The 102,459-nt window shown below is 34.3% G+C and overlaps 3 protein-coding genes across 7 annotated transcripts; 1 reads left to right on the forward strand and 2 right to left on the reverse strand.

Annotated features, from left to right (window-relative positions):
* The first annotated feature begins 45,804 nt into the window (after positions 1-45,804).
* MS3_00002191 (uncharacterized protein) lies at positions 45,805-62,100 on the forward strand. Its single transcript, XM_051209759.1, has 6 exons — positions 45,805-46,460; positions 51,465-51,730; positions 56,322-56,473; positions 57,564-57,711; positions 59,757-59,862; positions 61,776-62,100. The coding sequence occupies exons 1-6, from the start codon at positions 45,836-45,838 to the stop codon at positions 61,931-61,933; spliced, it is 1,455 nt and encodes a 484-aa protein (XP_051075218.1). The 5' UTR covers positions 45,805-45,835; the 3' UTR covers positions 61,934-62,100.
* On the reverse strand, positions 57,705-96,141 carry MS3_00002192 (uncharacterized protein). Of its 5 annotated transcripts, none has more exons than XM_051209763.1 (4): positions 95,829-96,141; positions 90,906-91,312; positions 82,615-82,759; positions 57,705-57,951 (listed from the first exon to the last, which is right to left on the reverse strand). In XM_051209763.1, the coding sequence occupies exons 1-4, from the start codon at positions 96,019-96,021 to the stop codon at positions 57,791-57,793; spliced, it is 906 nt and encodes a 301-aa protein (XP_051075219.1). In that variant the 5' UTR covers positions 96,022-96,141; the 3' UTR covers positions 57,705-57,790. The 5 variants fall into 5 exon arrangements, with proteins under 5 accessions (XP_051075219.1, XP_051075221.1, XP_051075222.1 ...); XM_051209760.1 differs by lacking the exon at positions 57,705-57,951 and adding an exon at positions 78,035-81,187; XM_051209761.1 differs by lacking the exon at positions 57,705-57,951 and adding an exon at positions 78,035-81,187 and having other exon boundaries at positions 82,309-82,759; positions 84,921-91,312.
* MS3_00002194 (uncharacterized protein) lies at positions 73,353-76,977 on the reverse strand. The gene is made up of 2 exons (XM_051209766.1): positions 76,687-76,977; positions 73,353-74,532 (listed from the first exon to the last, which is right to left on the reverse strand). Exon 2 carries the CDS (start codon positions 74,034-74,036, stop codon positions 73,623-73,625), a length of 414 nt encoding a protein of 137 aa, XP_051075224.1. The 5' UTR covers positions 74,037-74,532; positions 76,687-76,977; the 3' UTR covers positions 73,353-73,622.
* Positions 96,142-102,459: the final 6,318 nt, after the last annotated feature.

The following is a 102,459-nucleotide window of genomic DNA, read 5'->3' on the forward strand; positions in this document are numbered from 1 at the left end:
AAGATGGATCCATTGACACGAGCTATCTAGCAGATTTTAATACCATGACCCCAAGTTATTTAAGCTATGTCTTGTCAGATACGTTGTAAATTATCACATTGCCTCAGGAGATCGTTTTCACTAACTATAAAACCAATAAAAGATTCAGTTTCCGTAATGTGCTCAAGATTGGAGGAGACTACATCTTTGTACAAAGTAGCGATAAGGGTAATAATGCCTTATTTTCCCGTTTGACATGATTTGTCATTGATGAAAAACCTTCTGGGGAATCCAGTTTGGAGCGCATTCCATTTGCTTGTTTATCTACACTGTCCAGTTCGTAATTCAGGTTACATATGCTATGAATTTTTGGTGTGAATGGCGTCTGTCCGTTAAATATTGAGTCAGTCAGCAGAGTAAATTCACTCATGACATTATCTATTGCACAGGGAGTCGATGAGCTCGACGTAAATTTCATAACACTCGCTATTAATAGGGATACTTGACATTTGACGGGTTAGCTCTTTCGATAGATGTTCTGTTTTGTTCTTGATAGTATCAATATATGCTATGATACATGTTAAATTATATGCCATAGTCAGCCAAATTTCCTCCACAGCACGTGTAAAAGCGGTGAAATAGTTAGACAGACTACAACTATTAATAAACTCAAAACAGTAAGTTCACGCCTATACACCGTTTAATTGTATGATTCATATCAAAAATCAAAGAAGTATATTACGCTGACCTGTTTTAACAATACTTACCTACGGCTGTTACCCCTCGTGGAGGAGCATAAGCCGCTAACCAGCATTTTCCATCTAACACTGTCGTAGACAATTCTTTCCAGTTCTTTTCAGTCGCTATTTGTATTTTTCATAACTGCTTCCGATTCTCGACGCAATGTGTTCTTCGGTATTTCTCTTTTCCATTTCCCTTCAGGATCCCAAGTTAGTGCTTGCTTTGTGATGAAGTTTGGTGATTTCCGTGATTTATGTTCTATCCATTTCCAACGTCTTTTCCTGATTTCCTCTTTAGCTGAAAGTTGGTTTGTTTTCTCCCACAGTAGGCTGTTATTGATGGTATCTGGTCAACTGACATTGAATATCTTTCGTAAAGACAACTGTTTATAAATACTTGTACCTTTTTGATGATGGTTGTGGTAGTTCTCCAAGTTCCAGCTTCGTACTATGGAACCGCTCTGTTTTAATAATACATGACGAATAAAGTAATATAATTAGTGATATCTGTTAGTATTACGTTATTCAAACAAGTTTTAGCATCAAAATCTATGGCTTGAGCTACAACTACTAATCTCGTTGCAAAGTAGTTTCATATTATATTTATTTATAACAACCAGGGTATCTATGTATTCTCCATAATGTAAAAGTCTCAGATTGTCTTACAGTCATTTCCATATAGTTTTCAATTCATATACATTTTAAAGTTAGTAAGAGTCATTTTGTAAATATTGACTTCATTTAACTTGATGCATTATCTAGAGATGACTTACTTTCAGCTAGATAATCATCAGATATTATTTAATGAAACAATAGCTCAGAGTTGATTAATTTAATTACACTAATGAATTCAAATCAAAATACATTAGCTTTGATAATTGAATAGTATCTTTAGCCTTTGAATAATGTATCTAACTAAACATTTGTTGTTTACTCAATGATATTTTTGTGTATAGCTTCTTTATAGCCATCTAGATAATCATTTCTAAATAAACAATTAATCAAAATATATAAAAGTTTACTCAGTTTCTAAGAATCTCTATAACTTGTTGATTGTAACAATCTTATCATTATAAATCAATTTCAGAGAAGAAAATAAATAACAATTTGTTTATCAATTATGAACTCATTTAGTGTTTTATTTCACCTTATTATTTGTATCAAAATAATAGAAGCTAAGAACAAAGTTATAAACCATCTTAAGATAGTTTACTTTCGATTATTTCTTTAACCAATAGGAATAACTATATTGTGTTAATTGAAGAGCAGGATAACTGTATACTTTTTTATGATTAATCATCCCTATTTTGTGCGACTGCTTATGCCACTGTATAGAAAAATATCATCTTTATTAAACATATGTCATTTGATGTAATATTAGAAGAATTCATACTAGGTAGCTGGAGATAATCTATAGGAAACCATGTAAATAAATTCTGTGTTAGTTCATATGCATCGGTAAGGGATATCTGTAGTCTTGCACGAATCGATAGTATCCATAAGGCTTACACTATCATCACTTAGTAATGTAATTAGTCAGATTACTACTGAGTTTCTAGAGACGTTAATCACCTCCTGTACTACTGAGTTACATATTTGTGTTAACCATAATAAGATTACTAGTATGATTATTTTTAACTTGATTGACAGAATTAGATTAGAACTAAATTCTCAAAGGTATGACTCTTCGAGGGAGCAATGTTGGGACGAGTACTACAGAAGAATAAATTTTCTGTTTAATTATGCTTCACATTCCAAAGTTGTCTAGCTAAAGTCAGCCTGTAATGTAGATTATTTTCAACTGCTAACTTTAATTAATCATCTGGAAAGATAATATTAGTATTTGTTTCTGTACGATAAGGTATATTGATACTGATAAACTTGTAATACTGACTCTGAAGTATCGTATGCAATTACATTCTCAATTAAATAAATATATACATTGAAGTATATGGAATTTCCTTACTAGAAAAGGATAGTTCTATATAATTTGAGAAAGTCATTTCAGGCGTTTCTTCCTCTGTTTTATTCTGACTGTAAACCATATTTTTTTGTTAATACAAACGGAAATCAAACAACCCTTCATTTCATTTAATTATCCACATATATAGTTTATTTTAGTTAAATAATCCACTTAACATTAAATGGTTATTCATAATCACTTTTCTATAAATTAAGTGGTTAGAGAAAATTATGCTTTATATGTCCTAATTAAAACATTTGAAGGGGCACACTTTTATTTGTTTAATTGGAGTAATTTCAAATATGCTTATTTAGTTATATGATTAGTGGAAAATAGTTTTACATTGTCATTGTTTATTATAGATATAAAATTACACTGTCCTGGTTTAGATTTTGGTGGTGAGTTACATAATGTGTTCAGTTAATTTAAAAATAATTATGGTGATTATTACGGTTTGACAATTTTTGTTCAGAAGTATTTTGAATTCAAACTTTATTGTTCTTTCATTCCTGTTGCTGCTATAATTACTCTCTGTTTACAATCCTAATCTCTTCAATTCAATTTTTGCAACACTCTGTTGCTAGGCATTCCACTTCCGATTGATGTTACATACTAGTTATATCGGTGGACATAAGTAGCATACACCATACTCGTCCTCCCTTGAAACGGTCGCTCTTGTGACTGTTCTGCTCACCGTTACACTTTTTTCTTTGTCACAGTCTGAGCCACATTCGCCGTCGAAATGTCGAGTCCGCCGGCTGGCTGACCTCCATAGCGATGTCGACCTGCTGGGCAGTCTCAATCCGATGTCCACCCGAGATGCCCAACACCTGTCGACATAAGTAGGATCTCTTTTGCGTCAAATCGAACTTCAATTAATGGTTAAAAGCACCTATATATATATATATATATATATATATATATATATATATATATATAATTGCTTTTTGATTGTAGATTGTTTCCTAACCTGAAGTAAATGTCATCCTCTGTGTTTTCTCACATACATATGAGACAAACGTCCATCATATTAATTTTTAGGTTAATATTTAGTTTTTGAAGCAACATCCCTTGAATAATGATTTGTAAGCTTCATTGTTGAACGTATGTTCTGTATGTTCTTTCTGATGAATATTCATAAGTACCCAATATTATATTAAAGTTTTAAATAACTAATTACTGACCATAACTATATTAGCCTAAACTATGGAACTTGTATTATATACACTCTAAAAATAATTTGCCTTTACTTTTTCATTAAGTTAAAGTGTTTTTTTTTGACATTTTTCTTCACATCTCTCTGCAGAAAGTAACTTTGTTACAATGATACTATCTATACTTTCAATCAAACGATTCTCATTTCAAAATTCCTGCTGTTTGTTGACTTTATTCAATTATATTCTATTTTTGTTTTTGTTTTTTATGTGACCATGTTAAATTAGAAATTAATCTTATAATATTCATTTACGTTTTAATCACTTTCAGGACATATCATGCAAGCCTATTATATATACAGATATATGATCTCTAATGCCATAATATCATGATTAAAAGTTTACTGATACACTATGATATTACTAACGGTATTACATATCAATCTCTATATTTCAATATTCTCTATATGATTTAACTTGATTCATTCAAGTTCTGTATATCATATATCATTTTTCTAAATGATATTCATACACCTTGTAAAAAATATGGTACATATCGTTACTATCTAACAGAATTCTCAAAGTTTTGTCTTTTAGATAGACTACCTAGTGACTGAAATATTAACAATGATTGAATATTTTGCATCATTTTTCTAAAAAAAAAGAAAAAGAAAAGTAAAGAATATTTATATGATTCTAATTTAAGACATTGTTCTAATCAAATTGAATTCATTTCATTGTCTTACTTTTATTACTATGGAAAAATTCAATAATCATTCATATTTTGTATTGCCTTTTATGGTTAAAAATTTGTACATTGATTTCAATATTGACTCGGTGACCTGCTTGAACATTTGAGCTATGTATTTCTTCCCTCTAGATATTCCAATAAGTTATGTGTTTTTATTTGTTTTAACACATCATGATGCCTATTAATACTATAGCCTAGTCAGTTACAAAAATGTATAATCGGAAACATTGTTGTGGATGGAAATATGCAGCGAAAAAAATGTACATTATTCAGATGTTGATTACTGGACTAACTTTTAGCTAGTGATCATTCAATATTTGTCGTCAGGATCGACCAATAGGTAAGAAACGGAAAATTGTCGAAATACTTAGTATCGAGAATTCTATATTGTACCAGCAATATAATATTGAATAAAGCTAATAATAATAATAAATAATAATAAAAGTCATTCATTTTTTCTAAAATATTGAACATCAAGATAACTGTATATACTAAGAGTAATAACAGCCTCCTCAACAGATCACAACACTTTGTAAAATGTCTCACTATATATTATTTTATTTTCTTCCTTTCGTGGTAATTGTTCAATGAGGTTTATTTTTTTTACCGCCTTAACAAGAAATCTCAGTATTTTCATTTATGATTATGTTCATTGAATTTCACAAGATATTTTTTTAATTTTTAATTTAATTTAAAATGTAATTACTAATTAACTTACTCGCCTACGCCTGTTACTCCCAATAGAACATAGGCCACTGACCAGCATTCTCCAACCCACTCTGTCCCACTCTACCTTCCTTCCTTCCTAATTCTATCCAATCTTTGTTCGTTCTTCTCATGTCTGTCCCTATTTCTCGGCGTTATGTGTTCTTTGATCTTCCTCTTCGCCTTTGGCCTTGAGGATCCCATGTGAGTGTTTGTCTTGTGACGCAGTTGGGTGCTTTCTTCAATGTGTCTCCTATCCACTTCCATCGCTTCTTCCTCCTCTGGGAATGAGTCCAAGTTTAATTATATAATGATCTAACAAATATACAGCATGTATTCAAATGAAACAAATAAACTTTATTTATGGGTCAGATAATAGTCCAATTGACAGATATGAAGAAAAACGACAAAACAACAAAGGACCCATAAATTTTGTTCTTCCTTACCCCTTGATTAATACGTTAACCTCATTTGTTATTTATTGTCGAATCCATTTTTTGTTATGTAAACCTTATTTCATTTATATTATATTCTCACATTTATTCGTAATTTTCAAGTTTTTCTGATAAATTACAAAACGAAATTACTAATCCTTTTTCATACTTGAAATTATTTAAAAACAATCCACAATCATTTGATGAATATACCTTTTTTTATATACCTACTTTATCATGTTTTTAAAATCAGAATAAGAATTTCCCTTTCTTATCCCTATGGAAGATAACTAGTTTCTTTTTTATGACATAATATTTACATAGTCTCACGTGTATTTAAAAATGTTCTTCCTAAACTCCAATAAAACTTAATGAAATATAGAGTAAACATGTCTCTTTTCTCCGACAATTCGATTAGTATGCTATTAAGTCTAATTGACTTATCTTTTTTACTCTAAAAAAAGTAGTTGATAAATCAAAGGAACAGATTAGGTAGACATTTTGTTACTGTATCATCATAGTAAACGAAATTCGTCAAGTTAATGTTCTCATCAAGAAACATGACAAGACATAAATATTCAATTACAAACAGTCCATTTTTAATGTCTCAAGGTTTTTTCGAAAGAAATATTCCAGTTAGCAGAGTTTAATTATAATAACAAGACAAAGATTGGTCATCAGTTTAACTTGTCTGTTTATAATGTAATGTTGAAAGACTTGAATGACGAAAATGATATTTATCACTCAAAATCTCCTGGTTTATATATTTAAGTAACCACTTAATTGAGATGTGACAAAATGTTTAGTTCAAAAATCCTTGTTCGAAGTACAGCGTAGATTGCTGGAAAGTGTTGTGAATTTATGAAAAGTACTAATGTATTTTATTACATATACATAATACTAATCTAACAAACACTGTTTTTTTCTGCACGTAATACCGATAGGTATAAATCATAGACTACTTATATTACTTAATGTTGCAAAGCTACAGTTCTCAGCCTATATATATCACTTCAGTAATAAAATGTCCGCAGAATCCTTGTTATTGATCCATATGTATTACACTCTATATGGTCTTTTTTGTGTTGTTATTAGATTTTGTTTTTAGTAAAATTCCATGAAACCGATTGTAGGAGAATTCTCATTTTCTACATTCGTTCTATAATAAGATTGAATAATAATACATTTCAATGTGGTTACTCAGATCATTTTCCACCATACCATTTTCCATGCTTCAAATATATAAACTCTTCGTTTTACTTTACAATCTTTGGCTGGAAGTTAAATATTTCAATAATCGTCTCCAGCTTCTATATTAATTCTAAACTACCATGATATATGGAGCATCTAGCTGAATAATTTCTTATATTATTTAAAATTATTTATGATATTGGAGATAAAATGTAAGCAAAATATGTGACTACATTTCAAGATCATTACTCGTCACACAATGTTTGGTATATTTAATCACTGATCATTATGAAAATGGAATAAATGTTTTGTATTAGACATTTTAGACACAGCTATTCAACTTGGCTATATGATTTCATGAGATCTGAAATATCTGTGAGACATTAGAAAGCAATAATAGTTTATCTTTTACTTATGTGCTCACCGTAATTCTATCAGTCTCCGTTTTGCACAATTATCAACTGGAGTCATCATAATCAGACTCCATCACGAGGCAAGCCTCAACTTGGAACCCTAATGGAAAACGGAAACGAGAAAGATTAAAGAACGCGCTGCATCGGGAATTGGAAGCAAACATGAAAAGGATCAACAGCAACTGGAAACGACTGAAAAAGATGGCCTAGGTCAGAGGTGGTTGGAATGTCTTAGTTGGTTTCCTATGTTTCTCTACGATGGGTAACAGGTTGTCGTAGGTAAGTAATAAATTTAAATACATCAGTCTTGCCATCTTGTCAGTTAAAAGATGAATTTCTTCAGGAATATATTTCCATTCTTAAAAGAAATGATGTATGACAACTATTAAAATATAAACATATTTTTATAAGGCAAACATACCATCAGAATATAAAGCGTAGAACTTAAATTACTTTTCAGATCTCATATCTTGACAATGTAAGAACTATATAATCCTATCTAAATTACGTTATAAATCACTTCATGAGATATTCTTTTCTTCTCTTTGGACAATAAGTGGATAACAAGTAACTATAAGAACTTGGTAGCTAAGTGGATGACGTGATGGCGTTTGAAGCGAACGTCACTGGGTTCGATTCCCAGAGTAAACATCAACTCTGAGATGCAGGTACATCCAGCTGACGAGTCCCAAATAAGACGAGACGCGCTTCCTGCATTCCACTGTTATCCACTGTTCATCAGTGACTATTGATGTACATAATCTCGTTGTATTTTGTTGCTTGTTACTAAACTGTATCCAATGTTGCTAAAAGAAACATAGTAACAATAAAATTAAAATAATAAGAACTATTCAGATCAGCGAATTATCTCATTAAATATCACAAATATTCATAAAAAATTATCCTTTCTAATGATCAACTTACTATTTCCCTTTTTTACTAGATCATAAATTTAATCAATAAATTTTTAATGGCCTATTAACCTTTAATTTTGAATAGAACAGCCATCTATAAAACTAGATAATTTAAGGGAAAATAAAATCAAAATTCAACGTTTAATTTAATTTAATTTTTTATTTATTTATCAGCAATCCTGAATAAATAATCCATCATCATAATTTATCTCAACTGTTTGATTCATACCAATTTCTTTGAATGAAAGTTTGTGATTTCAAGACCCAAGAACTAATATAACCAGTAAAAATACAAATTTCATATACATAGTTCCCTTTATTATCTTAAGGACAGCAAGAACCAAGATTGCTGCACCAATCTTTTTGATATGCTACATATCATAAAGATGTATGTTATCGATAGAAATTCTTTCATTGAATAAATTTAATAGATCTTTCACCTATTTACTGAATAATTCAATCATATTTTGGGTGAGACTATAAATTATGGACGACGTTTGAGCAACTCTGAAGTGACCTTGATAGTGGACACCTACTGATTAGGATTAAATGAGGGTTATAAAACAGTTAGAATTCTCATTTACAGTTGATGGTTAGGGTTAAAAATTAGGATTTTCATCATGAACTGACATCAGCTATAATGCCAAAACTGTAGTTAGCCAAATGTATCGATGAATTTCGTGTCAAAATTCGCGACTCATCTTACATCCGACTGGTTCGTTCATAAATTATGGTCTTGCCACATTTTTTTATGTTGATAAATGGTTTACGTATCTCATACATGAAGGTATTAAATAAATGAGCTATTTCCTCGATATATAATATGAAATCACTTGAAAATTTAAAGACTATGTATATGTAGTCCTATAGTGGCATGATTGAAAACAGTTCTACAGCTTTCATTTTTAACCTCAAAAAAAAGGTAAACATTGGTTACCTAAATCCTGTACAATTTCCAGAATATTATATCTTATCAAAATTGTACTTAGATAGTTAACTTCATTGTTTGGGCAATATGAAAACATTTACATAGACAACTGTATGTTTGTGAAGTTGAGTTCTATTTATAAAGCAATATACACCCAGTTATCTATTAGTTTATATTGGGCATTACTGATTATCTCTATTTATTAAAGTCTGATAAAAGATTGTTTTGTACTTAAGCTATTGTTCAATATATTTAATTATTTCTTAATAATTAATTTTTACAGTTGGAATCACGAGTTGATCTAAGCTAGACCACCACTGCGAACCTGAAAGCACTGGATGGCCGTTTCGTCCTAAATGAAACTATTGGAGTTCTAGTCGGAATATATGACCAGTGAAGTTCAATCCATGTCGACTGTGAGATTGTTATTCACTTCAGGCAATGGATGAACGGTTGTGAAAGATTATAGATCGATTGAAGTTACATACTAACACCGTTGGTTGTCGGCTTGGTGGTCTAGAGGTAAGACGTTCGCGCGCGAGACTGAAGGTCTTGGGGTTCGAGTTCGGTGAGCAAGATCATGGATGTACTCTGTTGAGTAGTCACATACTAGGTTTTCAATGATGGTCTAGCTTAGACTGACTCGTAATTTTAATTGTGAAATTACTACAATCTCCAAAAATCCTAATATTGATAATATTTAATTGTTATAGTCACATTGAAAAGATTTATATCTGTATAACTTTATACTCTTTAACATCACTTTATTCTTTATATATTTATCCATCATTTTCATTTGTTATTCATTATGAAGTAAGCTTTAATTGCTTAATTCATTTCTCACTAATGTTATATGTACATGTAATAATTTATTATTTACTAATTGTATATTAGTAGAAATATTTAATTGAATAAGGAAATAAAACACTTAATAACGATAAACATAACGCAAGTAATGAATGAAATAAACATTTCTGTACATGATTGTGGACAAAATACCCTAGTTTAAATATATAGCATAAAAACAAAACGCTATACACTTAAGCCAGTATTTCTATAGATGTGACTATGAACAGATATGAAGTTCATAGTAAGTAAAATAACAAGCATAAATATTTAGAATAAATCAGAATATTTGAGGTTAAACTAATACATGAATTTTCACCGATTGAAATCATGAGTCAACAAAAGCTAGACCACCATGGAAAACCTGGAAGCACTGGACGGCCGTTTCGACCTAGTATGGGGCTACTCAGCAGTGTGAGATATCAACTCACTGAAGACAATGCCGTACGGTGGCGCAACTTCGTGGGTTGGTTGAAAGTAGACATTAACACCGTTGGATGTCGGCTCAATGGTCTAGTTGGTTAAGCGCCTGGCGCGAGACCGACAGGTCCTGGGCTCAAAGCTCGCAGGGGACGGGATCGTGGATGCTTACTGCTGAGGAGTCCAACAATAGGACGAAACGGCTGTCCAGTGCTTCCAGGTTTTCCATGGTGGTCTAGCTTCAACTGGCTCACGATTTCAATCAGTGAAATTTCTAAAATCTCCACAAGGCCCCTTCTGATAATACATGCACTGTACAGATATTGAATAATTTAGTTAAAACATCATATTACGTTCATTCATCAATATGAACTAGTATTCATTAGCACACTTCAACAATACAAAAGTCTTCATGAATAGCAATACTGAATTAAATGTAAAATCCAAACGTTTCACTAAGTGGTTATCGCTAACGATGTTTTCTTTTACTATTAAGAATATTAACCGAAGATAGTGTATATAATTTTCGGCTAGCTGTTTCAAAGTCGAAACATAAGATCACCCATCATAAATAACATTTCGACTATCGTAACTGTCGGAAATTATTTTTATTTTCTTGGTTCATGAAGTGTTATTAATAAAAATTGAATTATGAACAACCGTCCATGGTGTCGCCGAAAATTTTAAACCAACTATTTAACACAATCTTTTTTTAATTGTTTGTTTTCTATTAATAGACTAGTTCCTCCCTCCAGAAGAAAACTGTTGAAATTCAAGATGAAAACTTAAGAAAATAAGTTATTTTGTTGTTAGAACTCTTTTCTATCTTACGAATAACGAAATTTATGATAAGGTCCTGGTTTGTAACTCTTATTATCAACAAGGACTTAAAAATAGAGTAATATTTGATATACATCGTAAATTAGATGACAAAAATCGCTCAAATAATATCAACTGAAACATGCAAAGGTATTGTATTTTAAAAAAACACAGCATGAATGCACGAATAAATGTGGGGACCTGTTATATCACATAACTGATAGTTACCATTCATGTGCAAAAAATCGATTACATTTACACTTGATTTTCAACATAGAGATAAAAAAAGGTTCTAAAGTTCAAATCACTGAATTTGGGCTCAGTGACTACATAAATATCAGAGGATTTGGTGTTCTGAAGTTTATATCACTCTGTCAGTAAATCAATTTCATATTAACATATATACTACCTGTAAATATAATCATCAGGTTAGGTCAATACATACTAAAATGTCCAAAAAAACTTACATTTACATTACGCTAAACAAGTTTGATTTGGTTCACTTGGTATTATTTTACTTGAATCTTCCCATTGATGTTTAGGACTGAAATCGACCAGTCTCTTATTGGTATATGTGTATACTGTGCGTATTGCCTCGACATTGCCTTAATTTGCAAGCATTATAAGTAAAGATGGATAGTGGCTGGATTATAGTCGCAGAGTGAACATCAACTCTGAGATGCAGGTACATCCAGCTGACGAGTCCTAAATAGGACGAGACGTGCTTCCTGGATTCCACTGCTAACCACTATCCATCTTTGCTTATAAAGTTTGAAACAATTGGTTCCTTTTTTAGATTTCGATAATGAAATGAGAAGTTTGATTTGGGATTGCTCCCATACATTTGGGTTAGTTTGAGCTCTAGCATTTCACTATATCATCTAATTCTATATAATGCTCAAAATAAATTCACATTATGTTTGCTCTATAGAACACACTAGAATATAAAAAGCATGTAAAGCAAAATGATCATAGAAATCATTAGGATATCAAAAGAATCTAATGAATGATGTAACGTGGTTCACATCAAATAGTATAAATACATTTATTATATCCGATTACATCTCAACATCAACATTAGTAAATAAAAAGGTACAATAAAGTGTACACTATTGGAGAATGTACTACACTAGACATTTTTCTTTTCATTCAATAGTTAGATTTAAGTAACAAATATGTTGCAAGAGTTCATCTACTAATGAGGTATTTGATTATTGAATAACTTATTTATAGAATGCTACCATCGTGCAATTATTCAATATAATGATATTTAACTTATTTAGATAGAACAATATTCCTTGTTTCACAAGTGAAATTGTACTGATTAAGCCATATTATCAATGGATTTAGAAAGTGGAGGAACTATTTAATTGATTAAACATACATTTCACTTCAAATATTGATTAATTATGTGAATAAAACATGGCTTTGTTTATTATGTCATTGACTGTCAAGTTTATATACATCTAAAAATATCTATACTGTTACAATAGATTCACAGTTATGTTATCAAAGATTTACTTCAATGTAAATGTGTCTTTTAAAATTCTAAGCAAACAGCAAAATAGAGTATATGATAATTAAGTTTACAAAACTAAATGTAATCAACAATCATTTTAGTCGTTTACATCTAACCTACCCAGTAAACGTTGTTCATCATGACCTGAATAAATTCATTAGTAGATACATCTATGCACAATAGTCATTTGTAATTTATGACTAAAACATAGAACTATGCTTTACTTAATAAAACGTTTATTTTTAAGAACACTGTAGTAAGCTCAATCTTAAATAATTTTATTATATAATTATGGACCCCTCCTGGAGCCCCTCTGGGGCTACTGCCGGTGCCAAGCCCGGATAAAAGAGGAGGGTTTGTCATGGGGTTAGCGACCCCATCCGGTAGAAAACTAACTTACTAAAACAACGCTAACCAGAAATTATTCAAACTATATGATTATGAAACATTATTCTAATTTATTTAGATGGAGTTTTGTTTTCTGAGCTGGATGATTTGGCCCAAAACTCCATCTAAATCATCCACCTGAGCTACAAATCTTCACCATATTCTAATTGATCTTCATTGCTTAGTTTCTCAAATCGTTTATAAAAAAACTATGAATTAATTCTAATTGTTTTATTCATATTGTGTTAGGAAAAACCAAATTACATCTATTCTTTTGTAATACAATCGGTTCATATCCTATTACATAAAAGGTAAATGATTAAAATATATTTCCATGAATGAAGAATGAATTTTAGAGAATTTATTATGTGTTATATGGACCAGTAAAATTTTGCGTGACCAAAGTAATCTTAGTAATTTAAATAGATTATATAGATTAATTCATAAATATATTAAGATCAGTTTCATTTTAAAAAGTAGTGTAATAGACGCTTAAATAACTTAGAAAAACCAAAGTAGAGATTAGTATTTTACCTGCATCCTAGAGTTTATGTTCACTCTAAGACTTGAATCCAGTATCACTCGCTTCAAATATCATCACGTTATCCATTTAGCTAATGAGTCTTAACAGCCACTTGCTTTTACAATGGGGTGAAATTTAAATTCATTTTGTATTGTTTGTTCGAATCTTTTTATTGATGCTTAGGACTGCAATTGATCAACCTCTTATTGGCTATATGTGCATCTTGTGCGGATTGTATTGATGTCGTTAGTGGATATCAGGACTCAGTAGCTAAGTGGATAACCTGATGGCGTTTGAAGCGAACGTCACTGGGTTTGAGTCCCAGAGTAAATACCAACTCTGAGATGCAGGTACATCTAACTGACGAGTCCCAAATAGGATGAGACGCGCTTCCTGCATTCCACTGTTAGCCACCATCCATCTTCGCATATAATGCTCGTGGCTTAATGCGATATAGAGGCGAGCTGCATAGGATACAGATACAACCAATAAGAGATTGGTCAATTGCAGTCCTAAACATCAATGAAAAGATTTAGACAAACAATACAAAATGGATTTAGTGATTAGCATCTTGTTTTAAAGATTTATTAGAATTATTTACTCATTCATATCAGAATAATATCTCGTTTATTACAAAACTGATACAGTTAGTTGCAATCTTTGGAAACACAAGTAAAAAGTAACGGAATGAATATGAATTCATCCCTTATAAACCTAATAGGCCAAGAAAGGAGGACATAAGATTACTCAAGGTAGTAAAAAGGTGCATGAAAGAAATAGTGATCAATGAAATTTTTTACTAACTTATAAGTTCAACATTTAAGTAGACGACAAAAGTCATTTATAAATAACATTTAAGTGTTACATATACATAAGTAATGGAACAATGGAACAATAATAGAACGAAATCAAACATATATCTCAGATATTCATTATACTTCAATAACAATTGCTTAAAAATTCTCAAGTATTTAAACACCTACAAATAACTGAATCCAACTAATAATACTAATCATGATACACACCTCAGCGTAGATACCAAACTGTAAGTACATAACTGTAGATATTTAGTATGAATTCTTATCACCCTTACATAAACACTAAAATGTAGAGATTCTTATGATTTGTACTTATCAATTTCAATAGCTCAGTTAATGGTCCGATCTAGGCTAGACCATCATTGAAAACCTGAAAGCACTGAACGGCCACACTATCATAGTATGGTACTCCACATCAGTTTGCATCAACGATCCCATCCCAACTCTAGATCACTGAACTGGCATCCAACGTTGTTCATGTCTAATTTCAATCGATCCATGATTTTGTATACTGATGAGTTCCGTACGTTCGTCCAGTGCTTCAAAATCTTCAATGGTGGTTTAGCTTAAATCGACTCATGAATTCAACTATTAAAATTACTATAATCTCCACAAATCTCCATTCTGATTTATCAGTTTATTTAGTCACATAATGTTTGACAATGAGATTTTCATTTCAAATAGTAAAAGCGGAAAAACAAAATGATCAGTAGTTTCCAAAACAAAAGTTTCAAACACAGAGGTTTCTGTTATAAATTCAATATTTTACATCAATATCATTTCGTGTTAATGCAGATTAGCAGTACACTATCTAAACAATACTGGAAATATATAATGGATAGAAATAATTTTCATGTTTACAATTACAGAAACAATCGAATTCGATCATTAAAAAAATCTATAGATATCCAACTCTGGTACTTTCTAGGTAGTTAAATAATTACTTACGCCTGTTACCTCTGACAGGTAACATAAGCCGCTCACCAGCATTCTCCATCCGACTCTTTCCTAGACAATCCTTCCCAGTTCTTTCCAGTTGCTATCCATTCTTTTCATATCTGTTTCCAATTCTCAACGCATTATATTCTTCGGTATTTATCTTAGTTAAATAGTTAGTTATTATCTTCTTCAAGATTTTCAAAGACTACCCAGTTTTAGGTGTCTAATTGTACGACAAAATATTATTTATGAACAAAAAATTGAAACTCAATCCAACCCATCACACTATGTTTACATCAAATGTTTGATCATTCAGAAACTACTGATCATGGCGATTAATTGTTTGTTCTTTTTCAAGATCTACTGTCAGAGAAATTATATGCAGAAAAGTCAGTTTCTCAATAAATGAATGAGTTATCCTTGTTAAAATTCGAAACTTTGTAAAGGGTTGGTTACTAACAATAAGAGTCATTGAAAGTCACAAGTATATAATCCACATAAATCATATACGTGATAGATTCCATAAAATGTATGATTCTTGTGACGACAATATATCTACCTAACCACGTAACTTTAAGTTTTATCATCGAACGAATTCCAAGTTATATAGGGACTATTTTCAAATGCTTCATAACTCCCAAAGTATTGAATCAACAATATTTGAATGAAAAATATTCTTTCCAACTCATCGTTTCGATGTATGCCACCAATTCCCAGAGCAATGTGTTTTTTGGTCTGTCTCTTCTTTTGCCTTCAGAATCCTAGGTTGACCTTTGTTTTTTGACTTAGTTTTCTGATTTTTGTAAATTGTAGTCTATATACCCCTAGTACATTTTATAAATCCAAACGTCCCTTGGCCTCTGATTTGTTCCCTGCCAAACGGATCTGGAGTATCTTGTGTGAATAACTATTTATGTATACCAATAAGTACTAATAAACATTACAAAGTATTTAAAGTTACATTCAAACCTGGAAACATTTTAAACATGGTTAGTATGAATTCCGAACTTGTAAACGATAAATAATTATCATTATCTTAGTATTCGATAAAGTAAATCTGATTATTAAATTTCCTTTAGCGTATAGTCCTATTTTTTTACGACTGTTACCCCCAATGGAACATAGGCCACCGACTGTTAATCCCCACCCCACTCTGTCCTCGACCTTCCTTTCTAATTCTATCCAGTTGTTGTCAATTCTTTTCATAACTGCCTCCATTCTTCGGCATAGTGTGCTATTTGATCCTCCTCTTCTCCTTTGGCTTTCAGGATTCCATGTGAGTGCTTGTCTTGTGACACAGTTCGGTGTTTTCTTCAATGTGTGTCTTATCCACTTCCATCGCTTCTTCCTGATTTCTTCCTCCACTGGGATCGGGTTCGTTCTCTCCCATAGCAGGTTGTTGCTGATAGTATCTGGCCAACGGGTCCGAAGTATTTCACGCAGACAACTGTTAACAAACACTTATATCTTCTAGATGATTGGTTTCGTAGTTCTCCAAGTTTCCGCCGTATTCAGTAGAACTGTCTTGATATTTGTATTGAGAATTCTAACTTTGGTATTGGTTGACAATTGTTTTGAATTCCAGATGTTCTTCAATAGTAGATATGCTACTGTTACTTTGCCAATTCGTGCATTCACATCTGCATCAGATCCATCATGATATAATTTTACTGATCTTTATCAAATTCTAAATATGTATTTATAAATCATTTTCTTCTTATTGTTTCCTTTATTCTTTTTTTTTGTTTTCTTCACAACATTCTCAATATATGTGATGAACACAAACAAGGATTATTGAATAAACTCACATTTGAATCACAATCCTAATAATAATAAATCGTTGTTAATAAATATTTTATTCATTATTTGTATGGTTCTCCTTTTTCAAATTTCTTTTCTAGATTTCCCAAATGTATACAAAATAAGGTAAGATGAAGATTATGTTTTTTTTCTCCATTCAAAATAAAATATTTTTAATCAAATAGTTTAAAAAAAAGAATAAATTTTCCCCATAATTCATTATTATTTATCTACCTCATCTTTGTTAACATACAGATAACATTAAGTATCTGAGACCACAATAATAGTAATAGTAATAATAATATTATTAATAATAATATTAATAATAATAGTGATATTAGTGATAATAATAGTAGTGATAATAATAATAATAATATTAATAATCACAGTAATAATGATGATATTAGTGATAATAATAGTAATAGTAATAATGGTAATAATATTTTTTTAAAGAAAAATGAATAAAACAAATGATGTGCACATAATGTACATTAGTTTTCCTGTCTGGTAAACTAGGTTATAGTATTATCAAATCTATAATAAAATACTAATGATAAAAATATTATGACCAGGATGAAATTTGGTTGATGTTTTTTTCTTTTGTGTTAACGATTAATATATTTTCGATAAAGATATCTGGGACACAGTAATAATAATAATAATAATGTTTAAAAAATTCCCATATTGTGATTTAGAACAACATATGTAAACGAACAATATTGTTTTCGATTAGATCCTCATCAGTCATTACTCTAACATATGCATATATGAAATTATTAAACTAATCAAGGTAGTTTATGAGTTAATGATAACAGTGGAATAGATTACATAAATAAGTGAAAAGTATAAATTGGTAGTATGATGACAGGTGTACTAGTTGTGATAAGAATCGATGTTACATAATGGGAAATAGGTCAATGATTAGAAGAATATAGACACTGAAATAACATTCATAAAAATTATGAGATTAAGTAATAAAAAGTGTTTAGATAATTGGACCATGAAACGTATATTTGAGAAGGAAACAAAATGGTAGGAGGGATAAAGGAAAATAAATGAAGAGAGAGTATGGAAAATAATAAATAAAATCAAGGGAGAGATAAGAATGTCACAAATTTATTATGAACACAAAGACTTGGATTTTTGGCTCGAATTCCTATAGCTTCTGCTATGTGTAAGAAACGAGATCGAACACCATAAGGAATACTAGTAAGAATACGATAAATAACTTTAAATGACTTATTTCTATCTATTACATGACCGCTATCGATCAAGTGTAATAGAACCGAGCTGCGTATTGACTTGAGAATACCTTTTCCTATCCACGAAGGGAGGTGTTCACTAACTCTTTGACTCAGTTATCTGGTGGTGCGCTCAATATAGCTTTATCCACAGAAGCATCTGAATTCGTAGACACACATAGAAGTGGCATAGCCAGGTAACTTATGCTTTAGTTGGAGAATCACCATAGATCGGGTCGAGTACGATAGACAGAGGGTGACTGCATTAAACGTCTTCCTCACTACTTTAGTCAGTATGTCATGTAGTACAACACCGGCTAAATCTCCATTGAATCGCAACTTCAGTAACAGAGGTTTCTTACTAGCCATTGATGCCTCTATTTTCTTGTTTGTTACACGCTAGTGTTTCTTCAGAAAACCCTGTGTTTAACCCATTTTAATCAATGTATTATGTATGAGGCCTAATTCCTTGTTAATTTTATCGACTGAGCATATGTTAATAGCTCTAGTACGCCTGTCATCGCACTACCAATTTATACTTTTCACTTATTTATGTAATCTATTCCACTGTTATCATTAACTCATAAACTACTTTGATTAGTTTATTAATCTCGTATACGCATATATTAGAGTAATAGCTGATGAGGATCTAATCGAAAACAATATTATTCGTTTACATATGTTTTTCTAAATCATATTAATGTTTATCAGAAGCTAATTAAACTGTACCATTAGCAATGACCTGCTATGGTAAAGAAAACATCAGCTTCCAACTGAGGAGGAAATTAGGACAAAAAAATGGAGGTGGATAGAATTTAGATTGTGAAAATTATCAAACTGTATCAGGAGGCATGCGCTAACTCGGAATCCTGAAGGGAAACGGAAAATAGTATGACCAAAGATGACATTGCATAGAGAATCGGATGAAAAGAATGAGTATCAACTAGAAACAACTGGAAAGGATTGTCCAGGACAGAGTTGGATGGAGAATGCTAGTGGGCGGCCTAAGCTCGTTCATGAAGGGTAACAGGCGTAAGCAAGGTTTATTAGTGTTGTAAAGTATAATAAGTAATTACATTATGATTCTAAATTATATGACACATGCATCCATAGAAAATGATCGCTTAAATGGAATATATTTCAAAGTTGGTATTCATTAAAAGTTAAATTCGTTTAATTTAAAACTAGTCATCTGGACTTATTTATAACGGTGTTGGTGTTTGAACAATGACTCGGGACCAGTAGCTATACCCTAGTAGGACGAGTAACTCAATACTACGATATGGGTACACTCAGCTGATGATAAGAACAATAGTGTGCCCTGAATTGTTCTGCTGGTAATTAGTCTAAAAATCAATAAATTATAAAAACATCGGTAGAAAACAATGAGAGATCATCATCCAATTCAATTGTCGTGGGTTATTTTTTAAGAAACGTTTACTGAAATTTAATAGACCGATTAACTTATCAAATTTAATGATTTTGTGGGTATATCTTCCAAATAAACACATATTCAATAGAAAAGTGTAGTAAACTAATTTATTTAGATTCACATGACCTGTAAATTTAATAACATGTTCAAAGAAGCTGAGTATATACTTTTAGTTTTTACATTCCAATCGAAAATCAGGCATGATAAATGTCATGGATAGATGTGTCAGTTGACTTTGTGAATTAATACACCTTGATGATTAGTATATGTCATTCTTGTTAACGTTAAACAAAATGACCAAGATGAAATGAAATAAATTCTATAAAATATCATATATTGTCCTTTTACTTATATTAATCCATACGAAATAACTTCCCCCTCATTACTTAAGTCATTTACGATAAATACTATTCAGTGAGTGAACCTATGAGATCAACAATAGATCTATAAGACTTCCCATTTCCTCTTTTTTATTTTTAAGAAGCTATTTTATATTATAAAAGAATTCATTTCATGATGTCTTAGTGATAGAATGAATATTTGACAATAAAGTGGTCATTACCATTAGTATTCTATGATCAAAAAGTTGCCAGATGACCTTTAAGAGTTCGCTTCAAACAGCAAACAATAAGTAAGATTAACTGGTTAGGATAGTTTGATGCATTAAACCAGTTTCTATAATTGACTTACAAATTGAATTATTCGAGTTTGTTATACTAAAAGGCTGACAAATCTTTCAAAAAAAGATGTACATTGTTGTGAACCAACGTTTGTAGACTATCACTTGTCAATCTAACATAAACAACTCATGTAATATTTTTCAAATTATGTCTCTTGAAAACAGCCGGTAATCTTTTGATATTGCACAGTGAGAAAACTAAAGGTTTTGAGTACACTCTAACGTATTTCAGGTAACGATAAGACTTTAATTACGCTGCGAATATATTTTATCCTATCTATAAGTGATAGTCCAATAAATAAAAACGATATCTTATGGTGATACATAAATTCCAAGGTGCTTTACGCCGTAGACTGATTTTCGGAATAGACACTAGAAAATCGAATAGCTCCTTTTTGTGCTATTTTGTAATCATATTTTCACACTTTGGTATGATAATGTTGAGACAATCGCAACGTAACATCAAGCTCTATTATCTATAATTGCTAGTTCATATTAATTATTGGTGACAGATATAGGACCAATGTTCCACGATTCAGTGAACTTCTAATTACTTCAGAATAAATACTTTTGTAAGCAGAAGTACCTGCCACATTCAACTAATTAAAAATAAAAGATAAAAAACACCATTTTATCAGTCTTACCTAATTGGTGAAACTGGTAATGGCTTAGCTACGCTAATTGATCACCTTGATAACCATCACTATATAAATCTCAACGGTCTTTGAAGTCAGAAGGCAATAAGAATCGGCGAATACAGTTTATTAGCGGATACCACAGGTCACAAAGCTACAAGCACATCGAGCTCATTTGGAGCAGAGATGCGAATATATGTGTGTGAGCGAATACAGAGGTAAATTTCTTGCCATATCAGAACAAGGCTTAACGAGGCAAGGCAAAGGCTAATAATAGGATTCGAACACATATATAGAGAGGATGATTCATCAAGCGATATTAATGAGATTAACATCCAAGCTACAGAGAGATATATGCGTAGGCTATCATGGGATCAGGCCTACACGTTTATACAGATATGATAGTGATTATAATAGTACAAAGAAATAGACGAATTGTTACTCTTTGAATAACATTATCTGTTAAGTTAATGAAAGTGATTAACCAAAATTAACCATAATCGAAATTGATTGTAGAAGAGTTGCTATAAATTAAATATTCAGATACAGTTTATCAAATACCAATTTGCATCGACCGTAAATGCACAATACAAAAATTAATGGTCGTGATGCTTTTCATCATTATGTACACTCTAATTTGACTGAATAACTAAACAGTCAAAAACACGTGTTTTAGGCAGTTGGATAACGGATCAGTGGTCTAGAAGTTAAGCGCTCGCGTGCGAGGCCGATAGGTTCTGGGTTTGAACACCATGGGTCAGGATTGTGGATACGCACTGCTGAGGAGTCCCGCAATAAGACGAAACGGCCGTCTAGCCTTAATCAACCCATGAATTCAACTATAAAATCACTAAAATCACCACAAAACCTCACTTTCTGATTAGAAATTGAAAGAGTTTCATATGAAAGATATTATATACAATTTTTGTAGTTATCTAATAATCATCTTCCGCTACAATAATTATTTTAGATCATAATAAAATGTTCAATTTTTTTCAGAATTATTATATACCAAATGAATTATATACAGTTTCAATGCATCCTGTTAATATGTTTAAGTATTTATTACATCATATGCTTATGCCTTTTGTGAATCTATCGGGGTTTTTTTTGAATAAATTAGACTATTTAGTAATTGTAATCTTAAGTATAATTTTTTAGAAGCTACATTAATATCCAAAATTATTTCTCAGTAGCTTGGTATGTCGAATAATTTTTGTGTAATTTATAATTTTATTCTACTAATAGGGATGGGTATTCTGCGTAAAAACCAACAAAAAATTTCAATCTAGAAGATAATTTATTCAAAAATGGACAATCATTTTACTTTCTTCTATTTGAATATAAAATGCCTACAAGATAGATCAACATTTTAGTCGTAGTCTTGTATGTTAAACTGTAGAGATTGTATTATTTAGAAAGAAAAAGAATATTAAATGATAGATAGTACCAGTTATTTGTCGATTTGGCCCTTTTTTTCCTAAATACCGTTCAGTTGTACAATTTTCACAAGAAATTTCATCTGTTTCAACATATTTTTTAATAATTTTATAGGTGAATTCATAAGTCAATTGAAGCTAGACCACTATAGAAAACCTGGAAGCATTGGACGGCCGTTTCGTCCTAGTATGGGGCTTTTCAGCTGTATGTGAACTTTATTCATAATTCAAAATACAGTTGTATTGCTTTTATTAATCTGTTCATAAAATGGATAGAGTTTAAACAATGGAAAAATAGGTTCATATTTGAGCAGTTATAAAGAAATAAGAACCATCAATAACGCCAGAATCACGGTAAATATTACTGCTGAACTTTCAGGAGTTATGCTGGGGAATCATACTGAAATATTCAAGCAGACTACATTTAAACCCGCTGATTTTCCAAAGTAAAGATATGCATATCCCAGTCATCATTTAAATTCACCAAATATAAAGTTTATCACTCAGATCTAAGATTCCACTGTAATCTATTAGTTAAATTTTGATGCTTTCGCTGGTTTTATATTTGGTTGGTATGAGTATCAAAACCATTTTGACCACGTCAAATATAATGATACCAAAAATATGTGAATATTCGGCAACTCAAAAAACCAATCCTTTAATAGTTTATTACGATCAGTAAATACTTAGGATCTCATATAATTAAGGTCTGTAACAAAATCTCTGTAAATAAAGAATGTTTAGTTCAGACCTCTTGTCAGTATTTGGGGCTAATCAGAGAAAGTCGAGAAATCCAAGTGAAACCAACAAGAATGTTAACATTTTGAATTCCTATCAATAACTGACACTCGGTATTTTTGTCCGTAGTCTATATACCCATATAGAGTCATGAGAGTTTGAAATTCATTAAATGAATCAACGCCGTAGGCGTTCTTTCCTGAAATGTAATATCACATCATACAGTCGATTTCATAGCCACCTCATCAATCGCTTTCATTATCTATTAGTTTATAGCATGAATGAATTCCTGTGTGATTTTATTCATGAACAAAACAATCCTCTAACTTAATCATCCACGTATGCACAATCTAGGTCATGATTCTTTTCAGTATTTTTGAAATGTTTAGTCTTATTTACGTTTATTGATTGGCTCTTAAGACTACATACAAACAAGTAATATAACCTGTCTGATGTTTAACATAAATTAATATTGTCATAGTAAATCACCGTTTTAACATCCAAAATATATTGAAAAGTAATAATTCAGCTATTAAACAGGAACTTTAAAAAACAGTAAAGAAAATTTATTGTCATAATAAATTTCATTTATTAATGTAATTTCATCTAATCTTATGAATGTAGTCAAGTTTATATGATGAAAAATATTAATATCAGGTTGTGACTGTGATCATGAACCGATCAATATTAGACTACCATTGAAAACTTGGAAGCATTGGACTGCTATTTCGTCCTAGTATGGGACTCCTATAATATTGATCAATTCATGATCTCAATTACAACTCAATAATCTCCACAACTTTATAAATACCAGGTTATTTAAAATGTGTTTATCACTGTGTGTTCATTTGAAAAATATATGTTCACTACATGTAATGTAGAATAAATATTTTCTTTGCAAAACAAAATGGATAACTGTATGGTAATTACATTCTCATATCATTTGTTTGACAAGTAGACAATAATTATCTTATCTACATAATAAAGTTTTATCTTGAATTTAATGAAACTGAATACTACTAATGCCACAATTAAGTAATCAAAATGAAGATATATAAAGCAAAAGAACCCCAGAGGTAATCTAAGATAAAGATTATCGGGTACATATCATAGTCATTTATTTACTAAACTAGTGTGATCATTTAAATAATACGATAGGCTACAGTAAACTGTAAGTGAACAGACAAGATCAAATGATATTTTTAAATTTATGTGATAAGTTTCCTAACCGAACGCCTGAATCGGTTTCCTAGTCTCTTCTAATAACAGTTGGCTAATTCTACACAGCAACATAAACACGAGAGAAAAAACACAAAACAGCGCTTCATTTCAAGGTTAGTTCACGCACACAAAACTGAGGATATTTATAGTATTTCGGTTGGTCTTCGGCTTCTGGAAGTTCCCGAAACCACACTAAATATGATAGCATGTTAGGTTTTCACTCAACCAGAGATGTGACATGTAACTCTTCACTGTCTAGATGTTTCTGGAAAACTACTATTCAACGCTGATTGGATAAAATGTTTCTCAGTGTTTGCAGGACCCTTTCAGACTTTTACGAGAAATACTTTAGATCTCACCAACACTTTTCTTCTTTTAAAAAGTAAAATATTCTTTGGGTCTACTTGTCATATCTCCATCCATTAATATTTAATTCATTCAAATTCATCATATTTTGTTAAAATGTCACCTTCAATAAATATTTCCAAATATTTAGTACATCCTATCATTTGTGTTGACGAATTCTGAGCTTGAATGCTACAACTGCGTATGCAGTTTATGATTACTTCAAAAAGCTGCCATGATACTGAAAAGTTACTGAAAAAGTTTTACTACAAAGTTAAGTAATGGGAATCAAACACTAATCATAAAGCAGTCAATCCATGTATATGGGTTTTTCAAGCTCGAAAAGATACCATTGAACTAGATTCGTTTTCATTTTGTTTGACTACGCCTAATATATCACAAGGTATCGATGCAAAATGTGTCTTAAACCCGATTTTTACCATTATAAATAAAATCTACTAAAGTTATCAGTACTCTATACCCAATATGCTGGTGATAAAATATTGATCATTCAAGGACTTAACTATGTTAAGAATCTCATAAGGTTTATAACCTGCTTACAATGTACTTGTCACTTAATGGGATCCCAAACATATAAAGCATACACTAATTCAAAGATGTTTTTTTTTAATCGAAAGCCGAATTGTGACAAGACTCAGTATATTGATCAATCACAATATTGATAAAGATATGAGAACTTGAACTACAATGAATCTGGTCGTATTAACGAGTGAAAGTTAATTTAGGCGTATTCATTTATTATTAAATGTATTGGAGTTGTGGACTAGGCATATGCGCATGGCATACAATTTCAAGTTTATTAATCAACGCTATTTTACTAAGTGTGATAGAAAATTAAGATTCAGTGAGAAATGATTATCACTTTTATCAATTCTCATGTGATATATATTGCCAATGTGAATTTCATTTTTCATCTTATCAAGTCAACATTTACTTTGTGTCCTTTTGTCACTGAAAATAATCATATGGTAGAACAATAAGTTAATGATTAAATGGATAAATTAATTTTATAAGCATGGGGTTGTGGAGATTGGTGAGTTTTTAATTGAGATCATGAATCGATCAGTGCTAAAGCACTATTGAGAACCTGGAAGCATTGGATGGCATTTTCGTCCTAGTATGGGACAACTCGGCAGTGCGCATCCACGACCCTGCACGCAAGATTCGAACCCAGGAACTATCGGTGTTGCATGCGAACGTTTAACTTTTAGACCACTGAGCCAGTATCCAACGGTCCTAATATCTAACTTTAGCCAATCCACGAAATTGCGTGACTATCTTCCATTGTCTGATGTAGATGCATGTCTCTCCACTGGCCATGGCTTTTCGCTAGTATTCCTAGAATTACCACTTGAAGCTAGTCACTAGTGAGCACATGCTAATTTTCATTATTGGATTGTGGAGATTGTCGAGTTTTTGATTGACTAATTTAAAAACCTGTCGAATGTACCCACAATGAACTCAAAATCTCATGATAAGAAAATTCCTACTACATTAGTATTAAAATATACCATAACAGTTAAATTAGACAGTAGTTTTTACGACAACATTATAACATGTGTGATGAGAACAAGGGGCTGCATTCCTACAATTGAAGAACATATGGAACTCAAAACAACTTTCAATCAATATCAAAGTCAAAATCTTCAATACGAACATCAAGACAGTTCTACTGTACGGAGCTGAAACTTGGAGAACTACTACAACCATCATCAAGAAGGTACAAGTATTTATGAATAGTTGTCTACGCAAGATACTCAACATCCATTGGCCGGATACCATAAGTAGCAACCTTCTGTGAAAGAGAAAAAACCAACTCCCAGCTAAAGAGTAAATTAGGAAAAGACGATGTAAATGGATAGGACATACATTACATAAATCGTCAAACTGCATCACGAAGCAAACCCTAACTTGGAATTCTGAAGGGAAGCGGAAAAGAGGAAGGTCAAAGAACACATTACGTTGGGAAATAGAATCAGATATGAAAAGAATGAATAACAACTGGAAAGAGTTGGAAAGGATTGCTTTGGACAGTGTTGGATGGAGAATGCTGGTGAGTGGCATATGCTACTTCAGGAGGAGTAACAGGCGTAAGTAAGTAAGTGATGAGAACATTGAAAAACCTGCCAACTAGATACTATAAAAAAAGTACCTAAAATTAAAGAAAATTGGTTTCTTCGAACTAAAAAAACTACTTCAAGCCAATAAATTTGAATTGACGCGTTTAGTAATCTTGTGACCATTAGTTTCCTAAAGAAATTTGAAAGTATGAAAAAGCAACTACAACTTCTTATCCTTTTTTATAGATATAATAGCCAAGTCTAATTTATCTCAATCCTATATTAAGATTAATTTTACTAGAAAAATATTTATGTTTCAACTGTAACCAACTTACACTACGTTATTTTCGAATAAAATTTGCTACTGAGCTTTTCTTCTTAAAGGCAACAGATCTTAGAATAGTTATGCTAATATTGTACGACAGGTTGTCGTTATATAACAGTACTGATTCTTTTCTTAGGTTATTTATGTACATAGGCTAGCAGCGCAATTCATTTGATCACTAGGTTGCCTAAATTAAACGGTATCTATCAAATGTGAATGAATGTATTGATATTCAACACTAAATATTTTACATTTTCAAATGTTTTTCTTATGTTCTAAAAAATTTACAGATGTTATCTTATCTTTGCAGTCAATACAATATAACAGTAAACTTCATAAACAAACATGTGGCTGTGTTAATACTCAGTTAATGAAATCATATTCATAGCACTTGGATGTTTGAACCGTTTCACTACACATATACTTCAAAATCATTTTAAAAAAAAGTAAATTTCACACAATGAACACACATGAATTGTCACAATTGATTGATCACTGGGTGGTGATCAATGTCATTCGTGTCAAGTCCTTATTTAGTGTAGATCGAATGCTATCGACCATGTTGCAATGTGGCCACCAGTCTAGGTGACTTGACATTGCGGGCACTATATATTGAGATTAGATGTTGGTTGGAGGTAGTGCGCAGGAAACCCTGTCGACTATCTCCAATCACCATCTAGTTATGAATTGTAAATGGAATATACCTACTGAGACATTAAATAAGAAAAATTAGTATAACAAAAAGTTCTCTTTTTAGGGAATTCATTTTCAAAGTTTTACTATAGTAAATACATACTTACTTTTTCAAAAATGATAATAATTACAATAATAATGGTAATAAAATTCTATTAAACACAGTAACACTGACATAGAATAAACAAGAGGAGTATAAAAACGTCATTTTTTTTATGGAAACTAATAATAATTTTATTGTTGTGAGCTTGAATATTCATCATGAAGATAGATAGGGAAATTATAATTGAGAAAAGAAGGATCAACGAGATAAAATGTTGTTTGTTTTATCTCATAGTTATCATGTTTAACAGCATTTTATTATCATTATTACTGTAATTATTATCATTTTGAAAAGGAAGTATATATTTACGATCATACAGCTTTGAAAATGAATTCTCCACACACACAAAATTATAAATTTTGGATGAACTAATCTTTCTTAAATTATGTATTTAATGGTCCTCATTTTAGTGTCGGTTATTATGTTAAGCCCATATACCTTATTCTAGCTTTCGGATAGCTCAGTCTATTCATTCTACTTGAGTCACACTCTGACAATGTTATTTATTGGCTTATCAATCTTGACTGTTTTTATATGAGCGCGTAGGTGTGTGTACATTTCTTACTCAACACATGTCTGTAACTTTTGTGTAACTATAAATATTGATTAACGCTCGGTTAAATTGGAGTTGGATAACCAGTCATCTCCACTCTGCGTCGTTTCTCTTCTCTCTATTCCATTCGCTTTATACACAAAATATATGTATTCACAAGTCCATTGTCGTTATTTGACTTATTTAATTGCGTTATTGACTAACGCGATTAAAGTTGATGATTATATACGAGGATAGGCGATAACAAACATTCATACAACCTAATTGGAGTCAGATCCACGGGCCACTAAAGTGGAGAGCCGTTTCGACAACATCATTCGATCTAAATGAGAACAAAATTAAATAACGGGCCTCCACAACATACACGTTGACAATTCATGAATAATTTCGACTTACAACTTTTGCTTTTATTAACTCTATATAAAAACAGTTTAACACTTAATATCAACCATTAACAGCTCAAACCTACACACACATAATCATTCATCCATTTATCTTTACATTGAGGACTTTTCACATGATTAGTATATAACTGACTGACGTTATTCTACTTACTAAAGTCAAAATCTGAGTATAAGTGAATAAGCATTTAGTATAGATTTGATCTGATCGTTAAACATTATATATTCTTTGATAATGTTGATTCTGATTATTATCATAACGAAGTCCAAACAAGTTTACTGGACGAAATGTAGGAATTATTTAAATTTCAATCAGTGAGATTATTTCAAATATGATTTTCACAGATATTCAGTCTGTTATATATTTTTCTACAGTTATTTATTTTTGTCAATATCGGTTTCAATGAACCTATTATGATGATTAGGAGTATTTGAATTATAGTACGAACTAATAATCCCAGAAATAATGCAATTGGATCAAGAAGTAGTAGATAAACACGGACGAATGTACTGTATTTGGAATTCGAAATCAAGTATTCAACAAGTACAAAGGAATCATTAGTTCATCCAAACACCACACCTATGTTCAAATATATTACTCAATTGAAATGATATTCCGTAATTCTAATTTTTATTCTTATAACCGGTTAATTAACTTTCTTTCAATTGTAGAAAATCTTAGATAACAGTTTAGGATTATATAATACATGTTAAATAAGAATGAGAACTCAACGAAACTCGAATCGCGCGAGCGGGTTCGTGGATGCGCACTGCTGAGGAGTCCCACAATAGGGCGAAACGGCCGTCCAGTGCTTCCAGGTTTCCAAAGGTCGTCTAACATCAATCGGTTCATGATCTCAATCAAAAACTTAATAATCTTCACAACCCCTATCCTAGTAATTAACATGTGCTCACTAGTGACTAGCTTCGTGGGGGAATTCTCAGAGTTCTAGTAAGAAGCCGTGACCAGTGGAGCTAATCCATGTCGGGTAGAGACAGGTATCTACCCCAAGTTTTCAAAGGTGGTCTAACATCAATCGGTTCATGATCTTAATCAAGAAATTCATTTCATTTCTCAATGATCATTGAATATATTTATGTTACCATGGCTGTATATTGATTCGATTAGAAATGAACGAAAGAAACATGAACATAAATTTTCTTCTTGATTTCGTATATTTTACTTAGATTAAACCCGTTTAGGCGACAGCAGTAATTAAATCCTTATACAAAGTTGGAAAAATTTATTTCAGACATTATTTTTTGCAAATAAATGATAAAAGATGCTAAACAGAGAAAAAGAAATCAAACGTATCTACTCAGTTCAATAGAGCGTGATTCAATATTTATCGTTACATAGAAAAGTAAGCTAAAGACGTGACGAAATGAGCTAATTTAATCGTATACATATACATACATTTAAAGGAAAATCAAGATTAAAAAAAACAAATAACTAACAAGGTGACGTATATTTAAAAATAATAGATTAGCTGGTATGTCGCAAAACCGAAATAGTCAACGTAGACTGAAGATATTACTAAATGGTATATTATATTATACTGAAGGAATGTTTTTATCTAATTATAGATTATTTTAACCTATAAAACTTTTATTCTGTACTGACAAACTATTGAAGATGCTATTAGACGTCGTATATTAACATTTGCAAATGGAAAAAAACAACTAAATAACCATTAAACACTTTAGAAATGATCCTATCCTAGTCAATATAACAATGTTTAGAATATCATCTTTCATGAGACAAACATTTAGATTAGCGTTACGAAAACAGAAAAACACATATCCGCCTCTCAAAACTATCACTATAAACAAAAGTTTATCGCTTTAAAATAATTCTTTACTATAAAATAGATCTTATTTAAACTATTAGATAACAAAACAATCTCATTTTGAGCTGGATTGTTTAGTCATGCAAGCAGGTTTCTACTCAAGAACAACTATACTTCCCCACGACCAAATCATTTTACTCAAGGAACAAAACTTTGTTAAAAATCATCCACCTTCAGCTAAAAAAAACTAAATAACTTCTTCACCATATCCATATACAATCTCTTTATACTGCTATGTATGTATACTTCATATGAATAAAAATTCTGACTAATCTTTTTTTGGATAGTGATAAATAATTTTAAACTAATAATAGTGCAATGAACGAGAACACCAGTGGGGACAATCGAATGTATTTAACACAAATTATACAGGACTTGTTAATAAAATCTAACAATCATAAAGTAAATGGTTAATTTGCAAAATGTCCATCAATTGTCTCAAAATGACTCAGACTTCATTGTTCTTGCATTTTCATACAAATTGCATTCTGTTTCGATTCTTTACTGTTCGATCCTCTTGTCTCTCTGTTGCCAGACCTTCTGTTCACGACTAACATCATATACTACTTATGTCAATATAAGTAGCACACACCACAATAGTAATTATTAAAAAGAAACTTTATTTGAAATGTCCTTTAGTAATAAGTATAAAGGTATATATATATACTACATATATTGTGATTTATTACTTTATATTATTTCAGATATAACAAAATAGAAAATATATTTAACATTTTCATTTTCATTTCAATAATTGTACCGCCTTCATTCGGCTTATTTCGAAAAAAATATTTACAAACAGTAACCAAGCCGTAATTCATTTCTTTTAAATATTAAAAGACTAAGGAAAAGGTAAAATACTTATTTTTTTTCTTTTTGCATTCCCATAGTTTTCAAAATATTTCAAGCAAAAAAAAACAAATAAATAATGATTTTTTTTCTCCAAATAATCTCCTTAAATAGTCTTTTTTCTTTTTTATATTCTCTTCATAATTTACTTATCTACAATAGTCTTATAAGTATGTATAAAGGCAAAAATTTGGAATCGACAAATTCAGTTCTCTGGTGTATGTGTGTGTGTGTGTGGGAGGAGGAGGGAGAGTTTTCTTTCCAACATTTTAAAATCTGCCGAAGCATATAATTTTGTGATATGAAAAAATGGAATTGACTAGTTGAAATATACAGTTTGTTGTTTTGAAGTGACTGATCTATATTATGCTATATGGTACTTATGTTTTATAAATTTCATTTGGATGTCTTCAAAATAAGATTTACTGTTCAAGTGGATGCTTTGTGTATTAGTTGTGTTTTTTTTTTCAAGATATATAGTTTAATTGTGTAGATTTTGTTGCCGTTGATTACAGACAACTTTAAGTAGTCTATCTATTTCATAAACATTTACAACAAGGTAAATTTTATTAAATAAATCAAATCAGGACACACATATCTAAAAAAAATGCTGATTAAAATCGAATCAACATAATCACCAACCAGATATTTAAAATCCTTTCTAGTATTGATATAAATATCTAGAATGAATATAAACCCTTGGATAGAGGTAGATCTATCTGATAGGTCCAAAATATGACAAAAAGTGAGACTTGAATTTCGCTGCTAACTGAAATCCATCCATTCTATAAATACATTTCGTTTGTTATGCATATTAGGGAAGTGAAATTATACCGTCATAAAAATTGAAAAATATCCCAAATATTTACTGATAGCTTGAATTTTAACATAGAGATTTTAGTTATTCAAAAGACTAATCTTAAGGCTTTTGATTTTATCAGAAAGAGGTTTTGTGGATATTATAGTAATTTAATAGTTGAGATCATGAGTCAATTGAAACTAGATCACCATGGAAAACCTGGAAGCACTGGACAGCCGTTTCATCCTATTGTGAGTCTCCACAGCAGTGCGCATCTACGACATCTTCTCGCGAGATTCGGACCTAGGCACCTATTGGTCTCGTGCTCAAACGCTTAACCTCTAGACTATGTATCTAAAATGTCTGGAAAATATTGTCTTATCCCTTTTAATAAAGAGTAAATTTACTATTTAACATGATTTTTGCTTGATTTACAAATTACATTAATTCGAAATAAAATAAGTAACTTAAATTCCTGTAAATAACTTATGTAAATAATCTATGTGAAAATCATTTTAGATAACAAGTTAGACACTATCACCATTGGGTGCCGGCTCAGTGGTTCAGTAGGTTAAGCATTTGCGCGCGAGACCGAAGGCCCTGGGTTCGAATCCCGCGAGCGGGATTGTGGATATGCACTGCTGAGGAGTCCCACAATAGGATGAAACGGCCGTCCAGGTTTCTAAAGGTAGTATAACATCAATCGGTTCATGATCTCAATCAAAAACTTAACAATCTCCACAACCCCTAAACTGATAATTACCATGTGCTTACTAGTGACTAGCTTCGTGAGAAAATTCTCGGAGTTCTGGTGAGAAGCCGTGACCCCTATATACTAGTAACAAGTTATTACTTTGATTTGTTTATTTATTGATTTATTATTAGACCATTACCCATATACTCAAAAAGATTGTAAGGTTTTATAATCTGATTCATATAAAGTTAATCACTAACTTGGCTGAAAATTTAATATCATAAACAGTTTAATTGTTTTATGAATTTTTTTTCTTTTCTTTTTTGAAAAATTACCTGATATTACAAAGAAATACATTTTTGCTGTATCCAATTCATCATTAATTTAAGCTATCCATACGTATTTATATCCGTATGGAAAATATATGTCTATAGAAGGATAGAAAAGATTGTATCATAAATTAATTCGAGACTCTTATTATGAAATGAGATTACGAAATAATCAAGTGGTAAGATAAGAAATTACTTGCTCATGTGAGCCAGGTTACAAAACGATCACTTTCTAAACGCATCACAAAACATTATGTGTGGTGACCTGTTCTATTTCATTGTGATTACTGGCCCATATTGTCTTGATTGGTTTAACATTTACGTATAAATATTCATGTATATTAGAGTAAAGCCTGATGACGATCTAATTGAAAACAATTGTTGGCTTATATGTGTTGTTCTAATTGTCACAATGGGAATCTTTAAGATTCTAAAACACTAACTGGTATGGTTTTTATAAAGAGAATACAAAACAATTACTAGTTCAATACAAGAGCATTTAATCAGCTATGGACATATCACTTCAAAGGAGTCTTTTAATGTAATCATTTATTTTTAAAAAATGTTATCCAAACCATTTTGAATAAATAAAATAAAGTAAAGATGTTTCAATTATAAAAACATGACAATAAATAATATATACATACATACTACTACTACTACTACCGTATACATGTATACTACTTATATCATTGGTTTCATTATCACGAGCGACTATTTATCATAAGTCAAACGAATCATGAAATGAACAACTGTGTAAATAGTCCTATCATACAAGCACATAACCTTGTTTTATTTCATAAATGTATATCTCTGTAATTAATTTTAAAAAAATTTATTTCTCTTTTCTACCAATAAATGATTTATTTCTATCATTTCATGCCGAAAAATTCACTTCTTTTTCATTTATATTAATGATTTTAGAACATTATGTGAATTAATTTCTCTTTTCCAGTTACAAATTTTAGATAGTTTTGGAATGAAATGAATATTGCGTTAATAATAATGAAATAAAGTCAAAGACTTGAGATTGAATTCTGTATCTTATATGATTGTGTTTTTATTAATTCATTTTAACTAGCTACATGTGCATTACTTACTTGCCTATGCCTGCCCCCCCCCAGTGGAACATATATCACCGACCAGCATTCCCCAACACGCTCTGTCCCACTCTGCCTTCCTTTCTAGTTCTATGCAATTGTTGTTCATTCTTCTCATGTCTATCTCCATATCTCAAAGTAATGTGTTCTTTGGTCTTCCTCTCCCCCTTTGACTTTAAGGATTCCAAGTGAGGGCTTGTCTTGTGACGCAGTTCGGTGCATTCCTCAATCTGTGTCCTATCCACTTCCAGAGCTTCTTCCTGATCTCTTCCTCCGCTGGGATCTGGTTTGTTCTCTCCCACAGTACGTTGTTGCTAATAGTGTCCGGCCAATGGATCTGAAGTATTTTACGTAGACAATTGTTAATAAACACCTGTATTTTCTGGATGATGGCTTTCGTAGTTCTCCAGGTTTCTGCCCCATACAATAGAACTGTCTTGACATTTGTATTGAAAATCCTGACCTTGGTGTTGGTTGACAGTTGCTTTGAGTTCCAGATGTTCCTCAGTTGTAAATATGCTGCTCTTGCTTTGCCGGTCCGCGCCTTCACATCTGCATCACATCCACCCTGTTCATCAATGATGCTGCCCAAATATGTAAATGTTTTTACATCTTTCGAATTTTCTCCGTCAATTGTGATTGGATTGTTGCATGCTGTGTTGTATCGGAGAATTGCTTTTCCTTTTGTGTATATTGAGACCTACTGCTACCGAGGCTGCTGCTACACTGGTCGTCTTCTCCTGCATCTGTTGTTGCGTTTGGGATAGAAGAGCCAGATCATCTGCGAAGTCTAGATCGTCCAACTGCATCCTAGCTGTCCATTGTATCCCGTGCTTCCCTTCAGACGTTGACGTCTTCATGATCCAGTCGATCAGCAGGAGAAAGAGAAAGGGTGAGAGTAAGCAACCTTGCCTAACACCGGTCTTTACCTCGAACGAGTTTGTCAACTGTCCTCCATGCACAATTTTGCAGTTTAATCCATCATATGAGTTCTGTATGATATTGACTATCTTCTGAGGCACGCCGTAGTGTCGAAGAAGTTTCCATAGTGTTGTTCTGTCCACGCTATCAAATGCCTTTTCGTAGTCAATGAAGTTGATATAGAGTGATGAATTCCATTCAATTGATTGTTCCACAATGATACGTAGTGTTGCGGTTTAGTCTGTACACGATCTATCCTTAAGGGATCCCGCCTGTTGGTTTCGAAGTTGGGCATCTACGGAGTCCTTCATTCTGTTTAACAATACCCTGTTGAAGACTTTTCCCGGTATTGAGAGAAGAGTGATGCCTCTGTAGTTACCACACTTAGTGAGATCACCTTCATTCGGCATCTTGATCAGGTGTCCTTCTTTCCGTCTGTTGGTACTTGTTATTCATCCCAAATCTTGCTGAAGAGAATATAGAGTATCTTTGCAGTTACTGTTATATCTGCTTTCAGTACCTCTGCTAGAATGTTGTCCGGTCCCGCTGCTTTGCAGCTCTGTTGTTTCTACGTGTGTACATCTTTACTAAATAGCATCTAAATTCCACCTAGCATCATGTTGAGTAAAAGGAAAGGGATCACAAGACTGTGAGACATCTTTTAAGTAATTGCACAATAAAGTAATAATGTTAAACACTAAATGTTTTCTATAGACGTTAACACTCGAAACATTAAAGTTATTTGCCCTTCCTTGTACCCACATAATATGGAAAAAACTAAATCATGCGCATATTAAATTTGTAGAAAAAATGACTGAAAAATCAAAAAGACAATCACTATTTGATTTATTAAGCTGATCTGTGGTTGGTGTTTAATCTAGCTGATCGACTATGAATCACTTGTAATGTATATATATATAATTGTCTTCCTTGGTCATTTGTCAGACAAACTCAACCATTTTGGGTTAATATTTCAAAATTCATTACTGCGGAATGAGAATCTAATGGAGGAACTAAAATAGCCTTTATTATCAATCAGAATATCATCCACTTATTCCATTATCATCAACAAACGATTACTGAATAGTATGCAGCAAACTAGAAACAGTTTACTTCATTATCTTGTTTAACGTTAAATTGATCAGTAACCTCTGTCTATAATTTCAATTGAATGCCGAATACTGTATTGATTTGTGTAACTAGGATAAAACTAAATTACTTTATACATGACTAGTTATATATCTATAAACGATTAGATTAGATATGCAGAAGATAATTTTTTTATAATCTAAAAATAATATAGTTGAAAAATACAAAAAAAATTTAAACAATAAATTAAGTCAGAAGAGGTTTTGTGGAGATTTCAGAAATTTCACTGATTGAAATCATGAGTCAACTGAAGCTAGACCACCATGGAAAACCTGGAACCACTGGACGGCCGTTTCATCCCAGTATGGGACTCCTCAGCAGTGCGCATCCACGATCCCGCACCCCACGAGATTCGAACCCAGGACCCATCAGTCTCGCGCCAGGCGTTTAACCGACTAGACCACTGAGCTGGCCGGCATCCGACGGTGTTAATTTCTAACTTTAACCAGTTCACGGAGTTGCTCCACCGTACACCATTGTCTTCAGTGAGTTGATATCTCACACTGCTTAGTAGTCACATACTAGGATGAAACGGCCATCCAGTGCTTTCAGGTTTTCCATGATGGTCTAGCTTCAATTGACTCATGATTTTAATAAGTCAAATAAATTAAATGTAAGTAGATTATTATCAGCAAAAATGTAGTTAACTCCATTTTTCTATTGGTTTGTGAACCTTCTCATTAATGTTTAGGACTGTAATTGATCGGTCTCTTTTTGGCATATATGTATCCTTTGTAGATTACCTCGATATTATGATGCTTGTGACTTAAAGCAATATCGGGACAATCCACACAGAATGCACATATACCAATAAGACACCGATCAATTACAGTCCTTAACATCAATGGGAAGATTCAAACAAACAATACAAAAAATAAATTGAAACTTCAACCCATTTCATAAGCTAATTACTTTCAGGGCGCAATAGATAAGTGAATAACACGATGGCATTTGAAGCAAAGGGTACTGGGTTCAAGTCCTAGAATGAAGGTCAACTCTGGGATGCAGGTACATCTAACTGACGAGTTGCGAATAGAAAATAAATGCGAGTTTTAGATTCCACTACCAGTCACCATCATTTCTGCTTTGAAAGGTAACTGGTTTTTATTTAGTGTCTCAATGGTTCTTATGTTATTCGCCAATTAAGATAAGAAATAGATCAAGATTAATTCAAACTTATCTGTGGTATAACGTTAGAAGATAAAAATATCTACTGGTGGGATCATTAAATACGGATGAAAGTAGTTTAAATAACACATAAATTGCGTCATTATAATGGTGGACAAATTGTCTAGGACGAAAATTTGTAGGTGAATTTTACAGTTAACCTATTTTCTAACTTTACATTACTTTAAATAACATAGTTTCATCTATTAAATGCTTCTAGAAGTATTATTTTCAATTAGGAATATTAGAAGTAGACTATTGAAAGGGCTTAATTAAATTACATCTGTACTTGGTTTTACGAAAAAAACACTAAGATAGAGTTAGACAAGTTTACTAAATGACTATATCCCTTATGGAAGTAACAAGTAAACGGAAACATACCGATGGATTTGAATCATTTTCACTTACTAACGTGCCTATAATTATACAAATTCGGCATTCCAAAAAATGTCGACAGTTTTCTACAATGAATCTGTATCGTGAACAGCGATTCGATTACCGGTTATGCGTTTTGTCACAAGTTAGAATCGTTAGTTGAACTTACTTATATTCCAGTGTTGTTACTTATACCGAGACTCGAACACAGTATCTGTTGCTTTGAAAGTCAACTCTATTTAGTCGTGACAGTTACCAACATTTTAAATGCGTTTGAAATATATAAATATTCCAGTTTATAAGAATCTCCAATAATTTTAATCGGTCTCCGTTATTAACTAAGCATCTTGAAAAATAAAGATTGGCTTCGCGTCAGAGTTAACATCGGTACTGGTATACAAGTAAATATAACTGGTGAATTCCATATAAATTGAAAGACTTTTTATTGATTAAAAATTCATTAGAACTTGAAATGTATGTCACGGTATTGCCTAACTGATTCTATACTCATACAGATACTAACAAACCCAGTACTAACTGACAATGATGGTAACAACAAGTTCTGCAAAACACTTCCTTACCATAATTTTAAAGAAAACATATTTAGCGAAGTTTATAAAGTCATCAGTAAGAGAAATGTGTTGAATTTCAGAATGAAAGCAAAGTAGTTTATATATCATATTGAGTACTCCAAACGTGCATAAATATTAAAACTGCTTAACATTCATGTATTCTTGTCATATTAGTGCGATGAATAGATATTCTTCGAGAGAGTTTATACACCTCTAAAGTTTAATAAATAAAATCTATAGAGTATAACAATAGGTTATTCAGCAATAACTTATGAACGGTCAAGGATTTCACAATATTACTAATGTTATGAAATGTTCAAAAGTTTTGAATGATGTTAAAACCTCACCAGCCATCATATACACTAACTAGACTTATTCTTGTAAAGATTAAAAGTCCTTCTTAAAATGAACTCTTAAAGTTCCAGAAAGGTCACGTTGAAGTATAGATAGATTAATAGACAAATATCTAAGTCACTATTTTCTAGAAAGATATATATTTTTAAACATTTATAACATTGAACCTATTTCTGGGTTCTTTTATTAGTTAGAGATTAAAAATCGTTTACTTATAACAAATGTATGTAGTTTCGAATATTTATTTGAAAATATATAGAAAAGATTATAAACTACTTATAAGGAATTTCATCAACCATTTTATCCTAATAAATTTATTTTGTACAATGAAGTCTATTTTGTTTGTGTGTGATCAGTTATTATATTCTCATACTCCCTGAACTCAAACAGAGTCAAATAACGTGTTTATGCAGTAATTTTAATTAGAGTCAAAAATTCAAAAGATGTTTTATGGACTCATGACAATTTCTTTAATATTTTTGCAAGAAAAATAAATTGAACTTTCATAACATCTCGAATAGGACGTTATTCCCGTCTTCAAATTTCTTCAGCCATGGAATCTTCATCCTTAGTGGAGGCAGCGACAGCAAATGTAGTGAAGGAGAACACAGGTGAGGACAACCGAATAATATTTAGCACAACATTACAGAGTTACTTGGTAAAATAGAAAAACCATACTATAATACCTAATTTGCAAAATGTTCAATAATTGTCTCTGACTTCATTGTTCTTGCATTTCTATACTAATTGCTTTCTATTCTCGTTGTTCCTTTCTTGATCTTCCCAATCTTCTGCCGCCAGACATTATGTTCCTGACTCGCGTTATATACTACTTATGTCATTATAAGTACCACCACCACACTAGTAAAAAAATGCTCTGAATGCTCAATGATACCTAGTTTCAAACATCAGTTCATGTATAGTCAGTTCAAAAAGATTATTGGTAATAGGTTGGTTTGAATTGTCAGTTGATTAAAACAAAAGCTTAACTGATCCATATTTCAATGCTAACAATCATAATTTCAAGATTCAAATAACCAGAATGTTAATCAATCTAAAACAAACAAACAAAAATGTTTATCTTAACTGTTATGATCAATCAGGTACAATAGATCACCAATAAATACAAATGTACAGTTATGGTATAATGTAAAACTAGCAGTTGATGAATAAAACGTTTTATCTAATCAACATTCTGATACCCAATAAATAATCACAGTATTTTTTTTTCTATAGAAATCATGACATTTGAAACAAAAAATCTCTCAAGAATAATTGAACACTTCAACTGTGAAATTCAAGATAATTCTATGTTAAAGACAAGTTTAATTAATAAACAAACAAACAAATAGGATAGAATGATTTTCATGTCAGAAAAATCATTCAACTTGTTACAATACAACGTTTTAAATTAGGTTGTTGTTGTTTTTTCACTAATCCTAAATGAAGTTTATCATGCATTAAATTCCCTTAGGTAAGACAGTTTATTGATTTGGTTACAAGTAACCAAATTGTTAGATGTGAAAATACATTAGTTACAGTATTCTGAAGGTAGATTATTTTTTTGTTTTTTTTTGTCACACAATAATAATTACTAATATGTTATTTAGTGATGTATTTCAAATCAAATCAAAATAGTAACTAAGATTTAGTACATGTGTTCAGTCACATTCAATACAACTGATAATGTATTTCAGTCCATATATTACTCTTAAAAATCTAAATTTTAAACTTAAACACAGTTTATATCAAATTATCAATACTTTGTTCCTATAAACTACATGAAATCTCCTTTTTCAAGTTATTTACAATAGTTATTTAATTGATAGACTCAGTGAAGTGATATAACAAAACTAAGTGGAAACCCACTATCGACACATAACTTCGTCACCATTCCTCACCTCTCTGTTTGAATGAAATAGCTTGACCAAGTTACAAACGCAAAATTAAGGGAGGATAAATTATAGAATCTACACTTCAATAAATGAAAATGAGTAATTCAAAATATGTTTTCTTAATACTCTAGATTGACAGAATAAAATATATAGCATTAAGGGTTATGGGTATTGTTAAACTTTTAATTGTTCATTACGGACTGACTTCGATAGTAAACAAATATAAACTAGAAGGTACTAAATAGCTGTTCTGTAATGGTAAGGAACTCAATAGTGGTGCCCAAATATGTCCCCAATGGAAATCAAAGTTAGGACGTTCCAGATGATTGCCTAGCCTTTCAACCCCTGAACTGTTGTTCAGATTTCCAAGTTCAATCAATTAGTAATGTTGCACGATCATCATAGAAACATATTTCACTGAAAATTTTTGAAAGTTAGTGAAAAATAAATTATTCATTGAGTAAAAAGCATTACATCGATCGACTATTATAAGTAAACATTTTCACTTAAATTAGAGCATAAACGTCCAAATAATTGTTTATTGTACATAATATTATAAACACTCACTTCTCACTACTGTTTGCAAACAGAATTTATTCAGTCAAGTAGTTAAAAGGTTTCAAACTATCTACTGTAAATCAAAAACACAGATTTAAGCTACATACCTTTTACATAAAAATCGCTTTCACGACATCTTTTCCAGACAGTTTTAGGTTTCTTCAACCATATATGTATTTATCTGTATTCGTGAAATTTCCTGAATCGACATTAAATAGTAGAGAATTTTAACATTAAAATACGATTCAAGTTTAACTTTCTTATTATGCACCAACTTTGACCTTACCTTCATCATAATATATAGTCATATGCATTCATACCTAACAACTATTGCAGCTTAGTCAAGCATTTATTTCGAAACTCACTTTCTATACATACAAATTCATATAACAGCCTTATTTAGCTTTTAATTATGTAAGATATTTGTGAAAAAACTGAATTCCTTTATATCTATTACAACCAACTGATCAAATTATTTAATAGTTGAGATCATAAGTCAATTAAAGCTAGACCATTATGGAACACCTAGAAGCACTGGATATGGATTTGCACTGCTGAGGAGTCCCACAATAAGATAAAATGATCATCCAGTTCTTCTAGATTATCCATGATGATCTGGCTTCAATTGACTTATAATCTCAACGATTGAAATTACTATAATATTCATAAAAATCTCTTTCTGATATTGACCAAATTATATTGAATTATTGTCAACTAATTTTAATTATGATAATCATATATAATTTACCTTAGCAACTATTTTTTTTTAAAATGACTAGTTTCTTCTTCATAAATTTTTATGACCTTTAAATTTGATTACACTTACGTCATAATCAATTTATGTAAAATTTATTACTTAGTTGGTCAAGTGTGAATTTTCAATCTTGTAATATTGTCATTGGAATAACATCTTATCTTTCTTAGGAAAAAAAACTGCATAGTGTAATAAACCAAATGTCACTTTAAATATTTCATTATTTTTTTTCCTGATAAGCAAAAAACGACGGATTAGTTTCACCTGATTAATGATTATTACATAAGAGATCATTTGAATAAGAAAGATTAGTTCGGTGAAAAGTTCTCTTTTCGATGAATTCATTTTCAAAAATAAATAATATATATGTAATATGTATGTCAGAATATTCTTGTTGTCCCGTTTGTTCTGTTCAGTACATTTGGTGTCGCTGCCAACCAGGAGGGAAAGGGTGCTGCTCTGAGGACGCCGCTGCGGGCCTGGAGGTGAGGTGCTAGTTGGGGCACTCTGGGATGGAGAGGTGGCGTCAAGTGGAGTGTTCTAGCGGGGCCCCGTTGGGTGCAGCTGGTGCTGTAGAAGGAGAGGAGCGGTGGAATGTGCGACTGCTGGGCGGACATCGGATGTAGATGGCTCAGCAGGCCAGTTGAGCACGGGTGTTAGACGTCCCAGGTGCCGGGTGGATATCAGATTTTGGTGCCCCGGCAAGTCGACGGAGCTATGGAGGTCAGCGCGCCGCAGACTCGACATTTCGGCGGTGAATGTGGCACAGACTGCAGAGAAGAAGAAAGTGGCGCGGCGAGCAGAACCACCGCAAGAACGAATGCTTTAAAGGAGGGACGTGTGTGGTGTGGGTTACTTATATCCACATAAATAGTATGTAACAGTGGTCAGGCATAGAATGTATTTCACTAGAAGAGAGTGGAAAGGAAAGAGTGGAAACGGAAAGCAATTTGTATGAAAATGCATGAACAATGAAATCTGAGACGATGGATTGATATTTTGCAAATTAGCTGTTTACTATATGGTTCCCAGATTTTAGTGAGATGCTCTGTAATTTCGTGTCAAATACATTCGATTGTCTCCCACTCGTATTCTTGTTCACTACATTCGAAATCATCAAATCGAACCTTGGTAAGTGATACCTACATTTTCAAAACTGTACAATCGCATATATATAAGGTAGAATAAACAGAGGTATCAAAAAAAATTTAAAACAGGGAAACTAATACACTTGGTATTGTTTTCCTTGAATCTTCCCGTTGTTGTTTAGGACTGAAATTGATCAGTCTTATTAGCATATGTGCATACTATGCGTATTGCCTCGATATTGTTTTAATTCACAAGCATTATAAGCAAGGATTGATAATGGCTAGCAGTGGAATCCAGGATGCGCGTTTCGTGCTATCGCTTAGGGGAACTAATAGTCGTTTGATTGTTAATGGCTTAAATTTTCCCCAAAAAAATAAATGGGGAAATTATCATTGGGAAAGAATGGCTCAGCTTGATAAGATAAAATGTTAAAATTGAGATTAAATGTAATCAAGAGGATCGTAGAAACAGAAATAAACCAGTTGAGGGTAGAAGATTAAAGGAGAAAATGGAAGGGGAAGTAGATGGCTAGAAAGGAAGAACAGTATGAAAAAAAAATTATAGGACATTAAGTCCATGGTAGAAGGAGAGGTTGTGCCAATCTCTTTTGGATACACAATTCTGGTTTTTCCAGATATATGGCTATTACTTCGGCAATACAATATAATTTTCTTTGGAAGATTTTTAATTACCCTGTAGATGACTTTGAACGCAGTCTCTCTTGATTGAATGACCTATGTTCACAAGGTATTCGATTATTGAACTTCTTATTCAGATGTTTCCTCCTCTTCTTCTTTTAATAATATCACTATAATATAGATAATTTATTATATCGGAAATATAATCGACACCAGAATTTCTATTTTATAAATCAAGTCATAGACATGATTTACACTGTATTTTTTATTTTCGTAATGGGTTTTGTGGAGATTTTTAGAAATTTCACAGGTTGAAATCATGAGTCAATTGAAGCTAGACCACCATGGAAAACCTGGAACCACTGGACGGCCGTTTCGTTCTAGCATGGGACTCCTCATAAACAAACAACATTTATCACCTTAACTATTCTTATCGGGAATAAAATTGATTATTACAATTCACTATTGTATTTTTAATTAATCAATTATGAATAATGAAATAATCTGTTCAATCATTTCTTATGTAATAAACATAAACATTGGCTCAGAGTATTGTCCATTTTAACTTGGAATAATTAAGGATTAATTCTTGAGACAATATGAATTCAAAATACTTCAGTTGAATCTCCAGTTCTTACATTTAAAACTTTATTGCATTTGTAATCATCCTCATTATTTCTTAATCTAATACGATTTCAGTGTTTGTTTCTTAATATATCACTATGATGTCAATGAAAACCAGATCTTAGAATACATTTGGATTGTTAGGCTAAAATATATAAATCTATTGACTGAAAACATAGATTTGATACATTGTAGTTTATATGATCACTACCTATTTACTTATTTTAGTTTCTTTATTTCTAGTATTGTAATTTAATTAGGCATTAGGCTTCTAAATTATGTAGTGCTTAGTTCACTTTTTGCAATAAACATTATCTATTATTCTGTTATATTGTTATATGTTGCTTCCAAACCAAAAGGTCCTGAACTCAGGACCTTTTGGTTTGGAAGCAACATCTAACCTTTAAGCCACTGAGCTGAGATCCAACCGTGTACAAGTCTAACTCCAATGAATTTGTGACATTGGTTAACTATCTCCCAATATCGTTGGTGATCAACTGCCTCTTACTCTACAAGGTTGAATTCCCTAAGCCACAACTTTACTCTGGAACTCTGGATGTTAATCATCAAAATTAGTCGCTAGTTGACTCTATGTAGTATATGTATATAAAACAATATGGTAGAATATTCCATCATTTCACTTTCTATTCAAAGTCAGTTCATTGTAAAATGTCAAAAAGGGCTAGCAACTGCAGTTGATTAAGAATAAGAAGATACTAATCAATAGTTTATTATCTGTCCGTTTATTTATATATTTATTCAAGTTTACACTTTTTTTACAAACTGAATCTAAGGTCACATTTATGTGAGATATCTGCCTCTTCCAATAACTATTCAATATAACTTGTTTTTGTTAATTTGAAGGTAACGTGATCCGTAAATTAGAAAATATTGATCTTTTTTTGATATATTTTTCCGACTAAATTTATTTTGTGTAGTATTCATTTAAGTGAAACAAATCAAAATCGTTTAGAATTGGAACGAGTCAAATGTCTAATTATAATAATGAAGAAATAAATCATCTTCATAATTATTCTGGACGACATAATCCTCATCCTCAAAGAGTAACATATTTTACTGGTTTTCTTGGTTTACCTGTACGTGTAGTACATGATCCAATTTTAACAGATGAAAATATTCTATTAACTCAACGAAATAATAATTCTTCTTTGGATTTGAGAAAACGTACTAACTTACCGGTTGGATTATCACCAAGTTATTATACAGATTACTTAGTAAATAATTCATTAAAATTAAATTTAAAAAATAATAATATTTCTAATGATACATTAAATAAATCATGGAAATCCAATTATTGTTTACATCATGTTCCTGTTGGTATTCTTCCTATATCATTAACATGTCGAAAAATTCCTCAATTAGATACTATTAATGGATTGAAATATTTTACAGGTTTAAGAAATTATTCTGTACGTGAACGTCCACCAATTATTGGTCCATTAATTGAATCTGAAATGAATTATTTAAAAGAATTAAAACAATCACAAGAATATTTAAATGAAAGGCAACATATAAATTTATTAAATAAAGAATTATCAGAACGTCGAATGAAATGGCAAAGTGAATTAGGTTATATTACTGGAAGTATTTTAAGTAAGTTTTTATAAATGGTTTTGCTTTGAGTTTCCGTATTCATTTAAGTCAATTTTTATTCAAAACGAATATTCTTTAAGAATATTTTAACGTATATATGTATCTGATGTTTGACCTCTTGATTCCGTACCGAGTAGGAATTTGATGAAAAATTATGGGCCTCCAAATGCCCTGGTATGGCCGAGAGTGGGGTGGGCCCGCCCTCCCTCTCGAAATGCTATCACACGGCCACGCGTATATAGCCTCTGCCAGGGAAGTCCTACTCACTGCCTTCTCATGGCGGGGGTGTTGTTTACGAAAATGAGAGGACGAAAAACGAATGTCCGGCTCTTTAACCGGATCCCAAACCAACTCAATGGTGCACATGGGCTCCAGTATCCTGCGGAAACAAATGGTGTATGAACCAATTTCTTGGTCACTGGCTACCATGGTCAAAGGCTCGGGGAGTGGCCCCTTAAGAAAACCACCTGCTTCGGTCTGGGCACCCGGATAGTATCACAGCCCACACACAAATATGATGAACTGTCGATAATTATGGAAAATACTTGTCTTGCTTCGATCAACAATCAAACGATTCACATTATTATTATTATTATTATTATTATTTACGTCACTTATTCACTCTCTTTTATTTCCACTCTGTTTATCCTTATTTTTCGACTTATACAGCAGCTCGCCTATCGTGGAAACTCGGTTCTATCTAAACGTTCTCGAGTCACTGCCTGGCTTAAAATTGTACGCTACCACCAGACACGAATACTGAAGCAGTTTTTCTGAAACCACGTGCGCCATTCAAACTGGATAACTTCAACGTTCGCACATTCATGCGGGTCGGACAACAGATAGGGCTGGCTATGTCTTTGGAAAGTCTTAAAATTGATGTTTGTTGTCTATCCGAGACCCGTATTCAAGACTGGTGAAGTACTGCAAATTCGCTCTCCATCTGTCGCGTCAAAAAGCTTGTTTTACGTGCGTTTGTGCAGGGACCCTGTGGCTATTTCGTCTGGTCTTGCTGGCGTTGATGTCGCACTAAGCCGCTTGCGGCTTTGCGAAACTTCCCGCTTATAGGCATTGGGTTTCTTCAGGCTCCTCACAACTCGTCGAAGCCCGTTGGTCTACTCAGGGTAGCCGTGAGTTTGACCAAGAACGGAGGATGTTACGTAATGAAATTGACCAAAGCTTGCCTAAGGACCGAGAAGCCTGGTGGTCGGAGCGAGCCAATGAGTTAGAAGCAGCAGCTGCATCTGGTAATTACCGGAAGCTCTTCCAACTCATCCAAGCCACTGGCGGCAAGAAGTCTGGTGTGAGCGAAACAATCTGTGAGGATGACGGAACGCCAATCACTAACATCCATCGACGTCTTGGACGATGGGCAGAATTCTTCGAAGGGCAGTTCAACTGGCCTGCTGCTCCGGCAACATCGGTCAGACTGTCCTGCCCTCCATGGCCGGTGACGACTGATCCACCAAATGAGGCGGAAGTCCGCAAGGAACTCCAACTCTTGAAGCGCTACAAATCACCTGGCCCAAATGACTTACCTCCAACCCTTTTTAAAGATGGTGGTGACTTTCTGACTAAGGAATTGACGACGTTGTTTACAAAGGTTTGGGAACTAGAAAGTGTATCAACGTCATGGAATGAGTCGATAGTTGTCCCTATCTTTAAAAAGGGTTCACGTCGTTCCTGTAACAACTATCGGGGGATAAGTCTACTTCCGATTGCGTCCAAGCTATTGGCTTCCGTCATACTTCGTAGGTTGTTCAAAACCCGAGAAAGATTGACTTGAATGAAGCAGGCTCGGTTTTGTTCTGGTCGAGGATGTATTGATCATATCTTCACCCTCCGCCAAATATTAGAACACCGTCATACTTATCAAAGGCCAACAATCGTAGTGTTTCTTGACATCAGGGCTGCCTTCGATTCGTTGGACAGGACTGTTCTCTGGGATTGTCTATTGAAGAAGGGTGTGCCTGAGAAGTTTATTAACATCTTAAAGGCCCTATATACAAACACCTTAGGCAGAGTTAGGGCATACAACCACCTGTCTCCATTGTTCCATTCAAGCAGTGGAGTTAGGCAGGGTTGCCAAATCTCACGATTCCTCTTCAACTTTGCCATCGATGACATTCTGGAAACAGCTGTGATGGATGTAAGTAATGGCGGTGTGGATCTGTTGCCTAGAGAAAGACTTCTCGACCTTGAGTATGCAGATGATATTGTCTTACTGTGCGATAATGCCCAAGGCATGCAATCCGCACTTAATCAGTTGGCAATCAGTGTCCGTAGGTATGGTATGTGCTTTGCACCTTCGAAGTGCAAAGTACTTCTACAAGACTGGCAGGATTCTAATCCTGTACTCACCCTGGATGGTGAGCAGATAGACGTAGTCGAGAAGTTCGTGTATCTGGGTAGCTGCATAAGTGCTGGTGGGGGTGTGAGTGATGAGATCAATGCACGTATAGTGAAAGCCAGAGCGGCTTATGCCAATCTGGGCCACCTTTGGTGCCTTCGTGATGCTAGTCTGGCTGTAAAAGGTCGGATCTACAACGCGTCAGTCAGAGCAGTTTTGCTCTATGCTTGTGAAACCTGGTCTCTCCGAGTTGAGGACGTTAGACGACTCTCTGTGTTTGATGATCGTTGTCTCCGAAGGATTGCTGACATCCAGTGGCAACACCATGTTAGTAATGCAGAGGTTTGGCATCGTGTGTTTGGGCACAGAGACGATAATGCAATTGGTATCACCATTTTGAAATTGATAATTCTAACTTAATAAAGATTTTCTGGTGAACTGAAATATACACATTCATTAAGAGCAGACTTTAGTCATTTGTAAGGCTCGAATACGATCACTGCAAAATCGTGCGTAAAATTTGCACTTCAAGACTAAGTTCATTCCATATTATTTATGAACACAACTTTATCACTCTTAATCGATGAGTTCAGTGTGATTTTTACGTTATAATCATTATGGTTAAACACAGTTTAGTAACTACATCAACAGTTTGCAGTTGCATTGTGATGAGGTATTAGAACATTTTTTAAAAACAGACTACTTTTAACCATTCATTTATAGTCAAACTAAGCGTTCACCGAATAATCAGCAAAGTCTTTTCGCCTTGCAATTTGATCGATGCGGACTGTTTCCATTGTGAACACTAAAATAATTCCGGTATATAAAACGTAGGTACTGCGCTTTCATTTGACTTCACCCAATTTATGGCTTCTCGTTATTATAAGATACAACTGGAAACAGATTACAGTTATGCCCATCTTTATGGCGAGTAAGTTAGCTTTTCAACATAAAGATTTGAAAGATTAACTTTCAATTCTCAAAATACCATCTTCAGTTTAAATTATCATACTTAATGCAATTAGGTTTTATCTTTTGAATTTTTCATGCGAGGTTTAAGAAGTTCATTTTGACCCTTAAGTTACATGCAAACGATAGATTAATGATCATAATTCATTCAATCTCACATATTAATGCAAATAGATGAGATCAATTCTAATGTCTGAATCATGAACATTTTTAGGATAAGAGTCAACTACTTAGTAGTAGAAAGTAGTACAAAATAGCTGAAGACATTTAGTTTCAAATCTTTTACTTAAATCAATAAATAGGTCGTTACACTACCAAATGAACTGCTCTGAATTGTTTGCCCCATACTAGGACGAAATGGTGATCCAGTGTTTCTAGGTTTTCAATAGTAGTCTAGCTTAAATCGACTCATCAATTCAAACATTAAAATTACTACAGTCCCGACAAACGAGCATTCTGATATTGTCTACGTGTTGCCTAAATTCAGCCAGTCTTATATTGTAACAATATATTTACTACGAAACAAACACTTACTTCTCCAAAATAACAAAGTCCTCTTTTGATTTGGTCATTTTAAGGTTTCATTCTTTTTCAGAACGCTCTAAAGCGCTAGTGGAATTTAACTGGTGAATATGAAACCTAAAAGTTATCAGTTGAAAGAATCTAAACTGTAAAAGAATCATGAGCCCGTTCTTAAATGTCAATGGATGATGACAACTACTTACAACTAGACTTCTAGTTTTCTTAACCCATTTTAGATTACTTAATTACACCTTTTCCCCCTCATGGAGGAGCATAGGCCTCTCATCTTTATTCTCCATCCAACTCTGTCCTGGACAATCCTTTCCAGTTCTTTTCAGTTGCTATTCGTCATTTTGATGTCTGCTTCCAATTCCCGACGTAATGTGTTCTTCGGCCCCCCTCTTTTCTGCTTCCCTTCACGATTCCAAGTTAGCACTTGCTTCCTGATGCAGTTTGATGATTTTCTAATGTATGTCCTCTCCACTTCCATCGTCTTTCCCTCATTTCCTCTTCAGATGGAGGTTGATTTGTTCTCTCCCAAAGTACGCTGTTGCGGGTGGTATCCGGTCCACAGACATGAAATATATCGTATAGACAACTGTTTACAAATACTTGTACCTTTTTGATGATGGTTGTAGTAGTTCTTCAAGTTTCAGCTCCATTCAGTAGAACTGCCTTGACGTTCGTATTGAAGATTCCGACTTTGATATTGGTTGAAAGTTGTTTGGAGTTCCATATGTTCTTCAACTGCAGAGATAATGTCTTTGCTTTGCCAATCTTCTACATTTTACGTGCATTTAATTCTGCTTGTTTATTGATGATGCTGTTCCGGTTGGTAAGTAAAACTTTTCACCAGTCACAGAGTTACTCTATCAAGTGTGATTCGGATGTTCTCTGTGTTGTATTTGTGGATCTTGCTTTTTCCCTTGTGTATATCGAGGCTTACTGATGCAGTAGCTGCTGCTTTCACACTGGCTGTCCTCACCTGAATTTTTTGGCGTGTATGGGATAGAAGGGCCAGGTCATCTGCAAAGTCCAAGTTGTCTAGTTGCATCCAACCTGTCCATTGTATTCCAAACCATTTTAGATGGTAAGAAATTAACTTTACGTTCTTCATATTTCCCATATATTTACCCATAAATTTCTTTCATTTTCCACTTCAGGTCAGTTACAGATTCCAATACACGCAGATGACATCAACTATGACCAACATTCTGATCGTCTCAATAATTCCTTGAATAGAAATAACTCTTATTATCTACCTTCTAGCATAGATGAAAAGATTTCGATTAAAATGAACAATCAAATTTCAGAAAAGATGAACAAAAATCAAAACGTATTACATGAATCTCTTTACTCAAGTAAAACAGGCCGTTTATTGCCTCCAACTAACGATAGTAGATACACGCGTACACGAAATCAATCATCTGTAAGCTCGTTTGCCAAATGTTTAATGAGGAATAAATTATTAGTAAACTATTAACGACACAATAATGACACTTTTCGGTATTGTGGTGACTATGAGTAGTTGGTAACTTTCTCCATTTCTTTAGGAAATGATCTGAAATTAATATAGTAGGCTGTGAGAAAGCTTAAATCTCAAATGGTTAGTTTTAATTCAATAAAGCACAAAATTAACTTACAATGAAAATTTCAAGTGATTTTCCTTAGTGCTAAAATTGTATTTGAAAAATTGCACCAATGATATTATTAAGTAGTTTTAATACTATTTCTACTTCAGTAAATTAATATAAGAATGATTTGATTAGGCTAGTATTTCTATGGTCAACAAGTGAAGAAATGCGAGACTTCGGATAGCTGATCTATTTCATTTCGAGACTCCTTAGAAATAAGCACCCATGATCTTATCAGTGACCGGGCATATAGCCATCAGGTATTGCGATGAGTTTGTTACCATTGTACTTCTGAGTCGGTCTACATTCCTAACTTTACAGGTTCTATTCGTGGTGTGGTGATGATATTTATTTTTGAAAGGTATCGAGCTAGAAAGAAACAAATGTTTCTAGTGAATCCCTAAATGAAGTGAAAAACCAAATAAGTCTAATTATTTCATCATTTATACCTACATATTAGAATGTCAATACAAAGAATGAATATTTTTTAAGGATTTCACCACTATGGAGGTATTATGTTCTGTGTTGTTTAGCAGTAGACGAGCTCTCACTATTTATCAACAAAACTCAAAACTCTGACTTTTTGTGGTCAAATATTCCAATTCTAAAGTCACTAACTTGTTACAGTAATACTTATTCTCTCAAAAATTTATGGATCTTATAAAATCTACAATGAATTGATTATAAAATAATTCGGCAATCTGATCAGCTTAAATACCTTGAAATCGATCGACCAGTATTTCATTTTGAGGTTAGATTGGTTAGCGGGAGATATTTTTAATAAAACGTAAATTACTTTGGTTTCAATTAATTTTTATATTCAAGAATGTTATATAACGACTAAAGACTAGTATTTAGTTTGCGATGGTTTCGATAATCCCATTAGTAATGTTTCAATTGAATTTTAATCAATCTTTTGTGATGTATGTGGATCCTATGAGGAATGCCCCAACATAACCATTACATAGTATGTGACAAGCAGTGAAATCCAGGGATGATAGTCCTGAAGGATATTTTTATTTTGTCAACAGTTTAATAATCCATACAAAGTCGTACAATAATGCTAAAAATTATCCCATTAGCGATGATCCATGTTCATTGAATTATATCTTCTTATATCATGGTTTTTACAATAGGTTGACAATATTAAGTAAGAAAGAAAATACTTTTTGAATTGTTCGAAGTAATCTTTATTAAAAATTTGACATGTTTATACAAATAATAATTTACACTATTTTTCATAGTCCAGTTAATAGATAAATGCACTTATCCTACAAATCTGTTTTTTTAATGATTGAGATCATGAGTCAATTAAAGCTAGACCACCATGGAAAACCTGAAAGCACTGGACGGCCGTTTCGTCTTACTGTGAGACTCCTCAACAGAGCGCATCCGCGGTCTTAGGTTCGGATCTCTCGAGGCGGGATCGTGGATGCGAACTGCTGAGGAATCCCACAATAGAACAAAACGGCTTCCCAGTGCTTCCAGGTTTTTCATGGCGATCTAGCTTCAATCGACTCATGATCTCAACTATTAAACTTACTATAATATCCACAAAACCCCTTCTGATATTAATGTATGTGTTCTTTAACTAATGTTAACATTTTAAAAAGAATAAAAGAGATTTTAGTATAAAGAACCTTCAATATAAAAAATGTTTTCTGTATGTCAAAAAGTCGGTACAGGAAACAAAATTAGATATTCATTAATCTTTCACGAAATTTCTATCCCATTTTGTTTGGAACTGTTCCGTATTGCACTTACAGACAATTATTGTTTTGATATTAATCAACATATGCTCACTAGTGACTGTCTTCAAGAGGTACTTCCTGAAGTGATAGTGAGAAGCAATGACCAGTGGAGTTCAACCGGGTCTGAGATAGTAACTTACTGAAAACAATGGTGGATGTGTCGCTCAATTTCGTGGTTTAGTTGAAGTTAGACACTGATATGATTGGATGCCGGCTCAGTGGTTTAGAGGTTAAGCGTTCGCTTGCCAGACCGATAGGACCTATGTTCGGGTCTCGCGAAGTGAAATCGTGGATATGCACTGCTGAGGAGTTCCACAGTAGGACAAAATGGCCGTCGAGTGCTTCCATGACTGTCTAGCTTGAATTGCCTCATGAACTCAACTATTGAAATTACTATAGTATCCACAAAACCCCTTCTGAAATTGTTGTTGCGTTGTTAGTAGCGTTTTCAATTTGACACATGTGTGTAGTAACTGTGTAATCCTTGAAAAGATATTTGTAGTAACAATTACCTGATCTAAAATTAAGTTGATTAAAGTCTGTTAAACTGTGAATATACGAAAATTATCACTTTTTGTCTATTGACCTGGTAATAAGTAAAATAAATAAGTGTTGTTGAAATTATTATATTGTGCATCAACCTCTTATTATATCTCAATATCTTCTTAGATGATTTCTAAACAAGCTACTGGTTATATTTGACTTTTTCAAACATTTTAATCATCTTTTGCTTTGGTGAAGTTGATACTATTCAGTAATGGTGTACAACTTCGTTTTTTCTGCATTACTCATATCATCTCTTATATTTAGAGTTACTTCAGATTACAGTTTTCAAGTCAAGTATCTACAACAAAAATATTTATTGACTTAACTAAAACTTTTTTTCATTACAACTAGTTATTCTTTGTATAAATTCTCATATGCCTTTCTGATAGGGTATGATAATAGAAAACGATCCAATTTTGTTGAATCTTACATTTCAGGAACAACTTTTGTTTAATCTGCATGGATGGTTGGTTGTTTCTAAACACTTTAACAGATGTTTACTTTGTATTTCTATGCCATAAATCACATTTTTATTCTACAGAGGTTCATATATTTAAGTGCGAATAGGTACGATGTTCCAACCCTGTTAAGGTTGGTCAAGCCTTATCTCTTGAAGCCGATTGACTTTTCTAGAAAGTTTTCGTTTCTCAAACCTTACAAACCCACCACATGAATGTGATTTTATGGGGAAATCGTTACCTCAGGTCTTGGCGCGCGGACGCCACACCAAGGGCAAGTATAATCTACATGCATACCGGTAATACACAAGTTTTCACCCATACATCCCTCGGTGTACATGTATATATACTTACCCTGTGAACAAATATACGTAATATGCTCACCGAAAACGCACAAGTTTTCAGTACTGCATCCCATAACATACATATAGGTATATTCACCGATTCCTTCGATCGTGTTTGTTAAAGCTGAATGATACGCATTACATGCATATCACTGGTACAAAGACTTCCGTCTATCCAATCTTCATGGCATACAGATGAGCATAAACAATCTCTCAGGGAATGTTGATATTCACCGCTCTCTCGTATTTCCTACCATATCTTTTTATTATATCTTCGACTTGACGGTTTAGGCCTCTGACTTTATGAGACATGGGGAGGACAAATCGGCTCACGTTCCTTTTGTGACCTTGGTAAGTATCGTTTACATATACATACATGCACGACTATACACGTTGGGCAGCTCGTCACGAAGAGTGAACTCCGAGTAACCCAATTTCAGCATAGGAAAGATATATTAGTCTGATCTTCACCAACCGCCCAAGTTAGCTAGCAAGGTTGCTCCTACTGTCCAGCAGCACCGCCAGGAGGCCTTAGGTCGGATTTCGCTGTCTGGAAACTGGTAACAGGAATTACACACTGAGTCGTTCGTTTTCGTCTCTGAATTATAATAAACACATTGAATGTTTACGTTTTCTCTGTAAATTTACTTATCAAAACTGTTCCAGATCCTACAAAGTTTATTAATTCACTTACTATATCTAGGTCTATATTACATGAACATAGCGACATTTCTTGAAGCTTATGTTTACTCCCTAGTGTTGTCTGATTTGTAATGAACTTTAGGAAAGGATTATTTATCTACAAGTTGACTTTTCGACTCCGCTTGCAATTTTTAACGATTTAAAATTCCATAATCCTAGATTAGGTTGGTTTTCTTTCTTAATGGATCTATATGATCTCTAATTGATAAGTATTTTAAGAGGTGCTCAATAAATGTCAATATAAGCTGTTTTAGAACTATGACTACTGTGTTTCTAGCTTAATTCTCAAGTCTTAATGACCACTTTACTGAGATATAGTGTATATTTTTTTCAAATTCACATGTAAACCAGTCAACTAATGAACAACTTAAATATAAAAGAATAATGAAAACCCTTTATACAACTGAACTAATAAATTCAAGAATACTCCCATAACAACTGAGATAATTTACTCTAAAGACAATATGCCAAGTTTGATTTGATTTTTTTATTTTACTAAATCAATAAAGTCATTTGTTTATTATTATTATTATTATTGCTGATTTTTAATAATATGCATTCACTTCTTGCAACATGAATCCATAGAGTTGCGAACGACGTCAATGTCTAAGAAATGCAACTTCAGTTAGTGAAATATTTCGTAATTATGAAATGCAAATATTTGCTATGATATGCAGTATTCTTCAAACAAACGATATGAATGCAGTACAACATTGGTTAGAAAATGCAACAGATAGGTAAGTATTAGGAATATAACACAAAATGTCGTATAGGAACTTTAAACTTAAAGAATATTTTGATTTAAATTATCATACTTGTAAGTCAAATTTATTTATGTGAAAGTGACTGATAAGTAAAAATATATCAACTTAAGTTTGTACGTATATGGCGTAGTGAAGTCAACTTAGGAGTCTGATAGGCTACAAATGTCGTATTTTTGATCGCCAGAATCATATTTCAGTAAAGTTAATTCATTTGAAATTATTCTTATTTAAGAAGAGCTTCATTTGTGTTATAATATTCTGTTATTGTATTCTTTCATGTTCGTCAAAGAAATACTATTCATTGCACTTAAGTTCATCATGAAAAGTTTATACAGAACCGTTTTCCTTCACATTTTGAAACAGACTTTTTATTAACACTTTTTCTTATTGATATGACAGAAAATTCTCACTACCATTCACTCCCAAAACGTTTCCCAATGAACGCTTCTTCCAAATACATCGTCGTTTCGCAATTTATTTTTAGATAAGCCGGGTTGATCAGTACTAGTTCTTATACCACATCATAAAATTGGTGTTTTAGTGGCCAACAATAAGAATGAACGAATGGTCACTCTGTTTGAACTATCACAGTTTACAATAGAATAGTCGGTAGATAATAAATGGGATTGCACTGAGTCATTATGGTTCTTCCTATGTGTTGTATAAAAATATATCAGGCCACTTAACTTTTAATGAACTGTCCGTGCCCTTTTCATTGATTTACAGTAGTAGTAGTAGTAGTAGTAGTAGTAGTAGTAGTAGTAGTAGTAGTAGTAGTAGTAGTAGTAATAGTAGTAATAGTTAAATAACTAACAACCTCAAGTTTCCTGAATGGAAGGTTAAGAGATTAGTCGATAAAGTTCATTAAATAATGGAATTCTTACTATTTTTAATACAAGTATCGAATATCGTTGTGCTGTGAGTCATTGAGAGATATACGATTATTAGTACATATCACCAGTTGAATCACTTAAATTAATTGATTGATCGCTTCATACATAATAGAAAAGTACAAATAAGCTCACAAAATCTATTGTAAATATTTGATTATATTCTTTTATAGAGAGAAAAATTTGATTATTAGTCTAGTGTCTACTGCATTATCTCATCAAAATATGTATTTTGATACTAAACAATCTGGAGGTAATTCTTATAGAACTAATACGGATATACATTGGTCTAGAAGGGAAAAATTATCAAATAATGATATAGTAAGTTATAATTTTGAAAATATAAAGTGCATTATTAAAATGTCTTCAGTAATAAGGATAGTAGGTTGGTGAACCTGTGTTAATCCTGACAGATTGCCTTACAGTGAAGGTTCAGTTTCTCCTTGAAAATATTCACTGATGGGGCTGATACCACTTGTTCGGGTAAGGTGTTCCAATCATTGACAACTCGATGATCGCGGTTTATGAACCTTCTTGCTATGATCTCGGAGATTATTAGTGCTGGAGGGGGCAAAAAGATAAAACATATTAACACCCAAATCATAATTAAAGATACGAAATGCCAGTATAAGGTCATCTCGCGTCCTACGATACGACAAGAGGAAAAGGTTTAAGCGTTTTAAACGCTCATCGTAAGGGGATTTAGAAATACCCTTCACTAATTTCGTTCCCACACGCTGGACACGCTCAAGGGAGTTAGTATCCTTTACCAAACATGGGCTAGCTGCTTGGATACAGTACTCTAAATGTGGTCTTACGTAGATGGGATATAAAATTCGAAACATTTCCTCGTCAAAAGATTTGGTTGATCAACTAACAGAATAACAAGCTGATTATTATAAAATAATTAAACTTACGGAATATATCACCTTTCTATTACACCTTACCTTTACAATATAAATCTTTTTTCTTTATTATTATTTATTAATGAGAAAAAAAGTACATTTGCATTCAGATAATAAGATTTTCAAAGGTCTACATTTTATTCATGGATTTAAGGTAAAATAAAAGTTACTTATTAAATCCGATTATTGAACACGGTAGAATATTCAGAAAAGGAATGTTGGTAAGCAATCACCACCTCAAGTCTTTATGATTTCAATTAGTTTTAACGTTGTTCATGGTTGAATGATTTTTTTTATATCTAAATATTTAATGAATTTAGGAGTATATTTTGTAAATCACTGAGTAGGAACTAAGATGTCATGCCGACAAGCTAAAGAGATACATTTTAATATTGGTCATTACTAAGCGACTACTACATTAGTTAAATTTGTTTTCATTGTCATAAGTTTATTCTTATTCAATGTTATTTATTTATCGCTGTATACTACTTAATTATGTAAAGTAACCAGTTTATCATCAATGATTTTTGAGAATACAGTATGATGTATATTTCTTCTCATAGTATTAACACAAGCCAGTAACATTCAATTTACTACAGTAATTGTATACCCTCGACACTTTTAACAACTACTTCCAGTTATTGTGTATTCCTTGAATTTATGTTCCATAATTTTTTTTCCAATTAGTCTCAGTTCGACTGTTCATTCTCAGTATTCACCTTAGACACAACTACCGGTAGTCACTTAAGCTATAGTGTTGTGATCAACCAATGTGTAACTGTTGGAGGAAGAGTTTTCTTTTACATGATAAGGAACTTTTAACCACCAAAGTTATCTCGTGAGTTGAGATTTGTAACTAGCTTATATATCTAGGCATAGATACATATCTTTCGTGATAATAATAAAACTGTACTTTAGAAAAATTCACTTGGTATCGTTTTGCTTGAATCTTCCCATTGATGTTTTAGGACTGAAATTGATCAGTCTCTTATTGGCATATGTGCATACTGTGCGTATGCCTCGATATTGCCTTTAGATACTTTAGATAAATCTTTGTTTTAAACTTGAATTTCACATGTACCTCCACCGCGTAGTTGAATGCTTTGGCAGAATTAACCACCTTGTTTATTCGTATCAATAATGAGGGGACATTCATTGACTAGCCACATCAATTTTGTAGTGCTTGAACTAGACTGAATAACTAATCATTTGAAGATAAGTTTCTACACACAACCAGACCACTTTCACACATTCTGCTTGATTTTCTACGACTAGCAAAACAATGTTTTATAAACAAGCAGTGTCAAAGACTTCCAAATGTCATGAAAAATGACTAGCTGAAACTTAAAAAGATATTCCCTTCACCAATTAAGTCCCATAAACAAACTTAACTTATCAATAATTATAATTGCAATGTTTGTAATGTTTGTAATAACTTGGACACAAATGTCCTCCTCTTAGAGCCTCAATGAAACAGTGGAAGACGAGAATATACAAAATTGTTGTACCGTAACAGATCGTTTAGTAATTGGTGAAATGGATAATATCAGCGAAACGCACAGCAGAGGTAAGCATATAAGTAAATGATTATTGTTAAATGTATTATTAAAAATCGTGTTGTGGAATGTGTATTGTCAATTTGCCTATTGTGGAATAATCTGCACATTTAATCAATGGATACCAAATATATTTAACATTCGAGTAATATAATTGATTTGAATACAAAAACAACTTCATATAAACCTCATTTGGTTGAATAACAATAGTAACAATTTATTTCAATAAATCAGTATCTGAACTGAAATATTTCAACCAATAGAATACATGAATATTTTGGCATTTGATTCTTTGTTGTCTCAACATCCCATAAAAGTATTCTGACAGTCTGTGTTCGGTGTAATTACAAAATAATCGACGAGATACAGTTCTGATAAATATCGATTGTCAATAAACCAACTTTTTAAAAAGAATGAAATTGATACATTTTTTAAATTAAGATTTAGAACTTTACATAAAAAATGATTAAATTTCCAAAGTTTAGTACAAAATCGTATCAATTTATGACCCCACCGAAAATCTCACCAAAAACTTTCAGGTGTCGCGAGAAATGCTTAAACTTTAAGTCACTTAGCCGACATCCAGTGGTCTATATGTCTAACTTCTAAATAGGATCAAAACAAATTAGGGTGTTTGAACATGTACCAAAATGGTTGCAGGGATAAATAGTATCAAGTGACCCAATAAGAGTAGAGGATAAACATCCATCATCGTCTTTTGCTAAATGTATAATCGAAACAGGCCCCAAGATTGATCTAAACTCGGCTTTTGTGGTTTGTTCTCACCTTAAACCTACCGTGGTAATATTGGCTTATTATCCAGAGTGATTAGGTTTCAAATTGTGTTCACATTATTGTTATTACTCTTATTATTATCCTTGTCTCCTCTTACCCCTTGACCTTTTATTTTTATATATAAATGTTCTTAACAAGTATAGAATGTGTAATCAGATTGTTCGGAATGTGAAATGATCGAACATAAAACACTAACCCTAAAAAACTTAATAAAATATAGTTATTAACGAAACAGTTTAATGATGACTACTCTATAAAGATTTGAAAGGGGATTAAGGAACATAATATAAACGTCTAATCGTTGTGTTAGCTGAAAATTGGTTGATTCTATGATAAAAAAATGATTCATAAATCAATAAGGCACTTTTCTTTCAGACATTAAAAAAACCTCACAATCTGTTCATTTTCATTATTTCAATCATGAATAAGAGAGGAAGGTATTTACTTCATTCAAACTAATTAGAATATATAACATGATAGAACGTGTTTGGTTTTTATAGATAACATGTATTATCATGACAGAATAGTCATAGTCTTAGACTTAAATTTCTCTTTCATCAAATCATACTATATTATGTTTACTATCAAACAAGTATAAAATCTTCTAAATAAAACCTACGTAAGCATCTTTATTAAAACATTTAAACTGATGTTTTAAGGAGAAATATTCAAGTATTAATACCAATTAAAGTTTATTTATGATTGTGATGGAGTTTTGTTCTCTAAGCTGGATGGTTTGGTCGTGGAGCTTTCATCGTTCTTCTGAACGACATCATCAGCACAAACTTCAGATAGAAGTGAAGTGTTCTAATTTCTCTATATGTGTTTCACAGCTTGTTCTGTACACCTCGACGTTGATTGGTTCTTATTGACCTTTAATTTGTCATTGTTTACTTCTTTGTTTTGATTGTGTCTCCCATTGGTTTGATTTTTGTTCCTATATTTGTTTGGAGCTCCACGATCAAACCATCCAGCTCAGAAAACAAAACTCCATCAAAATCATCCACCTGAGCTACAAATATTCTACACCATCTTTATTAATGATTCTCGAACAACTATTAAGTAATGATATTGCCAGTTACTTTTTCTTTAAAATCGGATTAAACTTCTTTTTTTGTAAATATTTAAGGTGTACAAGCTAATCTTTCATGTGCTACATCTGAGGATACATTAAAATCTAATAATATAGAAGTGAATAAACCAACCAATAGAGAGGAATTCTCTAGTTTATGTCAAACACCATTGAAACAAAATTGGAAACAACATGAATCAGTTGGAATTCTTTAAATTATTTGAAATTTTCTTTATAGATAGAGTGTATACTGATTAATACTGTACTAGCGGTTCTTTTCTTTTATTACAAATAATACAAATGTAGTATTGAATATTCATTTCTATTATATACAATTTATTTGTCCTGATTTTGTTAACATAGATGTAAAAATATAATAATTGAAAGACAGTGAAATTTCATTTTTCAATTCTTTAATTATTCTCTACAAATATATAATCATATTAAGTGATTGAATTGACTATATTCATAATTGCAGTTCATTTGTTTTATTGAGTTATAGAAGATGATTCATTAATAGAATTAGTTAATTACCTGTCTAACTTGAACGACTAAAGAGGTTATTTCATTGAGACATAGAAATGAGTTATAGTAGAAAATTATTTTCTCTGTGCATCGACACATAGTAATGACAGAACGGTATTTGTGGATATTATAGTAATTTCAGTGGTTGAGATCTTAGGACGAAACGGCTGTCCAGTGCTTCCAGGTTTTCCATGGTGATCTAGCTTCAATTTGTTATATCTTGTCGTTTGAATGCTTATTGTCTTGGCTCTTTTAATGCTACTTTTTGTATCTGGTCGTCGCTGATTGTTATGTCGGAAACTCTTATCATTTACACTCGGAACGAGGGACCTCTGCAATTACCACGACGCGAAAGTAAGAACACAAAAACTAGTATAAGTGATGATTTATTAACCCCAAAACACGACGATGACAACTCCAGTAGAAAATACACTCATTTATGTATTGATTGTACACCCATTTTGATTAATAATTAGGATGAAATCACATATATGAAAAATACTTAGTTATAACAAATCACTTGCTGAGCATAGTTCATGTCCATTGAATACAAGAACATCGCATATTTTACAGAATAAAATATCGTACGAGAAAAGGAAACAAATACTACATTGAATAATTATTACATTGAACAAAACTCATAATGAGTAAATCAATGGAAAATTGACTTTTCTTTCCATCATATGACAATTAATTCATGACTTAAAATGTGAGGTAACCAGTATATAAATATATGTATATATATTAGTTATTCGGTTCTCCTACTTCACAAAGCATTTATCACATATCCTTAATATCAACTTAATTCAAAATACCCCTACTGAGGGGCTTTCTTGGGTTACTGGGGGTCCAGAACCCGGGTAAAGGAGGAGGGTTAGGCGTGTTGTTAGCAACCTCATCCAGCATAAAAAAACTATGCTTAAAAACGCTAACCAGGAAAAATGATCTAAACCGCTTGAACACTCCTCTGAGAGTTAAAAAATTTTCATTTAGAAAAGTTATGACGCCTCGTTGTGAAAGCTGGGAATTTTCGGAAGTCACACAGCCTCTTTCCATTCTAACAACCTGAACAACAATTAGCACAGATAGATAGAATATTCGGATAATGTGGAAGACCGAAAGGACCGGTTAAACAGCTGTGGAGATGGAAAGATACAACCTAGCAGTGTTCAGAAATAGTGAAATACATTGTAAGCAAGCTGGACAGAAAAGAAAAGCTTCGCGAGAGGTGTTGTTGTACTCTGGTCATGAAGAAGAAAATACTTCACTATACAAATAGTTGCATCGGCGTTGTCCAAAGAAGCACGGAAAACACTTTCATGGATCCAGGATCATTAAAGCATACAGTCCGATGCATTCACCAAGCATAAGAGTGGAGGCGGTAAAGATCAGTTGTATGAGAGGTTGCAGTCGATCTCAAAGAAATATCTAGTTAAGGACTTGATCAACCTGTTGAGAGACCTAAACGTCAAGGTTGGTGAAATAACGGATGATTTGAAACATTTTCATGGCTCTCAGGCATACTAAGATAATAGGTTAATACGATAATAAGACTAGACACATTATAACAGATCCAGGACTCCAGACTCAAAATAGAGAACCGGAGAATAAACTAGATAATACTTATTTCAACCAGTTACAAGCTATCACTCTCAGTGAGTCCGGAGTAGAAATCAATAAGAGGAAAGGAAATTACAAATTTAATAGTTCATAGGCTAAATGCCTGTTTGTCAACGCTCAGTGACCAATCATATTTTAATTTCACTACCATACTATCACCAAAAACGTTCAGAAGACCCGTGGAACACCTACATACCAAGAGAGAAGCTCACATAGCTGCAGATCACCACCAACGGGTGGTTGCTAAGGCCAAATTCAAGCTAAATAAGCTTTGGACAACTGAAGAAACAGCGTTCCTTCGAGATACTGACAAACTCAACGAATTCAAGATAGCTCTCAAGAACAGGTGACAAAATATACTGGAAGAAGAAAGTGTCATGAAGAACAATTGGAAAGGGAATCAAAAAAGCACTAACTCCAACGTGTCAGGAGGTTCTGGTCGCAAGAAGCACCATCATAAAGAATAGATTTCTATAGAAACCCCGGGTCGGAATCAGTAAGGGATGAACAAGAAGACAGAAATTACCAACAATCAAACAAGTACAGAGAAAGCCAAGGCACACACCGAATACACAGAAGCAGACAAGAGAGTGAAGAGGAGAGTTTCAGTCGATAGGAAGTACGTGGAAGATCTAGTAATAATGGCGGAAAAAGCCTCAATAAAAAGAAATACGGGAAAACTTTGACATAACGAAGAGATAGCTGCATCATACAGTAAAAGTAGAGCGACCAGACAAGAACGATGAAGGCTAGCAAAATTCTGGGATTCACAACCAGCGGAACTGATGGGCAAGACACTTCGAAGGACTCTTGAATAGACGAGGCTCCATGAACTAACCAGATATCGGAGCAGCATACTCAGGTCGTCCTAGAGACTTCACTCCATCAACAATCGAATAAATCAACATGGCCACCAGACAAAGCAAGAGTGGGAAAGCAGTAGGACCCGGCAACATACTAGTTGAAGCATGGAAGGCAGACATACGCGTAACTACAAAGATGCTCCATACTGCCTTCCGAAAAATTTGAGAGGACGAGCAAGTACTGACAGACTGGAAAGAATGAAAACTCATCAAGATACCAGAGAAAGAAGATCTGTGCAAATGTGACAACTACAGAGGCATCACACTGCTGTCAGTACCAGGAAAAGTTTTCAACAGAGTGTTGATGAACCGGATGAAAAACGCAGTAGACGCCCAATTTCGCGATCAACAAACCTCATTCCATAAGGACCGGTCGTGCACAGACCAAATTACGACACGACGGTTCGTCGTTGAACAATCAATTGAATGAAACTCGTCACTACACATCAACTTCCTTGACTATGAGAAAGCGTTCGACAGTGTGGACAGGAGGACTTTATGGAAACTTCTTCGACACTACGTTGTACCTGAGATGGTCGTCGATATCATGCAGAATTCATACATTGCAAAGTAGTGCATGGAGGACAGCTGACAGACACATTCCATGGGAGGCCCGGAGTCAGACAAGGCCCTTACTCTGTCCTTTCTATTTCTTCTGGTGGCTTACTGAATTATGAAGACCTCTTTATCTCAGGGAAGCACGGAATACAATAGATTGCTTGGATGCAACTTTGCGGATGACCTGATCCTTCTATCCCATACACGCCAAAAATTTCTGGTGAGGACAGCCAGTGTAGCAGCAGCAGCCATTGCATTAACAGGCCTCAACATACACTGAACTGAACCAATTCAAAATGTGACGTTCAGTGTACCATGAAATAAGCTATTAGGTTAAACATTCAGATATTTTAAATAAATCTGAATAGAACTTCAGTCAAATATATTAAAACGTCAATCAATAATTTTATTCACCTAATTCTATATTGATCTACTGTAATGACTACATAAAAAGGGTTATGTTCTATCATTCTTCGTAGAAGACTTTAAAAAAAATAAAAAGTATCTCCCAAATTATTTGTAAGCAAAATCATCGATTACGAAATTCACTTCACGTTGATCATCTCTTTGTCGTGGCTAACAGTCTGATTATGATTTATATTGGTACTGAGCTAGAAGATCAATAAAGAATTATCAATATTATACTTTATATGTGATCTTAAACGTTATTGGTATGTTAATATAAAAATGACTGTTTCAGAAATATCCATTATATTGTGTTTTAAACCTATTGTTTTTTGTTCACTAATTTATATAAAACTGGTTTATGATGGAGAATAACCACTAAAAATTGAATAATTTTATAACACAGAACATTTGATTGTCTTACTAGTAGCTTTCTGTCCTAATTTTTTTAACCTGAAATATAGTTTTTTTCCATATAATATCAAATGTGTTATATGCAAATGTCAAAATACCATCAACGATTGACTTGGTAAAAAATGATTTCGGTAATAATGAATATAAAAATGAATGAGTTTGTAGCATAAATCATTTGGACAGAAACTATTCTAATACTTTCCACTATTATGCTACACTTTTACTCCGATCATCTCACATTTTAAAATGACATAACCCGATATGATAATTTCACACGAAATTATATAGATTATGTTACTATTGTTCAAGTAGGACAAATGATACAATACAACAATTGCTTGTCATTGGTAGAAGTACAATTTTCACAATCATGCCTTTGTTAGAGTAAAGTTGCTTAGAGAAATAAGGTTGAATAATAAAGACTAATAGCTTACTAATAAAAACACACTACAAGTTCACACAAACCAATTTGTCGATATGTGTAATTCAAGAAGTAATTCACTCAACATTTTACCAATTGTCCCTAATCCACTTCTAAAGTTCTAGATGCTTATAAATGATTCATACAGAAATGAATTCAATCACCTTTGAAGCATTAATCGAATCAAACTTTATGATAAACGTATGCTCGAGTCACTAACGAACGTTATTTTGGATTACTAAAACATTTTAATTTCTCTGCCAACTGTATTATCATGTTAATAAGGAAGAAACCAAAAGTATCTTAAATTATTTAGTAAGGAATTGTGTTCATTAAAATATCTGGTCGATTGATTTAATGTTTCTATAATTGAGTTGAATAATAACATGTATCTTTGAAATTGAACACCACTTGTTATATCTGGTCGTCGCTGATTATTATGTCGTAATCACTTATTACTTATACTTGTAAAAACGAGGAACCACCGCTATTCCCACGACGTGAAAGTTCTATTGACCCAAAAACACGAAGACGATGATGTCGACGACCATAGTCGTAAATATTGATTGTGCACACATTTTGATGAATAATTAGGATGAAATCATATATATATATATATATATAAATATTTAGGGTTATAACAAATCATATGCTACATGTTATGCTAAGCATATTCCACGTTAATTTAATACAAGGATATCGTATGTTATACAAAATAAAATGTCATACGGGTGTGGTACGTGCTACTTATATTGATGTAGGTAGCATATGACACGAGTTAAAAACATAATACCTGGCAGCAGAAGATGAGAGAAGATAAAGAAAGGAGGAGCAGAATCACAATGTAGTTTGTAAGAAAACGCATGAACAATGAAATGTGAGACAATGGATTGATGTTTGCAACAGGAACAGTTCGGTTTGATATGATGGATTGATATTTTTTCAAATGAACGGTTTACTATATGGTTTTTCTATTTTACCCAGTAACTCTGTAATTTTGTGCTAAATATATTCGGTTGTCCCCACCCGTGTTTTGTTCACTACACGGGAAAACAGTAACAAATACTACGTTGCATAATCATCACATTAAATTAAAATAGAATTAATGTTGAATAACAATCATAATAAGTAAAAGAATGTAATTTTGACTTTTTATCCCGTTATATAACAAATTTGATAAATGAATATGATGAAATCAATAGAAATCACTTTAATTTGACCTGCATATTTTTAATAAACAACATTTTTGTAAACATTTCCACTTTCATCTATCTATTCATATGTGTATGCATGTAAATATTTATGTAAATCTATAGTTTGCATATAAAGTATAATGAATGTGGTGTTAGACACTAAGTCCTGTTTGTTTTGCAAAAAAAAAAAACAATTGACCTACTAATGTACTATTATCACTATCATCATTATTAGCCGATAAATCCATCGATATGTGAATCAAGATTCTGAGTGACAATTAACATGAAAGGTAGTCTTTCATGATAATTAGGAGTGTTTTAATTATTATACAAACTAGGAATCTCAGAAATAACGCGATTTAACCAAGAAGAACTAGATGAACACGAACGAAAGTATTGTATTTGGAATTGGCAATCAGTCAGTCATCAGGTAAAAAGGAATTTAAATAAAGGGAACCAATCGCATGAAATTTTTAAAAAGGAATTCTTAGTTCACACAAACACCATATCCACAACAGCTTAATTTGGAATCTAAGTTTCTGTAATCGACTGTAAGTCTTCTGCTTAAGTTCATCTTGTGTCTGTCCGACAGTGTATTGGATGTAGACTCTGTATTATCTAGAATGTACTCATGAGTATTAGAATTAATAACGGAAATTGAAACAGACCCACCTGGTTCATGAAATTGTATTTGATCATCATGTCGGTTTCGTATACTTAAATCATTGATATCTAGAATTCGCACCGTAGATTTCTCGAAATTCTTCAGCACAATCCCAGTGGCTGGTCGAAGATAATATGTCACTTCTGCAGACTCCAAACATCTCATATTCAAACGAAGAATTCTTCCTTGTAAAAGCTTTGATAGAGTCTCTTTCGTTGTAGAATGTTTATCATTCCTAGATTGCAGTGGAAATGTATCTACTCCTTTATCCAGTTCATTAATTGTTGAAGCAGCAATAGAATCAATAGTAGTCTTTAAAGTCCTGACAAAATTTTCTGCCTAATCATTAGAACAAGGGTGCTTGGAAGTAGTGAACAGATGTCTTCACCCCATACTATTCAACTAGGTATGGGTCGCATCCACAGCAAAATGAGAGTCGCTATCAGTCACTAACATCATGGGAACCTCTTTCTCGGCTAAACACCTTTCTTAATGCTCGGATTATGAAGTCAGAATTCGGTGAAGTTGTGAAAAAAACTTCAGGCCACTTCAAAAAAGAGTCACTGACTACAAGTAGAATAGTCTGCATGGATTCTCTGCCAGGACTCAGACGATACTGGTCATGGAGTCCACTTCCAAGGTTGACTTTCCAACTTACGACATCCTCCTGAATTGTTTGCTGTACGACATATATCTGTGTTTACCTCCGGCCACCAACATGTGAGTCTTACCAAGGACTTCATTTTGTCAACACCTAAATATCCACTATGAAGATCTTCAAGGACAGATTTACTTAATGAAGGAGGAATAACAACATGATCATTTAAACACAAAATACCATCAGGAGTAGTGGATAGGAAATCTACGTGTCAAATTAGCATTCCAACCTTTCTGTATAGCATTCAGTATATATCTAAAGTATCTATGAGTTTTTCTAATGAGATCTGGACGTCTCACTGGTAAAGGGTGCACTAACAAACAATCAGAAGTATTAACAGGTCTATTTTGTAATGATTGTCGAGAAATGTAGTCAACATGTTGAATTTGTCTGGCACTCCTCTAGTGAACTGTATAGTTATAGGCACTCAAAGCAATACTCCATCGTTGAACCATAGCAACTGAGGAACGTGCTAAGGATTTTTCAGGATGATAAATGAACCTTAAAGCTTCATGATCCGTAACAATAGTAAATTTCTTTCCGAATAAATATTTATAAAGTCTTTCGACGGCACAAAACACGGCTAATGCTTCTCGTTGAGTCTGTGAATAACCTTGTTCAGTAACAGTAAGTTTGCGTGAAACACAAATAACTGATCTACCTTCCTGCTCAAAAAACTGCGCCAATACCCACTGGTGATGCATCAGTAATAAGTATAGAATGTACACTAAAGGATTAAGTTTGGGGAACAGCATCACTTTGAAGAGGCTTTAGTAGACTTCGTTAACATGACTCTTGTTCTTCACCCCATTTAAATGAATTGGATGTCAAAAAATTAAATAAACAATTTGCACGACAAGAGAAATTAGGAATAAAACAGGAATAGTATTGACGAACACCCACTAGTGAACGTAGTTCTGTAAGATGTTTCTGAGATGGTGCATTTGTGAATGGAGTTAGTCGTTTCATATCTGGTCCAAAACCATTACCATCACCTAGGTATCCAACACATTCAAAACTAGATACACAAAATGAACACTTACTTACACTTACCGTAATATTCTCAATTAAACGCCTCAAGAGAGCATTAAGTCTCTGATCATGGACTACCTTATCAGAACCGTGAACAATGAGATCATCTTGCTAAACTTCAACACGCATTATTCATCACTTCCCGAAATATGGCTGGAGAACAACTTAAACCAAATGAAAGGAAGTTGTATTTGAATAGACAAAAACGAGTGTTAATTGTTGTCAAAATAGTTGAAGACTGACTTAAAGGGATTTGAAGATAGGCATGTTTTACTCCGCTTGGAGTCCCTCCGGGGGTTACTGCCGGTCCCAAGCCCGGATAAAGGAGGAGGGTTGGGCATAGGGTTAGCGTCCCCATCCCGTAGAAAACTAACTCGCTAAAAAACGCTAACCAGAAAAAATTATTCAAACCTTTTAAACTCTGCCCTGGGAGTCAGAAGGTCTTCATTTAGAAGAATTATGACGCCTCATGATGAAAGCCGAATCCCTTCGGAAGTTACGAGGCCGATGCCCCTTCTGACAACCAGAGCGACCATTTATTTAGGTACATGGAATGTTCGTACAATGTGGGACACCAGAAGAGCCTTCCAGATTGCTGCAGAAATGAGAAGATACAACCTAGAGGTACTTGGGATCAGTGAAACACATTGGACACAAGTTGGACAACAACGACTAACTACAGGAGAGCTCCTGTTATACTCCGGCCATGAAGATGAAAATGCACCACATACACAAGGAGTTGCATTGATGCTGTCCAAACAAGCACAAAATGCGCTTATGGGATTGGAATCTCATGGAGCAAGGATCATCAAAGCCTCGTTCAAAACAAAGAGGGTATTTCAATGAACATCATCCAATGCTATGCGCCTACCAACGACTACAATGAAGACGCTAAAGATCAATTCTACAATAGGCTGCAGTCAATCGTCGAGAAGTGCCCAACAAAGGACCTGACCATTCTGATGGGAGATCTCAACGCCAAGGTTGGAACGGACGACACTGGATATGAAGACATCATGGGACGACACGGACTGGGAGAAAGAAACGAAAATGGTGATAGATTTGCAAATCTATGTGCCTTCAATAAGCTGGTCATAGGCGGCACCATATTCCCACATAAACACATACACAAAACCACATGGACTTCACCGGACCACTCTACACAAAACCAAATCGACCATATTTGCATCAACAAAACGTTCAGGAGGACTATAGAGGACGTGAGAACAAAGAGAGTAGCTGATATAGCCTCAGATCATCACTTGCTGGTCGACAAGATGAAATTGAAACTCAAGAAACACTGGACAACGGGGCGGACAATATCACAAAAGTTCAATACGGCCTTTCTTCAGGATACTAACAAACTCAACAAATTCAAGATAGACCTCAGCAACAAGTTCCAGGCCTTTCATGATCTACTCAATGGAGAAGGAACTACTATGGAGAACAACTGGAAGGGGATCAAAGAGGCAATCACTTCAACATGTCATGAGGTCCTGGGTCACAAGAAGCACCATCACAAGGAATGGATCACTGTTGATACACTGGATAAGATTCAAGAAAGAAGAAACAAGAAGGCAGCGATCAATACCAGTAGAACAAGAGCAGAAAAAGCCAAGGCACAAGCTGAATACACAGAAGTAAACAAACAAGTGAAGAGGAGCATCCGAACCGACAAACGTAAATATGTGGAAGATTTAGCAACGACGGCGGAAAAGGCTGCAAGAGAAGGAAACATGAGACGACTGTATGACACGACAAAGAAACTCTCTGGAAATCGCCGCAAACCAGAACGACCAGTGAAAAGCAAGGAAGGCGAGGTAATCACCAATATTGAAGAGCAACAAAACAGGTGGGTAGAACACTTCAAAGAACTCTTGAATCGACCAGCTCCACTGAACCCACCCAACATCGAAGCAGCACCCACGGACCTCCCAATCAATGTTGGCTCACCAACAACTGAAGAGATCAGCATGGCCATCAGACAAATCAAGAGTGGCAAAGCAGTAGGACCGGACAACATCCCAGCAGAGGCACTAAAGGCAGACGTAGCGGCAGCTGCAAGGATACTCCACATTCTCTTCAATAAGATTTGGCATGAGGAACAAGTACCAACAGACTGGAAAGAAGGACTTCTGGTCAAAATACCGAAGAAATGCGATCTCAGCAAGTGTGATAACTACAGGGGCATCACTCTTCTCTCAATACCGGGAAAAGTCTTCAACAGGGTATTGTTAAACAGGATGAAGGACTGCGTAGACGCCCAACTTCGTGACCAACAGGCAGGATTCCGTAAGGACAGATCGTGTACAGAACAAATCGCCACTCTACGGATCATTGTGGAACAATCAATTGAATGGAATTCATCACTCTATATCAACTTCATTGACTACGAAAAGGCATTTGATAGCGTGGACAGAACAACACTATGGAAACTTCTTCGACACTACGGCGTGCCTCAGAAGATAGTCAATATCATACAGAACTCATATGATAGATTAAACTGCAAAATTGTGCATGGAGGACAGTTGACAAACTCGTTCGAGGTAAAGACCGGTGTTAGGCAAGGTTGCTTACTCTCACCCTTTCTCTTTCTCCTGCTGATCGACTGGATCATGAAGACGTCAACGTCTGAAGGGAAGCACGGGATACAATGGACATCTAAGATGCAGTTGGACGATCTAGACTTCGCAGATGATCTGGCTCTTCTATCCCAAACGCAACAACAGATGCAGGAGAAGACGACCAGTGTAGCAGCAGCCTCGGTAGCAGTAGGTCTTAATATACACGAAGGGAAAAGCAAGATTCTCCGATACAACACAGAATGCACCAATCCAATCACAATTGACGGAGAAGATTTGGAAGATGTAAAAACCTTTACGTATTTGGGCAGCATCATTGATGAACAGGGTGGATGTGATGCAGATGTGAAGGCGCGGACCGGCAAAGCAAGAGCAGCATATTTACAACTGAGGAACATCTGGAACTCAAAGCAACTGTCAACCAACACCAAGGTCAGGATTTTCAATACAAATGTCAAGACAGTTCTACTGTATGGGGCAGAAACCTGGAGAACTACGAAAGCCATCATCCAGAAAATACAGGTGTTTATTAACAATTGTCTACGTAAAATACTTCAGATCCATTGGCCGGACACTATTAGCAACAACGTACTGTGGGAGAGAACAAACCAGATCCCAGCGGAGGAAGAGATCAGGAAGAAGCTCTGGAAGTGGATAGGACACACATTGAGAAGAGCACCGAACTGTGTCACAAGACAAGCCGTCACATGGAATCCTCAAGGCCAAAGGAAAAGAGGAAGACTAAAGAACACATTACGCCGGGAAATGGAGATAGACATGAGAAGAATGAACAAGAATTGGATGGAATTAGAAAAGAAGGCTCAGGACAGAGTGGGTTGGAGTATGCTGGTCAGAGGCCTATGCTCCATTGGGAGTAACAGGCGTAAGTATGTAATGTTTTACGTCAACTTTCGAAAACACTTTCGAACCATGAAGTCGATTTAGAATACCTTCAGTCTCTACCGTCGTTCAGGTTCGCTTCAACAAACGGGAGTTCAGTATTAATTTGCAATCACTACATATTCTAGGGGTTTTACTATCAGACTTCAATGGCGTAACGATAGGAATACTCCATGATGAAGACTGAATTGGTTCAGTCATACGTCTCGTACACGCACCATTCAATGTCATATGTACTGTTTCTCCAAGACCACAAGGAATTATTCGTCTTTTAAGATAGACTGGATCACACTGTTCATGAAGTTGTATAGGCTGAATTCTCATACGTCTTCTGCACTTAGTACACCCAGACGTCAAATATTTAAGTAATGCATCAGAATTTTCTTTAGCAACTAATAAATAAAACTCGATTTTAAACCTTTTCAGATTTTTTGAATTCAGTATTGATGGTACTGTTTCACTAACTAAAAATTCACAAAGCATTTACGAAGAATTATCACCTCTTATTAGCAGTTCATAACATCCTCGTATGAACAGTTTATGTCCAGTAATCTCCAACAATGAGACTTCAGTGGGTCGTACTACAACGTTAGAATACAAAGATTTCAAGTTATTGAATGAAATAATGGGTTATATACTGGTTGTGTCCACAATAAAGTCATGAAATGAACCAACGGATGTATATAATCGCTTCTGAATATGAACACTACCTTTCGAGATGGTGGATAAAGATAAATGATCATTAGGATCAGCCAAATCATTGGGACCTAAGTTACAAGGTTTAGTACTACTTGAAGCATACTGACTGAATGTATCCTATCCTACCACATTTAAAACACTTAGCATTACGAAGTGCACATGGATTAGGAGAATGAAATTTGCCACAGGATAAAGATTTACCGAACTTTCTCTCACCTTTGTGGTTTGCTTTGCAATTCCTTGTTGAATCACTTTAATATTTTCACGGGAATAGGAATCACTGTTAAACAAATGCAAGTTTGATAGACATAAGATTGTATTTCATCATGACGACTAAACAAAGTGTTAGAAATTTTCATCGACTGAATATCAAGTTCATTCACTGCTTCGTATTTAATACATGCAGTTCTAGCATTTTGATAGGAACAGTTCTGCATTCTTAACAACTCTCTTTCCAGACTTGGTATGTTAATTCCTGTAACTAATTAATCCCTCAGCTGTACACGAAATTGATTACTAAAATTGCATTTGACAGCTTGTCTTTACAATTCAAAGATGAATTATTTAACCTTTTGGTTATTCTCACGAATAGTCTTATGAAAATGTGCTCCCTCAAGACATTCAAAACTGGTGCACTTTACATGATTTAATAGTAGTTCCTTAAGAATTTCATAAGGAAGTAAGATAGGCTTTTCTGGATATGCTAAAGTTTTTAATAAACTGTAGGCTTTTTTCCAATGAATGTGAGGAAATGTGTCACAATTTTATCACCCTTCACATCTTTCTTGATCATGCTCCAGATTTCGAACCTTTTTATCTGATCCTCAAAAGCTTCAGAGTTTGAATGAATGTCCAGCTGTCCCATCACAGGCTCCATCGCGACGTCAATATGATAAATAGGGATATTCGAATTACTACGCAAACTAGGAATCCCAGAAATAACACAATTTAACCAAGAAGAACTAGATGAGCACGAACGAATGTATTGTATTCGGATTTAGAAATCGGGTAATTATCAAGTACGAAGGAATCATTAATTCATACAAACACTACATGTTTATCTTGATTAAAATTACTCAACCATTGAAAGAAAACCCTAAAATGTTATCTGATACTGATGACTATAATCTAAAAATGGATCAGTAACTTGTGCTAAAGCATTTCAAATAAATAAAAACATTGTCAACTACACTGAATTCACTACTACGTGTACTTAAAGCAAGTATCACATATTTGGTTCAAGTTTATTCTTTACATTAATCAGTTTCTTTTATTTTCATCTTATCTATCAAGTGATATGATAATCTTTTATTCGCTGCTATTGATTAAAATATCTGGCAAAACAAAAGATAAACAAATACCACAATACAGCTGACGTCAAAGATTTTCAGGTACTGCGGTCGTATCAAATAACCTTTTGATGGTTTAATCAGTTTATGATGAGGATTTTACTTCCCATTTAGATAAAACTCCATCTGCAGTATTACTCCTAACCAGAAGGTTCATTCTTCATTAAATATACAAAACGTTAGGAACCGAGCTTCTCAGGCTATTCAAATGAAAGGCGACTGAGGGATCCAGATCTCATTCCTTGCTATTTTCATATACCTAGAGGTGGTCATATTTCAGCATTCCGCAACTTAAATAGTGAATTGTGTGCTAAAATGACTTGCTTATTGGTTTCCTTTTGAGAACAGTCCTCTGAAGCTATTTCTAAACGTTTCAATAAGCCACGATCGAATGAAATTCATTTTGTTAAGAGATGACGTGAGTGGGGATAGTTTAAGGGTCGTGGGTGTATACTTCTGAAAAATCCCACGCTGAAAAAAACACCCAAGCAGTGGTATCTGGTTATCACTGAATCCCTATGATGTAAACCCTAAACTTCGTATTTCAAATTACTTCACCAACCATTAGATCTCACAACCAAACAAACAGTATTAGCTAACTCAGTGAACGCTTACAAGAAGAAAGCGGGTATTCTAGGAATACCAAATAACCTACTATCCCTGTTTCTAAAGAATAAACTCCTTTTTATATAAATTAAACAGTCGAAGTATTAGACCTTTGTTAAATTTCTGAGGCAAATCATAATGAACAATAAATTTCAAAGATGAGTAGTTACTTAACTAGTGACATAAATGACTCCACTGGTGATGGTTTTTCATTATAACTTTGGAAGTTAATCTTGAAGCTAGTCACTAACTGCATATAATTATTAGAGTTGTACTATGTAGAGATTCGTCTAATACTTTAATTTGAAGTTTAACTTTCTTTATCACTGAAATGCAGTATACATCTGTACATGTCTGTAATGCGGTTTTTTTTAAACCATCTATTTGTTTAAGTAATGTCTATTTGACTGTTAAATATGTAAAATCCACAATTATAATGTATAAGAAAGAGATCGCTTTGTGCGGCCTATAAAACGTACCCCATATGACCAAGTAAATTTATAGAAACACATTGATGTGGCCCAAAGCGGAAGTTTATCCTTAACACATCCAAGAATGGTAGGCGAGTTTGACAAAACAATTCGGAACTTAGCTGTTTTATTCAACAATTTCGAAATCTATTTATTTAAGATTTCAGAACACTATCCGGTTTGGCTTTTAAAAGGTGAATATAAGAAAGAATTCTATTTTCAAATTTATATACTGATTTTTGTTAAAATAACTTTTAGAATATACTTCCATTATATGAATTAATTTAATATGTATATTGTTTATTTAAATTTTCAGTGCATTTTTATTGTGTTAGTAAATTAAATGATTTTGCTTTATGGTAAAATTAATTTAGTTTGCCAAATTCATTAACTAATCATCAATGAAATTAATTGTGATATAATTCAATGCACTCAAATGTGAATTAAGTCTTGTTAGATCTTAATCATAAAACTTTTTTCTTGTTGACAAGTTTGAACTTTTTAGTGAATGAATAGGGATAAAGAAGATAGAAGTTTCATTGATTCTCTATTCAATTTGGTATTGTGAATTAATAACTTAAGGGAAAATTCTATCACCTTATTACTAAATACAAATTACTTTTTATATAATGTAATTTCAGATAAATCATGACTAAACCATCCAGCTTAGAGAACAAAACTCCACTAAGATAAATCGAAGAAGTAGACAATTAGGAAAAGGCAATGAAAATGGATAGGACATACATTACGTAAATCATCAAACTGCATCACGAGGCAAGGCCTAACTTGGAATCCTGAAGGGAAACGGGAAAGAAGAAGACCAAAGAACACATTACGTCGGGAAATAGAAGCATATATGAAAAGGATGAATAACAACTGGAAAGAGCTGGAATGGATTGATCAGGACAGGGTTGGATGAAGAATGATGGTGAGCGGCCTATGCTCCTTCACGAGGACTAGCAGACTTAAGATGATAGGAACAAGTGAAAATACTGATTTTCAAGAATATATTTCTAATTTCCTAGGTGCTATCTGGAACTATTAGAATAGTATATATTAAAAAACGATTTATTGATTCCTTTAATCTATTTAGTTATTTATAAATACCTTTCATTAAAGTTTTTCAGTATAACAATCATTGAATATTATTAACTAAATATAATTAATTCCAACTTCAATATAAGTTACCATCCTTAATTAAGATTTTTTTAAACTATCAATAGTATCAGTTTGTTTAAAGATAGAGTATACAAAACTTAACATGATACGATTAGCAAAATTAACTCGGATAAAGTGATGACGAAATAATAGAACTTTACACAGACATTATTCTTAAATGTAAATGAATTGTAGAATGTATAGATAAATTATTCAGCATAAAACCATGGAAACCGATTATCAGAACATAAGTGTATTTATTTATCTGTTATCATTGATAAGCTATCCAATCGACAACCTTACATCAAAATGTAAACCAGTAATTAAATATATATCCGTACTCCGATTCCTAGATTACACACGAAGGCTAGAGATGTTGATGGTTGAGTAAATGCGTAAACCGGTATCACGAAGCTTGGTTTAATACTCATTTTTCCTATCTTCTTGCTTTTTCAATCCTTATTTTCTTTGTCTACCAAAAATATCTAAGATTTAAACAGGTTTTTTAATATATTCTTATCGTAGAGAGAAACTCAAAAAGTTTGTGAGGTTTGAATAGGTGAAACAATAAGAGCTGTTAGTCGTGAATAATAGCGCCCCAAGGACTAGTTATTGAAATTCTAAAGTTGGATGTTTTAGATTTGTCTAACAGGAAATTAAGTTAAACAAATATCGATACTCATTAGCATAAAGTACTAATGGAACTGAAATACTAGTCGGACACCATTGTTTTCATTTGGATTTGACCAATAACCAATTACAAGATCATGTCCCTGATTGGAGTCCTATATCTTATGAAAGGCCTACTGATACTATTCATATTGAGGTGGAACTTGAAACCCAATGGTGGAAAACTAATTGCTTTCACCAGTAAGCCACCAACCAATAGGATATCGACACAATTCCACCTTATTCAATACTGTACAAATAAACGAAGATCACAAGATACCTTGTTTAATAAACCCCGACTACTACTGATAGTCCTCAAATGTTATAGTTATGTTATTGACTCAATAGTGAAGTACACTAATTAATGATTATTACGGGTGGAATGAAAAACTTTTAAACTAGCAAGACGAAGATGCTGTAAACCTGATGGCTTAATAGTCAGCTGAGCTTGTTCACTACAGTAATACACAGATATTTCCCTAGATATTTGATCAGATGTAGTTTTAGCTGTTTTTGTTATACGCTAATATTCCTTACATTGAGATAAAAACATGTCACTCCATGACAGTTGAGTTAGTTTTTTTCAATACACCCTTTACGTTTGTATTTCAGAATAACCCAGTTTTCCATATATGTAGTTTGAATACCAACTTCAGCTATAAAAATTAATCCATGTATCCTATACAAAAATAATTGAGTGCATTTGTCGCCACACTGATGTCGTTAGTTGCCAAAACAGGTAATAATTTCCTCCTTGATTATGGAATTTTCAGATTCTAAAGCGCAAACCTGTCTTAGATAGATCGGCACTAAAAAACAAGAAACAATAGACAGCTGTTTAATCCTGATATGGAGCTCTACAGCAGTGCGTGTCTGGGAATCCAACCCCAACGTTCGATCTTGCACGCAAATCCCTACCCATTAGGTCACTGATAGAGCTGACCGAAAATGGATTATTTTTCCATTAGGGCCTAACAATAAATTATCATCATTAATCCTGAGACGTTTCGGATAATTAATTGAGCATCTTTCCATCCAACTCAGTCATTAAGCAGAAAAAGCCAACAGGTATTTTTAGATTAATATACTGACTAAATCTCAGTAATAAAAATACCTACTAAGTCTTTCAATATATGCTCGTTTACACTACGTACCAAAAGCTTCCCTTAGTAACCATTATCAATGATAACCAGAGTAACATCAGTAATAGATTTTTAAATCAATTTCAACAGTGAGTAATTGTGACAATAAAATTTATGTGAAAAGAAAGCATTGCCTTAAGTATGGATTACGACAAAAATATTGTCTTATTATTAATAATCAGAAAATGTATAAAAATGCAAAATAATGACGTTATGAATATATATCTTGATAACTGGTATACCATGGTGAGTATAACAAAATGGATGAATGAGAACAAATATAATGTGATTCTAGAGATACATTTAAATGTCATAAATAATTTTAATCACAACAGATAAGTAGAGTGGTTTTTAAATGATGTTTTTTCTGGAACCAAATAGCTGAATGAATAGTAAGTTAGAGGAAGTTTAAATTATATATAAACGATGAAAGGATAACCACTAGTTTGGATGAAAATCAACATGGATACCAGAAAGATAATCAACTCGGATGGATATATATATTTTTGTCGAGCACTAAAATATAATACGCTAAGAAAAAGAATTTATTTCTCCAATCCTACCGGGTACTAAGACATTTTGTATCGTTAAAAAAAGAGACGCACGATCTCAAAACACAAAATGCACCAAACATAGATAATAGATGCAAAGTGTAGAAAACGTTAAACGAAGTAAAGGAAGTACAATGCAGCTAACAATGATTTGATAATTTATAAAGTCAAATGAACCATATATGTATTTTTCAAGCGTACTTCCTATCCCACACACGATCATAATTACTTGCTATTGTTTTTCTGTTACATTAATGAGTGGAGCTATCTCTTGGTTACCCAGTGAGTTCAAATAACCATTCAGGTAATTAACATCACTTGGTAAAAATTTATGATAATCATTATTACCACTACCATTACTGCTATTATTATTCTGAAAATCATCATTACAAGTTTCTTCCTTATTTAATTGATCTTCAGAGAAAGCATTCTCTGAATAATGATTATTGTTTATACTATTTTTCAATGTATCATCATTACAGACTTCAGAGTTTGTAGGATAATCTTTTACTTCAGTAACTCTCACTGTACCAGCTTCATGTTTGCGTTTTAATAATTTATATACACATAATAAAATAGTTATAATAAATATAATAAATATCGAAATCAATAGTATAAGTGATAACCAAAACGTGTTGACGTATGCAGACAGCAGCATAGTAATCGGTTGTTCAGAAGTTTTTTTCCGATAACCAACAAATTCTAATAAACTCGTATTCTCAAATTGATTTAAAACATCATTTAGCATTCGATATTCGTTTTCAATCTGAAACTTTGTATGTGGAAAGCTCATAGGAGGTGTAGATGAACAATTTTGCTCATCCGAACCACTTATCGGACAATTCAACACTTTATCGCACCATAATCGCATGGGTAAACAGATACGATAAGGCCATTGCAAGGGAGAGTTGCGACGTTCATTTATTTTATCAAATGTATCACAAGCAAAAAAGCCCGATGGACAGGTAAAAACACCCGGTGGTAAACGATCTAAATTATAATGGGAAATAACAGAAGTAACAGAATTGATACCAAAATAATTATAACTCAACTAATCGATAGTACGACCACAAATACAACAATAAATATAGTAGGTATAGAGTAGTAATGTTATTTAATATGACTTATATTATTTTGTTATGAGGATCTTAAATTACATCTAATCTCAATTACTGTACGTTAACTAATTTCTGTGGACAGTATTTTAGGTACGATGATTTGAAGGTGAAGATAACTAGATTTTATGATAAGAATCAAAAGTACTGCTTCATTTCACACAACCAGTCATCAATCAGTCTAAGCAACATAAAACTTGGCAAAAATATGCATCCACCAACACCGCATATCATTACAGTGATAAACAACAACAAGATGAAAAGCAAATAAGAAGAAATATCATCTTCAATGGGAAGCTAAGCACAAAGTATTTAGTTCTAAGGGAAAAAGTGATGTCATGTAACGAAAAGTATGAAAAAATTATTAACTCATGATTTAGAGGAAAGTTAAAAATGAATAAAGCTACACCAGTGTGACTAGTTTTAAGCGAAGCCACTCAGCGGCTTAGATCGTAAATCACGATTATCCCACATGTCCCACTTAAATGGGGTCTTTGTAACAACTGAAGTATCTTAGATAAATATCCAGTAACCATATGAAAAGATACCATAACTTGATCTGCCTGGCCTTAGTTCTTCATGAACGTCAATTGTACAGCTGATTCATATGACTATCAGTCATACATGGTCGCTTAACAAATCTTACACTGATACAGTGGTTCAAACACCATACCACAGTGAGAGGAAATTTATACTAGCAACGAATCATTCCCATCTCCATTATGATTTGTTTCCATATCTAAACTAAAGAAAAATGAGTCAAGTAAACTCGTTCTAGAGGGTGTAGCCATGACTATTCGGGAAAACCTGAAGATAATTAAGGTTTAGCTACCTATCACAGTTGAACCTATTTCAAGACTTCCTGGCTCCAATTATTAAACACACCTCTTGGCTAGTAGTACGAACAGCACAAAAATCGCTAAAAATAGGACTGTAGGAAATGTTTATTTAAGGTAAAGAACAAGATGTTGGATAGATCAGACCAAATAAACTTACAGGGTTGCTATTGGATGACAGAGTGACTGAGTGTAATTTAATCAATCGGCTTTATAAAATAGCCAACAGTGATTAATGGAGACTAGGACCAAATCGTTTTGGATGCTCTTCTCTAAAAAAGCAGTGGGACAGTATACACATGAGTTTAAAAACCTGAATGACTGACTATGAAGCCACACAAAATGTTTGCTGTTTATAAAATAGCATTATATCTTGACATTGCAGAAAAACCACCTGTAAATAGACTTTTTCGTGCAAAGGGATTAGTTCAAATAGAGCTTGAAAGCCAAACGATTTCTAACTTACAACCAGAGGTGACAATTATATGCATGCTGTTGTTATGTATACCCGGATATTCACCAACATTGTTAACTGAAACTTTCAGACCAGTAGCAAGTGGGAACATGAAGAAATAAGGGTCACTGATTTCATCTTTGCAACTCCCGCTAACCTTAAAAATAAATAGAGATGTAATTAGCATTTGCAGTGACTAAAATTAAATTAAAAAACCTTCATAATGCTATATGTTTGTAGTCCATATGCTTTGTCAAAGTTTCCACTTACTATCTTTACAAAGGAATTTTACAATAATTGAGAGGGGGATAGCATCTCATGAGTTGTAAAACATTGTTTTTAATGCGTGCGAAGATTTCCAAACACCTTATTTGCTTTCAATACTTACTCAAAATGTTGAGTACAACAGTTTTGGGGTGATTCAGAACATTTCTCGCAAAAGAAAAGGATCAGGAAACACTAAGAAGCGTTTCATCCAATCCGCGTCCAATCAATGTTTTAGCCAGAAATATCAGGGAAGTGAAACGTCACATGTAGAGATTCTGATTGGCTGATTGCTATACTGCTACTATGTTTAGTAGCATTTCAGAATCTTCGAGCAAGCCCAGGATATTTAAAATATTATAAAACCCTATATTTTCTGTATTGAAATGAACCTTGGAGTGAAGTACTTCTCGCATACTTTGCGTCTTCTCTCTCGTGTTCAGGTCGCTGTACAGTTCTAGTTTGGGGGTTACACAGTAGCTTAGGAAACGAATATAGCGTTCAATTTGCAAGAATCATCAAACAGGACTGTAAAAAATATGCCGTATAACAATTTTGTGGACAAATTAAAGTTGGACGGTTATCTAGAAGACAAAGAACGGAAGTCAAAGGCAATAACGAAGCAAAGAAACATGAAGATGGAATTCATCTAAATTGATTCAACCTTCTATTTATGGAGAATGAAACAAGAAACGGTAGGATTGACAACGATCTATATTCTGTACTACTTTTGATGATGCCTAGAGCCTCAAAGTTGAGTGATTCCTTGGGTCCATCCAGCGAACTATAATGGAAAGGCGAGTGCCAATTCAACACAAATTTCTTCTCTCATAGAATTTATTTATTTAAACATATAAACATCAGTACAAGGAGGCACCAAATAGAAATGAGCCACATACATCACTCGATTTGTGAGAGGGCTGAAATAGTGCCCAGATGCCCGAACCGAAACAGAAATACACGAAAATTATCTCTTCACCTATTGTACCTATTCCAAAAGCCGGAAAACAATACGCCACATAAAGGCTAGTATCTTAACGTATTAGTATTGGTCATATCATCTCCCCTAACTTGAACACACTACCAAGCCTTAGCATTACTTATACAGTGTTCCAATAGAATGATAATGTTCTAGTATGACGATGTATTTGTTTGCGTCTTACTAGAATCAGAAAGCCACAACAAGAATATCACATAGAGTTTAACATAATGATATAAAAGTCAATACCAACCGACCTGAATAAAATTTGAACATAACCACCCCGACTATAAAAGTAGGAAAAGCCACAGCTAATCTAAAGTGAAGGAGAGTAGTAGGCTCTTATGGACTAACTACAAAGATCTTTAAGGATGGTTATTCAGTTTTAATTGTTAAATTGACTGAGATGTTAGATAGAGTCTGGGAACTTGGCTGAATCCCATCTAATTTGTTTTGATCACTAATCGCTTCGGTCTACAAGAAAAGACGAAAATCCTCTTGTGATAGCTGCAGAGGAATCGATTTGATTAAAAGGGTTTCAAATATTAGCCACAATAATTATAGAACGCTTAAAGAGGGCACGTGAAGGATAAACACGGGAAAACTAGGCTAATTCCTGGCGTTTATCGAGGACAATTCTTCAGAGATAACACTCATAGTTTAACCAATCAGCAGCCAACCTGCCAGATTCTCTTGTTGACTTAAAATACCCGGCTGGTATGGTTTCCTTTGGTGGAGACACCAAAGAAATCCAGTATTCTGATCTCCTTGGGCAACGATGATGGTTGAGATGTGTTTCTCTCCATCCGGACGCAATTTTTGCCACAATACACGAATTCATCTATGTGAGCATATAAACATTGATAAAAGAGGGGTCGCGAAGAGATAGAGAAAAAAGGTGGGTATAATTAAAAGAGAACAAAAATGAACAGAAATTAGTGGATGGTAATAATAATAATAATATTAATAATAATATAAATAATAATATTAATAATAATAATAATAATAAGGGAGGGACAGTCCAGTTAAAAAAACAACCAGAAAGGATCAATTCACATAAAGAAGTAACCCTCACTTTTACGCAGAAAACAAAATGTTAAAGCAGGACCAACACTGGTTCAATTCTGACCCATAGGTTGATCTAAATTCTGAAGATTCATTGCTAATGATCTCGAAATCTTAGATAGCTCACAAACATGTAAAATGATAATCTACAAAGGCAAAAGATTATCATTAAGTATCCAGTCAACTGTCTTGAACAGATCTTCAAGCTTTTGATAACTGGTATTGCACATTAAATACATGATGTGTTTAGAAATACAAAACATTGATCAAAATCAATTTCAAAACCATAAGAATTTGATAAAAATGAAACTAGCGATAAGTTCTAATGATAGCAACAACACAAATAAAGTATGAATAAATATGTCTGTTTCTTTAACATACTACTTTAATACAAGTAAACACAAAAACATTTCTAATCAAGTTGATTTAGTACATTATTTAAAGGATCGGACAACAGATACCGTATAACTCGGAATTCAAAATATGTGAAGTACACTAGGGAATGTAATTCCAGAAGTTAAAATAGAAGAAATCTTTTAAATAAACAGTTATAATGTAAACGCTATTAAATTTTATGTAGATTTAAATCCATCCAGCTCAGAGAACAAAACACCACCAAAAAGGTGACGTTAGTTCTCTAAGGCACGATCCATTGACAATACAACTGAGACAAAACAGCTTATTCAAGTCATCCCCATACAACTTTTTTTATATCACGACACCATGTCATACACTGACCACTTCTCCGATTTTTCCAACAACTCCCAGTGTCCGCAAATAACCAACCATGGGAAGTTCGTTGGCATGACATTCGTATTAAATATCTAAGCAAACCAAGACAGTGTTCCAAGATGTTCACACCAATTGCATTATCCGCACTGTGTCTGAACACACGTTCCAGAACCTCTAACATTAATGAAATCGTGTTGCCACTGAATGTTACAAATACTTCCCAGACAACGATGATCAAACATAGAGTCACTTAACATCCTCAACTCGGTCAGTTCAGGATTAGAAAGCACATAGCACAACTACTCTAATCCACGTGTCGTAGATCCAACCCTTTACACCCGGGATAACAAAACAAAAGCACCAAAGACTGCACACGTCGAAATAACACAAACGAACTTCTATTATGCGTGAATTGGTCTCACTACTCACGCCACCACCGGCATTTACACAGATACACAGACACATCAACTTCTACACTAATTCTATCTGCACACTAACAACAGTGAGTGAAGGGACAGGCTTCTGCCAGTCTTCTAATAGTACTTTGCACTCAGAAGGTGCAAAATAAATCCCATACCCACAGATGCTGACTGCCAACTGATTGAGTACGCACTGCATGGCTCGGATATCGTCTCAAAGTAAGACAATATCATCCGTATACCCAAAGCCGAAAAGTTTTTCGCCAGGCAACAGACCGACACCGCCATTACTTGTATCCATCAGAGCTGTTTCCAGAACGTCATTAATGACAAAGTTGAAGAAAGATGGTAAGATTGGGCAACCCACTGTTTAAATGAAGCAATGGAGAGAGATGGTTGTAGGCCCTCGCTCTGCCTGATGTGTCTGTAAATGGGGCCTTCAAGATGTTAATGATAGCTACAACTCGGAAAAGTTGTAATCGCCCCGGTACGGTCGAAGGTGGGGAGTCTACCCTCCCTCTCGAAATGCTCTCACATGGCCACGCGCATAAAGCCACTGTCAGGGAAGTCCTACACACTGCCGTCTCGCGACGGGGGTGTTGCTTACGAAATTTAAAGGACGAAAAGCGAATGCCCGGCGCTCTAACTGGGTTGGTGGATATGGAGGATCCACATAGGGGAGTTGGAAAACCCTGCTTCCAAACCAATGGTTCACATGGCCTCCAAGATCCCGAGCAAACAAGTGGAGTATGACTCAATTATTGGTCACCAGCTACCATGGGACTGCATCTCCTTACGTTGGTCCATTGCCTTGTGGATCAGATTTTTAGGTCGAAGGCTCCGGGTGTGGCCCCCCTAAGAAAACCACTCGCTTCGGTTTGGGCATCCGGGCAGTATCACAGCCCACACACAAATCAAGTGGCTTGTGTGGTGCATATGTATTCGGTGCCCCTTTGTACTAATATTTATGTGTTCAAATAAATAATCAATTCTAATAAGTAATACACAAGAGCCAGCAGTAGGGTGCGCAGTAGTTGAATACATTGATAACTTCAATTATATTGGAAGCGTCATCAGCCCTGGTGGGTTAATGTCCAACGAAATCTCAACACATACTCAGAATCCTTGGTTGGCGTTCGCCAATTTGCGTCAGTTAGTGTAGATAAGATATCCATTTTCCAACTAAAGGACGAATATACTGTGCAGAAATTCATTCTTCTACTTTGCAGCTGCGAAACGTGACCTTTAAAAATAGATATTAGTAGATTACTAGTATTCGATCAAAGGTGTCTTCAAAGTATTGCTAGTATATTTTGGGATCACCAGGTTAGGAATTTTGAGGTCAGATGCAAAGTACTACATAAGTATGGCAAGTCGATAGAGAAGGTGGTTAATCTTCATCAATTGAGGTGGTTGGGACATGGATCACGTATACCCGTTCACCGACTACCTCGATGGCCGACAATGACTCGTGTATAACGATATTGGAAGTATGCTAAGGGTGTCCAAATCAAGAAATGACATCGATCCATGAAGACACTGACTGTTAGACTGAGATATTCAGGTAGGCACTGTTATGTTTGGAGCGATTACGAGTTCACCAAGTTTGCGAACAAAACAAAGACTCTATGACCAAAGACCAACAAGCTAGCTATTCTGATGCGACTCAGCCCCGCTAACTAGAGAGAAGTCCAAGTTCGAAACGGAGAAATATATTCCGCAAGCAACCAAACGTATGTGTACAGCATAAAACCGTCCTTGAGAAGCGTTACGAAATAACACACTAAAGGATACAACGAACCAATAGCGTTTAAGATTCTCCCAAGTGGGAAATACGACATGAAGATGAAAAGAGCGCTTTTGGCGCGAAAACAAAGAAATTCAAATTTTCAAAATAAATTTACAAAATTAAGGTGTTTACTAAGTGAGTTCTGGGAATCTAACATCCCCAACACCTCCCCTTTTTAATAACGCACGTTCCTGGGGTCCACTTGCATCTTGGCCGTCTGTCGCCGTTATCGGAGTGACCAAACAATATCTTCAATGCTCGTTCTTTCTAATTACCACCAATAGTATTATTGCTTCTATTACTCTGGTATTTGCTCTGATAATTTTATCTCATGTTGATGGGGTACAGCAACTTCAACTAATGTACACATATGCTAGGTTATACGTTGAGCATGATCGAATGACTGAAGAGCATGAGAATAACCATTCAGACAATTATGACCAAATAAAGGAGATCGTTGAACAGCTCGTGGTCGTAGTGTCCAGGTTTCCCAAACACAGAACCGGCACCAGTGGGGTGTCATACTAATAGACTTTACGACCAAACTGAAATTGCGACGATCCTGAAGATGGCTTGGATTAGTATAGACTCATTTGGTTTTCGCGATATGGAAATTGAATTCATTTGTCACACCGCCATCAACACCAACACAGGTAACTACCAAAATACACGAGCTTCTCAACTATTTGTGATGATTAGATACCAAGGGTAAGGTTCGGTACAGATCCAAATCAACCTTTTAGTAGCGCTTTACATTTCGGTGGTAAAAAATTCACACCACAATTAAGCATTTAATCGACAACTGGTCAGAGGCAATTTGACTGACCATATTATCGTACAGTTTGATCTTTTGTGAAGACTTGAGTGTAGACTCCTGAGAAGTCCAAAACTAGTACAGAATGACCAATGCTTTGCGATTAACAATGGTCCTCTAGCTGACTGACTTCACTGCAACCAAGTCCGAAACAACTTCAGTTATGGCTCTGAACGTCCGTATAAAAATCAACATTCTTGCAGAAGTAGGATAATAAGAAAGAATGTCAAAACTAACCGGAGTCAGTCAGTCAGTCAGCTACAACGTAAGATCAGGTACATATATGTATCGGTCCAAGTTGTTATACCTCATTAACACAACAACATCAACACTAAATTCATAGAGGTAGTTACTTCAATGGTAGTAATATATAAAAGAAAGATTGTGTATAAGGATATAATACAGGAACAAAGAACCGGTTCGTAGAAAAAAAGGTATAAAATAATTTTAATCTCAAGGTTTAAAGGAAGACAAAGAGTGTATACACCGACGCCATTGTGATCGATTATGAGCCTTGTCACCCACAGTCTCCAAACATTGGTTACGATAGTCACGCAGACCACTAGCAAGTAGTCCGTGGTATGAAAGAAAGCTGCAAAGGACTGGCCTCTGTCGGTCCTTCACGACTCCCTGGTTGGGGTCTGAGAGATGGTGCTACACAGTGGCTAGAGACGTTATCAGATATGGCTCAGAATAGAAGCCAGTGGCGATCCTGCTGTAACCTTCTTCTACATTCTTCATAAAACGTGGTTGTGTCTCCCTTACCTGAAAGACTTCTTCTGATTATACCTTTCCGTTCCCTCATTACTACCACACTACCTTACACCAATCTCTTCGTTATTGTTCTCTTTTTTTGCGCTCCTTAGCTTTTTTTTTCTATTTCTCTTCGAATTCTCATTGTTTTGTGTGGCGCATATATATTGGCGCTCTCTTGTACCAATATTCATGTGTTCAAATAAATAATATATAAATAAATAATAGTCCGCATCTTCTAACATGGCTCAGACCAAAAGTAAGTTACTTCAATGACTGATGCCACCTTTTGGTTTGGCCACCCCTAACTTTCTTCCAGCCATCTCCAATACTAGTCAGTACTGTGCGTCGTGGTATACGCTGCTCAGGCATACGTGACACGTGGCCCAACCATCTCACTCGATGAAGATTTACAATCTCATCAACTGACTTACCATCATTCCCTAATAGTTTGTGTCTAACCTCATTATTACTTACCTGGTGATCCCAGCATATGCGAGTAATATTTCCAAAACATCTGTGATCAAATACTAGTAGCTTACGAGTGTCTTCTACTCCTAATGGTCACGTTTCGCAGCCGTAAAGTAGAACAGAACGAACTGCTGAACAGTATACTCGTCCCTCAATTGATAGACGGATATCTCGCCTTCGTCATAGGTGCTGACGTAAGTTGGCAAGAGCCAAACGAGCTTTCTGAGTCAGTGCAGAGATTTTGTCAGACACCAACCCATTAGAGCTCATCAGACTTTCAAGATAAGTGAAGTTGTCAACGCGTTCGACTACTTCACTCCCTATCCTCAGTTCAGGTGTTGACGCAGACCAGTCCTGAAGCGACAACTTGCATTTAGAAGGCGACAAACGCATCCCAAACATTCTAGCATTATTACTCAGTGCTACCAAAAGACTCTGCATTTTATCAGCGTCTTCACCAAACAGGACTATGTCATCTGCGTATTCTAAGTCGAAATTCAGTCGACGACAACATTGTTTCCATCAGTATGTCTGTGAAGAAGTTGGACAAAATTGGAGATAGTGGACAGCCTTGCCGGACATCATATGAGGTTACAAAATCAGATGACAGTTCGACATAAGCTCTGATTCGACTGGTGGTGTTCGAGTAAATAGCCTTCACAAGGTTTATGTACTTCTGAGGTACACCTTTAAATGAACTCAGAAGTACATAAACCTTGTGAAGGCTAACCGAAAATCAGAATTCCGGAAAAAAAGAAATGTATTTATTTTGACAAGTGGACAATCTTTTAATCTTGTTATGAAATAATGGACAGGTGGAGTGATGGGTTAGTAGTTGAGACACTAGTCCTTCAACAAGTCTGAAGTACGAACCTAGCTCCACTTACCGCAGTTTGAGGCAACGGATGGTACCATTAACCAACAAAAAGTGACTTGAAGTTCAATAAACAAACATGTACTAGGCAAAGGAATTATATGAAAACGATAAACAATAGGATAATGGTTCTGTTAACTTACTTCACCTAAGTCAGTATGACAGGTCGTACTATTGTGTCCATTATTAGGAATCGCACATACATATACTTCAGGACAGGTGGGTTCTGACGAGAAATAGAGGCGATGTGTTGCGAAAATAAGGATGGATCTGTCGTTCCAAATGGAAAGATCAGGTAGGATGTTTAGGTTCGTGTAATCTATTATTGAAACATTTGTGGAATTATTATACGGGAGTAGTTCATAAGGAAATTGAAGATCAACAGGTGAATTTACACTGAGGATACTGTCAGTAGTATCTAAAACATCATCCATAGGCGTCAAGAAATTGTAAATACATGAAAGATGTGATATCGTAGGAGAAATAATGATTTTTAGTGATAAGTGCCTTTCCGATGTTGATGGACAAGAATTTCGTACGACGAGTGTATCTACAAAGTAAAAAACCAAATATACTGAGTGCAGAAAAATACACCGAGATCAAATCGTTTTGAGAATATTGTTAATGAGCGTCCACATCCCAACGCAAAGTCAGAAATTTAGCACAAACCAGTTAGCCAGAGTATAACAAAATAAAGGTGGAAATAAAATCACTGTCTACCGGACCACCTTAACAGTACCCCAATACTGTTTCCGCATCTAACTTCCTGTTGAGACAGCAGACGACCAAAAATATGTAGCGGTCAATAAATCCCTAAAATAAATAGTTCTGTAGGTCTTCGACATTTGATGTTGACCTGATTAGTTTTGATGAACACATCTAGCTGAGGCTGTTCGGTTACGCATCCGCACCAAACCACGAGTGGGTACGCCGTGCTACTCACCCCTTTACAACCGTTAACCAGCTTATACTAAATGCTTCCCGATATGTTGATTGCTTTCCAAATATACCTTCGAACCTCTTCGTTTTCTGACTTCTGTTTCGACTAGGCTGTCATACTTTTGTGGCCCGTGGATCTGACTCCTATTTAGATCGTACGATTGTTTGTTATCGCCTATTCTCGTATATAATCGTCGACTTAAATCACGTTATCCAATAACGGAATTGAATAAGTCGAATAACGAGAATTGATTTGTGAATGCATATATTTTGTATATCACCGAACATCGAAGCAGCACACACAGATCTTCCTATAGATGTCAACCCACCAACGATGGAAGAAATTAGAATGGCCGTCAGACAAATCAAGAACGGGAAAGCAGCAGGACCCGACAACATACCAGCTGAAGCACTGAAATCAGACGTCGAAGTAACCACAAGCATGCTTTACCCTCTATTCAAAAAGATTTGGGAGGAGGAACAAGTGCCAATGGACTGGAAAGAAGGACACCTCATCAAGATTCCAAAGAAAGGAGATCTGAGCAAATGTGAAAACTACAGAGGCATTACACTACTGTCAATACCAGGGAAAGTCTTCAACAGGGTGTTGCTGAACCGGATGAAGGATGCAGTAGATGCCCAACTTCGAGATCAACAAGCTGGATTCCGAAAGGATCGGTCGTGCACAGACCAAATTGCAACACTACGGATCATCGTCGAACAATCAGTTGAGTGGAACTCGTCACTATACATCAACTTCATTGATTATGAAAAGGCATTCGACAGTGTAGATAGGAGGACATTATGGAAACTTCTTCGACACTACGGAGTTCCTGAGAAGATTGTCAATATTATCCGGAACTCATACGACGGACTACAGTGCAAAGTAGTGCATGGAGGACAGCTGACAGATGCATTCCAAGTAAGGACCGGAGTCAGACAAGGCTGTTTACTCTCTCCCTTCCTCTTTCTTCTGGTGGTCGACTGGATTATGAAGACCTCGACATCTGAAGGAAAACACGGAATACAATGGACAGCTCAGAACCAATTAGACGATCTGGACTTCGCAGATGACCTAGCCCTCCTATCACGTACACGTGAACAGATTCAGATAAAGACAGCCAATGTAGCAGCAGTCTCTGCATCAGTAGGCCTCAGCATACACAAAGGGAAAACCAAGGTCCTCAAATTCAAAGCGGAGAACAGCAATCCAATCACACTTGATGGCGAAACTCTGGAAGATGTAGAATCCTTCACATATCTGGGAAGCATCGTCGATAGACATGGAGGTTCAGATGCAGACGTAAAGGCGAGGATTGGCAAAGCAAGGGCCGCATTCCTACAATTGAAGAACATATGGAACTCAAAACAACTTTCAACCAATATCAAAGTGAAAATCTTCAATACGAACGTCAAGGCAATTCTACTGTATGGAGCTGAAACTTGGAGAACTACAACAACCACAATCAAGAAAGTACAAGTATTTATAAATAGCTGTCTACGCAAGATACTCAACATCCATTGGCCGGATACCATCAGCAATAGCCTTCTGTGGGAGAGAACAAACCAACTTCCAGCTGAAGAGGAAATTAGGAAAAGACGATGGAAATGGATAGGGCATACATTACGCAAATCGTCAAACTGCATCACGAGGCAAGCTCTAACTTGGAATCCTGAAGGGAAGCGGAAAAGAGGAAGGCCAAAGAACACATTACGTCGGATAATAGAAGCAGATATGAAAAGGATGAATTACAACTGGAAGGAGCTGGAAAGGATTGCCCAGGACAGGGTTGGATGGAGAATGCTGGTGAGCGACCTATGCTCCTTCACGAGGAGTAACAGGTGTAAGTAGTAAGTAAGTAAGTAAATATATTTTGTATATGAAGCGAATGAAGCATAGCAAAGCAAAATGACACGCAGGGAAGGTGGCTGGGAAGCCAACTCCATTTTAGTTAAGCGTTACTCAATATTTATAGTCAGACAAAAATAAATTACAGACATGCAATGAGTCATGGGATATGAAGTGTACACACATATACGCTCATATAAAAGTCAAGACTGATAAGCGAATAACTGACAAGGTCAAAATATGACCCAAGTAGAATGAATAGAATGGAATGTCCGGAAGCTAGAATAAGATACAGGGGCTTAAAATAATGACTAACACTACAATACTTCGATTTTAAAGGTATTACGTACAAAGGTGTTGTCAAACTCCGAAGACATGACATCTTTAGTAGTGAGGTCGACATGGTCTGCTACACCAGCTCTCAAATTGTGAGTCTGTTCCTTATTAGAACATTATGTATCACTTTTTGATATTTTTCGCTTATTGGTATATTAGATCTTCATCATGATGGAACAAACACTTAAGTTACTTAAGATCAAACGTCTTTTGTCTCCCACCATCCAGTTAACACTATTCTGGCCCGATAATGCAGAAGCCTGGTTTCGGTACGTAGAAGCTGACTTCCACGAGCACGGCGTGACACACCCACTCGCACAATTCGCAGTAGTGAAAGCACTACCAAGCGATTTCAACAAGTACGTCACACAGTATGTTTGCCTTACGAACCTTTAAAAAAGGTCTCAGCTAGATGTGTCCATCAAAGCTAATCAGGTCAGCATCAAATGTCGAAGACTTACAGAACTACTTACTTTGAGGATTTAATGACCGCTGCAAAGAAAACAAGTCACGAGACAGTATGGTTTCGGGGACTAGTACATTGCAAACTAGCTGCAAAACCTCTAAGTGTTTTACAAGACAATTTGGTAGGACTCTAATTTATGGACGAGACAATCAGAAGCGTTTAGGGAATTTCAAGGTCACGGCGCTAAGTTCAGTGCGAGATGCTCACATTCGATCGTTTTACAGCAGATTTTAGAGAATAGGTGATCGTTGAGAGACTACAGCAGATGGGACTATTAAGAAGTTCCTGTGTCTGTGACTGCGGCAATTAAATGACCGCAGCACGGTGTGCAGACTGTCGCGATGACATTGTATTTCGTTGTACTATATGTTGGAGAAAAAAATCTGCTCGAACTGGCACTTTTTTTGCCCGGTCACGGCTAAGGCTAAGACAAACCATGATAATCGTTGCAAATTGGATCATAAAGTCTCCAGTAACATTAGCTGCGGCTATACCGATGATTGGAAAGCGTATAGATGCCTCTCGAGACTTGGTTTTGTGCATCATGTGGTGGTGCACAAACGTCATTTCTTTGATCCAACGACGGGGGGTCCATACAAACAACATTGAGGGCATGTGGTCTAGGCTGAAGTATTTTTTAAGACCCTACCACGGCTCCAGAGGACGATTATTATGGAGTCATATGGACGAGTTCTTATACCGCATGCACTATGATTTCAAAACTTCTGAACCTATATCAAACCTCAACAAGTTCTTAAATAATGTAAAAGAAGAATATCCATTGTAATTCATCACTTTTTTATTATATATTTTCACTTCATACTAACTCTCTTCTGATTGGCTAATGTCCTTAAGGTCACTTAAAAATTCGTTCAAAGGTCGTCCATAAAGTAGAGTTTCACCGACAATTTAAACATCAAGCAATAAAGTTCACATGGGAATCGTAGAGTACAGAAACAAATCATCATACGCTAAGTCCTCTTGGAACTATAAAATACCACACCATTGCATTTAAACTTCCAATTTAGCTCTGCACCATAAACACATGTGGAGCTAATTACTTGAAGACTATTTCTTAAAGGTTATTGTGCAAACAACTTCGAACACAATTAAAGCAACGAGCTGTGTACGACAAAACGAGTTGAATATATGAAACACAGGGTTCAACAGATGCCAACATATGGTTCTATCAGTAAAATACTTGACATGGATAATACTAGTAGGAAGGAATGTCTTAACATGACCCTCTCATAAGTATAAGATGAAAATGAGGTACATGAAACCAGTTCTTGTTCATTACAGAAAATACATGATTATATATATACACATGTATTCAAGCGGATGACATAAGAGCTCAGTTGTATAAAACACAAGACCAAATGCACATAAAGCAGGGCTGAACAGCACGTGTATGATGATGGAAATTGCATGAAAAATACAGTTCACAAGAGACCAGATATGGAGAATACAACTAACCTGAGAGATCTTTAGAAGTCTTTTCAACGTATGAATCTTTGAACAGTAGCGCGAATATAATTATTCCGAAACATATAAACAGAGCCATTTTGGAGGCATCTGTATCAAAATTTTCAATATCCCCTCGGCGCCGATTTCTCCTAGGGGCTTGCTCTCGTAGGTAATAAACCCGTCTTTGTGAGTAAGATACCATAAACTTTGTTCTTCTCAGTAGACAAGCAAGCGACTACTGCACTGCGGAGAAACCAACATCACTTAACCTTGAAATCAACACTAGCCAAGTACTGTAGTTAAAAAACCGCCGGCCTATTCTTGGCGTTAAACGGTATCAGTGGATCAGCCTACCGTAATCGACATAATGATAATGATCAATCGATTATATGTTTCGTTTCTCGAAGTTTCGTTCTTCATTTTAGACCCAGTTTTGCCATGAAATCGTTTGCCGGTGCACGATATGCGTGGCGCGCTATTTAAAACTGTTGTCTTAAATTTTATTGTGCCCTAAGGTGTAAAGTATGAATTTATACCTACTTAAAATGAACTTTCAGTTAAAGTAACGGAGAAGTCTCAGTCTTTTGTATTCAGTGTTTGTCACTTTCATATCTTTAAAAACACATTCCAGAGGTCAGGTTTGCTGGGATGAAGACTTTAGGAAAACTATCTCAAAGTTGATCAGAACAGGTCTTGCAGAGAGATCAGTAATTTTTCGTAAGTTAAGTGATTCTTCTAAAAAGGGGTTGAAGGCTAGGTTTCGACACAATCCAATGCGCATTATCAGTTTCAGTTTGGAAAAGATCCCGCCAGGCGGGATCGTGGATGCTCACTGCTGAGGAGTCCCACACTGGGATGGGACGGCCGTCCAGTAGTTCTAGGTTTTCCATGGTGGTCTAGCTTCAACTGATTCATGATTTCAATCAGTGGAATTTCTAAAATCTCCACTAAAACCCCTCCTGATTGTTAAAATGTTGAGATTTTCATAATGAAACTTTTTTATCACTGGAAAACATTTGTGTATATTATTGAGTTTGAAGTTTACATTATAGATTTAATGTAGTTAGATAATTAATGAGCACCCAAAAACAGCTATTTCGTTTTAACATGGATAGAAAGGTAATGCGATAAGATGCTGGTTGGAGGTAGTCAATAAGAAACCCTGCATCTAGGTTTCGTGCTACTTGAGGGAACTGATTCGCCGTGACGAGTGTCAAGTAGTACGAAACCTATGTCCAGGGTTTCCTGTTGACTACCTCCAACCATCATCTCATCATAACATAGTGCACGCAATGTCGAGTCATCTACACTAGTTTCACTTTGGAAAGGACAGGAGGCTTGGTGGCCTGTGTTAGTCCCGAAAATGATGGTCTCTCAGTTGTTCCACTCTTTCTTTATAAAGAGTCGACAGATAGGGCTTTCATTGAATGTTGAGGTAATGAGTTTCACTCGTTGATGATTCGATGGGAAAGTTGATAGTCTGCTGACAAGTAATTTGTTCTGGGTTTGTGAACGTCGTTGGAGTGTCCTCGTAAATTCTCTGTTTTGGAAGACAAGAAAAATGAGGGCATATCAGGTGCAAATTGATCACTAAGCAATTTGAAAACTGTAATCAAGTCACTTCTAGTTCTTCGATATGACAGCGAGAAAAGGTTTGGCTTGGCCAGTCGAGCATCATATGGAAGCTTCGCTATTCCTGGGATCAGCTTAGTCCCTGTCCTCCGAACCTCTTCCAGAAGATCACTGTCTTTTTCAAGCAGGGGCTAGCCACCTGTATGCAGTACTCAATTTTAGGACTCACGGACACTGTATAAAAAGTCGAAAACGTTTTAGCGTCGACATGAATTAAGCCCCACGTATTGACCATAAGGTTCTAAAACCTTTGGTGGCTATTGCACGTCAGTTTGCAATAGTCTTTAAGTTTTGGCTAAAGATGACTCCTTAGTCATTATGTGTCTGGACAACATGTAGCTCAGTGTTATTCATCGTGTATGTATCTGTACCTTGATGACCGATGCGCATCACAATACACTTGGAAGTATTTATCGGCAACTGCCAGGTTTGAGACCATTCAGATAATTTCTTCAGGTCATTTTGGAGTTCTAAGCTCTCACCCTTATTTCGTATCGCTCTCAATATCTTTGTCTAAGGCTTTGCTGAAGTCAATGTAGGCTACGTCTACAGGTAGCTTTTGGTCCTCAAGAGCGCACCAGCTTTCACAATCCACTAATAAGTTAGTAAGGCAGGAATAACATATACCAATACCATGCTACTTCCCTGAAAAGATCCGGTTTAAATCGAGATTCTTAAATAGCTCCTTCAGAATATTTTTTCTAAGATTTTAACAACCACACTAGTTAGGTTAACTGGTCGGTAATTCTCAGGTTTACGTTTCGTACCTGTTTTGAAGACAGGACTTACTATGGCGTCCTCCTAGTCTTTTGGTAGATGACCCTGGGTTATGGATAGATTAAAGCATATATCTAAAGGGTTCGCGACGAAGCTAGCTAGTTCTTCTAGTAACCTAGGATGCAGTTCATCAGGCCCCGTGGATTCGCCTATGTCACAATCTCCAGAGTATGTGTGTGGGGATTTGTACGAACTGACGGGAAGGGCATTTCTACTGTATATACGTTTCTAAAGTAGTATGAGAATACTTGAGCTTTACCAAAGTCATCCTTCACTAATGATGAAGCAGTACTGTCTCCCCATAGTGCTAGAATATTTCCTCTTCTTACTGTAATTTGGTTTATATACTAATACATTCCATTGATTCCCTAACGATTTTCTCTTCTTACAACATTTTAGACTTACGGAGGGTCGAGGCACAGGTATTCCGAGCTTTTCGGCACTGGGATTTTGTCTCATCAATTCCACATTCTTATTCTCTTACGGAGAAGAATACGAACCCACTACTGAACCATGGTGGAGAGTTTCTCGGCCTCTTTAACGTTGTCCAAGGGATGTGTGGTGCAGTAACTTTTAAGTATAAATTTCAAAATACGCCACAAGCTATTTCGATCCAGGACTCTGGCTCTATTTTTCAATCTACTGACGATGCTGAATGTATGATATCTTGTAGGTTTGCTTTCTAGACGTTGGGTCTGGATTGAGCTGATGCGCTCTCGTGTTTGACAATTATATAGAAGTCAGAGGTGAATTTTGCATGATCAGTTTTACCTAGGGGTAGCACATAACCGAGGTTCGTAACGTCATCCTCATAATGTGTCAGTGTAAGATCTAGTAAGGATGATTCAGAATCCGGGTCATACCTAGTCGCTTCTTGCACACATTGCACTAGGGCACGTGTGAGACCCGCATCAGCTAGTTCCTGCTCAAAAGAAGTATCTGACAATTTAGTTCGCAGATTTTCCCAGTCTACTATGGGTGCATTAAAGTCCCCTAGGATTAGACATCGAACACTTTGTGAACAAGTAATGAGACAGCCTAGCAAGGTCTCATTTACCTCACAGCTTGGACTGCGACAGACCAAATCAATCAGCAGCTCTTGTCCCTTGCATTTCAAGCGGCAACTAACTAATTCACACGTCCCACTCTTATGAGATACACTGTCGAGAATGGAGATGTGAATATTACTTTATCGATGACTTGGGAAGTCAGTTTGTGTTTCCTGCCAGTAACAGAACGAGCCTTGCGATTGTGACTCCTAGGGTTAGCATTCATAGGCATTTTATGATAGAACCGGAAACGGATACCGAAAGTACACAGGCAAACCGCCTCTAAAAAGTTACTTTTGTTTGGGCTGAGGAAATAAACCATGTTACCGGAAGATACACGCTAAATGACTGGATCTGGAATATATTTTCATGCGAACCTCAGTCCACTCGATCGTAATAAGAGACAATGCACAGAGGTAGAAACAAATAAACGTAGCCGGAACAACGGAAAAACCTTATATTAAGGATTTTCGTGTCGTAAACGTTCGTAGCGAAACGATCTCAAACAATTATGAGTAGTATAGGAAAGTATTTCACAAAATAAAATTATGCTATACAAATGCTCGCAGCCTAATAAGTTGAATGGTGGAGATAAAAGTTGTTTGACGCAGAAAACCCTAGTGTTTCTCCACCTCAGAAACATAGTGGCATCAGAAGTGTATGGTCGCGAAATTTAATTACTTGTGTTACGTGAGAACTGAAGACATCCGTCCGAGTAAAACCTTTTTTATTGTATATTAACAATTTTACTGTGTTTTTGGATGTATTCGTTTTACTTACCTTTGGAACTTGTTTGTTCATATTATTATTTTCGGACATTTCGGTTTGTCTTTGTCATTGGTTTGGTATTTGGGAGTTTTCGCTCCGGGAACCTACAAAATTGAAGGTCTGTTTTGTAATTGTTATAATTATTGCTGTTAGAACGACATATGGGTCGACTATTTGTAAATCGCGAATAAACTTTGGTATCTAATTGGAATTTGGTTCTATTGTTAATTTGGGTTCGTGAATCGCAGATAGATCGACGAGCAAAAACTGGGACGTGACAAATTGGTTAACAAACCAAACTGCAAAATCTGAAGATGCCACAAGTATTCGGAGTTCAGCAACTACTTACCAGTAACACTATTTATAACCGAAACGCGCCAAACCAGTGAAATCAGAAGCACAGAGGCTTAAAGATAGATTAGATAGAATATCAACATATCGAGAAGTGTCTAATCTAAACCTGTTAGCGGTTGTAGGAGAAGAGAAGCACGACGTACTCATTCGTGATCTGGTGCGGATGCATCATGATAGCCTTCATCAGGGTTAGTCTATTGAAGCCGATGCGATAAGCATCAAATGATCAAGACTTTCAGAGCTATTTATTTTGGGGTTTATTTACCGCTAACAAGTGATCATAACTGTATAAAGAAATATGCGAATTGTTACTGTTGAGATAACATTGTCTGTTAAGTTAATAAAAGGGCTTAACCAAAATTAACCATAATCGAAATTGGTTGTAGGATAGTTGCTATTAGTCATATTGATATTTGGAGCGATAAGAGAATACAATTATTTTATGTTGAAGGTTCATTAGTCCAGTTAATTTAATTCCAATTCATTCTCCCTGCCAACATGGCGAAGGTCATCCGACAAAACGGAGATATGCTGCTATATAGACATAATCCTGCCAGTTAATTGGGTTAAAGAAGCTTTACAAATAATAATATCTAGCACTTCTGCACACACATGTCGTAAAGTTCATACCATATGTCTCTTTTATCCAATATCATGAACTACGCCACTCTAAATATGCTTCATAGCGATAAATAAATCCCCAAAATAAATAGCTCTGTAAGTCTTCGGCATCGGATGCTGAGCACATTAGTTTTAATGGACTCACTTAGCCAAATATGCTCATTCACGCATCCGCACCAGATCACGAGTGGGAACGCCGTGCTCAACTTCTCCTGCAACCGCTAGCCAGTTTAGATCAGCCTATCAAATATATCTTCGGACCTCCTCGCCTCCGACTTGTGATTTCACTAGATGGCATGATTCATAGTAGACGTTACTGGTTAAAGCGTTATCAAACTCCAAATACCTGTGGCATCTTTATTGGTGAGCTCGATGTGATCTGGATCACCAACTTGTAAACTATGAGTGTGTTCCTTTTTGGGGTTTCATATATCATTACTTTATTTTAATTTTTATATATTGTGATTTTTTCCTGACGGGCTAAATTGTTGTCAAGCTCGAAATACCCGTGGCATATTCAGTCTTAAGCTGCTTTGCGTTAGATTAAACCAGTTGCTAGCTGAAAACGGTCATTTTGTTGTTTGTGTGAGTCTTTTACATCAGAAAGACTTGTCAACAATCTTTATTTCATCCTAACAACTTCGTGGCACAATCATATATAAAAAAATATACCAACCACTGAGAGCATTAAAAAATTCATTTCGCCTCATAATACTGCTTACAGGGTCACTGTTGAGAGAGTTAACTATACATAATTCAAAATATATGCACTCAAACAACGACCACATGCAACAGACGTAACCAATACCAATATTGTTTATTACTGATAAATCTTCTAAATAAACGTTCAACTTGATTTCCTAGTCGCTACTAAAAACCCTAGACTAGATTTACACAACTTGAGCGCACTATAAAAGCAACGAAGGCTGTTTATGAGGATATATTTAACCCTCAAAATAAGTCACAGTGATTTAGGAATACATCACACTCTATGATTTATTTACAGTTTGAATAAGTCATACTTATACAGTTTGAACTGAGTTGTACTTAATAATAATTCAGCAGCTTACGGTGTGAACACAAATTTACAATATTATACAAATAAACATAGATGATGTGAATACATGTCACACACGATTTTAGAAAGATGTTATTCCCATTCCTATTGATTACGCCATAACTTGCCATATCATGGATTGCAGTAATCCCCTCTTCATTAACATTAATCCACACGTATTCTAGTAGCCTTCCAAAGACTGGATACCTCATAAGAGCTGAAGTCTGTTTAATTTCTTTGGATATTGTTCAGGAAATCCTTGAACTCATCACTGATTGTATATAAAATGAATTTGCAGGTGAGGGAGTAGGGAAGGTGAAACCGTTATATTCTTCACCATCATGAATCTGGATGAATGGTATGCAGTACTAAGCAAGCTCAA

The sequence above is a fragment of the Schistosoma haematobium genome, chromosome 1 (genome assembly GCF_000699445.3).
Source record: "Schistosoma haematobium chromosome 1, whole genome shotgun sequence".
Lineage (NCBI taxonomy): Eukaryota > Metazoa > Platyhelminthes > Trematoda > Strigeidida > Schistosomatidae > Schistosoma > Schistosoma haematobium.

Bases quoted from the DNA above. Each gene is read 5' to 3' on its own strand.
- MS3_00002194 (XM_051209766.1), bottom strand. From the start codon at position 74,036: ATGCTTTGTGAATTTTTAGTTAGTGAAACAGTACCATCAATACTGAAT.
- MS3_00002191 (XM_051209759.1), top strand. From the start codon at position 45,836: ATGTCTAATTATAATAATGAAGAAATAAATCATCTTCATAATTATTCT. The intron at 46,461-51,464 runs GTAAGTTTTTAT...TTTCCACTTCAG, and splicing joins TATTACTGGAAGTATTTTAA to GTCAGTTACAGATTCCAATA. The intron at 59,863-61,775 runs GTAAGCATATAA...TAAATATTTAAG, and splicing joins CAGCGAAACGCACAGCAGAG to GTGTACAAGCTAATCTTTCA.
- MS3_00002192 (XM_051209760.1), bottom strand. From the start codon at position 96,021: ATGGTATCTTACTCACAAAGACGGGTTTATTACCTACGAGAGCAAGCC. The intron at 91,313-95,828 runs GTTAGTTGTATT...TTTACTTTGTAG, and splicing joins GACTTCTAAAGATCTCTCAG to ATACACTCGTCGTACGAAAT. The intron at 81,188-82,614 runs GTAAGTTAGAAA...ATTATAATTTAG, and splicing joins TATAATTGTCACCTCTGGTT to ATCGTTTACCACCGGGTGTT.